Below are 134,169 nucleotides of genomic sequence, written 5' to 3'. Positions count from 1 at the left end.
ATTTTCATATATATATATATGGACGCTTTTGTTTATTGGGGGACTGAACCAAAAGTTATAAATATCCTTCTACTTTTGCTCACTTGATTGAAGTTTATAATGTTTTTTAACCCTTATATATATATATATATGATGAGAATTTTTTTTGTAAGTATGAGAAATGTAAACATAATAAGTATAAAAAAATGTGAGTTTACATAAGTATTTAAAAAATGAATTATTGAATTGTCAAACACTTACTAAAATTTTACAATTTAATGACTCACATTTCTCATGCTTATTATATGAAAATTTATGACTTGTCAATATTAGAATGAGATTTAAATCACTCAAAGAATACCAATTCACAGTGTTATTATAATGTGTTGGAACTTGGAAGTTGGAAGATGGCTTTAGTCTTTAGAACGGCTTTTTCTTTTAGAGGAAATTACAGATTTGGTCCATTTATTTTATACCTAGTTCAATTTTGGTCCACGATCTTTTTTAAGTTCTGTTTTGGTCCACTAATTGTTTCATTTGTTCAATAAAGGTCCAGATTTGTGACTTTAAATCTTTTGGGTTGTGTTTTCTTCAATTATAATTGAAGTATAAGTTATATTTCATCATTTCTTAGTCATAAAAACAAATTTGGAGTATTATAATCTAAGAGAATTGAGATTTGGTGAAATTTGAAAAATTGGCAGTTTTGGGTACCCTACTTTAGGGTCAATTATCTTGAGTTTTAGAACTCCAATTTGAATGATCTTTATATGGTTGTGAAGAAGAAATGCATAGCTTTAAAACAAGTATATATTTGCTGAATTTGGGTGAGATTTGATAGGGTAAAAAGCAGGCCAAATTTGAGAAAACAAATCTGGACCTTTATTGAACAAGTCAAACAATTAGTGGACCAAAACAGAACTTAAAAAAGATTGTGGACCAAAATTGAACTAGGTATAAAATAACTGGACTAAATCTGTAATTTTCTCTTTCTTTTATATTGTATTTTCTATTTTTTTGGTCATATATTATCGAGCTTAGTTATCCCACCTTTTTGCAGTCTATTTTAGCCAATCGCCACCAATGATCAAACCCACCCATCCACGACTAATAGAGAAGGGGATACAAACCCATATTGGAGCTCGATGGGCCTCATAAGAACCAACTAGGTTTTGGGCCAACTTTCCTGGAAAGAGACATGACCTGATGTCGGAGATGAATCTCTGCTAAGAAAACCACTACTTTTGGGCCCAATAGAGAAGAAGAACAATGTAAGCCCAAAGTGTTTCATTTTCCAGTACACCCAAATTTAGGCATGACCCAATATCGCTTTTTGGGTGATAGCCTAAAATGGTCCGACATTTTCTCTATTTCAAAGCCTAGCAAATAAAACACCTTGGCCAACAGGCAACAGTCATCACCTTCACCCACTACTTGTATTTTAAACCAAAAATTAATTTGAAGTCAATTAGCTAAACATCCCAATCATATATTCAGTCAACATTCATGATGGCAGATATATGTAACACCTACTTAAAGGTTTAAAAATAAAGAAAGAAAAGGGGAACACATTAATAATTAATTAAATTAATTAATTAAAGAGGCATATTAAATTATTAATTCATAAATCATACTACATATTGTACATGATGTATAATTAATTAAAATGACAATAATTAATCTGATTTAAGTGGTGGAGCCACCATATCACAAAGTCTTCAGAAGATCGAAGATATATATCACAGTGGTTATGATTAGAACCCAACCTAATTTTTCAGCTTAAGTAGTACCATACATATACACTTATATATAACATGATAATTAATATCAGCATTTTAATAAAGGGGATGGAAAAATATGATAGTTGTTGGTGCAAATTTCCGTAAGATAGATGCAACAACTCAGAAATGGTGACTTGGCTGATTTGAAGCATTGCTGGATGATGATGCGAGATCTTCCTGTAAGAAAAACGAGAACAAAGGAGATGGGCCGGTGTGGTACCAGCCAAACACACTCCGATGATGAAGTCAGTGATGTGTGTTTGATGATGTTTGAAAATAGGTGAGGAAGAACAAGGGATGAACTTGGGAGAATAGGAAGAACAAGGTAAATGTTCCGGGTTTATTCTTAGCCAGTTGGGTATGCTCTTGGGTGAGTGAAAGTTTTGTGTAGATGTTTTTCTGGTGAAGGATTGATAGCTAGATCCTTGATTTTGTGCATATAAGTTGGTATATATAGGCAAAAGAGATTGTGATGAGTAAGTTACCTGCATGTGGTTGGCTGGTTGACAAAAATCCACGCGTTCGGTCGTGAACAATGGCATGCACAGCTACCCACCTCCTTTGCATTCAATGCTGCATTGAATGCAAGTATGGAAGATTCAGGTGAACTGCCTCAATAGTCATGAATGTGAGCTGGGAAGTCTCATTTGTCAGAGGATCTTGTCAGGTGCATTTAAGTATGGCGGTTCGTCCCAACGTGATCTTCCTTGGAATGGCGGTGGGAAGCCGAGCCGACCCAAACACATGTCCCTATGCGCACACATGAAGTCCATGTGTGATCGGGTCGGTCATGGACTTTTCGAACCGAGCCGATCCAGTAGGTGGTGATCCTTCCGAGTCGTAGCTGGTTGTGACTAGGATCCGAAAGGATGTTCCCTTAGTGCCGAGCCGAGCCGAACCGGGATGACTAAGGAAAGATGAACACTCGATCCTTTGGAAGATCGTCGGTTCGGGCACGAAGGGCTCGCCATGTTGATCCGATCTGAGCTGACAGAAGAAGTGCCGAGCTACGTGATGATGTGGAGGTCAAAGCTTGACCACCGAGAAGTCAAACACTGGAATTAGGTCTGACCGGCCACGTGTCCAGCCATGATTGGCTGTTGGATCGGTGTGGGTTTATCCACAAACAATAGTAATGTAATACCAACTGATATAATGTGTATGTGGAGTCTATGGAGACAAATTATACCTGTGTGTGTCCCTTTTCTTTTGTATTTGTTAAGCTAGCACCCAATCTATAATTGTTTATGTATATAGTACGTTTAATTGTATATCCATCAAAATATGATGCAAGTGATCATATTATTTTCTCCATTATTGGGCCGAAAATATTCAATGATTATATGGATAGATATTAATTTTAATTTAAAGGACATATATATGTATAAAGTTAAGAAAATCGTAGAAAGATAATTAACTTAAACGGGTTGAGTAAACAGGCCGGAAACTTCAAATCATAATTTTGTTTTTTTCATGTTCTTTTCTGAAGCTTAAACCAATGAGTATGCCATGGGGCCGGACTATCTCAGCACATGCTTAATTATGCCCAGTTCCCATGCATATATAATTAGCAAACTTTTCAATGATGCTGAAACAAGCCTCGTCATCATCTGGTCATGATCACTTGGACTGTTTTCAGTGTTTTCAGACGCAAAAGCGTCACGCGAGGCGTTTGCAGTCTCGCAAGGCGAGGCGTAAGCCTTGACGCGTATAGCGTAAGCCTTTCGGGCATAAAAAAATATAATAATAAAAAAATTATAAAAATAATTAGGGTTTATTTCATATTTAGTACCTAAACTTTGACCCTTGTCTTAATGTGGTACCTAAACTTTTATTTGTCCCAATTGAGTACCTAAACTTTTATTTTGTGTCTAATAGGTACCAAAATGAATTTTTGTTAAAATTGTCAATAAAAATTAGGGGCAATATAGTCAAAGTATATTTTAATTATTTTCTTTATATGTTTAAAATTATTAAAAAAATACACACAACAAACAAAAAAAATTAAAAATTAAAATTAAAAAATAAATTTTTTGAAGTGACTATATTGCCCCTAACTTTTGTTGATAATTTTAACAGAAATTCATTTTGGTACCTATTAGACACAAAATAAAAGTTTAGGTACTCAATTGGGACAAATAAAAGTTTAGGTACCACATTAAGACAATGGTCAAAGTTCAGGTACTAAATATGAAAAAAATCCAAATAATTATATAGCTAAAAAATAGTATTAATTGTCATTCATAAATAAAAATCATCCATATTACATATCAAATTCAATAATATTGTCCAAATTAAATAGAAATCCAAACAAGCATATTGATCTAATAAGATCATTCACAAAAACATAGTAAAAACAACCACTTCATTCATCCCACTCATTATCATCAATATCATTCAAACTAATATCACTATCATCCTTGTCGAAGGAATCGATGTGGGAAGGAGGAAGCACATTATCAAATTGAAGAGGAGCTTCTAGTTCTACTTCATCATTTTCATCCACAAGCATTGGGCCTTAATCTGAGCAAAAAACTGAAAAGCCCATTAATATTTCTAAAAGGCCCAAGCCCAGACCAACATAACTAGTCACTTCACTAGTCTTTCACTGAACCAAACTTCCAGCTATTCAGCTTTTGAAAACACTGCTCGCAAGTCGCAACCCACACTCTAATTCAAGGTCACTCATGGCCCTTCTTTTTCTTCATCTTAGACCGATCCTCTTACTCTCTCTCTTGCTTTTCGGCCCAATCATCTTGTCCAAAGTTGCCTTGGGGTCACCGGTCGCCGACGAAGACTTCTCAGAGGAGTTGCTGCTGAGACCGTTACCGGATCGGAAAGTTTTGGGACTGAGTTTTTGAAAAAAAAAATCCCGCAGAGGTGGTCGCGGGGCGTCCGCCTTCAACGCCTTGCCGTCGCCTTTCAGTCCTTTTACAGATTCCGGCGACGTCGTGCGCAATCGGCCGCCGCCTCGCCATGACTCGCGCCTTGAGGCGCGCCTGAAGAACGCCTTTGAAAACACTGACTGTTTTACAAATTGATCATCATGCATTTGAATTAAACTTCTAACTACGTACCCTTTATATAAATTAATTGAAATTAATGGCTTCTTGATCATTAACACCAAATGATATAAGGTTTTTTGAGCTAGAATTGATATCCCTTTTCCTGATATGATGTTAGCTTAGTTACCATATAATACTAGAGCTGTATGTATATTTTTGTGATGTGGGCTGTGATTCCTTCATCACACTATAATTTTTTTATTTTTTATATAATTTTTTTTATTTTTTTCAATCTCGATGATCGATTCTCTTGAAACATGCAGGGTCGTATACTCCAAATGAAAAGGGCTAAGAGAAGATCAGATCGATCTGGTTTGGGGTAGCATCATGCACATTGCACACCCCACAAACCACGTATATATATTTTATAAGTATATTATAAAATGTCATAATTTTTATACTAACTACCTCCTCAGGCTCCTTCTGTTGAGGTATACCTCAACTTATTTATGTTGAGGTATACCCTGTTGGCAGAGCCGTCCCTGAGCAAGGGCACCAGGGGCGACCGCCCAGGGCCCAATTTCAAGGGGGGCCCAAATTTTTTATTATTTTATATATATATCGTATATATTATAATATTTAAAATAATAAAATATATATATATATAATTGCTGCTAAGTAGCCTGAGTGTGTTGTTATAAAAAAAAAACGTTAGTGTGTATATATAATTGCTGGTGGTTAGAAATTATAGTTTTTTTTAAGTGGGGTCTAAAGTTATTGGCCCAAAGGTGCATAATCATTGCACATGCCTTGGGAAAAAAAAAAATGAAGTTGAAAGTTGAAATGTTTTTTTTTTTTTTTCTTAAACAAATATCTTACTCTCTCTCTCTCTCTCTCTCTCTCTCTCTCTCTCTTTCTCTCTCAGGATTTCAGCTCGCCCAGACTAATTCAGTTTCCCAGTCGCTCTCTTCCTCAATCCTCAATTAATTGATTCAATTAAATTGAAGGCTTGAAGTTAATCCATTCGATTCTCAAGCCTTTAGCCTTTAGCTCCCCTCTTCAATCTTCTCTCGAGTCTTAATCTCTTTCTTAGCCCTGTTTTCAGGCATTTTCATTAACTGTTTTGGTCTTTATCTTATTGTAATTGTGTGTTTTAGGTGGTGCATTTGATCACATAGTTGCTCAAAGTTTAATTTCTTTTTGTTCAAAGTTTGTATGTTCAAAGGCCCTATAACTTTAATTATTTCTTGTCCGAAGTTTTTTATTCAAAATTTGTATAAAGTGTGATATCATTTTATTATTTTCTTTTGAATTTTCAAGTAAAAATAAATGAAAAACATGTAGAATTATATATATATATATTGTACAAAAGGTCCATTTCAGATTTTCGCCTCGGGCCTCTAAAATGTCAGGAACGGCACTGCCTGTTGGGGCCCACACGAGTTGTTTTGTGTCGATATTTTTACATCTCCATAGATAGATTATCCTTGCAAAAAATTAGCCAAATCGGAAATCATTTGTCTATCTAACTTTGATCAAATAAATGGACGAACCAAATATTTTCGATGAAACCGTCTATTTGTTTTATCAAAGTTAGATAGGCAAATAATTTCCGATTTGGCTAATTTTTTGCAAGGATGATCTATCAATGAAGATGATCCTTGCGAACGGTTCGGATCGACACAAAACCACTCGTGTGGACCCCAACAAGGTCATACCTCAACATAAATAAGTTGATGTATACCTCAACGAGAAGGAGCCTGACTACCTCCTTGTGTTCTTTGAAATTTTCCACACCCATATGTCCCCATCTGCCTAGCAGGCTCTCTTCGATCCCTCCGCCCTTTAGAAAATTAGAACTCTCTCTCTCTCTCTCTCTCTCTCTCTCTCTGTTCGATCATCATCTCCAATGAAGCATCACCAAGCCATTCATGATCAGCTTCCCTATGGGAAATACCAGGCACCACAAAAGCCATCATCAACTTCAAAAAAAGTAGTACTACTAGTCTTGGTCCTACTTCTTCTTGCAATATTTCTCTCAAAAACTATAAATTCAAAGCCAGTATTGTTATTGCCCACTTCATCATCTTATGATTATTCTAATAAGGATGATCATCATGATCATGATCATGAGGAGGAATTGTCTACAAGTTTGTCAAATACAAAGTGTGACATATTTACTGGGGAGTGGGTGCCAAATCCAGAGGCACCTTATTACACAAACAAGACATGTTGGGCAATTCAAGAGCACCAGAACTGCATGAAGTATGGAAGACCAGACACAGAGTTCATGAAATGGAGGTGGAAGCCAGATGGGTGTGAGCTACCCGTTTTCAACCCCGCCCAGTTCCTCGAGTTGCTTAGAGGCAAATCCATGGCCTTTGTTGGAGACTCTCTGGGTAGAAACCAAATGCAGTCCTTGATATGCCTCCTCTCTAGGGTACGTAATTATAACTCTCTTTGATTCTAATCGAGTCCGGGTCTTTATTTTTTTGGGTTGATTCTATATTTATTTTTTAAAATTACGTAGTTTTATATTTTTTATATTATTATTTTTCAATATAAATTTTAAATTCAAAACACTTAATTTTTACTAATTGCAAGTTGTTATAGTTCTAAAATATTTTTAGTTGACTGAGAATGGTTATGCTTATAAAATTTTAAAATGACATTATTTTAGATATAAGTACAAAATATTAGTGAAGTCATAAAAGACTTTGAAGATATTGTAATAAGAATAATTAGGTATATATATTTAATGACGGGAAATAAACCTTTACCGTATATGCATGTAAACCAAACTGATCTCTCTTGATTACATCTAAGAATCTGTATTAGCCCGGGCTAGCTATATGCATGTCTAGCATAGAATATTTTGTTGATAAAAGCCTTTTTGTGACTCGATTTGACATTGTTAAGACAGCTGGTGCATCCAATCTAACCTAAAGTAAAGCTTTGAGTTAACTTAATTTGTTATATATATATATATATATATATATATATACATCTGGATCTTGATAGTTAAGTTTGTCTCATGCATGAGATCGATTCAGATCAGCAGAAGGTTAGTTGACCTAAGCCTTTATGTAATTGTAGGACAAAGGATTAGGTAAATATACACAATGCAGACTACAGACTTTGTTAATATTATTTACTGTATATGTTTTGTCGAGTAGCTAAGCTTACATGATAAGGAATCTTTGCCCACCGCCTGGTGCATGCCAATGAGTATGTCTTGCATTGCACATTATAATAATGCACACAGCACACCAATGAAAACATTTCGAGGCTTTCTTAAATAATGTCAATGGAGATATTTTTCAGACAGAAATTAAAATTGCTGCTTATTCCACTCTGTTTTCTTAATTTCCTTTCAATTTATGTGTTGAAAATGTAAACCCAGTTTTTGTGTATTGATCAATCTTTTGGTTACAAGGAAACCAATATAAATACATGAAAGATACAGCAGGAAAAATCAACGACTAACAACTCTCCAAGACAAAACAGGAAAAGAAGGGGAGCCCATACTTAAGGCCATACAACTATGACTGATTTACAATACAAACAGTAAAAAACACAACTACCTAACCATTACCTCCCATCTTTAGGTAAGGTGATAATTACAACCTTATCAACTAGGTAAGGTTGTAATTACAACCTATACTAAAACCCGGAAAGGTACCTTCCAATATTATGTGACATCTAATATGTCTTTTTCAGACCATACACATTGTACATCGGACCACATGCATATGTTCTATATTATTTAAAATTTGTGATCTATTCACTTAATTAAACTGGCTACACTAAAGTAACACCAGAATCAGTACATCAGAGTTGGAATACTTTATACAATAAAGCTTTTTGAGAATCCAAGATTGAATAGCAATATATATGGGTCTCCATGACATATATTTGATGGAATAACCCAGATAATTGTCTAGAAAACTGTCTTCTAATTTCTAAATCCATAGATCTGGCTGGTGGCTTAATTAACCATCCAACAACTATTCCCCATGTATTATATACTGTAGATGTGTATTACTATAATGAATTATTAAATAGATTAGTTATCTAAAACCCTGTGCATGTTCAGTTTTACCTATTAACAATAAATATTATATTTTTTTATAACAGTCTGAAGTCTCTGGACATGCCTGCTAATATGCATGTAACATGAATGATTAGCCCTTCAACGTCTCTAAGATAAAGCTTTTGGCCTGCAAAGTGAATTAAATTAATTGGAGGAAAAAAGTAAATTAAATTAATTTTCGTAAAAATTATTGCGAGAGGAAGGTCATATATTACGGGTTCAAACAAAAATTTCTCAGTTGCAACCCAACAATGTTTTTGTTTTGTTGATGTTTAATTTCAGGTGGAATATCCAATAGATGTGTCATACACATCAGACGAGAGATTCATGCGCTGGAAATACACATCCTACAACTTCACCATGGCCAAATTTTGGACACCACATTTGGTCAAGTCCAAAGAAGCAGGCTCCAGCAATGGTCAGACCAAAACTGGCCTTTTCGAGCTCTACCTTGACGAATTCGACGAGTCATGGACAACCCAAGTCGATGAATTCGATTACCTTATAATTTCTGCAGGGCATTGGTTCTTTCGTTCAATGGTGTACTATGAAGATCAACAAATTTCTGGGTGCCATTACTGCCTCCTAGAAAATGTACCAGACGTGGGTATGTACTATGGGTATAGAAAGGCATTTAGGACAGCTTTTAAGGCCATCAATAGCTTACAAAATTTTAAGGGTATCACATACCTTAGGACTTTTGCACCATCACATTTTGAAAATGGGTCGTGGATTGAAGGTGGGAATTGTCTGAGAATGATGCCGTTTAGGAGCAATGAGACCCAATTGGAGGGTACCAATTTGGAGCTCTACATGATCCAAGTGGAGGAGTTTAGGGCTGCTGAGAAGGAAGGGAGAAAGAGAGGGTTGAAATATAGGCTTTTGGACACAACACAGGCCACATTGTTAAGGCCAGATGGTCACCCAAGTATATATGGGCATTGGCCACATGAAAATGTGATTGTATATAATGACTGTGTGCACTGGTGCTTGCCAGGACCCATTGACACGTGGAGTGATTTCTTGTTGGAGATGTTGAAGATGTAGGGTCTGAGATCAACTGAGGAGAAGCTCCAAAAATTAAATTAGTGTGATCATAAATATTTAATTATTTAGCTTGGTATACAATGGATATTATTATTATTATTCATTGGCTGCAGAGTTTTTGGTGTTAAAAATTTGTTTCAAGATGTAATATTTAGTGGCTACAAAATTAAACTCAAAAACAATATCCAAATGTGTTTGAGTTTGAGAAAAGGCCTTTTTAAAGCTCATAAAAGCAATAGTAGTTGAGCCTATCCCACAACTAGGATCCAAAGTAAAAGCATTATGCGACCCACAACTTATATACACAATTAGATCCAAAATGATATGATATGAACCATTTAACATACCAACATGCATGACACTTCTTTAATATTTTTATGATTTTTTGTACAAAGATATTTTGTGCATGTTTGGTAGACTACTGATATGTAGAAGAGAGCAGAATTCTAAATGAAAGTCTAATTAGTTTGTTTTTATATTCCCTCTTATTTTTCAATGCCATATGAAAGTACTAGATTTTGGACACCATTTGATCAAATCTGATGGTCCGGCCAAACCTGGCCTTTTCGAGCCCTACCGTGATGAATTCGATGAGGCATGGACCACCCTACCGTATTGGTTCTTTCGTTCAATTGTGTTCTATGAAGATCAAAAAAATTTATGGGTGCCACTACGCGTGTACTACCTCTTAGATAATGTGTCTGACTTGGGCTTGTACGTACCATAAAACCGAAAGGCTTTTAGGACAACATGTAAGGCCATCACAGCTTAGAAAATTTTAAGGTTATAACTATCTTAATTAGGACTTGTGCACCATGCCATCACATTTTGCAAATGGGTACGTTGTGGAACCAATTAAGATGGGAGTTGTTTCAGAACGATGGCGTTTAGGAGCAATGAGACCTAATTGGAGGGTACCAATTTGGAGTTCTACTAGGCTTTGGGCCAACTTTCCTGGGAAAAGACATGACCTGATGTCGGAGATGAATCTCTGCTAAGAAACCACTACTTTTGGGCCCAATAGAGAAGAAGAACAATGTAAGCCCAAAGTGTTTCATTTTCCAGTACACCCAAATTTAGGCATGACCCAATATCGCTTTTTGGGTGATAGCCTAAAATGGTCCGACATTTTCTCTATTTCAAAGCCTTGCAAATAAAACACCTTGGCCAACAGGCAACAGTCATCACCTTCACCCACTACTTGTATTTTAAACCAAAAATTAATTTGAAGTCAATTAGCTAAACATCCCAATCATATATTCAGTCAACATTTATGATGGCAGATATATGTTACACCTACTTTTTTTTTTTTTGACCAATTGGAAACCAATATGTTACACCTACTTAAAGGTTGAAAAATAAAGAAAGAAAAGGGGAACACATTAATAATTAATTAAAGAGGCATATTAAATTATTAATTCATAAATCATAACTACATATTGTACATGATGTATAATTAATTAAAATGACAATAATTAATCTGATTTAAGTGGTGGAGCCACCATACTCACAAAGTCTTCGGAAGATCGAAGATATATATCACGGTGGTTATGATAAGAACGCAACCTAATTTTTCAGCTTAAGCAGTACCTTACATATACAATTATATATAACATGATAATTAATATCAGCATTTTAATCATGGCCAAAAAAAAAAAAATATATCAGCATTTTAATAAAGGGGATGGAAAAATATGATAGTAATGTAATACCAACTGATATAATGTGTATGTGGAGTCTGTGGAGACAAATTATACCTGTGTGTGTCCCTTTTCTTTTGTATTTGTTAAGCTAGCACCCAATCTATAATTGTTTATGTATATAGTACGTTTAATTGTATATCCATCAAAATATGATGCAAGTGATCATATTATTTTCTCCATTATTGGGCCGAAAATATTCAATGATTATATGGATAGATATTAATTTTAATTTAAAGGACATATATATGTATAAAGTTAAGAAAATCGTAGAAAGATAATTAACTTAAACGGGTTGAGTAAACAGGCCGGAAACTTCAAATCATAATTTTGTTTTTTTCATGTTCTTTTCTGAAGCTTAAACCAATGAGTATGCCATGGGGACTATCTCAGCACATGCTTAATTATGCCAAGTTCCCATGCATATATAATTAGCAAACTTTTCAATGATGCTGAAACAAGCCTCGTCATCATCTGGTCATGATCACTTGGACTGTTTTACAAATTGATCATCATGCATTTGAATTAAACTTCTAACTACGTACCCTTTATATAAATTAATTGAAATTAATGGCTTCTTGATCATTAACACCAAATGATATAAGGTTTTTTGAGCTAGAATTGATATCCCTTTTCCTGATATGATGTTAGCTTAGTTACCAAATAATACTAGCGCTGTATGTATATTTTTGTGATGTGGGCAGTGATTCCTTTATCACACTATAATTTTTTTATTTTTTATATAATTTTATTTTTTAGATTTTTCAATCTCGATGATCGATTCTCTTGAAACGTGCAGGGTCATATACTCCAAATGAAAAGGGCTAAGAGAAGATCAGATCGATCTGGTTTGGGGTAGCATCATGCACATTGCACACCCCACAAACCACGTATATATATTTTATTAGTATATTATAAAATATAATAATTTGTATACTAACTACCTCCTTGTGTTCTTTGAAATTTTCGACACCCATATGTCCCCATCTGCCTAGCTAGGCTCTCTTCGATCCCTCTGCCCTTTAGAAAATTAGAACTCTCTCTCTCTCTCTCTCTCTCCATCGATCATCATCTCCAATGAAGCATCACCAAGCCATTCATGATCAGCTTCCCTATGGGAAATACCAGGCAACACAAAAGCCATCATCAACTTCAAAAAAAGTAGTACTACTAGTCTTGGTCCTACTTCTTCTTACAATATTTCTCTCAAAAACTATTAATTCAAATCCAGTATTGTTAGTGCCCACTTCATCATCTTATGATTATTCTAATAAGGATGATCATCATGATCATGATCATGAGGAGGAGTTGTCTACAAGTTTGTCAAATACAAAGTGTGACATATTTACTGGGGAGTGGGTGCCAAATCCAGAGGCACCTTATTACACAAACAAGACATGTTGGGCAATTCATGAGCACCAGAACTGCATGAAATATGGAAGACCAGACACAGAGTTCATGAAATGGAGGTGGAAGCCAGATGGGTGTGAGCTACCCGTTTTCAACCCGGCCCAGTTCCTCGAGTTGCTTAGAGGCAAATCCATGGCCTTTGTTGGAGACTCTGTGGGTAGAAACCAAATGCAGTCCTTGATATGCCTCCTCTCTAGGGTACGTAATTATAACTCTCTTTGATTCTAATCGAGTCCCGATCTTTATTTTTTTGGGTTGATTCCATATTTATTTTTAAAATTATGTCGTTTTATATATTTTATATTATTAATTTTTCAATATAAATTTTAAATTCAAAACACTTAATTTTTAGTAATTGCGAGTTGTTATAGTTCTATAATATTTTCAGTTGACTGAGAATGATTATACTTATAAAATGACATTGTTTTAGATATAAGTACAAAATATTAGCGAAGTCATAAAAGACTATATACGAAGATATTGTAATAAGAATGATTAGGTATATATATATATAATTTATTTTTTAATGAGGGGAAATAAACCTTTACCATATATGCATGTAAACCAAACTGATATATATCTCTCTTCATTACATCTAAGAATCTGTATAAATTAGCACGGGCTAGCTATATATATGCATGTCTAGCATAGAATATTTTGTTGATAAAAGCCTTTTTGTGACTCGATTTGACATTGTTAAGACAGCTGGTGCATCCAATCTAACCTAAAGTAAAGCTTTGAGTTATCTTAATTTGTTATTTATTGAGGTATATCTCAATTTAGTTATGTTGAGGTATGACCTTGTTGAGGCCCACACGAATCATTTTGTGTCAATCCGAACCATTTATTTTTTATATCTTCATTGATAGATCATCCTTCCAAAAAATTAGTCAAATCGGAAATTATTTGCCTATCTAACTTTGATAAAACAAATAGATGATTTCATCGAAAATATTTAGTTCGTCCATTTATTTGATCAAAGTTAGATAGGCAAATAATTTTCAATTTGGCTAATTTTTTGCAATGATGATCTATTAATAGAGATGTAAAAAATGAACGGTTCGAATCGACATAAAACGACTCATGTGGGCTCTAATAGAGTATACCTCAACATAAATAAGTTGAAAGGAAACTATATATATATATATATATATATATATACAAGAATGCTCTAAAACTAACTAGTTAGTAAGTTAATACAAAGCTAACCACCATGTTGGGTTTACCGCACAATGTAATCTCAAAATCTGAACCGTCTATTTTTTAGACCCTGATCATCCTATAAAAAATCTCTAAAATCGAAAATCATTTAGTCATTTGATTATAACAACAACTATTTATATGCTTTTATCGAAAATATTGATCGTCTATTTATTTGATCTCAATTAGATGACTAAATAATTTTTGATTTAGTTGATTTTTTATAATGATGATCTTTGAAGTATAATCTAAATAATTGACGGTTCGGATTATAAAATTAGTTATGTGGTGGTTCCAAAATCATGATATATATATATATATATATACATCTAGATCTTGATAGTTAAGTTTGTCTCATGCATGATATGATGAGATCGATTTAGATCAGCAGAAGGTTAGTTGACCTAAAACTTTATGTAATTGTAGGACGAAGGATTAGGTAAATATACACAACGCAGACTACAGACTTTGTTAATATTAATTACTGTATATGTTTTGTCGAGTAGCTATGCTTACATGATAAGGAATCTTTGCCCACCGCCTGGTGCCAATGAGTATTTCTTGCATTGCACATTATAATAATGCACACAGCACACTAATGAAAAGTTGAAAACATTTCGAGGCTTTCTTAAATAATGTTAATGGAGATATTTTTCAGACAGAAATTAAAATTGCTGCTTATTCCACTCTTTTTTCTTAATTTCCTTTCAATTTATGTGACATATGATATGTATTTTTCAGACCATACACACTGCACATCAGACCACATGCATATGTTCTATATTTATTTAAAATTTGTGATCTATTCACTTAATTAAACTGGCTACACTAAAGTAACTCCAGAATCAGTACATCAAAGTTGAAATACTTTATACAATAAAGCTTTTTGAGAATCCAAGATTGAATAGCAATATATATGGGTCCCCATGACATATATTCGGTGGAATAACCCAGATAATTGTCTAGACAACTGTCTTCTAATTTCTAAATCCATAGATCTAGCTGGTGGCTTAATTAACCATCCAACAACTATTCCCCATGTATTATGTACTGTATATGTGTATTACTATAATGAATTATTAAATAGATTAGTTATCTAAAACCTTGTGCATGCTCAGTTTTACCTATATATTAACAATAAATATTATATTTTTTTATAACAGTCTGAAGTCTCTGGACATGCCTGCTAATTAATATGCATGTAACGTGAATGATTAGCCCTTCAACGTCTCTAAGATAGGGCTTTTGGCCTGCAAATTGGCATATCACTAAGAAAATTAATTGGAGGAAAAAAGTAAATTAAATTAATTTTCGTAAAAATTATTGCAAGAGGAAGGTCATATATTACGGGTTCAAACAAAAATTTCTCAGTTGCAAGTTTGCAACCCAATAATGTTTTTGTTTTATTGATGTTTAATTTCAGGTAGAATATCCAATAGATGTGTCATACACATCAGACGAGAGATTCATACGCTGGAAATACACATCCTACAACTTCACCATGGCCACATTTTGGACACCACATTTGGTCAAGTCCAAAGAAGCAGGCTCTAACAATGGTCCGACCAAAACTGGCCTTTTCGAGCTCTACCTTGACGAATTCGACGAGTCATGGACAACCCAAGTCGATGAATTCGATTACCTTATAATTTCTGCAGGACATTGGTTCTTTCGTTCAATGGTGTACTATGAAGATCAACAAATTTCTGGGTGCCATTACTGCCTCCTAGACAATGTACCAGACGTGGGTATGTACTATGGGTATAGAAAGGCATTTAGGACAGCTTTTAAGGCCATCAACAGCTTACAAAATTTTAAGGGTATCACATACCTTAGGACTTTTGCACCATCACATTTTGAAAATGGGTTGTGGAATGAAGGTGGGAATTGTCTGAGAACGATGCCATTTAGGAGCAATGAGACCCAATTGGAGGGTACCAATTTGGAGCTCTACATGATCCAAGTGGAGGAGTTTAGGGCTGCTGAGAAGGAAGGGAGAAAGAGAGGGTTGAAATATAGGCTTTTGGACACAACACAGTCCACATTGTTAAGGCCAGATGGTCACCCAAGTAGATATGGGCACTGGCCACATGAAAATGTGACTCTGTATAATGACTGTGTGCACTGGTGCTTGCCAGGACCCATTGATACGTGGAGTGATTTCTTGCTGGAGATGTTGAAGATGGAGGGTCTGAGATCCGCTCAGGAGAAGCTCCAAAAATTGAATTAGTGTGATCATAAATATTTAATTATTTAGCTTGGTATACAATGGATATTATTATTATTATTATTCATTGGCTGCAGAGTTTTTTGGTGTTAAAAATTTGGTTCAAGATGTAATATTTAGTGGCTACAAAATTAAACTCAAAAACAATGTCCAAATGTGTTTTGAGTTTGAGAAAAGGCCTTTTTAAAGCTCATAAACGCAATAGTAGTTGGGCCTATCCCACAACTAGGATCCAAAGTAAAAGCATTGTGCGACCCACAACTTATATACACAATTGGATCCAAAATGAACCAATAACATACCAACATGCATGACACTTCTTTAATATTTTAAATATAAATTTTTTGAAGTGACTATATTGCCCCTAACTTTTGTTGATAATTTTAAGAGAAATTCATTTTGGTACTTATTAGACACAAAATAAAAGTTTAAGTACTCAATTGGGACAAATAAAAGTTTAGGTACCACATTAAGACAATGGTCAAAGTTCAAGTACTAAATATGAAAAAAAACCCTAAAAACAAATAGTAAGAAAAAGTTACAATACTTACTAAAATGAACAGTCAAGTTACAAATGTATATGTGTTTAATATGCACGCAATGTGATTGTGTTTTAACACTAATTCCCTTTATACATGTAAAAAATAAAAAATATCAACTCCGACATTAGTGCGAATAATATAACGCAAGATATGAAGAGATTATTAAAACTTAGAAGTGCATGGAATATGTCAAAATATCCAGCTGCACGAGAGACCATGGTTGGCGGGCATGCTCTTATTTTCATGTACGGTCTTCTAGAACGAACTTCCAGGTGCAGGTGAGGCAATGACGTAGATAGCTTCTGTTCCTCAACCATTGATTTGCCACTTTAATAACTATGTAGTCAAAATTTTCTTTAGAGCGAGTTAGGGTCCAAATTTCTAAATACCAATGTGTGAGACTCGGAATTGGATTTCATGCCTTGCTTTTACGCAAGATTGGTATTAGGCTTAAATTTGAATTTTGGAAAACAATCTCTCTCTAACTTCTTACTTTTTTTTTTTTTTTTTTTACTTTGTCTTCAAAGACTCAGATTTAAATCTGATATCAACTTTGCAGAAAAGTAAAACAAAAGTTCCGTGAGACTTTCATATTGAGAGTAATCAGTAGGTATGACAGTTGCTTTGTTTCGTGATGTTATGAATATATATATGTTATATGTGTATATTAATTATTATATACTATACATTAAAAATATAAATTTGTCATTCACCTATTTTATAATACATTGATTAATAACATTATGTGACAATTATGTGACAGTGTTATAATCTTACTAAAAATTTCCCTATACTCATTTTACGGAATATGTCTTATAAAACGTATTTTCACAATAAAATAAGACCCACAACACATAAGACATATCTCATTTTAAGAGCATGTCACATTAGTAGGGGTGTGATTTGGATTGGAAAATCCGAATCCGACCGATTCTAATTCGAAAATTTTTAATTTTGGAACGTCTGAATCAATTCCAATCCGAAATTTTCCAAAGGCATTCCGATTCGATATTTTTGAAATTATGCCAATTTATTCCGTATTTATATTAATATTATATCATTTATTTAGTTTTTTACTATATGTTTTATTAATTTGTTATTTGTTTCAAACATACACATACATATATATTTAAAAAAAAATAACTAATACTATTAATACAAACATATGTATATTATAAATATGTGTATCATAATAACATAAATGCTAACAAAAACACCCACATTTTTTGTACATATAATTACTAATTTTTTTTTGTTTGTTTTTACTAATAACAAAAAGTAATGTGAAGATTCCGATTTTTTATCTGAAAATTTCAAATTTTTATCCAAAAATTTCGAAAATGTGATATTCCAAAAAAATCCAAAAATTTTGAGAAATCCGAAAATTTCAAATTGGAAAGAGATGTTGAAATTCCAATTTTTTGGAATGGAAATTGAAATAAATTTCATTCTGAAATTTTTTGGATTGGAATTAAAACACTTTATTTTCGATCCGATCCGTCCAAAACACACCCCTACACATTCGTCATATACTATTCAGCACTGAATCATGTCTAACGTTATACCACTATTTGTTTGTTTCTATATTTATACAAAACAATATTTTTCCAGTAAGACTGAGCCTTCTCATCATCACCAGCAACGTAACAAATAAATTAGTAAACATAAATATATATATTTCTTGGGTTTTTGTTGGAAAGCGATAAAAGGGTGTTCAACTGTGCATAGGCATGAAATGGGCTGGGCCAGGTGACCCATCACTGTGCTCCATCAGATTGTGGGCCCATTTGACGCGGCGCGAAAGTTGGAGAGCGGGGATCTCCAGTCGTCAGTCGGTCAATCCTAACAATGGAGGACTCGAAAACCAGCAGTAAGCTGTCTGCGTTTTTGAACTCCGGCATTTACCGGTTCGAAGACTCGGACGCCGTTTTCATCGACCCGGTTCGCGTCCTCAACCGCTCCTACACCCGGTTCAGGGTTTCTCCCTCCGCCTACTACACTCGCTTATTCGAATCCAAACACGCGGCTCAAGAAGATCCTAGGGTTTCTTCAAATTCCAGAAAGCGAAAGCGGAAGGAGAAGAAGGAACCTCAAGTTCTCAACGAGAGAGAACAAGCCGCTGATCAACGCCACCAGGTAATTACACAGTTAATTCCCTTGCCGTTTGGTTGATTGAAATTTCTCAGTTTTGAAAATGGTCCAAACGGAGCGTTTGTGTTTGTTTTAATAATGCTTTATTGCAGGAAGCGAGACCATTCTTACTGAAGGCGCATGAATCTTTGGTTAGAGCAACTGAGCTTTTAGGGGTTATGAGCAATTTGAGGGGTGATTTTGGTCCTTCAACTTCGTCTCCCAGTGTTGAACAGTCACTTGTTGAACTAGGGCAGGTCTGGCAAGCCCCTCTGTGTGAGATTACTCTAAATTTCCATCCACATGACAATGCAAGTGAAGATGGAGGTTGGTTTTGTTATTCCAAAAATTTGTCTTTTAATTCTTTAATTTTGGATAAACCGAAATGTTGGCCATTTATTGTATATTTGATTTATTGATAAAAGAGTTTGGACATGGTTGTAAATTTCCGATATCTGAAATTTCTTCTCTATCTTTTTTTTGTTGGTTTCGTAGGTTCCCCTATCATGCAATACCGTGAACAAAGTGTTCTCCCTGCGTTTAACAACTTAGTTGGTAATGAGACCAGTGATGATGTGGAGGCTGAACTTTTGAACACTCGATATATCTTACCTCCCGAGAGTTCCTTCTACATGGTATGCTGACTTATTGACTGGTTTTCTTTTAAACACAGAGCAAAACCCCACAAGCTAGTTTATTGTGTTTCTTATGATGTGTTTTCTGTCATGTTGAAGTCTGATCTGGGGCTGATTCACAATCTAATTCCTGGTACTTTCTGCATTTCAAGCTCATATATATATATATATATCTGCAAACCTGTGTCTGAATGTATAAACAGCTTAGTTCCGTATGAGTAGATTGCCCAAGTTAGATGCTTAGTGGTGAAAAGGTCATTATGCATGCACAGATTTTTATATTTTTCTCTAAGATTATTGATACCAAAAGTACCTTGTTGAATTTCCACAAACTATATCATTTCTGTTTTCTTTTCTAGCGGTGCTTCTAACTTTTTATTTTTTGAAGAAAATGCTAGAAATTCATTTACATTATTACAAGCCATGTGATGTCTAAAGTTGTGACATTTTTAATTATCCGTAATTCATTAATTAATTATGTGCTCCATGTTGATGGGTAAGTTGTAAGTTATGGAAGCTCTGTCACAAACTCACCTTAATTTCCAATTTTAGGAAACCTTGCACTAGTGGAAAGACAGTATTGCTTTTGGCAGAACAAATTGACAGTTTTACTTTTACTAGATTATGGTGATTGTAGCTTAACTTTTCCTTGTATTTTTCTTTTAAATGCAGATGAGTCTGATTGTGGCTTCAATCTTATAGTTGTTGATCCACCATGGGAAAATGGAAGTGCTCGTCAGAAGTCGAGGTAGGCATTACATTATTTATATATTTGCTTGCTTAAAAAAACCTGGAAGCTTTTGCTGAATAACTTATCCTTGCATCTTATTGTAGGTACTCAACTTTGCCCAACCGATATTTCTTATCCCTTCCCATCAAGCAATTTTGTCACCAAGATGGAGCCCTTGTTGCTTTATGGGTGACAAACAGGGAGAAGTTGCGTGATTTTGTTGAGAAAGAGCTTTTTCCTGCCTGGGGAGTCAAATATGTTGCTACTTTTTTCTGGTTAAAGGTTCTCCTTTGTGTGTTTGTTTTTGTTAGGAATAAATTTGACTATGACTATGCAAATTCATTTTTCTAAGGCTCTGGTTCCGTTGAACTCTCACAGGTGAAAGCAGATGGTTCGTTGATTTGTGATTTAGACCTGTTTCATCATAGGCCGTATGAATGCCTTCTTGTGGGCTTCTGTCAAGGGAAGGTTAGCTTATACCATCGCAACTGCCCTGGCTTCATTGCCGATGCCTTCTGGGTTTGGATTATTATTGCATAAAATAATCATTTTGTTTCTTGTGATGCTGATTCCTCATAGGTTATGGATTCTAAAAACCTATCAATGTCCAAACCTGTACCAGATAATCAAATCATAATAAGCATACCAGGGGATTACTCAAGAAAGCCCCCAATAGGAGGTAATTTACTACTGATTATATTATTCAATATTTAGTTTCTTTTTTTGTCTCACTAAAGCTAGAATTTAGTCTTACTTTAACCCTTTTCTTTGTGGTATTTATGTACCTTACTACTTTTCCATATATTTGCAACCATTAAATTGTGCTCTTGTTGGTTCTGATCATTATCTGTCTTTTGTTAGTAATATTTCTCTTGTACCTTCTTCTGTCAGCATTGTTACAGGAGTATGCTCCAAGGCTCAAACGTGGTCGATGTATTGAACTATTTGCTAGAGAAATGACAGCCGGATGGACTTCTTGGGGTAATGAACCCCTTCATTTTCAGGATTCCAGAAATTTTGTAACAGAATAGAGGCCTGCCGCTTGTAATTTTAAGTTAGGCTTTCTGTCAATTGCACATTTGCAATTCCACTATTGTGATAAAACGAAAGAAATTGGTCAGTGTATCATTTTTCAAAAGCTACAAGCAAAAGACCCGTTTAGTGGCTGGTTGCGATTCTTAATGTAGGTTTCTTTCTATGAGCAAGCGATGTTACTGGTATTTTGTCTATTAAGAATTGTGTAGGTAGTTGTTATTTTTGGTGGGAGTGTGACTTAGAATCATAGACTGCATTTTCCTTTGTTACTTGACTTACTTCAATCATGCTTTCCAATTTTATTGATGTCATGGCCTGTTCATAAATTCTAAATTAATCTATGGGATGGATTAATAACATAAATCAGATAAGAAGAGGGATGTTTTCATTTCTTAATTTTTATCCCTTCCCCCAAACCCTAACCTACATCTCTGATTTTGTGTACATATTTGGTCTACCATTACTCTCCAGCTTAGCATGTAACCAAAAACATAATGGGTCAATCTGGTATTCAATTAGTATATGAAAATAAATTTATGTTACATTAGCATCAAGTCGTTGTAGTATAGTGGTAAGTATTCCCGCCTGTCACGCGGGTGACCCGGGTTCGATCCCCGGCAACGGCGTTGTGGTTTTTTGGCTGTAATAAATCTTTTAAACAATTGAATACAATACGACATGTCGTTAATAATGATGGGGTTGGTTCTTTACTTCTTTTGATTAGCGGAGCCTGTGGTCGGTCCCTATGTTTTAGGACGTTAACAGAAACTGGAGGGCTCAGCCGCTCAAGGTGAAGGCAGAAGAGAAGGCTGGCCATAAATAAAAAGAAAAACAAAACAAACAAATAAATATACAGAAATACAGGACATGTGGATGACCAACGAAACCAAGCCTCCTCCTTCTTCCCATTCTCTTCACCCCAATCAAATTCATCTTCTTTTTCTCTCATTATAATTAGCTCTCCCTCCATCTTTCTCTTTTGCTTTTATGTGGCCTTTCATCGAGCAGGTTAGCTTCTCTTCCTTAATTTTTCATTGTTGTCTTGCCCATAACTAATTCTCCTCAGAAGCCCTACACTTTGCTCATGATTGACAATTCTCAGTTTTTTTTTTTTTTTTTTCCGAAACCATGTTTCATTTTAGTGTGAAATTCCTATAAACATTAAATTTTCTTGTTTACAATTGCATATGGCATTTGTTTTCATTTGATATTGTAGTCGAAGAATTATTAGTCCTAAAACACAAATTATAAATGCCGTTTATTTTTAACTAAGCTCTAAAATTTGGGCTACGGCAATTAAAATTTTATTTGTGAAAAATTATTGGTAATAAGATAGGCTTGTCTTGTATGTGAAATTCCTATAGACTGTTGTGGACCTGTGGTCTAAACTTTGATATCCATTTTTCATTACAGAAACAATGATCAGGTTATTTAAAGTGAAGGAAAAGCAACAGGAAGTTGCTGACAATGCAGCAAAGAAAGGGGGACTAGTCAAGAAGCAAAGTGCAGGGGAGTTACGTCTTCATAAAGGTCGCTTCTATTTCTTTTCTAAGAAATCAAATCGAGTTTTATGTCTCTGTTGGGTTTATTGAGTTGTTTCCATTACATCTTCAAACTCGTTCCTTGCCCTTGTATGACCAAACTATCAATCTTGTAATGTGGTATCCGAGATATAGTGTAAGCTCTGCTACCCTTTTAGCTTCCTAAGAATTGGTATTTATTTGATTCCTTCTACTAGTCTTTGAATTGTGTTATTTTGTTGTCTATTTATCTTCAGATTTGACTATGATATTTTGCATTTTTTGTGCTTCTTTTTTTCTTCTTACTTGTAGATATAAGTGAGTTGAACCTGCCAGAATCATGTAGCATAAAATTCCCTAATGGACAGGATAATGTGATGAACTTTGAGGTCACCATTGAACCTGATGATGGATATTATAGGTAAGTAATCCTTGAAAACTGTTAAAAGTTAATTTGGTTTTCTGGAAATTGTTTGGAACAGAAACTTTGATGCCATACCTTCTGGTCACAGTGGTGGTAGGTTCCTCTTCTCATTTGAAGTTTCCTCAGTCTATCCTCATGATGCTCCAAAGGTCAAGTGCGAGACAAAGGTAGTCAACCTAAGTTCCCATCTCATGCACTGTACCATCTCTAACTATTTGTGTATACAATCCACAGGTCTATCATCCCAACATTGATTTGGAAGGAAATGTCTGCCTTAACGTCCTCCGAGAGGACTGGAAACCTGTTCTCAGTATAAATACTATTATTTACGGGTTGTACCACCTATTCACGGTATCTCCAATTCTTTTGCTGCAAAGTTTTCTTTGTATGTGGGGCGCCCTTTTGTTGACTCCAATATTCCTGCATTGCATGTCATTGTGCAGCAACCCAATTATGAGGACCCCTTGAATCATGATGCAGCTGCTGTTTTGAGGGATGATCCAGACCTGTTTGCACAAAATGTGAAAAGAGCAATAGAAGGAGATAACTGGGTGTGACACACCTATTTCCCTGGCTGTGATCGCGATTGAGAAGAGTATCAATGTGTAGCTATACAGAGTTTGCTTGCTTATTCATGGTCCAAGGCTGCAAGCATGAAGGTTGTTGTGTCTTTCCAGGGTCATTCTGCATTTCAGGTGAGCAGGGGGATGTCTTTTAGAACATTTTCAGCCAATACATAATGTAGGGGGCTGTTTGTAATCGTATGCTAGTGTAAAATTATAATATTTCTTTCCATTTATAACAAGGCATCATGTAAGACCTGGCTTTGCACATTATACTGAAGAAAATGTGATGGTTAGATAACTTGGATTGGTCTAGCAATTTATGACATGAATCACATAGCCAAAGCTTACTAGTTGCTTTTGAAACCAAGCAACCTGAAAGCTTTTATTTGGTCGCTGCTGCTTCTTTCTATAATTGAACTTTGAAAGCAATCTGTTTATTGTTTTTTGCTCCAGAACCTGGGAAAATTGGGTTGGGCCTGAGCACTAAATGTCAGAACTCAAAGGCCCATTACCAATTCAAGTCCGAAGCATTTTGTTTTTCTTGCTTGTATGGGAACCAAATCCCATGCAGAGAAGAAAACAGAAAAATAGAAACCAACACTCAGATAGTGGGTCCCCTTGCAACAAAATGGACCCACAATAGAATTATTAGGTCATCAGAAAAAACAGCTACATAAAAACCCTCCACGCGGCAAAGCCTTTTTCTCTCACTTGCATAGGAAGCAGACTAGCGTGCACTCCCGAACACCATTTTGTGTATAATTATTAGATAAGGTCGGTCCTCCACATGCCATGATCCTAATCGAACGGCCCTAAATCAACGACCAGAACATGTTATGTCTCAATGAGTCTATGACAAAAGAAGGTAAGTTTTGTGACATTTAAGATGAAAGCAAATATACGGGGAAGTTTTGTAGAACAACTACAAACAAAGTTGTCAAGAAAACTTGTGTTAACAAACCAAACTAAGTCCAAGAAAGAAGCAAAGTGGAATTTGTGTTGTACGGGAAGTGCAAGCGTTTGAGAGCTCTTTACTTTCATAATTGCTGCATAGGGATGGTTGCTTTCCACTTGAGCATGATGACACTCATCAAAAATCAACAATGCAATTGATTCCATCTTAATGAAACAGTGAGACAAGTTGCGCATCAGTATTTCAGGGATCATAACAAGAACCTGCATAAAACAATCAGCACAAATGAAATTTTAATTTTAAATGATGAAGCATTTTGAGAGATGATCTCAATTGGCGGAAAAGAACTATTCTTTGTTTTCGCAGAGCTAGAAAAGTATACACGTTAATTTACAGCTTTTGTTAACATAAGATGGGGCAATAAAAAAACTATGCAGAAATTTGAGAAAATCGTAAGTTTTTTGTCAAAAAGAAAATCCTAATTATTTAAAGTAAAATTAACTCGGTGAACTTGATAGGATGGTGTCTCCTTCATCTTAGTGTTCTCTCTGTTGATCTGGTAGCACTTAGCCACTAATGTCTCTCTTTGAAAGGACAATATATACACGTGTTTGTGTGTGTGTTTGTTTGTGGATTTTCAGACACATGCCACCTTAACTTTAAATCTTAAAGGGTGAAGAATTCCACATAATAGAAAATACAGGTACTTATAAATTTTCAGATCAATCAACTAACATAATTACCTCATGATGTTCCATCTCTTTTTCCCAATCTTGATGATTCTTCATTAAGCAATCTTATATATTTGTGGTACCTTCAATTGCTTAGGACCACCACAAAAGATCCCAACCTTGAAATCAATCTTCTATAACCCTGGCTTGCTACAACATTATTAAAAAAAAAAAAAAACTAGATGAAAAGCCATGTAGTGATGGAAATTAAAATATAAATGTTGTCTCACTAACATTGTAATCCCAACCCATAAAATAAAGGTAAATCAAAAGATCCATGCATAAAAATAAACTTTCTAATGTACACAGAAGTAATGGATATAGCTCTCAAAAGATCCATAAAGAAATAATCAGTCTAGGGAGCATAATCAGTCTAATCAGTCTAGAGAGCATAATCAGTCTAATGAAAATAAACTGTAGCAATACTTAAACAGAAACTAGGGAGCATAATCAGTCTATCTCAGGATTTAAATCTTCAGGGTTTATCACACAGAAGTAAGTAAACTGATGAAATACTCCATATGAGGAACATCTTATCATTTCAACAAATGATAATTCCATTCGCATGGTAACCTTACTATTCATACCCTGATCACAACAAAGCTCATATATGATGCACCAATCTTTTTGGCTATCAAGGAAGTTGGACATATACACAGTATAACAAAGATAGCACCACTACAACTGGTAAGTTAAGAGTCACAGAGTGGAAGCAAAACCCAAGTAGGGAAAAGCCTAAAATCTCATACTGCCTTTTAAGTTCCAAGCAACAACATTTTGAGTACATGTTAACTGACTAATGAATTTAATCACAATCTTTTTTCTTTTTCATGATTATTGGTTTCTAGGGACACTCTGAGCACTCAACAAATTCTCAAAGGAATATATTGCCCCAACCCCACAATTATTAGAATAATTAGTGACAAGTGGCCCCTTGTGATGGTAGTGATTCAATTACACCAATTACTAAATATGAAGATAGTACAAATAAGCTCACAAATTATTCATCAAAGCCATTAATTAGCACAAGAAAAAAAGTGGGTAAGTGAGTAATTAAAGCTAACTAACCAGCCAATGCCTAGTGGCACCAGATGAATAAGAATGAGATGCTATATCCAGAACTGATAGAAGCACCAGATGAATCAACTTTATACATCCTATCCTCCGAACCATCAAATGTCTCATTAGATGTTCTGAAAGCAATTTCCATGTTCATTCCATCTTCATCAATTTTGAAGTTTTCTATTAACTCTAACTCTTTTGGGTTGCCACTGCAAAATAAAAAATAACAGTTACTTTCACTTAGAAAATGAAAAGGAACCAAAAGAATGGGCAAACAAAAATCATGTGCTTTAGAAAAGCACCTGTTCACCAAAAATGCATGCATGTTCAGACGTAGGCATCCGCGCACGACCTCGTGATTGTATAAAGCTAGAAACAGTTTCTGGAAGATCAAATTGTATCACAAGGCAGCAAGTCTGAACATCTAGTCCTTCTTCACCTACTTTAGTTGCAACCAATAGATTCAGCTGCCAAAGCAACAAACCAAAGGAATTAGCATCCTGCCTCAGTCTGCAGAGGATCGTATTATGTTTATACATATATCATCATTATCACACTATGAAGAAGATTCTTGGGACCCTTTCCCAATACCATTTATACCAAGTACATAGACAAAAGCATATGCGAGTGAGGTGCTATGCTATTCTATGTTAGAAGCGTATGTCCTCCATGGTGCCTCTCCCATAACAAAACCAAATTGGGCAGCATAAGACACCATGTAATAAACTTAACTAAACTCAACTAAACCTTTATGCAAACCAAAAATGGATGTATGCTTTAGTTATCTTTATTACAAGTGCAGCTTATCTCACTTGTGATAATAATGGATCCTTGCACCTAGATAAAGATCACATTAGAGTATGATAACAAAAGAAAAACAAAATTATTGTTTCTCCTTAGAAAAAATTTTCAGCTTATATAAGTTTCTTATATCCAACATGGGTGCCTCACAAAATCTACTACTCTCCATGTACTATAGCCAAAATTTCCACTTCTTATGGAAGATATACTTTTACCACATAGTTCTTAGTAGTAATTCCTTATCCTTTCTGGCCCATATTATTGGATATCAAGCTGACAGAAGAAAGATGAACTAAAATTTGATAGCATTTAACGTCTTGCCACAAAACAATCCACTTTTAAAAACTGAAAAAGATTAATCATTACCTTTCCAGACAGGAACTTATCAAGAATGATGTTCATCTTCTTCCTTGACATACTCTTCAGTCCAGAGTGGACTCCTACCAGAAAATCGCACTTCCAAGATGCTAGAAATTTAAGGTTTTGTAGTATGTATGACAAGGAACTCGCAGTAACAATCCTATTTACAAAAATTATGCATTTCATATTTTCCTGCAACCTGAAAATGGAAAATAAATACTTCTAAGCATAACCACTATACATATATGGTCACATGAAGAACAGAGTACAAGAATAAAATTAAATGTCTAAGTGAACATTAAACCAATGACAAATAGGATGAAATGTAGGGTCACATGAAGAGTGATGAATGTCTTCAGACTTTCCACAATGCCCATGCTTAAGTTTTTTGTGTTTTCAAAACCTTGGTATCAACAGATGGTCAAAACGACATAATGATCATAGAAGACAGAAATGAACCCATAAATACCAGCCTGAAGGATGAAAGAATTTCAACAAGACGTAAGACCATTCTTGAGAAAGATGGCTCCTTTAAACTTTCTACACAAGATACATCAGAAGCACTGGCATCTATAGGAACAGAGAATAAAATTCGATCATTAGTAGTACTAGAAATGATGTTGCTTCACAAAGCAAACTTTGTTTCATTAATGATTATAGTTCAAAATACTAAAATGCTGTAAAAGTGAAAGTAGTGATCCACAGATAATTAGAACCACATAGCATGGTTGGATACAGTAACACGCTAGAATACCTTTAGCAAGGATGTCATCAACCTGGGCCAGATATCTAACACACAGAGTATCATCACCATTATTTCCTTCTGCCTCTATTAACTCATTCCGCTCAAAGTGGTCCCCACTCGAAAGAACATGACTAGCCTTCGAAAAGGGAAACAAAACAAAAGTAAAGAAAAAAAGAAGTAACCTAGGGACCCCGTATGTATCTTAAAAAGTCATTTAAGTAATCTTTTAAGTGCAGAAAGAGAGAGAGAGAGAGAGAAAGAGAGAGAGATTAAGACTTACACAAATGGGATGCAGAAAATATTGAATATAGTATAGATAACAAATACTCTCTCTCTCTCTCTCTTGTGAATAAAACTGACTACATCCACGTTTAAACCCCACCCCACCACAACGAAGATGATTATTGATGATGGCATTTCATTCTGATGTTCACAAAAATTAAAATCATGCAAGAAAAGCTAAACCAACAACGGAAAAAACGGGCAGCAATACTGTCTAACAATTGATAAGCTCAAATGATTCAAATAATATATAACAGATAGAAATTATTAAATAAAATGATTATTGACATGACAATTGACAACACATAATAGGACCATGGTGGACTAGCCATAAATCTTTAGTACTATAGTCCACTATATGGCACTAGCGCAATATCAATCTTAGAGCAGTTGATCATTGCCTTACCTTCTTGGTCATGTCCACGAGGCAAGACCCTAAAAGTTGAAGTGTCAGGTTTGCCATAGAATGAGAAAGTGGAGTACCATGGGAGTAGCCTGGAATGATAAGTATCATCAATCCTCCATACACAATCTCTTGTGCCCTGGCATGCAGGAAGCATTCCATGTCCTCAGCATATTGAGCTTCATAAGCCCTTACTCCTTTATTCCAAGCAGTGAAGCAGGACAGTCTTTTGGAACTCTAGAAAGCCAGTGATTGGCATAAGAAGAGTGAACAAAGTGAATAGAAGCTTTAGGAAATATGCGACCATAGAAAGAACCAGGCGCACCCGCTGCATAGTATGGCCTGTTCTGAGGGAGGGATTTGAAGAGCATGTTAAAATCATTTGTGGTATGATCATTAAAGAAAACTTGAATTTCAGGAATTTGAGCCAAACCGAAAGTCAATTGGGCTATCAATTCTTTAACCTTTAACTTTTATACAACTTAGAAATTTGGAGCACGAGAAGAGAAGGCCAATCAACCTGTTCTAAAATCAATAACATCCTACATATGGGATTTGAAAAATAAAAAATAATTAAAAAACAAATATTAACAATAAATCAGCTTCTTTTGGCACTGTAAATTTACTCAAGTACCCAGGGAGCTATTGATCCCAGAACCTCACCCTCCACCCTCCGTATATTTTCAGAGGGGTGCCAGTGACCCAAATTCCATTGCAACGCGACCAGGAAAGATTATATGTCATCCCAAACACCAAAAACAATGAACATCAACAAACCCATGAAAAATTACTCTTAACTCAATCCTAGTTAAACCCTATTATAATATATCAAAGACTAAAATAAGACAGTAGAAGAAATACTATGAATCCGTGATGAAGCTTCGAATTGGAGAGAAGCAGAGAGAACCCGCGCAGAAATGGAGAGTGAGAGGGTTTTTATAAAAGAAACAAATAGGAAAAAGAAAATATGCAGGGAAGAAAGGAATGTTTACAGATTTTCTACTTGTTTCACATTGAAGGAGATTGAAGGAGGGTTGGATCAGATTGGCGAAAAACTTGGGTGGAAACTGAATTCAATATGAGAATTGAGATGGGGCAAAATAAAGGTATAACTTGAAATAAGATAAATATAATCAATGTTACAAATCAAAAACAAATTAAAATTGGTTCGGCGGTATGGCAACTTCTCACCACCCAGCAGGTTCATGGTTCGATTCATAACAAACCCAGCATGCAGATGACATTTTGCTAAATTAAAATGGCCGAAGAGACACGTGGCGGAAGATGGTTAGCGAGACCGCAGACAACCAACCGTCTCCTGCCACGTGGCACAGGGGCGGCGGGCATTCAACCGTGGGCTGCCACATGGCCGAAGTGGGCCAGTGGTCTTCCGACGGTGGGCTGCCACGTGGCCCCAAGTGGGGCCCGCGGGCTTCGAACGGTGGGCTGACAAGTGGCACAAGGGGGCCCGCGGGCTTCTAACGGTGGGCTGACAAGTGGCCCAAGTGGGCCCGCGGGCTTCGAACGGTGGGCTGACAAGTGGCACAAGGGGCCCGCGGGCTTCCAACGGTGGGCTGACAAGTGGCACAAGGGGGCCCGCGGGCTACCAACGGTGGGCTGACAAGTGGCACAAGGGGGCCCGCGGGCTTCCAACGGTAGGCTAACACGTGGCCCAAGTGGGCCCTTGGGCTTCCAACGGTGGGCTGCCAAGTGGCACAAGGGGGCCCGCGGGCTTCGAACGGTGGGCTGACAAGTGGCACAAGGGGGCCCGCGGGCTACCAACGGTGGGCTGCCAAGTGGCACAAGGGGGCCCGCGGGCTTCGAACGGTGGGCTGACACGCGGCACAAGTGGGCCCGCGGGCTTCCAACGGTGGGCTGACAAGTGGCACAAGTGGGCCCGCGGGCTTCCAACGGTGGGCTGCCAAGTGGCACAAGTGGGCCCGCGGGCTTCCAACGGTGGGCTGCCAAGTGGCACAAGTGGGCCCGCGGGCTACCAACGGTGGGCTGACACGTGGCACAAGTGGGCCCGCGGGCTTCCACGGTGGGCTGACAAGTGGCACAAGTGGGCCCGCGGGCTTCCAACGGTGGGCTGACACGTGGCACAAGGGGGCCCGCGGGCTACCAACGGTGGGCTGACACGTGGCACAAGGGGGCCCGCGGGCTTCGAACGGTGGGCTGACACGCGGCACAAGTGGGCCCGCGGGCTTCCATCGGTGGGCTGACACGTGGCCCAAGTGGGCCCGCGGGCTTCCAACGGTGGGCTGCCAAGTGGCACAAGTGGGCCCGCGGGCTTCCAACGGTGGGCTGCCAAGTGGCACAAGTGGGCCCGCGGGCTACCAACGGTGGGCTGACACGTGGCACACGTGGGCCCGCGGGCTTCCACGGTGGGCTGACAAGTGGCACAAGTGGGCCCGCGGGCTTCCAACGGTGGGCTGACACGTGGTACAAGGGGGGGCCCGCGGGCTACCAACGGTGGGCTGACACGTGGCCCAAGGGGGCCCGCAGGCTTCCATCGGTGGGCTGACACGTGGCCCAAGGGGGCCCGCGGGCTTCCAACGGTGGGCTGCCACGTGGCCCAAGTGGGCCCGCGGGCTTCCAACGGTGGGCTGCCACGTGGCACAAGGGGGCCCGCGGGCTTCCAACGGTGGGCTGACAAGTGGCACAAGGGGCCCGCGGGCTTCCAACGGTGGGCTGACACGTGGCTCAAGTGGGCCCGCGGGCTTCCAACGGTGGGCTGACACGTGGCACAAGTGGGCCCGCGGGCTTCCAACGGTAGGCTGCCACGCGGCACAATGGGGCCCGCGGGGCTTCCAACGGTGGGCTGCCACGCGGCACAATGGGGCCCGCGGGCTTCCAACGGTGGGCTGCTACGTGGCACAAGTGGGCCTGCGGGCTTCCAACGGTGGGCTGCTACGTGGCCAAAGTGGGCCCACAGGCATCCAACGGTGGGCTGCCACATGGCCGAAGGGGGGCCCGCGGGCTGCCACGTATCTTTGGCCATTTTAATTTAGCAAAATCTCATCTGCATGCTGGGCAATCGAACCGCGGACCTGCTGGGTAGTGAGGAGGTGCCATACCGCTGAACCAATTTTAATTTTGTTCGGATCTGTAACATTGATTTTATTTATCCTATTTCAAGTTGTACCTTTATTTTGCCTCATCTTAATTCTCACATTGAATTCAGTTTCCACCCAAGTTTTTCGCCAACAAGCCCATCTAATCCAACCCTCCTTCAATCTCCTATTAATAAACCAAAAGAAACAAGTAGAAAATCTGTAAAAATTCCTTTCTTCGGTTCTTCCCTGCATATTTTCTTTTTCCTTTTTGTTTCTTTTATAAAAACCCTCTCACTCTCCATTTCTGCGCGGGTTCTCTCTGCTTCTCTCCCATTCGAAGCTTCATCACGGATTCTGAGGTATTTCTTCAATTTCTTCATCACGGTTCTCTCTGCGCGGGTTCTCAATTTCACATTCCGAGCAAGGTTCATGGTGTCTGTGTTGGCTGTCTTTAGTCTTTACATCCTTGCATAATTTGTTATCCTCCCGGAGCACCCTTTTTCCTCTCTTTCTCCCCCAAATAGAAGATTCTCATAGTTCTTGTCATTAGTCTTGTTACATCCTTGCATAATTTGTGATCCTCCTGCAGCACCTTTTAATCTCTCTTCCTCCCCCAGATATGAAGTTACTCATAATTCTTGGTTTTTTTACACCCTGAAAGGAAATGGAGAGAGAGAGAGGGGGGGGGGGGAGCTCACATACCTAGAAATACAGCCTGCCACTTTTTAGAGTTATGGTACCTTGTTATATGAGGGAGAGGCAGAGGGAGAGGGAGGGAGGAGCTCACATGACCCAGAAATACAGCCTGCCACTTTTTAGAGTTACGGTGATGAGGGAGAGGCAGAGGGGAAGGGGAGACCCAGAAATGCCGCCTGCCAGGCAAATAATTTTGTGCGTCTGTGTTATACTTGGTTTATTTTGATACCTTTGTGCAAATCTGTTCCTGCAGGTGGGTAACTTAATATGCCTTGAGAATTTCTCTGATTTTCCACAACTTGGAAGATTTACTCCAGGTATGTTGTGGTGACATATGTTTCTATTTCTGCAGGCAAGACTATAGCTGTGGGAAAAGCAACCAAGCTTCCGTCAAATTAAGTTCTTAAACAATTTTGGTCTGAGGGTATGGCCTTTTGAATGTTATTTTGACGTGTTATGCTCGTCTTTTTGTATTCTTGTTCATAAATTTCGTATATGCTTAAATTTTATTTTACTTGCAGAAGTAAGGTTACCCTGGTCTGTCTTGTTATTTCATGTACTTGAATGGGTGTAGATATGAAAAGATTGTCAAGTTGATGAACGCCTATGGCAAGAAAGGTAGAAGGTAGAGTGGCATTAGTGGGGGTGGGTTGAAAGTAATTTTAAAGACTGCAGCATTAGAAAATGCTTCTAATCTGATCAACAGCTGTTATTTTGTGAGTGAGTGTAGCTGTCAAGCAGAATATTCTGCTTGATACTTAATTGCTGTAAGCCTGCAATTGGTGGTGTATGTAAGCACGAGTGAGGAGAAAGTAGATTCATTTAACGTACCTATGTATTACATGTCTCCCCATGAACTTGAAGTTTCTGTAGAGCGAAATGGATGTTTTAGCATAGAGATAATGGAAACTTACATCAGGTCTTGGCACATGGCACTGTATGGCTGATATGTAAATTTAATTGTTGTAATATAAATTTGTAAGCAACAATAATAAGCAGGAGAGATATATACTCCTAGGCTGAGAGACTATGCTTGTATTTAAATCATGTATCGAAATCTTGGACTCAAAAAATAATTACATGTAATTGGATTGGATTACATGTAACTGGCTACTTAGTGGACCATTTTTCTAATATTGGTAGAACCCACATAAGGGGATTCAACACATATATGAATCTCACCTTTATTTAAAAAATAAAAAATAGTTCACTATGATTCATCCATTTTTTTAATGAAAAATTAGCATTCGGTAAGCAAAACAAAAACCGGTGGTATAATATAGAAGGGCCCACGTCATAGAAAAAAACTCATATCAATTTGCGAATAATATAACGCAAGATATGAAGAGATTATTAAAACTTAGAAGTGCATGGAATATGTCAAAATATCCAGCTGCACGAGAGACCATGGTTGGCGGGCATGCTCTTATTTTCATGTACGGTCTTCTAGAACGAACTTCCAGGTGCAGGTGAGGCAATGACGTAGATAGCTTCTGTTCCTCAACCATTGATTTGCCACTTTAATAACTATGTAGTCAAAATTTTCTTTAGAGCGAGTTAGGGTCCAAATTTCTAAATACCAATGTGTGAGACTCGGAATTGGATTTCATGCCTTGCTTTTACGCAAGATTGGTATTAGGCTTAAATTTGAATTTTGGAAAACAATCTCTCTCTAACTTCTTACTTTTTTTTTTTTTTTTTTACTTTGTCTTCAAAGACTCAGATTTAAATCTGATATCAACTTTGCAGAAAAGTAAAACAAAAGTTCCGTGAGACTTTCATATTGAGAGTAATCAGTAGGTATGACAGTTGCTTTGTTTCGTGATGTTATGAATATATATATGTTATATGTGTATATTAATTATTATATACTATACATTAAAAATATAAATTTGTCATTCACCTATTTTATAATACATTGATTAATAACATTATGTGACAATTATGTGACAGTGTTATAATCTTACTAAAAATTTCCCTATACTCATTTTACGGAATATGTCTTATAAAACGTATTTTCACAATAAAATAAGACCCACAACACATAAGACATATCTCATTTTAAGAGCATGTCACATTAGTAGGGGTGTGATTTGGATTGGAAAATCCGAATCCGACCGATTCTAATTCGAAAATTTTTAATTTTGGAACGTCTGAATCAATTCCAATCCGAAATTTTCCAAAGGCATTCCGATTCGATATTTTTGAAATTATGCCAATTTATTCCGTATTTATATTAATATTATATCATTTATTTAGTTTTTTACTATATGTTTTATTAATTTGTTATTTGTTTCAAACATACACATACATATATATTTAAAAAAAAATAACTAATACTATTAATACAAACATATGTATATTATAAATATGTGTATCATAATAACATAAATGCTAACAAAAACACCCACATTTTTTGTACATATAATTACTAATTTTTTTTTGTTTGTTTTTACTAATAACAAAAAGTAATGTGAAGATTCCGATTTTTTATCTGAAAATTTCAAATTTTTATCCAAAAATTTCGAAAATGTGATATTCCAAAAAAATCCAAAAATTTTGAGAAATCCGAAAATTTCAAATTGGAAAGAGATGTTGAAATTCCAATTTTTTGGAATGGAAATTGAAATAAATTTCATTCTGAAATTTTTTGGATTGGAATTAAAACACTTTATTTTCGATCCGATCCGTCCAAAACACACCCCTACACATTCGTCATATACTATTCAGCACTGAATCATGTCTAACGTTATACCACTATTTGTTTGTTTCTATATTTATACAAAACAATATTTTTCCAGTAAGACTGAGCCTTCTCATCATCACCAGCAACGTAACAAATAAATTAGTAAACATAAATATATATATTTCTTGGGTTTTTGTTGGAAAGCGATAAAAGGGTGTTCAACTGTGCATAGGCATGAAATGGGCTGGGCCAGGTGACCCATCACTGTGCTCCATCAGATTGTGGGCCCATTTGACGCGGCGCGAAAGTTGGAGAGCGGGGATCTCCAGTCGTCAGTCGGTCAATCCTAACAATGGAGGACTCGAAAACCAGCAGTAAGCTGTCTGCGTTTTTGAACTCCGGCATTTACCGGTTCGAAGACTCGGACGCCGTTTTCATCGACCCGGTTCGCGTCCTCAACCGCTCCTACACCCGGTTCAGGGTTTCTCCCTCCGCCTACTACACTCGCTTATTCGAATCCAAACACGCGGCTCAAGAAGATCCTAGGGTTTCTTCAAATTCCAGAAAGCGAAAGCGGAAGGAGAAGAAGGAACCTCAAGTTCTCAACGAGAGAGAACAAGCCGCTGATCAACGCCACCAGGTAATTACACAGTTAATTCCCTTGCCGTTTGGTTGATTGAAATTTCTCAGTTTTGAAAATGGTCCAAACGGAGCGTTTGTGTTTGTTTTAATAATGCTTTATTGCAGGAAGCGAGACCATTCTTACTGAAGGCGCATGAATCTTTGGTTAGAGCAACTGAGCTTTTAGGGGTTATGAGCAATTTGAGGGGTGATTTTGGTCCTTCAACTTCGTCTCCCAGTGTTGAACAGTCACTTGTTGAACTAGGGCAGGTCTGGCAAGCCCCTCTGTGTGAGATTACTCTAAATTTCCATCCACATGACAATGCAAGTGAAGATGGAGGTTGGTTTTGTTATTCCAAAAATTTGTCTTTTAATTCTTTAATTTTGGATAAACCGAAATGTTGGCCATTTATTGTATATTTGATTTATTGATAAAAGAGTTTGGACATGGTTGTAAATTTCCGATATCTGAAATTTCTTCTCTATCTTTTTTTTGTTGGTTTCGTAGGTTCCCCTATCATGCAATACCGTGAACAAAGTGTTCTCCCTGCGTTTAACAACTTAGTTGGTAATGAGACCAGTGATGATGTGGAGGCTGAACTTTTGAACACTCGATATATCTTACCTCCCGAGAGTTCCTTCTACATGGTATGCTGACTTATTGACTGGTTTTCTTTTAAACACAGAGCAAAACCCCACAAGCTAGTTTATTGTGTTTCTTATGATGTGTTTTCTGTCATGTTGAAGTCTGATCTGGGGCTGATTCACAATCTAATTCCTGGTACTTTCTGCATTTCAAGCTCATATATATATATATATCTGCAAACCTGTGTCTGAATGTATAAACAGCTTAGTTCCGTATGAGTAGATTGCCCAAGTTAGATGCTTAGTGGTGAAAAGGTCATTATGCATGCACAGATTTTTATATTTTTCTCTAAGATTATTGATACCAAAAGTACCTTGTTGAATTTCCACAAACTATATCATTTCTGTTTTCTTTTCTAGCGGTGCTTCTAACTTTTTATTTTTTGAAGAAAATGCTAGAAATTCATTTACATTATTACAAGCCATGTGATGTCTAAAGTTGTGACATTTTTAATTATCCGTAATTCATTAATTAATTATGTGCTCCATGTTGATGGGTAAGTTGTAAGTTATGGAAGCTCTGTCACAAACTCACCTTAATTTCCAATTTTAGGAAACCTTGCACTAGTGGAAAGACAGTATTGCTTTTGGCAGAACAAATTGACAGTTTTACTTTTACTAGATTATGGTGATTGTAGCTTAACTTTTCCTTGTATTTTTCTTTTAAATGCAGATGAGTCTGATTGTGGCTTCAATCTTATAGTTGTTGATCCACCATGGGAAAATGGAAGTGCTCGTCAGAAGTCGAGGTAGGCATTACATTATTTATATATTTGCTTGCTTAAAAAAACCTGGAAGCTTTTGCTGAATAACTTATCCTTGCATCTTATTGTAGGTACTCAACTTTGCCCAACCGATATTTCTTATCCCTTCCCATCAAGCAATTTTGTCACCAAGATGGAGCCCTTGTTGCTTTATGGGTGACAAACAGGGAGAAGTTGCGTGATTTTGTTGAGAAAGAGCTTTTTCCTGCCTGGGGAGTCAAATATGTTGCTACTTTTTTCTGGTTAAAGGTTCTCCTTTGTGTGTTTGTTTTTGTTAGGAATAAATTTGACTATGACTATGCAAATTCATTTTTCTAAGGCTCTGGTTCCGTTGAACTCTCACAGGTGAAAGCAGATGGTTCGTTGATTTGTGATTTAGACCTGTTTCATCATAGGCCGTATGAATGCCTTCTTGTGGGCTTCTGTCAAGGGAAGGTTAGCTTATACCATCGCAACTGCCCTGGCTTCATTGCCGATGCCTTCTGGGTTTGGATTATTATTGCATAAAATAATCATTTTGTTTCTTGTGATGCTGATTCCTCATAGGTTATGGATTCTAAAAACCTATCAATGTCCAAACCTGTACCAGATAATCAAATCATAATAAGCATACCAGGGGATTACTCAAGAAAGCCCCCAATAGGAGGTAATTTACTACTGATTATATTATTCAATATTTAGTTTCTTTTTTTGTCTCACTAAAGCTAGAATTTAGTCTTACTTTAACCCTTTTCTTTGTGGTATTTATGTACCTTACTACTTTTCCATATATTTGCAACCATTAAATTGTGCTCTTGTTGGTTCTGATCATTATCTGTCTTTTGTTAGTAATATTTCTCTTGTACCTTCTTCTGTCAGCATTGTTACAGGAGTATGCTCCAAGGCTCAAACGTGGTCGATGTATTGAACTATTTGCTAGAGAAATGACAGCCGGATGGACTTCTTGGGGTAATGAACCCCTTCATTTTCAGGATTCCAGAAATTTTGTAACAGAATAGAGGCCTGCCGCTTGTAATTTTAAGTTAGGCTTTCTGTCAATTGCACATTTGCAATTCCACTATTGTGATAAAACGAAAGAAATTGGTCAGTGTATCATTTTTCAAAAGCTACAAGCAAAAGACCCGTTTAGTGGCTGGTTGCGATTCTTAATGTAGGTTTCTTTCTATGAGCAAGCGATGTTACTGGTATTTTGTCTATTAAGAATTGTGTAGGTAGTTGTTATTTTTGGTGGGAGTGTGACTTAGAATCATAGACTGCATTTTCCTTTGTTACTTGACTTACTTCAATCATGCTTTCCAATTTTATTGATGTCATGGCCTGTTCATAAATTCTAAATTAATCTATGGGATGGATTAATAACATAAATCAGATAAGAAGAGGGATGTTTTCATTTCTTAATTTTTATCCCTTCCCCCAAACCCTAACCTACATCTCTGATTTTGTGTACATATTTGGTCTACCATTACTCTCCAGCTTAGCATGTAACCAAAAACATAATGGGTCAATCTGGTATTCAATTAGTATATGAAAATAAATTTATGTTACATTAGCATCAAGTCGTTGTAGTATAGTGGTAAGTATTCCCGCCTGTCACGCGGGTGACCCGGGTTCGATCCCCGGCAACGGCGTTGTGGTTTTTTGGCTGTAATAAATCTTTTAAACAATTGAATACAATACGACATGTCGTTAATAATGATGGGGTTGGTTCTTTACTTCTTTTGATTAGCGGAGCCTGTGGTCGGTCCCTATGTTTTAGGACGTTAACAGAAACTGGAGGGCTCAGCCGCTCAAGGTGAAGGCAGAAGAGAAGGCTGGCCATAAATAAAAAGAAAAACAAAACAAACAAATAAATATACAGAAATACAGGACATGTGGATGACCAACGAAACCAAGCCTCCTCCTTCTTCCCATTCTCTTCACCCCAATCAAATTCATCTTCTTTTTCTCTCATTATAATTAGCTCTCCCTCCATCTTTCTCTTTTGCTTTTATGTGGCCTTTCATCGAGCAGGTTAGCTTCTCTTCCTTAATTTTTCATTGTTGTCTTGCCCATAACTAATTCTCCTCAGAAGCCCTACACTTTGCTCATGATTGACAATTCTCAGTTTTTTTTTTTTTTTTTTCCGAAACCATGTTTCATTTTAGTGTGAAATTCCTATAAACATTAAATTTTCTTGTTTACAATTGCATATGGCATTTGTTTTCATTTGATATTGTAGTCGAAGAATTATTAGTCCTAAAACACAAATTATAAATGCCGTTTATTTTTAACTAAGCTCTAAAATTTGGGCTACGGCAATTAAAATTTTATTTGTGAAAAATTATTGGTAATAAGATAGGCTTGTCTTGTATGTGAAATTCCTATAGACTGTTGTGGACCTGTGGTCTAAACTTTGATATCCATTTTTCATTACAGAAACAATGATCAGGTTATTTAAAGTGAAGGAAAAGCAACAGGAAGTTGCTGACAATGCAGCAAAGAAAGGGGGACTAGTCAAGAAGCAAAGTGCAGGGGAGTTACGTCTTCATAAAGGTCGCTTCTATTTCTTTTCTAAGAAATCAAATCGAGTTTTATGTCTCTGTTGGGTTTATTGAGTTGTTTCCATTACATCTTCAAACTCGTTCCTTGCCCTTGTATGACCAAACTATCAATCTTGTAATGTGGTATCCGAGATATAGTGTAAGCTCTGCTACCCTTTTAGCTTCCTAAGAATTGGTATTTATTTGATTCCTTCTACTAGTCTTTGAATTGTGTTATTTTGTTGTCTATTTATCTTCAGATTTGACTATGATATTTTGCATTTTTTGTGCTTCTTTTTTTCTTCTTACTTGTAGATATAAGTGAGTTGAACCTGCCAGAATCATGTAGCATAAAATTCCCTAATGGACAGGATAATGTGATGAACTTTGAGGTCACCATTGAACCTGATGATGGATATTATAGGTAAGTAATCCTTGAAAACTGTTAAAAGTTAATTTGGTTTTCTGGAAATTGTTTGGAACAGAAACTTTGATGCCATACCTTCTGGTCACAGTGGTGGTAGGTTCCTCTTCTCATTTGAAGTTTCCTCAGTCTATCCTCATGATGCTCCAAAGGTCAAGTGCGAGACAAAGGTAGTCAACCTAAGTTCCCATCTCATGCACTGTACCATCTCTAACTATTTGTGTATACAATCCACAGGTCTATCATCCCAACATTGATTTGGAAGGAAATGTCTGCCTTAACGTCCTCCGAGAGGACTGGAAACCTGTTCTCAGTATAAATACTATTATTTACGGGTTGTACCACCTATTCACGGTATCTCCAATTCTTTTGCTGCAAAGTTTTCTTTGTATGTGGGGCGCCCTTTTGTTGACTCCAATATTCCTGCATTGCATGTCATTGTGCAGCAACCCAATTATGAGGACCCCTTGAATCATGATGCAGCTGCTGTTTTGAGGGATGATCCAGACCTGTTTGCACAAAATGTGAAAAGAGCAATAGAAGGAGATAACTGGGTGTGACACACCTATTTCCCTGGCTGTGATCGCGATTGAGAAGAGTATCAATGTGTAGCTATACAGAGTTTGCTTGCTTATTCATGGTCCAAGGCTGCAAGCATGAAGGTTGTTGTGTCTTTCCAGGGTCATTCTGCATTTCAGGTGAGCAGGGGGATGTCTTTTAGAACATTTTCAGCCAATACATAATGTAGGGGGCTGTTTGTAATCGTATGCTAGTGTAAAATTATAATATTTCTTTCCATTTATAACAAGGCATCATGTAAGACCTGGCTTTGCACATTATACTGAAGAAAATGTGATGGTTAGATAACTTGGATTGGTCTAGCAATTTATGACATGAATCACATAGCCAAAGCTTACTAGTTGCTTTTGAAACCAAGCAACCTGAAAGCTTTTATTTGGTCGCTGCTGCTTCTTTCTATAATTGAACTTTGAAAGCAATCTGTTTATTGTTTTTTGCTCCAGAACCTGGGAAAATTGGGTTGGGCCTGAGCACTAAATGTCAGAACTCAAAGGCCCATTACCAATTCAAGTCCGAAGCATTTTGTTTTTCTTGCTTGTATGGGAACCAAATCCCATGCAGAGAAGAAAACAGAAAAATAGAAACCAACACTCAGATAGTGGGTCCCCTTGCAACAAAATGGACCCACAATAGAATTATTAGGTCATCAGAAAAAACAGCTACATAAAAACCCTCCACGCGGCAAAGCCTTTTTCTCTCACTTGCATAGGAAGCAGACTAGCGTGCACTCCCGAACACCATTTTGTGTATAATTATTAGATAAGGTCGGTCCTCCACATGCCATGATCCTAATCGAACGGCCCTAAATCAACGACCAGAACATGTTATGTCTCAATGAGTCTATGACAAAAGAAGGTAAGTTTTGTGACATTTAAGATGAAAGCAAATATACGGGGAAGTTTTGTAGAACAACTACAAACAAAGTTGTCAAGAAAACTTGTGTTAACAAACCAAACTAAGTCCAAGAAAGAAGCAAAGTGGAATTTGTGTTGTACGGGAAGTGCAAGCGTTTGAGAGCTCTTTACTTTCATAATTGCTGCATAGGGATGGTTGCTTTCCACTTGAGCATGATGACACTCATCAAAAATCAACAATGCAATTGATTCCATCTTAATGAAACAGTGAGACAAGTTGCGCATCAGTATTTCAGGGATCATAACAAGAACCTGCATAAAACAATCAGCACAAATGAAATTTTAATTTTAAATGATGAAGCATTTTGAGAGATGATCTCAATTGGCGGAAAAGAACTATTCTTTGTTTTCGCAGAGCTAGAAAAGTATACACGTTAATTTACAGCTTTTGTTAACATAAGATGGGGCAATAAAAAAACTATGCAGAAATTTGAGAAAATCGTAAGTTTTTTGTCAAAAAGAAAATCCTAATTATTTAAAGTAAAATTAACTCGGTGAACTTGATAGGATGGTGTCTCCTTCATCTTAGTGTTCTCTCTGTTGATCTGGTAGCACTTAGCCACTAATGTCTCTCTTTGAAAGGACAATATATACACGTGTTTGTGTGTGTGTTTGTTTGTGGATTTTCAGACACATGCCACCTTAACTTTAAATCTTAAAGGGTGAAGAATTCCACATAATAGAAAATACAGGTACTTATAAATTTTCAGATCAATCAACTAACATAATTACCTCATGATGTTCCATCTCTTTTTCCCAATCTTGATGATTCTTCATTAAGCAATCTTATATATTTGTGGTACCTTCAATTGCTTAGGACCACCACAAAAGATCCCAACCTTGAAATCAATCTTCTATAACCCTGGCTTGCTACAACATTATTAAAAAAAAAAAAAAACTAGATGAAAAGCCATGTAGTGATGGAAATTAAAATATAAATGTTGTCTCACTAACATTGTAATCCCAACCCATAAAATAAAGGTAAATCAAAAGATCCATGCATAAAAATAAACTTTCTAATGTACACAGAAGTAATGGATATAGCTCTCAAAAGATCCATAAAGAAATAATCAGTCTAGGGAGCATAATCAGTCTAATCAGTCTAGAGAGCATAATCAGTCTAATGAAAATAAACTGTAGCAATACTTAAACAGAAACTAGGGAGCATAATCAGTCTATCTCAGGATTTAAATCTTCAGGGTTTATCACACAGAAGTAAGTAAACTGATGAAATACTCCATATGAGGAACATCTTATCATTTCAACAAATGATAATTCCATTCGCATGGTAACCTTACTATTCATACCCTGATCACAACAAAGCTCATATATGATGCACCAATCTTTTTGGCTATCAAGGAAGTTGGACATATACACAGTATAACAAAGATAGCACCACTACAACTGGTAAGTTAAGAGTCACAGAGTGGAAGCAAAACCCAAGTAGGGAAAAGCCTAAAATCTCATACTGCCTTTTAAGTTCCAAGCAACAACATTTTGAGTACATGTTAACTGACTAATGAATTTAATCACAATCTTTTTTCTTTTTCATGATTATTGGTTTCTAGGGACACTCTGAGCACTCAACAAATTCTCAAAGGAATATATTGCCCCAACCCCACAATTATTAGAATAATTAGTGACAAGTGGCCCCTTGTGATGGTAGTGATTCAATTACACCAATTACTAAATATGAAGATAGTACAAATAAGCTCACAAATTATTCATCAAAGCCATTAATTAGCACAAGAAAAAAAGTGGGTAAGTGAGTAATTAAAGCTAACTAACCAGCCAATGCCTAGTGGCACCAGATGAATAAGAATGAGATGCTATATCCAGAACTGATAGAAGCACCAGATGAATCAACTTTATACATCCTATCCTCCGAACCATCAAATGTCTCATTAGATGTTCTGAAAGCAATTTCCATGTTCATTCCATCTTCATCAATTTTGAAGTTTTCTATTAACTCTAACTCTTTTGGGTTGCCACTGCAAAATAAAAAATAACAGTTACTTTCACTTAGAAAATGAAAAGGAACCAAAAGAATGGGCAAACAAAAATCATGTGCTTTAGAAAAGCACCTGTTCACCAAAAATGCATGCATGTTCAGACGTAGGCATCCGCGCACGACCTCGTGATTGTATAAAGCTAGAAACAGTTTCTGGAAGATCAAATTGTATCACAAGGCAGCAAGTCTGAACATCTAGTCCTTCTTCACCTACTTTAGTTGCAACCAATAGATTCAGCTGCCAAAGCAACAAACCAAAGGAATTAGCATCCTGCCTCAGTCTGCAGAGGATCGTATTATGTTTATACATATATCATCATTATCACACTATGAAGAAGATTCTTGGGACCCTTTCCCAATACCATTTATACCAAGTACATAGACAAAAGCATATGCGAGTGAGGTGCTATGCTATTCTATGTTAGAAGCGTATGTCCTCCATGGTGCCTCTCCCATAACAAAACCAAATTGGGCAGCATAAGACACCATGTAATAAACTTAACTAAACTCAACTAAACCTTTATGCAAACCAAAAATGGATGTATGCTTTAGTTATCTTTATTACAAGTGCAGCTTATCTCACTTGTGATAATAATGGATCCTTGCACCTAGATAAAGATCACATTAGAGTATGATAACAAAAGAAAAACAAAATTATTGTTTCTCCTTAGAAAAAATTTTCAGCTTATATAAGTTTCTTATATCCAACATGGGTGCCTCACAAAATCTACTACTCTCCATGTACTATAGCCAAAATTTCCACTTCTTATGGAAGATATACTTTTACCACATAGTTCTTAGTAGTAATTCCTTATCCTTTCTGGCCCATATTATTGGATATCAAGCTGACAGAAGAAAGATGAACTAAAATTTGATAGCATTTAACGTCTTGCCACAAAACAATCCACTTTTAAAAACTGAAAAAGATTAATCATTACCTTTCCAGACAGGAACTTATCAAGAATGATGTTCATCTTCTTCCTTGACATACTCTTCAGTCCAGAGTGGACTCCTACCAGAAAATCGCACTTCCAAGATGCTAGAAATTTAAGGTTTTGTAGTATGTATGACAAGGAACTCGCAGTAACAATCCTATTTACAAAAATTATGCATTTCATATTTTCCTGCAACCTGAAAATGGAAAATAAATACTTCTAAGCATAACCACTATACATATATGGTCACATGAAGAACAGAGTACAAGAATAAAATTAAATGTCTAAGTGAACATTAAACCAATGACAAATAGGATGAAATGTAGGGTCACATGAAGAGTGATGAATGTCTTCAGACTTTCCACAATGCCCATGCTTAAGTTTTTTGTGTTTTCAAAACCTTGGTATCAACAGATGGTCAAAACGACATAATGATCATAGAAGACAGAAATGAACCCATAAATACCAGCCTGAAGGATGAAAGAATTTCAACAAGACGTAAGACCATTCTTGAGAAAGATGGCTCCTTTAAACTTTCTACACAAGATACATCAGAAGCACTGGCATCTATAGGAACAGAGAATAAAATTCGATCATTAGTAGTACTAGAAATGATGTTGCTTCACAAAGCAAACTTTGTTTCATTAATGATTATAGTTCAAAATACTAAAATGCTGTAAAAGTGAAAGTAGTGATCCACAGATAATTAGAACCACATAGCATGGTTGGATACAGTAACACGCTAGAATACCTTTAGCAAGGATGTCATCAACCTGGGCCAGATATCTAACACACAGAGTATCATCACCATTATTTCCTTCTGCCTCTATTAACTCATTCCGCTCAAAGTGGTCCCCACTCGAAAGAACATGACTAGCCTTCGAAAAGGGAAACAAAACAAAAGTAAAGAAAAAAAGAAGTAACCTAGGGACCCCGTATGTATCTTAAAAAGTCATTTAAGTAATCTTTTAAGTGCAGAAAGAGAGAGAGAGAGAGAGAAAGAGAGAGAGATTAAGACTTACACAAATGGGATGCAGAAAATATTGAATATAGTATAGATAACAAATACTCTCTCTCTCTCTCTCTTGTGAATAAAACTGACTACATCCACGTTTAAACCCCACCCCACCACAACGAAGATGATTATTGATGATGGCATTTCATTCTGATGTTCACAAAAATTAAAATCATGCAAGAAAAGCTAAACCAACAACGGAAAAAACGGGCAGCAATACTGTCTAACAATTGATAAGCTCAAATGATTCAAATAATATATAACAGATAGAAATTATTAAATAAAATGATTATTGACATGACAATTGACAACACATAATAGGACCATGGTGGACTAGCCATAAATCTTTAGTACTATAGTCCACTATATGGCACTAGCGCAATATCAATCTTAGAGCAGTTGATCATTGCCTTACCTTCTTGGTCATGTCCACGAGGCAAGACCCTAAAAGTTGAAGTGTCAGGTTTGCCATAGAATGAGAAAGTGGAGTACCATGGGAGTAGCCTGGAATGATAAGTATCATCAATCCTCCATACACAATCTCTTGTGCCCTGGCATGCAGGAAGCATTCCATGTCCTCAGCATATTGAGCTTCATAAGCCCTTACTCCTTTATTCCAAGCAGTGAAGCAGGACAGTCTTTTGGAACTCTAGAAAGCCAGTGATTGGCATAAGAAGAGTGAACAAAGTGAATAGAAGCTTTAGGAAATATGCGACCATAGAAAGAACCAGGCGCACCCGCTGCATAGTATGGCCTGTTCTGAGGGAGGGATTTGAAGAGCATGTTAAAATCATTTGTGGTATGATCATTAAAGAAAACTTGAATTTCAGGAATTTGAGCCAAACCGAAAGTCAATTGGGCTATCAATTCTTTAACCTTTAACTTTTATACAACTTAGAAATTTGGAGCACGAGAAGAGAAGGCCAATCAACCTGTTCTAAAATCAATAACATCCTACATATGGGATTTGAAAAATAAAAAATAATTAAAAAACAAATATTAACAATAAATCAGCTTCTTTTGGCACTGTAAATTTACTCAAGTACCCAGGGAGCTATTGATCCCAGAACCTCACCCTCCACCCTCCGTATATTTTCAGAGGGGTGCCAGTGACCCAAATTCCATTGCAACGCGACCAGGAAAGATTATATGTCATCCCAAACACCAAAAACAATGAACATCAACAAACCCATGAAAAATTACTCTTAACTCAATCCTAGTTAAACCCTATTATAATATATCAAAGACTAAAATAAGACAGTAGAAGAAATACTATGAATCCGTGATGAAGCTTCGAATTGGAGAGAAGCAGAGAGAACCCGCGCAGAAATGGAGAGTGAGAGGGTTTTTATAAAAGAAACAAATAGGAAAAAGAAAATATGCAGGGAAGAAAGGAATGTTTACAGATTTTCTACTTGTTTCACATTGAAGGAGATTGAAGGAGGGTTGGATCAGATTGGCGAAAAACTTGGGTGGAAACTGAATTCAATATGAGAATTGAGATGGGGCAAAATAAAGGTATAACTTGAAATAAGATAAATATAATCAATGTTACAAATCAAAAACAAATTAAAATTGGTTCGGCGGTATGGCAACTTCTCACCACCCAGCAGGTTCATGGTTCGATTCATAACAAACCCAGCATGCAGATGACATTTTGCTAAATTAAAATGGCCGAAGAGACACGTGGCGGAAGATGGTTAGCGAGACCGCAGACAACCAACCGTCTCCTGCCACGTGGCACAGGGGCGGCGGGCATTCAACCGTGGGCTGCCACATGGCCGAAGTGGGCCAGTGGTCTTCCGACGGTGGGCTGCCACGTGGCCCCAAGTGGGGCCCGCGGGCTTCGAACGGTGGGCTGACAAGTGGCACAAGGGGGCCCGCGGGCTTCTAACGGTGGGCTGACAAGTGGCCCAAGTGGGCCCGCGGGCTTCGAACGGTGGGCTGACAAGTGGCACAAGGGGCCCGCGGGCTTCCAACGGTGGGCTGACAAGTGGCACAAGGGGGCCCGCGGGCTACCAACGGTGGGCTGACAAGTGGCACAAGGGGGCCCGCGGGCTTCCAACGGTAGGCTAACACGTGGCCCAAGTGGGCCCTTGGGCTTCCAACGGTGGGCTGCCAAGTGGCACAAGGGGGCCCGCGGGCTTCGAACGGTGGGCTGACAAGTGGCACAAGGGGGCCCGCGGGCTACCAACGGTGGGCTGCCAAGTGGCACAAGGGGGCCCGCGGGCTTCGAACGGTGGGCTGACACGCGGCACAAGTGGGCCCGCGGGCTTCCAACGGTGGGCTGACAAGTGGCACAAGTGGGCCCGCGGGCTTCCAACGGTGGGCTGCCAAGTGGCACAAGTGGGCCCGCGGGCTTCCAACGGTGGGCTGACACGTGGCACAAGGGGGCCCGCGGGCTACCAACGGTGGGCTGACACGTGGCACAAGGGGGCCCGCGGGCTTCGAACGGTGGGCTGACACGCGGCACAAGTGGGCCCGCGGGCTTCCATCGGTGGGCTGACACGTGGCCCAAGTGGGCCCGCGGGCTTCCAACGGTGGGCTGCCAAGTGGCACAAGTGGGCCCGCGGGCTTCCAACGGTGGGCTGCCAAGTGGCACAAGTGGGCCCGCGGGCTACCAACGGTGGGCTGACACGTGGCACACGTGGGCCCGCGGGCTTCCACGGTGGGCTGACAAGTGGCACAAGTGGGCCCGCGGGCTTCCAACGGTGGGCTGACACGTGGCACAAGGGGGCCCGCGGGCTACCAACGGTGGGCTGACACGTGGCCCAAGGGGGCCCGCAGGCTTCCATCGGTGGGCTGACACGTGGCCCAAGGGGGCCCGCAGGCTTCCATCGGTGGGCTGACACGTGGCCCAAGGGGGCCCGCAGGCTTCCATCGGTGGGCTGACACGTGGCCCAAGGGGGCCCGCGGGCTTCCAACGGTGGGCTGCCACGTGGCACAAGGGGGCCCGCGGGCTTCCAACGGTGGGCTGACAAGTGGCACAAGGGGCCCGCGGGCTTCCAACGGTGGGCTGACACGTGGCTCAAGTGGGCCCGCGGGCTTCCAACGGTGGGCTGACACGTGGCACAAGTGGGCCCGCGGGCTTCCAACGGTAGGCTGCCACGCGGCACAATGGGGCCCGCGGGCTTCCAACGGTGGGCTGCCACGCGGCACAATGGGGCCCGCGGGCTTCCAACGGTGGGCTGCTACGTGGCACAAGTGGGCCTGCGGGCTTCCAACGGTGGGCTGCTACGTGGCCAAAGTGGGCCCACAGGCATCCAACGGTGGGCTGCCACATGGCCGAAGGGGGGCCCGCGGGCTGCCACGTATCTTTGGCCATTTTAATTTAGCAAAATCTCATCTGCATGCTGGGCAATCGAACCGCGGACCTGCTGGGTAGTGAGGAGGTGCCATACCGCTGAACCAATTTTAATTTTGTTCGGATCTGTAACATTGATTTTATTTATCCTATTTCAAGTTGTACCTTTATTTTGCCTCATCTTAATTCTCACATTGAATTCAGTTTCCACCCAAGTTTTTCGCCAACAAGCCCATCTAATCCAACCCTCCTTCAATCTCCTATTAATAAACCAAAAGAAACAAGTAGAAAATCTGTAAAAATTCCTTTCTTCGGTTCTTCCCTGCATATTTTCTTTTTCCTTTTTGTTTCTTTTATAAAAACCCTCTCACTCTCCATTTCTGCGCGGGTTCTCTCTGCTTCTCTCCCATTCGAAGCTTCATCACGGATTCTGAGGTATTTCTTCAATTTCTTCATCACGGTTCTCTCTGCGCGGGTTCTCAATTTCACATTCCGAGCAAGGTTCATGGTGTCTGTGTTGGCTGTCTTTAGTCTTTACATCCTTGCATAATTTGTTATCCTCCCGGAGCACCCTTTTTCCTCTCTTTCTCCCCCAAATAGAAGATTCTCATAGTTCTTGTCATTAGTCTTGTTACATCCTTGCATAATTTGTGATCCTCCTGCAGCACCTTTTAATCTCTCTTCCTCCCCCAGATATGAAGTTACTCATAATTCTTGGTTTTTTTACACCCTGAAAGGAAATGGAGAGAGAGAGAGGGGGGGGGGGGAGCTCACATACCTAGAAATACAGCCTGCCACTTTTTAGAGTTATGGTACCTTGTTATATGAGGGAGAGGCAGAGGGAGAGGGAGGGAGGAGCTCACATGACCCAGAAATACAGCCTGCCACTTTTTAGAGTTACGGTGATGAGGGAGAGGCAGAGGGGAAGGGGAGACCCAGAAATGCCGCCTGCCAGGCAAATAATTTTGTGCGTCTGTGTTATACTTGGTTTATTTTGATACCTTTGTGCAAATCTGTTCCTGCAGGTGGGTAACTTAATATGCCTTGAGAATTTCTCTGATTTTCCACAACTTGGAAGATTTACTCCAGGTATGTTGTGGTGACATATGTTTCTATTTCTGCAGGCAAGACTATAGCTGTGGGAAAAGCAACCAAGCTTCCGTCAAATTAAGTTCTTAAACAATTTTGGTCTGAGGGTATGGCCTTTTGAATGTTATTTTGACGTGTTATGCTCGTCTTTTTGTATTCTTGTTCATAAATTTCGTATATGCTTAAATTTTATTTTACTTGCAGAAGTAAGGTTACCCTGGTCTGTCTTGTTATTTCATGTACTTGAATGGGTGTAGATATGAAAAGATTGTCAAGTTGATGAACGCCTATGGCAAGAAAGGTAGAAGGTAGAGTGGCATTAGTGGGGGTGGGTTGAAAGTAATTTTAAAGACTGCAGCATTAGAAAATGCTTCTAATCTGATCAACAGCTGTTATTTTGTGAGTGAGTGTAGCTGTCAAGCAGAATATTCTGCTTGATACTTAATTGCTGTAAGCCTGCAATTGGTGGTGTATGTAAGCACGAGTGAGGAGAAAGTAGATTCATTTAACGTACCTATGTATTACATGTCTCCCCATGAACTTGAAGTTTCTGTAGAGCGAAATGGATGTTTTAGCATAGAGATAATGGAAACTTACATCAGGTCTTGGCACATGGCACTGTATGGCTGATATGTAAATTTAATTGTTGTAATATAAATTTGTAAGCAACAATAATAAGCAGGAGAGATATATACTCCTAGGCTGAGAGACTATGCTTGTATTTAAATCATGTATCGAAATCTTGGACTCAAAAAATAATTACATGTAATTGGATTGGATTACATGTAACTGGCTACTTAGTGGACCATTTTTCTAATATTGGTAGAACCCACATAAGGGGATTCAACACATATATGAATCTCACCTTTATTTAAAAAATAAAAAATAGTTCACTATGATTCATCCATTTTTTTAATGAAAAATTAGCATTCGGTAAGCAAAACAAAAACCGGTGGTATAATATAGAAGGGCCCACGTCATAGAAAAAAACTCATATCAATTTGGTAAGCAAATGAGAGCCATAGAAAAAGAGATTTGAAAAGACGTACTACCTTATTTTTATCTATCTTTACCCACACGTACAAGTTAACTCCGACACTTTTAGTCTGAGACAAAAAAAGGAAAATCAAACTGTTGGGGTTAATATGTTACACAAGAATTTTCTTCTTAAGAAAAATTAAACTTCAAATAGTGTGTTGTTGGGTTGTTACGTGAGGAGGAAGCAACGCAACGATCAGAGAGCGGGAGGAAGAGGCAGTGCATACTAATGAGATCGAGAGGAAGAATGGGTGAGTGGGATATATACTATATACTACATAGAGCAATTCAATCACCTATCTTTCATATAGTAAAAGATTTTATTTTCCCAAAAATAATTGTAAAAGAGACAAAAGAGTCATTAGCAAACATCTCCTAAAAAAATTAAGTATTATTATTTAGATTATCTCAATTAACTAATTTGTGTACTTTCTCTCTCTAATATATTTTTAATATCTTAAAAGATATTACTTTCAGAAAAAACGATTGTAAAGACAAAGGGCTCATAAACAAACATTTCCTACAAAAATTTGAGTATTATTTTTAGATTATCTCAAATCTCTAAAAGAGATTATTACTCACACTTACCCATATACAACCTATACAGGTATAGGTGAGGTATAGGTGAGTCTCGCCTAGAGAATATATACAAGACCAAATTGACAATTGGATGGTCTAAGCAATTTTAAAATGAATTAACAACTATTAAGAAAATATATGACTCGGTGTCTCAACATAAATTAAGATTTTTTTGATTTGTGCTATACTGCTATGGAGGGCCGGAGCCCAACAAATAAAAATACGTACAAGTTTTTTTAATATGTATATATTTTTTATTCTTTTTATTTTATTTAAAAATGGATCGAATAAAATAACAAAAAATTGATGTTCTAATTGGAATTTGGTTGTAATATTGATTCATTTGTTATTAATTAGTCCCCTTAATTTACGTTTTGACTTGAACAAAATTATGCAGTGGCTGAGGCACACCTACTTGGTTTTGTTTGTAACTTTTGTAATTTGTACCATCACATTCACACAATCCGCAGCTGCAGTGTACTGTGTACCAAACAAAGAAAAGCCTCCTATAATATGCAAAAGGCTGTAGTGCCTGTCAGGTAGCCATGGCAGCAACCTTGTTAGATTTGCGTTCTCCATTTTTTCTGTCTCTTAACATTTTTCCTCCTCTTGGTTTTAGTCCTCTTCTTCTCTCCCTTAAACCAGAACCATCTAATCTCTCTCAATTTCTCTTTCTCTTCTCCCACCATTACCAACACCACATCATCATCTACTCACCAACAACCACAAACCACCCACAATTATGTATCACCAGCACCTTCCCCATCAGCGGTGGAGTTTCACTACCCACATGCCCATTCCTCAATTCTCACTGCGCCTGAACTACTCACTCACACCATCAAAGTATATATGCAATCTTTGAAATCAAATATTGTTTCATTTTTGAGATTTTGGGTTTTAATTTGTTTGATCTTTCTAGCTTCCTCTGTTCTTCATTCATTTGGGTGACTAGAATTTTATGTCCATTGTCCAGAACAAGAGCAAAACACAAAGGATTGAAGAAGAGTTAGGCAGAGCAAGAGCCATTATTCGCAAAGCTATTCTTACAAAGAATTACATCTCTGACAGGAAGGAGATTTACATCCCCAGAGGAAGTGTCTACAGAAATCCCCATGCGTTTCATCAGTTAAGTTCTTTTTTATTTTTTTATATGAACTATTTTTCATTTTCAATTCTAAATATTGGGTTTTGTTTGTTTCTTTGGTAATAATTTTGAATTCCCATCTTGCATTGAAAATTGGGTGCTCCTTTAAATCTCTGTTCACTTGCCACCTTGCAAGTATCAGTGCACAAGTAATTACCCCAATTGGTTATGCTAATGTAACAAGTAATGATATTTTGAATATACAGCATTCAAGTTTTTGGGAAACTTCCATTCTAAATTGTTTTTAATTGTTGGGCCTTCTGTGGCTTCTTACATCCAAAGAAAAGAAAGGTTCATTTGCTTAAGCGGTCCACATTCTTACCAACAAGTGGCATTATAAGTATATTGTATTATATGGACTCGTGGGCTCATATAATGGACTAAACAGTTCATTCCATCACAATATACTGTTATTAAGGTTCATTATACGATATGAACTGTGGGAAACCTTAATATACGATATCGTATATTGTTATTGACTAATAACAATTTATCGTATATTAACTTGACTATTAACTTGACTAATAACAATATACAATATACTTGATAACTTAACGAGAGTAACTTGACTATTGTTATTAATGATATTCAACAACTTGACTATACAATATACTTAATAACGATATTAAGTATATTGATATTAACAATATACAATATACTAAGTATATCGATATACAATATACTAAGTATATCGATATTAACGATATTAACAATATCGATTCGATATTGTTATTAGCGATATTAACAATATACAATATACTTAATAACGATATTCAATAACTTGACTAATAACAATATACAATATACTGCAAAGTCTGCAAGTATATTGTTATTGACATATCGTATATTGAGCCAAAGCAGAAGTATATTGTTCTGCAAGTATATTGTTATTAGTCAAGTTATTAATGGACTAAACAGTTCCTTCCATCACAGTAACAGCTTTCCCTCGCAGCAGCACCCTCTGATTCTGCTCATCTAGATGAATATTTAATACTCCCCCTCTAGGTGATGCCTGAAAGTAAACAATAATATATATGAAGGAAACAAATAATGTTATGCTAAGCGCATAGAGAGAGAGAGAGAGAGAGAGAGAGAGAGAGAGAGAGAGAGAGAGAGAGAGAGAGAGAGAGAGAGAGAGAGAGAGAGAGAGATTACCGCATATGCAACAACATCACACTTTCCCAGTTTTTTGCACCAGTATGATGCTAAGGCACAATGTGCACTCCCACAAACAGGATCCTGAAAGACAAATAGTATTTCCAGTTTAGTTCTTGACTTCAGCATAACTGAAATAAAGATCCAACAGCAAAAGACACAGGAAAAGGTTCCAAGCAGGCAGGTTATTACAATCTTCTCATTTAACATATCAAAGAAGACAGAAACATGCAACAAACATTTGGTTCCCAATATGGGGCACTTGAAAGAAACTTGCTCAGATAATAAATGCAAGCTTATTACCTCATCGATCCCATGTTTAGGGCAGAAGAATCTACTGTAAAAGTCATATCCAGACTCTGGAGGAGCAATCCCTGTTACAATCACTCCCCTACTCCCAGGACATTTTAGGATTGCATCATACTGCGGCTGTAAATCTGCAACAGTTTTTCCTGATGGAAGCACAACCTGGAACAATGTAACAAGTCTCACTTAAGATTACATGCTAAACTCCATATATAAGCCATAAAATAAAATAGAACTTTTCCATTAATCCATCCAAAAGAAAGAATTAGAAGCTTATATTGACCGACAAGCATAAAAAGGGTTGCAGGATTTACAAGCAGATCATCTGTGATTGTTGTCCTCCTTATATCAATCATAGAAGCCCCATCCAAGGCAGTGGAGATTAACGAAATCCAAGCCAGAAGGTTTGAGGCAGATATGTACTTGTATACTTTTTGGACGTGTTAGAGATCATTAATTGTCTATAATGTACATGCATATTGCTACTGGAAATTTCTATACTGCATCGCAAAGGTGGTGAAGATTCATGTTGGCAGAGTAATATCTGAGAGTGTGATCGATTAGCATCGCAAAGTTTTTGCTCCAACGTTGAAGTGCATTGCAAGAAATGATTCTTTAGTTCATCAGAAACTTGTCCATCTCCTTGGAAGGCTAAAATTGGTTTATTTGAGGGATTCCCCCGAGCATCTGTTGATTGTGGAGAATTGTTAGTTTTGACTTGCACAACTTTTGAATTCCATTGTGAAAGGAATACAACTCTCTTGGATTGTGGAGAATTGTTATTCGGAATGTGATAAAGCTTTTCTTTTTCTTTTTCCTTGGATAAGTTTAGGCCATCTTTATGTTCTCCTTGCATATTGGTATTTAATTTCAGGTGGAATACCAGATGTTACATACACATCCTACAACTTCACCAAGGCCAAGTTTTGAATTTTGATCAAATCCAAAGAAGCAGACTTTGATGGTCCAGCTCTACCTTGATGAATTCGATGAGGCATGGACCACCAGAGTCGATGATTCAAAGACAATGCAGCTAGTACAAAATGGGGTTGTGATTTTATATTCTTGTAAAATAGTGTTGTTTTTTTTGGTAGACCTCCGCCTTCAGACCCAAAACAAAAGAACCATGCGAGGTCTCGAAAGGCCCACATAGTCCTAAAACAACAGAGAAACACAAGCCACAAAAGACACATGCAGAGAGGTAGCCTCAGTAAAAAAGAAAAAATGAAGAGAATAAACCCATGAATATATGATTTCAATGTTAAAGATTGAATATTAATTCGAGAAAATTAATTTGGAATTACTAACTTTTTTCCTTATCAGAATTGAAAAGGCTAACTTTTTATTATTATTTAATTAAATACTTCATTTTGTTTGAAAAAAAAAAAAAAACTGACTTTTTTCCTTATCAGTAATTCAGTATTGAAAAAGCTAATTGAAAGTCAACTTTTTTTTTTTTTTTTTCAATTAATATGACTCGTGAATCGTGAATTCGTGATGATATATATTGGCAATAATTCTTCATCATATTATTATTACATGGTCAACTCATTTCCAATTAAAATAATAAAACCAAAATCAAATTTCGGATTTCATTCCAAAAATGGTAGACAAAATGGCTGTATAAGTTTATTTTCCTATTATTCAGAACAAATAGAGCAAACACAACCATGGAGCCCAAGCAGCACAGAAAAGGGGTTTCGATCTCTCAACTTTCAAACCCTATTCGCATCCTCTACACCATTGCAAGCAGAGCTGCAAACCTCATTGTATACAAAGTACGAAAGAGAGCCTCAAAGTTGAGGGAGGAGAAAGAAAACAAGAACAGTGACAGACTCAGCGATCTTCCAGATGAGATATTGCACCACATACTCTCCTTCTTACCCATCAAATCCATTGCACAAACCAGTCTTTTGTCTAAAAGATGGAATTATCTGTGGACTTCCTTTCCTATCCTCGACTTCTCCGAGGTCGGTCCTTTTCCGATATCCAAGAATATTTCTTATAATGAAAATCTTGAACACCAAGCTAAAGCAATGGAATCCATTCTGACCAGAGTATTGAGTCGCCGCCATGAAAACTCTAATATAAAGGTTTTTCGGGTTGATGGTTGTCTGAGTTGTTCTTGTTTGGATGATTGCATTCGTCGGGTGGTGAAGCATAGGGTTGAAGAACTTGTACTCGAAGTTGGCTCAATAGCGGACAGGTTTGATTTGCCACTCTGTGTATTTGAGTGTGATTCACTGAGGACTCTCAGATTAGGATATTTTACAGCAAAATGGGGGTTTCCATGTTCGTATGTTTGGGATATGAGTGGCCTCCGTTCCCTTCACACCATGTCTCTAACTGGTGTGGAATTCTTGGACTTGGACAGTGCCAATTTGGTTGTGGATTTATTTTCTGCTTCTTCATTCCCTTGTCTCGTGAACTTGACTGTCCAATATTGCTTAGGAATCACACATCTCAAAATCAGCTGTCAGAACCTCAAAGATGTGAAAGTTTGCGGAATGGATATAAACAGCCTCGACATCTCTGGAATGAGGCTGGAGAATTTGCATGTCTCATATTCATTTAACGACAGCAACAGTGGAAGTGGGGTGAACATCTTTGCCCCAAATCTACAAATTTTTGCATGGGAAAATAATGCCATTACTGAAAAATGTTCAATACAGAGCTTTCCTTCCCTGAAATTATTCTCAATACAGTGTCGGTCTGCGGACAATTTCAGCATGAACAACATTCATAGCGCAGTCAGTCTTATTTCTGGATCATCCCAAGTTGAAAACCTTATCATTTACTTTGACTATCTCCAGGTTAATTAACTCATTACCTATCTGTTTCTTGTCTACTAGTTTGGGGACTAATTGTGTACTATATATATACTGTTTGGAGGTGTTGGGAATCATTGTTGTCTATAATGTACAGGAAATTTGCTTACTTGAATGTGTTTTGTGGATTGATGTGGCTTATTTTATCTATGCATATGCAGATTCTATCCCAAATATATTATGAAGGTGGTCTACCATATTCATTTATGAAACTTAAGACCCTGCGAATTCGTACCTTTAGTTTGAACAGACATGAGATCGCAGGTTTAGCATGCCTATTCAAGAGCTCTCCCATACTCCACACACTCATAATTGAGATATGGAATGGTTATATAACAACAAATGAAGTAAGTTTTGGCATAATTCTGCTTTTATATATATATATATATATATGTTTTCCACACTTCTTACATTTTGAATAAGTGACTTGTATTTAAAAATTTAGTTTCAGAGATGGAACAACAAAATGTTGGACGATGCTGATTGCACTGAAGAGCAATACTGGAAAAGTCAAGCTCAGAGTTTGAGTCCCTTCCTAAGTCACCTAAAGGTTGTGAAGATTTCTGTGAGTGGGAATATGATCCAAGAGAATGTGATTACCATGGCAAGGTTTTTACTTGAACATGGAAGTGGATTGCAAAACATGATTCTCAGTTCGCCCAATCGTTCATCTCCTTGGAAGGATAAACTTGGTTTATTTGAGGGATTCTCCCGGGCATCTGCTGATGTCAAAATTTGCTTTGTTTTTTGATTTTCCATATGATAAATTAATGTTAAAATAGAAGAGCTTAATTAGTTCCTTAATTGTGGAGAATTGTTAGTTTTGATTCTGACAACATTTCTATATAATGAGGATTGGTGAAATTTATTCTTCAAATGATGAGAATTGATGAAATCTATTTGCTAATGAGGATGCTTTTTCTTGGTGGAAACTTACCAACATGACTGTGTTCTCTAATGTTAAAGGTTTTTTGGTGGGACGGGGCCTTAAAGGTCCGAGACCGATCGAAAACTAGGTACTACTAAAACGGCTTCTAGAAAGCCCAACAGAGTCAGCACAAGACTGAGGGGGACCATCAAGGATATTAAGGCCCATAAACGCCATAGAAAATGCCCATTTGGGCCCATAATGCAATGGTAGTGGGGCCCATCCCACAACTAGAATCCAAACTAAAAACATTATGCAACCATGAGGCCACAACTCACTAGTTTTGATGATATGAAAATAGGAAGCACAATACATTCTACTATTGTAGCATAAAAATTTGGTTACTAAAGGAATGTGGTGAAGCATATTTTGAGTTCAAAATTTATAAACGGCAGTTAATTAATAATAAAAAAAGGTGATGAGGCCACATGATCACCTAACCAATTATTCAGTGGCCACATGATCACCTATTCTTCATGTTCATGCATAAATACTTACAAATTCCATATTGAATTAGGGACTAGCTACTGAACACTTTGCCAGCTCTAAGTAAAGATTTTCACTTGTGGCAATTTGATACATGTCTACTGGCTGGTGTCAAATGTGGATTATTATATACAGACTGGTCTGTGATGTGAGGCACTTATGTTTGATAATTGGTGTCTTTTGGCCTTCATTCAATATTGTTTGGGAAATTATTGGTCTCATTGATTTCTAGTTTTGTACAGATAGATATTGTTCAAGGGATAAGAATTGATGTTATTTATTTGCTAATAAGGATTCTTATTCTTACCAACATGACAGTTCTCTAATGTTTTGAACCCAACAAGGTTCTCTACTTATTGGCAGTGTTTCATCCAACAAAACTAAAACAACGGATGAATCATTCAGAGGTTCACAAACTGTCCTACCTTCACTTCCACTGTGGAAAACTTCACCATAGAACCATTGGCATTATTTAGATTTTAAACATTTTCACTACCCATTTGTAATAGTGCCTCAATTTTACCGCTAATCTGGACTACAACTGAGTTGTTTTCTTGTACAAGCAGATATTTTATGCAGGAGATGCATTCATGTTTGGTAGACAACTGATATATGCAGAAGACCAGTACTCCAAAAAGAAAAGTCGATCTATCTGTTTCTATGTGCCCTGTTATTTTTCAGTCTCGCATGTATGAAAGCACTAAATGGCTTTTTGTTCTTTTCATTTCGCACTAATTTTTGGCTCATCAATAAGATGCAGTTTGAGTACAGCTTTCATTCACCTGTTTACAGTTTACCTGTTAAATCCAATGACTGCCATTTTTAATTTTGCTTGCTTGTCATGGTAAATGTGATAGCAACAAAGCAACTGCTTGGAAATGGCAATGACTGGATCTTTAAAGCCATCTCTTTTGCATTAAAGCCACTACCCTTTTCTCTTTTTTTCTGATAGCGACAGCAATTAATATTCACTTTAGTAAAAACTATTGGCACTAGATCCATTACTTATTTTGTTCCAGATGATATGGTAAAGTCCACAGACATGTAGACAAACCGTATTATTAGCATTCCATTATCAAAGCAAACATTGACACAGTGAATTGTGTAAGGGCATGAACCTAGTTTGAGAGCTTTCCACTTTACAATCATTTCTGACTTCACTCTAAAGCCACGCCAGTGTTTGGCACTACACAAGACTTGGTCATCAAATTCCAATCACTTGTGGCACACAATATCTGATGACTGACCAAAAGTGACTTAAAGTATACATGGACTCAATTATTTCTGGGAGTTTTAAAGTAAACGAATAATGATTTTGTGGAAAATTATTACTGTAAAAGTCATTAATCATCAAAGTAATGGAATTTAGTGCACATGCCTCTGTTTTAAAAGGCATTATCCCTATATAATTAGCTATAAAATATAGTAGATAAGACATCAGTTTCTATAGGCTTCTTTAGCATAATGTATATAGAAATTAAATTTAAGGGTTTAATATTTTGTTTTCGACCATGTTTGTTATTAATTATGAAACATGATACCTCACCAAAAATAAAGTTGCATCATGATGGTGATTTGGTTGGTAACTATGGCCAGCGAGTGGGTTTGAAAAATTGATTGTTGGTTTGCTAAATTATCCAAGGCCATAAACATCAACAAACCACTTATTATTGGACCCATATATATTCCATCATGAATCCAATGTTGCTTCCTACACTCTTCTCCACCATGAAGTTTCATGCCATTGATCTCTCTAATGGAAAATATACACAACCCAACACCCCCAGAAAGGTTTTTCTGCTATCCCTTACCTTAATTATGGTCACTGCAATCCTTCTCTGTCTAAACTACAGCTCAACTTTACCATTCCCATCTCCAAAGACTGATACCAGTGATTTGAAAAGCATAGAAAAAGGCGATCAATGTCATATATTTAGTGGGAACTGGGTTCCATATCCTGATGGACCTGCCTACTACACAAATGAAACTTGCTATTTGATCATTGATCAGCAAAACTGCATGAAGTTTGGGAGACCAGATACAGAGTTCATGAAATGGAGGTGGAAGCCTGATGATTGTGAACTACCCTTCTTTGATGCAGCTCAATTCTTGGAGATTGTTAGAGGGAAGTCATTGGCTTTTCTTGGTGACTCTGTAGGAAGGAATCAAATGCAGTCATTGCTGTGCCTCTTAGCGAGTGTAAGCTTTCATTTACTCATTGCAGCATTTACATGTTTATATCATAAAATCCATCAGCATAAAGATTTGAAACATTCCAAGAAACAGCCTTTTTCTTATGAAGTAGTGTTTTGTTTTCAGGTGACTTATCCTGAGGATATTTCTCATAAGTATTCCTCGAACACAGATTACTTCAAACGCTATATCTACAAGGATTACCAATTTACTTTAGCAACTCTCTGGGCACCATACTTAGTTAAAGCTAGAGATGCAGACCCAACTGGTCATTCCATCAACAGCCTCATGAACCTCTACTTGGATGAGCCCGACGAGGCATGGACAACTCAGGTCGAAGAATTTGACTATGTCATTGTCTCAGCCGGACAATGGTTCTTCCGGCCACTAGTATACTACGAAAATGGTCGTGTTATTGGGTGTCACAAGTGCCAACTAGACAACATTACAGAGTTTGTCACCTCTCATGGATACAGAAGGGCCATCAGAACTACCTTTAGGACCCTTCAGAGCCTTAAGAACTACAACGGGGTGACATTTTTGAGGACGTTTTCTCCGTCACACTTTGAAAATGGGCCATGGAATGATGGAGGGAATTGTGTGAGGACAAGGCCTTTTACCAAAGAAGAAAGGAAGTTAGATGGGTATGTTTTGGAAATGTACTTGACTCAAGTAGAGGAGCTAAAAGCTGCACAAAAGGAAGGTATGCAGAGAGGTCAGCAATTCAGATTGATAGATACAACTGAAGCCATGTTGCTGAGGCCTGATGGACATCCAAACTACTATGGACACTCACCTCATAGAAACATGACTCTGGCAGACTGTGTTCACTGGTGCTTACCAGGTCCCATTGATACGTGGAATGAGATTTTATTGTATATGTTGAAGACAGGGCAGAGAGCATCTTGATTGGAAGCTATGACAAAGATTGCTTGATGAGTATATATACATTTTATATATGTTATCTGTATATCACAATTTTTTATTTATTTGTAATTGTTATAATTATATATTTAATCATACAAATAACAGCAGTGTTTGATACATTTGGACTGAGTTGAGTTATACTCGAAGGATCTATGATTATGTTAGCACATCTTCCTGAAAAGGACAAGGTACTTGCACAATTATTATTGTGTTTGCTGGCTTATTCTTATATACTTGATTTGTTAACTGCGTAGTTAGAAGTGCATATGCACCAACTTGAGAAAAAAGCAACGAAATTTCGTTGTTCATTTCAATATGTGTGATTCTAAAGTGCACCATTTGTTCTAATGGCTAAATTAATCAGATGAAATTTTATGCATGTGCAATTCTGATTGAAAATCTTACAAAATAAGATACCCAATTGGCTGTAAAAAGAATAATTTTATTATAGACTTTCAATAATTGTAACAAGAATATCTCATATTTGCATACAACCAACCCCCCTCCCCACACCTTCCCTTTTACAACCATGAGTATAAGAAACATTACATTACATACATCAGGTTTATCACACAAACAGAATTTTGAAAGACTAATGGAGCATTCACAGAACACTCTTCAAAATGAGATCCTGATGAAGACCAAAATGTGCAAAGCCAAAATGTAAAGCACAAAAGCCGACCTCAGCAGCATGAGCCTCTGCTGATTCTCTGTTCGGCCACCAGCATAATAGGCAAGTTTATGATGAGGATCAAGGATATAATCAGAAGAAGCAGATCCTCTTTCAGATGTGCTTCGTCCAAACCGACGATTTCTAGCGGTATTCATCTCTATGTTGCTGCTTTCAAGCTTCCTCCACAACCCATTCAGTCTTTCTAGCTCCATCTCTTTCAAATGAATTTCATTGACCAGTCCTTCTGCTTGTGCCTGTATATATATAGATCAACAGAGGATAATAATAGATACATCAGAGAAATAAGAAGATATAAATATTGCTGGAAAGTGACAGAGAGACCTGTTTTGCTGCTAGCTGCTCAATTAGGCTGTGAAGTTGTTTATCCAAAATCTTCTCTCTTTGAGCTGCACAACAGAAATTGCTTAAAAATTAGTCTTTACAAGCTAGTATAACCTATAGTAGTTTACATGGATTGTCAACTAACATTGCAAAATTAGGCTGAGAAGCAGTTTATAAGTTTATCCAATAGCCACATGCTACCACATGCACCACTGAGCTGCCACATGGCAAGAGCCCCTGCCCTGCCATGATAGCCATGCACTAGACACACTTAGGTTTGATTTTTTATACTCCTTAAGAAGTCTAACTTTGACTATAAATTTCTTCCTCATTTGGGACTCGATTTGAAACCCTCTCCCCCTTTTCCTGTTGCAAAGCTTATTCTTTTTAAATTCATTTAAACCTTCTTTGGTAGTTTGGTTTATGTGCCCAAGACCAAAAATATGTCCAAAATAAAACAAACTACATGGCTATCATAAATTGGAAGTTTAAATGCATTCAAAGAGCACATAGAATATGCCAGATATATTTGTTGATGTAAGATACCTGGAGAAGGCTGACTCAGTGCACCATCTTGAATTTCTGCCCATTTTGACTCTAAATCTCTTACTATTGCTTCCATTGAACTCTAAGAGGACAAAATATTTTTTCAGAAATCGAGATAAAAAAATTAAAAACACACACACACACATTAAAAATTGAGAAGACATGAAAGAATCATAAGATCAAAGAAAAGATGCAACGGACCAATTCTTTTTTCCTCTCCTCTAACTTGTCTAGTATAGCTTTCTTTGAGGCTTCTATGTCATCTCCAGTTTCAACTGTTGTTTCACCAATGGATTCATCTGATCTGCCAGATCGACTGGCATCCAATGCAGTTTGTGAATTTTGCAGCTCAGCACTCAAATTCCTTTCAGTCTCCTCCATCTCCTAATAACAATAATCATCAAATTTCAGAAACAATTTTAAGAGTGTGACTTTTACATCAACCAAAATACCATATTCCCAACATCATAAGATAAGGGCTCAAAGAGTAGAAAATCCAAGCTAAAATATATGGTTCCGAGCATTATATGAGAAGCAATTAGATGACTATTTACATGTATGTGAGCATCATGTACAATTTAAGTTGTAGGAACCTTAACACTCACCATTAACTTCCTCCTAAAAAAATCTGCTTCTTGAATTTTCTCCTGTATTTTACTTTCACAATTTGATATAGCCCTTTCATATGCAGCATTTTCTTCCTGCAACGTTACCTCTCTCAACTGGGCCTGGCCACAAGTATAAATGGGAGCTATTAAGAAAAGAAAGACTTAATCACCCATTGACATAAGACTTAATCAGAGCAATAAATCACTACGTAAATTCCCTGAACTTGAACATAATTTGCAACAAAGACAATCATAGGCAACTATCACAACTACAGTCACATGCCCAAATAAGAAAATTCCAAACTTTGAAGAAAACATGCAACAATTCAGAGTTATAACAAGAATTACAGTCCATATCATGAAACTTAATCTACTCACTACGTAAATTTCCTAAACTTGAACTTAATTTGCAACAAGAAATTTTCATAGGCAACAATCAAAACTATTAAAAAGTAAAAACATGCTTATATAAGAAAGTTCCTAACTTTGAAGAAAACATGCAACAATTCAGAGTTGTACACAAGAATTACAAACAAAACCAACGACCCAGATACAGAAACCTACGAATTCGAATTAAATTATCCGATTGGCACAAGAATCACAACCAAGAGCAATGACCCAGATAAACAAAAGGCCATGGAAATTGAAGAAGTGAACCTGTTCGCGGGTGGTGGAATGGGAGTTCAATTGGAGGGCAAGAGCGGCATTGGAAGCGAGGGAGTGGGCGTGGAGGTGAGGGAGGCGTTGGGCGATGTCAGACGGAGGGATTCTGAGCCGTAGATCCTGGATCGAACGGCTCAAAGAGGCTGCTTTCTGATCCAAGTCTAGTACGTACTTCTGCTGCTCCGGACTGAATATTAGTGGGATTGAATCTGAACCGTCCTCGTCGTTGCTCTGCCCACCACCTCCTACTACGTCTGCTGCCCATGCCAACAATCCAGCCATCTCTTCTCTCTCTGTCTCTCACTCTCTCTCTCTCTAGTTGCAGACTTGCAGTTTCAAAGCTTCATATTGGGGAAAAATTATTGGGTTTAACAAGACGAGACCAAGGCCCATTGGGCTTTCTACATTGTAGCGCATTGCTTAGCCCAAAGCAGTGCGACCGTCGCTTACCTCAAACCAGTGAAGCATTTTATGAAAATTGCACTATCCAGAACACGAATACATGTAACCGTAATATTGGCATGCTGATATAATATTTTCAAAAATAATACTATACTTACCATATTTTTGTATCATAATTTTATATCATCTTACATGATATTTATATATTGGATACTAAAAATTAAAAAATAAAACCTAAAAAAAAAAAAAATACCCTTTCAGTGAAGTAACGACACATCAGATGAGATACAAATGTGAAGAAAAAAATGTGAGACAATTAACATTATTAACATTATTGTATTTTCAATTTATTTATATTATAGTGAATTGAAATTGGTCTAGTTGACATACCTGGATTCAAACTCTTCCCCTCCCCTGTAATTGTGCCACGACGGCCTCTTCTCATATTTAGATCTCTAAACCCTTAACAATATGTGTTAGTCACACAGCCTCTCTTCCATGTTTTAGAATCCTTCATCACTTTCTTGATTTTGAAAAAGTCTCCTAAGACCCTTCAACAAGAAAAAAAAAAAAAAAAAAAAGGAAATTAAGTCTTTCGTCAGATTCCCAAACCAAAACAAACGAGAAGAGAGCAGGAAAGTGACAACCAAACCCAATAAATATTATAAACTCATCAACTTCACCATAACCTTGTGATCCTCCAACAATGTCGTTATCAAGCACCCCTTTCCTCTTCCCTCAGACCCACTCCACAGTCCTCCCAGACCCTTCACCATTCTTCTCCCCAAAGCTCCTCTCAACCCCACTCCCCACAAACTCCTTCTTCCAAAACTATGCCCTCAACAATGGCGAACAGCACGAGTACTTCCACCCCTACCAAATCAAATCCTCCTCCTCCTCTCTATCTCTCTCCTACCCATCTCGCTTCTTCAACTCCGCTTTCATATACCTAGTTTTCATAGCCGACCTCACCATCTCTGCCTCACAAAAACCCAACCAAGAGAAACATGTAATCTCCTCCTTCAGTGACCTCAGTGTCACTCTGGACTTCCCCTCCTCCCATCTTCGATTCTATCTCGTCCGTGGCAGCCCCTTTGTCACCTGCTCAGTCTCTGGAGACACTCCGCTTTCAATCTCAACCGTTCACGCAATTCTTTCTTGTTCTTCAAGTAACTCGCGCACCAAGTACACCGTAAAGCTCAACAACAATCAAACATGGCTTATATACACCTCTTCTCCAATCTACTTTACTCAGAGCAGCCCATCTTTGATAACTTCTGGTGGGTTTTCTGGGATTATTCGGATTGCGGTGTTGCCAGATTCTGATCAACAATACGAACAAATTCTCAACCGGTTCAGTACTTCTCACCCTGTTTCTGGTGAAGCTGTTGTCACAAAGCCTTTTGCTTTGGAATATAAATGGGAAAAGAAAGGCTCCGGGGATTTGCTGATGCTTGCTCATCCTCTCCATCTTCGGCTGCTTTCTGGTGGTGATTGTGGTGTCACTGTTTTGGAGGATTTTAAGTATAGAAGCATTGATGGTGACCTGGTTGGTGTCGTTGGTGATTCATGGGCGTTGAAGACAGAACCTGTTTCAGTATCTTGGCATTCGATTACTGGTGTTCAAGAAGATTCACATGCTGAAATAATTACTGCGCTTTGTGAAGACGTTGAAGCTCTCAGTTCAACACCAATAACAACAACGTCTTCATATTTTTATGGGAAATTGGTTGCCAGAGCAGCAAGGTTGGCTTTGATTGCTGAGGAGGTGGCATATCTTGATGTCATTCCAGCCATTAAGAAATTCTTGAAGGATAAAATTGAGCCATGGTTGGATGAAACTTTTAGTGGTAATGGGTTCTTGTATGAAGGTAAATGGGGTGGACTTGTTACCAAACAAGGGTCAGTGGATGCTGGTGCAGATTTTGGGTTTGGAGTTTATAATGATCACCATTATCATCTGGGTTACTTTATTTATGGCATTTCAGTGCTTGTAAAGCTTGACCCAACATGGGGGAGGAAGTTCAAGCCTCAAGCTTATTCACTTGCAATGGATTTTATGAACTTAGGCAGGGGATCAAATCCGCATTACCCACGTCTGAGACACTTTGATCTGTATAAATTGCACTCATGGGCAGGAGGGGTGACTGAATTCGCAGATGGGCGGAACCAAGAGAGTACGAGTGAGGCAGTGAATGCTTACTATGCAGCTGCTTTGATGGGGTTAGCCTTTGGAGACACTTATCTTGTGGCCACCGGATCAACACTTGCAGCTTTGGAAATCCAGGCAGCTCAAATGTGGTGGCATGTTAGAGAGGGAGATAGCATCTATGGAGAAGAGTTCACAAGGGAAAATAGGGTGGTGGGAATGTTATGGGCTAGCAAGAGAGACAGTGGACTTTGGTTTGCTCCTCCAGAGTCAAAAGAGTGCAGGCTTGGAATTCAGGTGCTACCCATAAACCCCATTACTGAGGTCTTGTTCTCTGATGTTGGCTATGCCATGCAACTTGTGAATTGGACATTACCTGCTCTGAGTAGGGAGGGAGTTGGGGAAGGATGGAAAGGGTTTGTGTATGCCTTGGAAGGCATTTACAACAAAGAAGGTGCTTTGGAGAAGATTAAGAACTTGAAGAGTTTTGATGATGGGGACTCTCTTACTAATCTTTTATGGTGGATTCACAGTAGAGGTGAGGGTAAAAGGGATTAATGTGAGCTTCGAGTTGAGTTTTGTTGGTTTAATCCCATTTTTGACGATTTTGGATGGAGTTGCATAGTTAAGATTTTTATTCACAGCTTGGTTCCTATGTTTACTGTTATGTTGCTACAATGAGAAATATTTTAGTTTTTTTTTTTTTGGTCAAAAAGTAACATTTTAGTTCACATACAAATACTGGAATTATATCTAATCAATTATGAGCATTCTCTGTGCCTTGCAACTTATTTTCATATTTTGCCTGCATTCTCTGATTTTGACATTTATTCTCTGTCTATCAAGATGTGCTTGATTGGCTTTTGGAGGTCCCTGAATTCTTGTATTGAGCTGTGGATTGCTCCTGTAAAAGACACTCTACTTATTCCTTCCTAATTATTTGAAATTCGTACAACCATATATAACAAAACAATTCAATGATAAAAAGCATAAAAATAAGAACAAAATGATACCATATATGAAATCAAATTAATGAAGCCATGTGAATATTCCTGCTTCAATATTATACACAACATATTTTATCCTTTTATACTAAAGAACGAAATCAAATTGTAAAACCTGAGTAAGAGAAAACAGTCATGAGAACCAAATATCTAGCACCTCATCTGCAGGACTTAAACTATTGATTGGGCTTCAAACAAATAAAGAAGTTGAGATTGGGCTTTCTACCATGTTGATCTATAAAAGATTTGGGCATGGGTGGATTCGATTCCGAAATCTAAAGAATGTAGGCCCAAACGTGCAGTTTCCAAGCCCATGTTTGACTCATGCTGATGATAACTCACGCGTTTCCTTATGTCGTCGCAGTGTCGCACTATAATTATTCGTTTTTTACTTTTTCTTTCCTTTCTTAGGCCACCACCTCACCCAAAAAGACAATATTAAGGCTTAAATCCATTTTGTCAGGCCCCTTTTTACCTAAAATGGAAAACACATTTTTCCATTTGCTAACAATGCTGCTCAAGCGAGTTGAGTCGAACTGAGAACAAAGTTGTACACGTTACAAGAGCAACCCATGTGCAAGTTACAATATATGCTTGCCTATGAAGCATTCTAAAGAGTGAAGACCCACACATTGTTATGCTTTTCTTAACACAGTCAGTTTAAGATTCGTTTGGAAACCTTACAATCCTCACATACCCAGAAATTGGGTTTGTGATGATTGCAAGGTATTCAAAGAAGCCATTGAAGGTTTTGCTTCTTAGGCTCCTCCTATTTGGTAACTGACAACGAAACTCTCCACCATTTCCTCCTACTTCCCCTCTCTCTTTCTACCCAATTCCAACCAACTCATCACAAATCATTATTTATTTATTATTTTCTTTTCTGGCATTTAATTTGACTCGGTTACATACCCAATACAATGTTGAAAAAGATCAGGCGCAGAGTCAAAACCTTAATCACCAAGAGCTTCAAGAAACCTCACAAGCCTTATAAACCCCCACCACCACCTCAGGCTTCATCACCATCACCACCTGCTGAACTTCAAACCATGTCATCACTACCACCATCACCATCACCATCACAACAAACCCAGAAGCCACCAAAGAACACACCTTTCCTCTTCCCTCAAACCCAATCCACAGTCCTCCCAGACCCTTCACCATTCTTCTCCCAAAACCTCCTCTCAAACCCACTCCCCACAAACTCCTTCTTCCAAAACTTCACCCTCAAAAATGGCGACCAGCCTGAGTACTTCCACCCGTACCAAATCAAATCCTCCTCCTCCTCTCTAACCCTCTCTTACCCATCTCGCTTCTCCAACTCTGCTTTCCTTTACCAGATTTTCATAGCCGACCTCACCATCTCTGCCTCAGAAAAGGCCAACCCAGATGCACAAGAGCACCATAAAATCGCTTCCTTTACTGATCTCAGTCTCACTTTGGACTTCCCCTCCTCCAATCTTCGCTTCTTTCTCGTCCGGGGAAGCCCCTTTGTCACATGCTCTGTCTCTAAAGGCACTGCGCTTTCGATCTCAACCATTCATGCTATTCTTTCGTGTTCTTCCAACAACTCTCGCACCAAGTACACCATCAAGCTCAACAACATTCAGACATGGCTTATATACACCTCCTCTTCAATCGATTTCACTCAGGGCGGCCTATCATTGATAACTTCTGGTGGGTTTTCTGGGATTGTTCGGATTGCAATATTGCCCGATTCTGATCCACAATACGAGGAAATCCTGGATCGGTTCAGCTCTTGTTACCCGGTTTCTGGTGAAGCTGTGTTCACAAAGCCATTTTCGTTGGAATATAAATGGGAAAAGAAAGGATGGGGGGATTTGCTTATGCTTGCTCATCCTCTCCATCTTCAGCTTCTTTCGGGTGATGATTGTGATGTTACTGTTTTGCAGAATTTCAAGTATAAAAGTATTGATGGTGAGCTTGTTGGTGTTGTTGGTGATTCATGGGTGTTGAAACCAGACCCTGTTTCAGTCACTTGGCATTCAATTAGAGGTGTTAAAGAGGATTCATACACTGAAATAATATCTGCGCTTTGTAAAGATGTTGAAGCTCTCAGTTCAACACCAATAACAACAACGTCTTCTTATTTTTATGGGAAATTGATTGCCAGAGCGGCAAGGTTGGCTTTGATTGCTGAGGAGGTGGCTTATCTTGATGTGATTCCAGCAATCAGGAAGTTCTTGAAGGATACAATTGAGCCATGGTTGGATGGGACTTTTAGTGGGAATGGTTTCTTGTATGATGGTAAATGGGGTGGAATTGTCACTAAGCAAGGATCATCAGATTCAGGTGCAGATTTCGGGTTTGGAATTTATAATGATCACCATTACCATCTGGGCTACTTTCTTTATGCCATTTCAGTGCTTGCGAAGATTGACCCGGCGTGGGGGAGGAAGTTCAAGCCTCAAGCTTATTCACTTGCAATGGATTTTATGAACTTAGGCAGGCGATCAAATTCACATTATCCACGTCTGAGATGCTTTGATCTATATAAATTACACTCATGGGCAGGAGGGCTAACTGAATTTGCGGATGGGAGGAATCAAGAGAGCACAAGTGAGGCAGTGAATGCTTACTATTCAGCTGCTTTGATGGGGTTAGCCTATGGAGACACACATCTTGTGGCCACTGGATCAATGCTTGCAGCTTTGGAAATTCTGGCAGCTCAAATGTGGTGGCAAGTAAAAGAGGGAGATAACATTTATGAGGAAGATTTCACAAGGGAAAATAGGGTGGTGGGAGTGCTATGGGCCAACAAGAGGGACAGCGGACTTTGGTTTGCTCCTCCAGAGTGGAGAGAGTGCAGGCTTGGAATTCAGGTGCTGCCCATATTACCTATCACTGAGGTCTTGTTCTCTGATGTTGGCTTTGTTAGGCAACTTGTGCAATGGACACTGCCAGCTCTGAGTAGGGAGGGTGTTGGGGAAGGATGGAAAGGGTTTGCCTATACCTTGGAAGGGATTTATGAGAAGGAAGGTGCTTTGGGGAAGATTAGGAGCTTGAATGGTTTCGATGATGGCAATTCGCTTACCAATCTCTTATGGTGGATCCACAGCCGAGGTGAGGTAGGAGAGGAATTTGGGGATGGAGGGAACATCTGTTGGTCTAGGCACTATCACTGAATTTGGTTATATTATACTTTGGATGGTGTTGAATAAGAAACAATATGATGGTTTCTATGTGTTTTATGTGATTGTGATTTATTCTTTGTTGCAACAGTAAGCTATTCTGAATACCTTGTGATTTACTGTCATAATTTGATTTTCACACACAAGGTAATATGGCATGCCTAAATTTGATTACGAGGAAGATGGGTGCCCAAAAAGGAGGTAAAGATGAGCATTCAATGGATAGGAATACGATTGGTAGAGGAAACGTTTGTCATCTAGTAAAACAAAGTCACTTGTGCATACATGTAATATACTTCATAAAACACTAGGCAGCTTCTGCAAATGCACACAGATAAGAATATTACATAACTTTTCGAAGATAATCGCCCAAGTATATTGGCAACTTAAGATATGCTCTGTTTCACCATCTCGTTCTCCACATGAGAGGTCAACGACTCAACAAACTTCATCTCTATTACATCAAAGGTTTGCATCCACATGTAACGACAGAAAGGTAGGTCATATTTCTACCGCCAACTGCTTGCTCATGGTACATTAAGCAATTCGTTTGCCTTCTCCAACCAAACCTTGTATGGCTCATCATAGAAAAGAACAAAGTGCACCTGCAATCAATAAAGAATGTAACTGCCAGTGAGTTAGAGTTCTAGAATATCCATCTAGTCAAGGCATGGATCACATTATTCAATAGAATCAATTCTATCTACATATAGTAATAAATGTGTTAATTGATAATGCTCCAGATAGCTTCCAAATTGGGGAAAACAATGTTTGCCACAAGAACAAAGCATGACCCAATACCCATCTAAATAAAAGACATTGAAAGTGTACGTGGAACCACTTGACGAAAGAAAAGGAAATTTGAACTGGAAAATAAAGCCCACATTACTGTACTGTCATGTCATGTCATGTTATTATGCTAGCAACTATAAATTATAAGCATACCATACCTCCTTTAGGTCATTCGCAAATTCTCTGACTGTAGATAAAGCTATTGGGGCCGCCTCATTACAAGGATATCTGGACGAATATGAAAAATTAAGAAGCGATTAATCTGTCAGTCACTTGTTTACAATTTCATTTATGATTTCTTTGAGTAACAAATGGAGAGAAGTAGAATATGTAATCTAATAGCTTCAAGCATGAGGGTATATGAATCATGATACCATAAAACTTCAAAATTTTGAATGCCAACAAGAGACAGGACTCTCTTTCAACTCTATGTGATGAAAGGCAAGAAAGATTATAACCCAATACACCTCATGCAACATTGATCAGATGTCACTTTTGAACACCAAGGAAATCCCTTTGTCAACTTACCCAAACGCACCACAAGATATGGCAGCAAATGCAATATACTGAATGTTGTTCGATTTGGCTAAGCTCAAGCAGTTCCTGTAATCAATTTGCATGAACGAAATCTCAACAAAGAGTAACAAATCAAACTACTAGCAAAGTGGCAGCATGAAACACATAACAACCTGTGTGCAGCTCTCAGATAGGCTTCTGGGTTACTAACAGACCCGTAGATGGGTCCAACAGTGTGAATTACATGAGACGCAGGCAACTTAAAACCTCTGCATCATTTACAATGGATTGCAATAGGGATTATGTGCTGTAGGTTTCAAAAATCAAATGCACAAATAGGAGTTAAAACATGAGAATTTACGGAGTAATCCTTGCTTGTCCGGTGGGACAGCGTATTCCTGGCCTGACTTCTCGGACACTATAGCATGCTTGTAGAAGATCTGTGCCAGCAGCCGTATGTATAGCTGGAAGATCATTAAAAATCAATATAACTCATTTCACAATATCTACAATATAAAACCTTATGAACAACAGAATACCTCCATCTGTACCACCACCTCCAAGCATTCGCTTATTTCCTGGATTAACCTGCAAAAAGATGTCCATCAATATGCAATAAAATTCTCACAAATTTATAGTACCGGATTATAACTATTCAATGGGGCACAAGGGGACCTTCATGGACCAGATAATATAGTGTACTAATATGGCACAAGCTAGTATCAGTATGATCCATAATTAATATGTACATAGAGTTATAAGTTAAACACAGAGAACTCGAGAAGCACAAGTCCCAGAATATAAGTAAAAAAAAAAAAAAACTGAACATCTTGAGCTGAAATTTTCATTTTCCAAGAAGAAAAAAAAAAAACAAACATATCTATCGACCAGGTTAGACCCAAGAGGCTGAAAATTTCCCAACTTTTCGTTTCCTGTCATTTCTCGGGAGCCAGAAGATTAATGAAGAAGAAATAATATAAGAAAGAAAAGGACTGACGATTGCATCACTGGAGCCGTCGATGAACCACTTGGTGATATCTCCCTTTTGGATTACGAGAGTGCATGAAGCAGATAAAGGGAAGCGAACCACTCCGTTGGACATGGTGGAAACCATAACGAATTACGCAGCGAAATCTTGCAGGGCGCGAAGCGAGTGTGAGTGTGAGAACTGAGCTGAGCAATCTTGCATGCTTTATACACGCAGCTCGGACTGCTCGGCATTTCACATTTGGAAGACGGAGAAGGGCGAGAGAGTTGACCCCAAAAAAATAAAACAAAACAAAAAGAAGTCTCAGTCTACCATTCCACCTCCATATACAAATACATGCACTCCGCGCCTAAAAATGCTGTTCGGCAGCCGGCAGGTTATATTTATTAGTCAATACGTAGCAGAATCTAATTTGTTGGTCATGTTATTTGACTATGATATCTTTGGGTTGGGAAATTTATCCCGAAAAATAATATCGATCATTGTGCAAATTGCACTTTTTTTTATGTAAGTTGCACTTTAATTTATATATACCCACTTTTAAGTTGCACTTTTTTTAATATCATGTTCTTTCCACCAAAAAAAAAAAAACGTTGCACTTTTTTTTTTTTATGCAAGTTGCATTTTTTTGATGAACCAAGATATAATTTGCCAAAGAAAACCAATACCATATTATAACACCACGAGGAGGATCATACCAAAAAATTCATCTGATCTATAGCATCCAAGTTGCAGTATAAAGTCCTAGTGGACAAGCTGTCTTTATCAGATTCAAAATGATTTGCATATAAGTCAGGGGAAGAGTCAAAACCTTACCATTTCTCTTTACTTTCCAAAAAATTATTAATTATTTATTATTATTCTTAGGGAGGCAATTTTCGCACTCTTTTTTTTTCCGTTTGCACTTCATCTCCTTTTTTAATGTATTTTGTATATTTTTATTATATATTTTTTCAAATTTATTGTTAAATTTTTATTTTAATTATTTTTCAGTAATGATTATTTTTTCTTAAATTCTCTCATTCTTATTAAAAAAATAAAAATAAGTAATTTTCTATCCCCCTCATCGTATCTTCTTCATATTGCATCTTTTTGCCTTCTATGCCATTTTTTTTCTTTTGTGAACCAATGTTGTACGTGTTTTCAATCATCATTCTATACTTTATTAGGAAAATATTTAACCTGTCATATATTTTTTTCGTTTTCTTCATGAGGGTCATGATTTATATATCTTCTTCTTTTGATGGTGGGTTTTGTGTTATGAAATTAATTAACGTTTTCATTTAGTCCACTCCCTCATTTTGGGTCTTTTGACACTGCCAAGAAAAGTGTTTCCATGCCAAGCAACCACTACTTATTTGTAGCATATTTGATTTTTTTTAAAATGAATGTCACATGACAGCTTAATAAGAAAAAAAAGATGTACTATATCATGAAGACGGATATAAGTGTAGAGAATTACATATGTTTTTCTTTCTTTTTAAAAGAAAGTTATAGAAATAGATATATTATTATGACAGTTTTAAATAATTAAATGTGTATGATTTAATGTTGCATATGTAACATTTTATAATTAAAAGTCAAAGGGTATATGTGGAAAATAAATAATAAAAATATATACAAACATTTAAAAAAATAAAAAAGAGTGCAAATGAAGAAAAGAGAAGTGCGAAAAATCACCTCCCTTATTATTATTATTATTATTATTATTATTTGTACAGTTAACGTGATAAGATGAGCTCTCTAGAACTAATCAAGATTAATGGACACAGCTAAATAATTTTTTGCTAGGTTAATTTTTTGTAAAGTTGATCTTTGAATGAAGACCTAAATTATATTAAATAATAGGCTCAAAAAATGGTTAATATCATATGTGTAAACTATTCAAAACCCTCAAATTAGAGCTTAGTTATTTCAAAACCTCTAGCTTTACTAAAGTTAATTCAAAACCCCCTATTAGTTATTTAAATGCTCCTAAAACCCCCTGGTCAACTAACAACCAGCTGGGTTTGACCCCAAATTTTTCTAATATTCCAATTATAACCTCAGCTGGTCACTTAATCAGTTAATCACATTTCTCTCTCTCACATTCTCTTTCTCCTCTACGCTCTCTCTCTCTCTCTCTTCTCTCTCTCTCTCTCTCTCTCTCTCTCTCTCTCTCTCTCTCTCTCTCCCCACGTGGCTGTCATCGGCGAGTGCTCCGTCGTCCGGCAACGGTTGCTGGCGAGACCGGTCCCAATCTTCTCGTCTCTCCTCTCTCTTCCTCATGATCCCTATGCTCTCCACGTGCCGTGAAACCAAACGTCGACGCCGGATTGGGTCTAGGCAGATCCGAGCTCTCTCGTCGGCGATCCGTCAATTCCGGCGACGACGAGGTGTCGGACTAGTTGGGTTCTTCTCGCCTCTTCCTCCTCTATCTATCCATGGCCTTTTCTTTCCCATAAAATCCATAGAAACCCAAATACAGCCCGAAGTCCGATCGTCATCTCCGGCGGTGACTTCGAGATTTCGGCGACGTCGCAGCCGCTCTCCACTTCCAGAAGCTTCCTCTCGACGTGGTGAGTGTGATGGTGGTCTCTGATTCTCCAACTGACCACCGTGGACGGCGAATCGACGCCGAGAAAGTCTGAGACTTATCGCCGCCGTTGCCGGCGATTCCGGTGGCGGATTGAAGTGGTTCCGGTCTCATTCTTCTCCCCTTGACAGTCTCTCTCTACTGGTATACAAATTTTGGTTCAATTGCATTGAATTTCAAAAGCCCTGATTTGAAAACCCTAATTTGAAATTGATTTGTGAATCTGTCTGTGAAATGTATAATTTGTGAATCTGTTTTAATTGAATTTGTTATAAATCAGATAGAAATGTGGTTTTTAATTGATTTATAAGTATACAAATTTACTTCATTTATTGATTAAATAGTTTCAATTCGTGAAACATGAGTTTTAAATGAATTTTGAATGAAATTATGGTTCTGAAATATGATGAATCAGATTTGCAGGTAGAAACAGATCGAGGCAGTGGCGACTGTCGTGTACTCGTCGCGCGTGAGGTGATCGGACGACGTTGTATTGTTGGCTACTCCTCTCATCTCAATGACTTGTTGTATTGTTGTTGTTTTTTTTTTTTTTTTGATAAGGTTGCTGTGTTTTTTTTAGTGAAACAGAATTCAGTTAAGGTGTAACTGTTTTAGTGAAGTGTAATTGTTTAGTAAAGGTGTAATTGTTTTTTAATTAAGGTGTAATTGCATTTTAGTCGAGGTGTAATTGTTTCATCACTTAATTCAGTTTCAATAAGTGAATTCATAACTGAATTCTTCAATTTAGTGTAACTGAATTTCTGAAATTCAGTTTCAGTGTAATTGAATTCTTGAAATTCAGTTTCAGTGTAATTGAATTTTTGAAATTCAGTTTTAGTGTAATGAAATTCAATTTCAGTGTTTGATTTTAATTTTAGCGAAATATTGAGTTTTAGCAAAAACTTCAATTCAAAAAAAAAAAAAAAACAGTTTCACCAAAATTCAATTACAGTGACGTCAGCACGTGTCAGCATGTGTCAGTGCGCGTCAGAAGGGTAATTTAGGATTATAAATTGTAGGGGGTTTTGAAAGAGTTTCTAGATGGGTGGGGGTTTAGACAAATTTTTTTGGTGATTAGGGTGTTTAAAATTAGGCACTATTTGCATGGACTTCAGGCGAAGAGCCACCATTTCGTTTTATGTTTCCTTTTGGTGTACTCTACATATATATATCAGTAATGCTACACTTATTATATTTTTATATCATAATTTTATACCACTTAGCATTCATATGTATATATATTTTCTACCAAATCATGAAAAATCATTAATTATTATTTATAACAACTTAAAAGTTTCTCAGAACTCAAAAGTATCTCGCAATCTGAAGTAGTTTCTCTAAGAGAATCGTACATATATATATAATTCACAAACAAAAGTCTTTCATTTTCCCGTGTACCGCGAACAAGAGAAGTTATGGCAGCTGCGATAGTGGGTGGAGCTTTTCTCTCTTCTGTTCTCAATGTTTTGTTTGAAAGAATGGCTTCTCGTCAGGTCCATGACTTCCTCTCCGGAAAGAACAACACCAAAGGACTCCTCAACCAGTTGAAGATAAAGTTGCTGTCAGTTCATGCAGTGCTGGATGATGCCGAGGAGAAGCAGATCAGAAGCCCAAAGGTGAGGATGTGGCTGAACGAGCTTAAAGATGCTGCCTATGCTGCAGGGGACGTGGTGGATGAGATCAACACTGAAGCTCTGCCCCGCAAGCTGGAGGAGGGTACTCAATCTCGAAGCACAAGCAGTTGGGTGCGCAACCTTGCCCATCCCACTTTGTTGGACAAATTTGACAAAACTGTGGAGCCCAAGATAGAGGAAATTCTTGACAGAATGGATCTTCTTCTAAGCGAGAAAGATGTGCTTGGCTTGAAAGAAGGTGTTCATTTTCGAGATAGACCACAAGCAAAAACAAGGGAAACTTCTTCTCTGATAGATGATGATTCTGGTGTGTTTGGAAGGGATGCGGACAGAGAGGCCATCATTCGATTACTGCTATCCGATGATGCAACTGAAGATAAGATAGATGTGATTCCTATTTATTGTGGGCATGGGAGGAATCGGAAAGACCACCCTTGCACAGCTTGTATACAATGATGTGAGAGTAAAGCAACATTTCAACCCCCGAGGATGGGTTTGTGTTTCGGAAGAATTTGATATTCTTAGAATAGCACAAGCAACTTATGGGTCAATTACTTCACAAACTTGTGGTATCACTATACTAGATCTACTTCACATTCTACTCAAGGATGAATTAGCTAATAAGAAGTTTCTCATTGTCCTTGATGACGTTTGGAATGAAGATTATGTTCATTGGGATAAATTAAGGCTTCCCTTTCAATCTGGAGCACATGGGAGCAAGATTATTGTCACAACACGCAGTAACGGTGTTGCATCTGTGATGGGAACTCTTCCAACTCACCATTTGAAGCAAATAGCTGAGGAAGATTGCTGGCAGCTGTTTGCAAAACATGCATTCAAAAATGCTGGTGTAATTAGTACACATCCAAATCTTGAAGTAATCGGAAGGCAAATTGTTAGTAAAGGCCTTCCTTTAGCTGCAAAAACACTTGGTGGTCTCTTACACTCTGAATTAAATCTGAAAGCATGGAAAAATATACTGAAGAGCGACATATGGGAGTTGTCAGATGAAGAGAGTAAAATTCTTCCATCTCTATGGTTTAGCTACTGTTATCTACCATCGCATCTCAAGCGTTGTTTTGCCTACTGCTCGATATTTCCTAAAGACTACAATTTTACAAAATCTCAATTGATTTTGTTGTGGATGGCTGAAGACCTACTACAACCAACAAAGAAGAAAATCATGGAAGAAGTTGGAGATGACTACTTCGATAATCTAATCTCAAGGTCCTTCTTTCAACATTCACATTCAACTATCTCTATTCCCTAAGAGATAGAGAAGTTCTGGAGAAACTCCAACCGCATACAAACTTAACAAAGCTCAAAATTGCACTTTATGGGGGAACAAGATTTCCAGGTTGGTTAGGAGATCCTTCTTTGTCTAATCTAGCTTCTGTTATACTTATAAATTGTGAATCTTGTTACCTCTTGCCACCACTGGGGCAGCTACCTTCCCTCATATATCTCTTTATTAAAGGGTTAAAGGAAGTGGTGTCGATAGGTCCTGAGTTTTATGGTAACAGTACTAGTGGAATTGAGCCATTCAAATCTCTAAAAGAATTGAGGATCTACAATATGTTGGAGTGGCAAGAGTGGTCTTATGTTGGTGGAATTTTTCCTAATCTTTGTAGTCTGACAGTGACGTCGTGCCCCAAGCTAACAAAGATATTACCGTTAGACAACTTGCCAAAGCTTGAAAGCCTAGACTTGCAGGGTCTGAAATCCTTTACTGGCCCACTTTCACAGGAATCTATAAGCCCTAAATTCGTCTCCCTCAGTTATCTGAACATATATGATTGCCCAAATTATGTATGTTTTTCAGATGGAGGGATGGATGCGCCCAAATTGACAGAAATGCAAATCCACGAGTGTTTGAAATTGAGGTCATTGCCAGGACAAATGGACACCCTTCTCCCATCTCTTGGGCGTTTGATGGTAACACAATGTTATGAACTTGAGACATTCTCTCAAGAGGGATTGCCTTCAACACTAAAATCACTTAAAGTTGATTGTAACAAAGAACTCTTTGCAAACCGCATGCAGTGGGGCCTAGGAAGACTCAACTCTCTTAAAGAGTTGGAAATCAATTTCAAGAAATGTGAAGACCAAGTGGATTCATTTCCGCAGCAGGGGCTATTGCCCACCAGTCTCACTTCTCTCAGCTTCTATAATGTTCTGAATCTTGCAACCATTTTACACCTCAACTCTCTTCAAGAATTGTATATTTGGGAATGCCCTATGCTCCAGTGCTTGCCACAAGATGGGCTACCCGTGACTCTTTCTCGATTGGAAATCTGGAGATGTCCTTTGCTAGCACAGCGATGCCAGAGAGATACAGGGGAAGAATGGCCCAAGATTGCTCACATAGCTCTCGTACTCGTCAATGCATCACGTGTGTGATATGATCTGTTGCCTCAAAATAGCTATGGTGTTAAGTGCGCAGGAAGCAAACATACTGGAAGCCATATGTGTACAATTGAGCCTTTAAATTACAGGTAATATATGACAGTTATTCTCTCAGGTCAGATACATTGGATATCATATTGCTCAACTGTTACAATTTTCATGTTTTAACTTTTAAATTGCACTCGGTTGCTACTTCCAACAGACTCTTTGATTGGGTTAAATTGATTTAAAAATTCATCTATTTGAAAAACTGCACAACTTCTGTTCTGACTTTTTCGTGCTGTTTGATTGTGAGAAGATGAGCTCTCTACCGCGCTCTCCTTGTGAGATATTCGGCTCTGGTCCAGTGCAGCGCATATTCCTGTGTAATGGACTTTCTTAATTTGTTAAGGTAAAAAATCCACATCTTAGACATTCATACAAGATTTATGTGTTATGCCAGCTTCAATTGAAATTGTAGGGTTTTTGTAGGGATGCACAAGATGTAGTTACCAAGTTTGGGTAAGCAGGGTGTTGGGGAAGGATGGAAAGGTTTTGTCTATACCTTTGAAGGTATTTATAACAAAGAAGGTGCTTTGGGGAAGATTAGGAACTTGAATGGTTTCGATGATGGGAACTCGCGTACTAATCTTTTATGGTGGATCCACAGCAGAGGTGCGTAAGGAGAGGAATTGGGGGTTGGAGGAAACATCTGTTAGTCTAGGTACTATATATCAGTGAATTTGGTTATATTATGCTTTGGATGGAGTTGAATAAGAAGCAACTTGATGGTTGCTATGTACACAGTTTATGTGATTGTGATATATTCATTGCTGCAACAGTAAGCAGTTCTGAATACCTTGTGATTTACTGTCATGTTTTGATTGCCTTTCATTTGCTTTTCAACTGTATTGTGAGCTTTCTATTGAGTTTTCTCCGTTGTGTTTACCTGCCATTGATGAAACCCATCAACTTGTCTGAAATATGTGACATTTTAGATGCATTATGTCACATTCCAAGTTAATATGGCATGCTTAAATTTGATTACAAGGGAGATGGGTGCCCAAAAAGGAGGCAATTTCTTCAACTAAAAGCATCCACAAGCGTGTTTTCACGACATTTACAGAATTAACACAAACAACAGTAGATAAGCACTGGACTTGGTTAAGGTCTCAGATGTAAGAAAACTATAGAAGCACCACCCTAACTTACCTCTTACATATTTGAGCACTTCAATCACACCAATGGCTACCAATAATCCAGCCAAGAAAATGTTTGTCCTTTTCAAACGAGCATTAATCTCTTTCATGCTTTCTATAATTGCTCTCATTTCATTCAGGCACTCTTCAAGATGGGCTAGAACAGCAATCACTGCATCTCTGCGATCTTCAAGATTTTCATGATGATCTTCACTCTCCGGAAAGTCATCTTCCCAATCTCGGTACTGGCACATTTTTATTGTTGGTGGTTCCTGCATGGTATGGTATATTTGTTAGAGAGAGAGGGGGGTTGGGGAGCAAAGAGCTAAAACTTCAATTAGACCTGCTGAAGAGGAACACAAGTATTCTGCATTCAAGTTCTAAAACGGTATATGCAGTAATGTGGACCTTGAATCCTTGATCATACTTTAGCTCACTAATTCAAATGATACGTTTAGAAAATGTATATTGTAGCATTGCCAATACAGATTACAGTCCCTCACCATCCATTGTGCAACCACAGTATAAAGGAAAAAGGAAAGCAAGGGATATTTATCTCCTTCTCAAAATGATGTAAACATTGAGATCGAGAAAGTATGCCATTTGAATAAACTACAGGCCCATTTCATAACGTTTCTGTTTTTGTTTACAATTAACAAGTGCTAATGCCAAGTGCGTAAGAGACACCCCTGAATAAATATATGCATGTGCAATGTAGCAATGAAACAATGTACATATAATTCATGAAGCAAGAGTTGTAGTTGATACACAAATTACAATTTTTCCACAGAAACTTTTATACAAAGACACTCTACAAAACAAAATTCCGATAATTCCTGGAAGGGTCAATCATCATTTATCACATCCCTCTCCACAAAAATGACTAGTAGTCATGGGTTTCTATTCACTAAAACCTTATACAACATCATTTCAAACACAAAGAAAATAGCTTTTTTCATTAATCATTACAAACTAACCCATACTACTTTAATACAGCTAAAAAACAAATTTAAAGCAGCAAAAAAAAAAACCATTTTGGGTTGCCGGGAAAACTTGGGGAAAAATCAAGTAAACGAACATTAGTTTTGTCTCAGAAAACAACCAAAAAAAAAAAGATTTCTGATGGCACCCACTACTAGCATTTTCCTTACGGTAACTTTTGGTGGACTCCATTACCTCTTATTGGAATATTGGGTTCATTTTTTTTGGGATATTTTCTCAGTCACCAAACGTTGAGAACATAATATTCAAAAAAATCAAAGAGAAACCGTATAAGAAAAGCAGAGAAGAGAAAAATAAGGTTTGGTTAGTGAGGGTTTTGATGTAGCAATGGAATGGGAAAAGGAAGAAGCGCGTGCCTACACGTGAGTCAGGAGCTGAGTAGCTTGAGAGTTGGAGAGGGACTGAGGGAGACAGTGAAATTGGAAATGCGCGCATTATATACTGGGCCAACTGGCTATGGAAGTCCGCGGTCATTTCGGTGTTTCATTTTGGGTCCTATTTCTGATTTGTATGGCCCAAACGGTAATTGGATTAGAAAATGGTTGGAGGCTTGGTTGAATTCAATAGCCCATTTGTTCAAAGCCCAAAAAAGATTTTTTTTTAAATAGAATTTTCTTTTTAAAAAAAGGTCAAACATACAACACCATGTGGTCATACCAAAATATTTCGTCTTTAATGGCCCTGACCAAAAAGATGCCGTATTGCCTATAAATAAATAAATTTTGAATGAGAATTTAGAATATAGAAAATTAGGATTAAATATCAAATGTCAATAATTTTTTGGTATAGCATGAATACCATATAATATTTCAATTGAACTACCAAATTTAAATGTAATTTTTAGATTAGGTCACAAATATGTTGGCCCCTTTGATTTGAGCCTTTTCCATTTGACATTTTTATCCTTTGGCCCACATATGATGAGTGTTAGTTAAAATTTATAAGGTTTTGACAAAATTGCCCTTGAAGCTTTTATATTATTTTGAAAATTTGCTAATGTAATCTCAACTTCACATTTAGTTGTGACTGTACGACACTCACAATTTCAAATTTAGTTGTGACTAAACGACAGTCACATCTAAGTTGTGAGACAGTCATAATTAAGTTATGACTTAATTGAATTTTTTTAGAGAAATTATACTACAATATAGTATAAATAGAGGTCAAAACAATACTTTTACTCAAAATAATATATAGTATAGTGGTATGAGTTGTCTCTTTCAATTTACCAAGACAGTCACAATTAAGTTGTGACTGGATTGATTTTTTTATTTTTTATAATACAATATAGTATAAATTAATGTAATATTTGTGATGTAATATTATTTTTATTTTTTTATTGTAGTGGCATGTGATGTAATATTTGTAAATTCTAATACTTTTTACTTTATTAATTTGTTTGACTTTTCAACTAGTACCTAATCTAAAATGCTATTTAATTTTGGTACCTAAACTAAAAAGTTATTAAAATTTAGTAATTAAAATCAGTGGACCTTTTAGAATATAATATTAACTTTTTTAGGGATATAGCATTAATTATGCTTTTGAATTTCATTTTATCAAACCATATTGAGGGAGGATATTCAAATTTGGAGAAATTATTTTGTGTAACCGATACATCGCCACGTGCTATAACTAATTCAACGTGTCATAATATGGGTGAATGTTATTAATATTATACCCTTCTAATATAAAAATAGAATAATGCTATACTTACCACATTTCTTATACCACATTCTTATACCATCTCACGTGTCATTACTTTATTGGACAGAGTTTTTCTTTTTCTTTTTGGGTTTTTATTTTTATTTTTTAGTATCCAATGTATGAATGCCATGTAAGTTGCCACAGAAAGTGGTATGAAATTATGGTATAAAAATGTGATATATCTAGTACTACTGATAAAAATATATCGTTCAAAAATACCCTTATACGTTAAATTAGTTATACCACATAACGGTGTATCGGTTACACCATTACACACTGCAATAATTTTTTTTCAAACTTGAGACCTTGATTGTATAAGCAAATACTATTATAATCACTAGAGCTACGACCCCTACTGAGCATTTGGACTATAGATACAAATTTTTGATATGTGATATTTGAATGGATTTAAATTCTCATATTATTAAAGTTTCAGGAAATTGAGAAATGGTTTATCAACTTTCACAATAACTTTAAAACTTGAATTTAAGAGCGTAAAATTTCATCTTAAAATATCATTTAAAAGTGTAAGCAATGAGATTGGTCACAACTATTGTCAACTCCACAACCATTGCAACTCTCATTTCTATTCCAAATCCACCATGACCAACCTTGACATTGTTCTTGTCATGGTCACCACCGCCACCTCAATAGTTATTACCACCATAATCACTACTTGTCAGCTCTACTATTATCATTAGGAAAATGCTAAAAGTCTCAAATTTTTTTTTCAACATTTGTTTATCACTTTATATGTCATTATTTTACTGGATATGATATTTTTTTTTTTTAGGTTTTTTTTTTTATTTGTTAGTGTCCAATATATGAATACCATATAAGTTTGAAAAAAAAAAAGTTGAGATTCCTAATACTACTGTTATCACTATTATCGTTGTTGTCATACCTATTATGTCATACCCACATTTACAAACTAATGCATTTGAGTAAAAAAAAAAAAAAATCATAATTAAAGTAAGAAAATTTATAAATTCCAAAACTATAAATCAGTTGATCACATATTTTTTCCAAATCTCAAATGATTCCTCCAATGAACTATCTCATATTACTTTTATTCAGATGCTAGTTTTTGTGTGTTTGGCATATTGTGTCCTTGACTCATTCTCAAAGAACAATCTTGATGTTGCAATATTCACTCACACGACAAGCAACAGCAACAAATATTGAGCTGGACGGCACCATAAAATATAGAGAACTAGGGAAGGTAATATTTCAGTTAGCTTGTCACCATGAGAATGCCCTGTTCCACCATTAGCTCAACCAACCTGATCACAGCCTTTGAGTTGAAGACTAGGCATGAGATGGTTTTGCATACGCGACCTTATAAAAACACCCAAAAGACAAAAATAAGTTAATTCTAAACGTGAATATTGAAGAATAATTGTTTATTTCACAAAAAAAAAAAAAATTTGTTTATTGCTGCTTCATCAACATGCGCACATTCAAACAACATGGCAGTTGGAGACTGTGCCTTGCGGCATTGAGAATTATTTTTTTTTGGTCGACGGCAGTGAAAATGAGATCTCAGGATTTGTTTATTAATTTAATCACCTCATGAAGAAATCTTTATTTTAAGTTTAAGCGCTGGCTAACATTGGATTTGAAGTCCTACGCGGCTTAATTATTTGACTATTATTTTTCATTTCTAAAAAATAAAAATTCTTCCCCTTCATTGATACAAATTTATACAAGCTCTCACAAAGAGTTTTCACCTAAAAGTTAATACATATGATACTGTAGAAACACAGACATAAAGGTTGAAACTTGACCATGTGAGTTTTTTCTTCATAAAATTAGATGATTTTTTACCACAAAAGACAAGATTTTGTGGCTAATTACCTATCAAACGATAAAAACTGAACCCTAGAGTAGGATTTTTACTACTTTTTCTTGGTAGTTTAGCTTTTTATCTTTCCATTCTTTTGATGAACATCTTTCCTTCTTTTTTAATGGGTTGATTAGTACATTTCTATCCTCAAGAACGAGAAAAAGACAAAATATATACAAATAAAATTCGATTATAAGAAAAGGTATGTTACTAACAATTATATATATTTTTGGTTATAATTTATAAATACATTTATCATTTTCTTAAAAAACAAAACAGGAAGGAACAGCTAAGAGCCTAAGGAGGTGTTACTTATACTAAAATTTGTGAATGAATTGTGATGATGCTACTGAGTATTTTTACAATCATTGGCTGCCACTGCTGCTGTCCATGTGAAATTGTGGGGAGTGGGACTCTTCCGAAGTCGCCCCCACGTTTCTTTGCGTAGTTTGTGGGTTACACATTAGTCTTTACAGTCTTTACCATTTTCCCCGAAAATAGTTTTCTCGGGAAAACACTGTGGCATTCGAAGATTCCAACCTGTAACACAAACAAACTCCCCAAAACACCATTTCCCAGATGGGTATTAATCATTGCTCGAGTTTTTAGCTTCTGGGTTTTTCTCTGTGCACGATTTGGTGATCTGGGTTTTGCTGCATTTGCCCAATAAAAGTTATCAGCTTGAAGTAGTAAATCTGGGTTTTAAAGTGTCAACCTTCCCCATGTTGGAGCTCATAGGTATGCTTTTTGCTCAATTTTCTGGTTGTTGGGTGTTTATTTTGCTCGTACAAGGGTTTTGTGGGCGGGGTGGTGCTTAATTTTTGTGGGTTTGGTGAATCTGAACTGTTCAGTGTTTGGGGGACCTGTAAAGGAATTAAAGACTCAGGCTTTGCCTGGTCCTATTGAATTGGGGTTTTCTGGCATTTTATATTCCCAGAGAATTTGGTCATTTAAGTTGGTTGTTGCTGTGGGGAAGACATTTTGCAAATGTATTTTGTTATGTAATGGTAGCTGATGTATGATTTTCAGTGAAAGCGACTTGCTTTTGTCACTGATTTTGACAAATTTTTGGCAATGGAAGTGGTGACAAGCCAAAAATAGCAAATTTAACATTCAATTCATTCATTCAAAGATGTCTTCAACATCACCTTCTCCCAATTCCTCCCCTTCTGCTGTTCCACCAACTTCCTCTGATACCTCACCACCCCCACCTTCTTCCCCATCACCATCAAATTCTTCAGCTACTTCAACTACTTCAACCCCTTCTGATGCTTCATCCCCTCCTCCCCAGTCTCCTCCTCCAGCAGAGCCGGCTGCTCCTCCTCCGTCCACTCCGCCATCATCGCCACCACCATCAACACCACCACCAACTTCACCACTGCCTTCTCCGCCTGCCTCTCCACCCCCTTCACCTCCTACGTCTCCGCCCCCATCGGCTCCGGCATCACCCCCATTAGCACCTCCAACATCACCCCCACCTCCGCCGCCAACTATCCCTGCTCCTGCTGTGTCTTCGGCACCCCCACCAAATGAGTCCCCACCACCGCCATCAGGAGGCTCCCCTACTCCCAAAGCTTCCCCACCGCCTCCAGCAGAAGCCTCACCTCCAACTAAGGCTGCCTCACCTTCCCCACCTCCTCCAGCTGATGACCCAACACCGCCTTCATCCAGTTCTCCACCACCACCACAAGTAAAACCACCAGAAAAATCTCCAACACCCTCCACAGTTACACCTCCTCCATCTGGTTCTCAATCTGCTCCTCCACCAGCTGATAACTCCCCTCCTAATCCCACATCACAATCCCCACCTCCTTCAGTCCCCTCATCCTCTTCACCTCCTTCTACTTCTCCTCCTGCTCCGCCTAGTAATTCATCAAGTCCCACTGCCTTACCTGTTATTCCAGCGGAGAAACCAACTGCAAGGTCAACTAGTGATGCCAATGTAACGGCAAATGCCACATCGGGAAAATCAGGAGGGTTAAACACTGGAGGAGCTGTGGCAATTGGAATTGTAGTTGGATTTCTGGTGCTCAGTCTTGTGGTGATGGCAGTGTGGTTCACAAAGAAGCACAAGAAAAGAAGAATTGGATCAAATGTTGGCTTCACCATGGCTTCCCCGTTTGCTTCCTCCCAGAATTCAGGTAACACAGTCAGCATTCACAACTTTAAATATGTATTTCTTGTTGTTTGTTGACACTTAAGTATTCAAACTTGCTTCACTGAGAAGGAATTATAGCAGCTGTCCCGAAAGAATTGGAAGAATTCCTCACAAAGAAAAGGGAAATTGGAAGAATTCCTCACAATAAAAAGGAATTTAAACTCGTTTCTCTATTTTTGTCATCACCTGTAGGCTATAACATTTATAAAATTGTTTTAAGAGAAAGCTTTTGAATTAGATTGCAAGCTTTAGCTGAATGGGCAGATGAGGCCATTGAATTCATATTAATGGAACTTGGATCTGCTCTCCAGATTCAGTATTTCTGAGGCCCCATTCTCCAGCGCCCCTTGTAGGAAATGGTTCTGGAAATGATTTCGTGTATGCACAATCAGAGCCTGGTGGAGTAAACAATTCAAGATCATGGTTCACATATGAAGAACTAATCCAAGCTACAAATGGGTTTTCAAAACAGAATCTTTTGGGTGAAGGTGGATTTGGTTGTGTATACAAAGGTGTCCTGGAAGATGGAAGAGAAGTTGCTGTAAAACAGCTAAAAATTGGAGGTGGACAAGGGGAACGTGAGTTCAGAGCTGAAGTTGAAATTATTAGTCGAGTACACCATCGCCATTTGGTTTCCCTGGTTGGTTACTGTATATCTGAGCATCAAAGGTTGCTTGTCTACGACTATGTTCCAAATGATACCCTCCATTACCATCTTCATGGTGAGCCATTACCAAAGTCTTGTATGATATACCTGTTGGGTTCTAAATCTTTAATTGTGATTGAATTTTTCACCAATATTCTTTTGAGAGGTGGCCATGTTAATCTGTGTCAATAAACTTGCTAATGCTCCCAAGGGTGCTTGATAATTAATGTTTCACATTTACTGCATGTAGTTCTCTTGTATACATGCAGTAATTGTGAAGAATAAATTCTCTTTTTTTTTTTAATTATTATTATTAGAATGGAGCATAAAATTATCAAGCACCATTTGGAGCATTAGTAAATGTGAAGCATAAATTTCTGTAGTTCTCTTGTCAAAAATTGTACCTCTAACTTTCTTCTATTGAACAATGCAGGTGAGGGCAGGCCAGTTATGGATTGGGCCACCAGAGTCAAGGTTGCTGCTGGTGCAGCTCGTGGAATAGCTTACTTACACGAAGATTGTGAGTTTCTTCTTTTTCTCTGGACATCTTTTAGAATTTTCGATTCACCTTTTCTAGACCTTAATTTGTTGAACGCAGACACATAATCAGGAATGACGGCTTTTTTATGATGTGTTGATCAGTTTATTCAATGAACAACAACCTGTCCAGTTATAATTTCCATTGAAGTGCAAATAGTAATTTATCCTGTGTGAAACAGCCATTAATCAATAATCATATAGCAAATTAAGTGACTTGGTGTAAACAAGGGCTCTCTACATCAAAATTTATATTAGTTGCCTAGGCCCTCAACCATCTAAATTACATTAACAATTGAGAAAGAATTCTTTATTGTTAACACAAGAGTCATGTTCAAAATCAACAAGCTTCATCACTGGAATTTTGTGGTGCGCTGTTCTTTATGTTTGTAATTTCAATATGGTAGTAACCCAAAATCAAAACAATATAAATGAACTAAACATAATAAAGATAAAGGTTAGCTATATTCATCCAAAGCTATGTAGAGTTTGTTTCTCCAGTACTGTATTTATCCTTATTTTGTTTTAATGTGTTTTTTAGGCCACCCACGTATTATTCACAGAGATATTAAGTCATCAAATATCCTTCTGGATAGCAACTTTGAAGCTCAGGTATGCCTGTTTCTGCAACCCTAGTTTTCAAGGATTAAAAAAAAAAGCTTCTAGCTGGTTACAGTGATTGCTTTTAGTGCTTGTAAAATGGATTCATTTCCATCTTCTGTTAAGTAACAGCCTTTTGGCAGCCTGATAGTCATGAAATGACTACAATGGGCTTGGAAGCTAGATGGTATTCTTGGTGTCTCAGATTGTCAATCATTTGATAGCAATTAGTGTTTCTAAAGATACATTTTCTCTCACTAACAGGTTGCAGATTTTGGGCTTGCAAAGCTGGCATTGGACTCAAATACACATGTAACCACACGAGTCATGGGAACATTTGGGTAGATACCTGTATCTTTTGAATGAGGATCCTCTCCATTTCTTGAATCTTTCTAGTCATGGCCTTTCCTTTTTACATGTTTTGATGAACGGCATTGTTTGATCTTCCAGATACATGGCTCCAGAATATGCAACAAGTGGAAAGTTGACTGACAAGTCTGATGTTTATTCTTATGGCGTTGTGCTATTGGAGCTAATCACAGGTCGCAAGCCCGTGGATTGCTCTCAGCCAATTGGTGATGAGAGTCTAGTTGAATGGGTAAAGTTACAAACATCAAATTTATCAAACTTAATTTGTATGGTATCATGATAATATTATTTGGAAATTGTTACTTCTGTATATTTTCTTGTTTTTCTAATTGAGTCTTGTGTGATCAGAATTTTATGGTTGTGTACAATACCTAGAGCTTGCACTTTCTGGCATAGTCAAAACTTAGATTATAACAGCTAACTTTTCCTCCAGGCTCGACCTTTGCTTACTCAAGCACTTGAAAATGAAGACTTTGAAGGGTTGGTAGATCCAAGGCTGGAAAATAATTATGTTGAGAATGAAATGTTCCGAATGATTGAGGCGGCTTCAGCTTGTGTGCGTCATTCAGCCACAAAAAGGCCACGGATGAGACAGGTATTTACTAAATATTGTATGATGTTTCTCACGTTTTGTTTATACACTGCAGAGAATTAATAATTTATGTCCCCTTTCTAGGTGGTAAGGGCTTTAGACTCCTTAGATGACTTCACAGATCTCAGTAACGGATTGAAACCGGGCCAGAGTGAAATTTTTGATTCAGCACAACAATCTGCCCAAATTAGAATGTTTCAGAGGATGGCATTTGGTAGTCAAGACTACAGTACGGGTTATTTTAATAATTCTCAGAGTAGCTGGAGAAGTAGAGACTCTAGAGAGCATGGGGACCAAACTCAGAGTAGCTGGAGTAGAGATCTGAGGGACCATAGTACTCAGAGTACTGTAATATCCATAGATAGATCTGGGGTATGGAACAAGTGAGACAACTTAAGGCACATTGTGCAAACTGGAGTCAACCTGCAGTTTGGGTGGGCATTAATTTCACTTGACTCTTGGGACCCTTTATTGGGCTCTTGGAACCCAGGTTGTGTTGCTCATTATTTGTAAATCTTACTCAAATCATTTCCCCTGATTTTTGTATTCTCTGCTAACATGATTTTGTTGTAAGGATGCCCATTTCTGTATTCTTTTGTAATTTAGATTCATTGATGCAGGTATTGTATGTATCTATATTTGTTGTTTTTATATAAATATTATTAATTTATATCATAATTTTTTGGTAATAAAGTTTTCCCATTTGTGGCAGTTAAATATTCTGATCCTCTAGATGCACTTGCTGTTTAATTTGTTACTAGGCCTTGTTTGGGATTGCATGAAGGACCAAAAAGTTGTTGTGAATGACAATTCTCAATCACCTATAGCAATTTTGGTGTTTGGTAAAAAAATGAAAAATTGATTTTCCTCACAATTTTTAACTCCCCACAACAAAAACAGAAAACAGGTTTCTAAGTGCTTTTAAAAGCTGCAGTGAATCACAACAACAATGAATATATTATTGATTTCTATAATTTTTATTTGTTTATTTTAAATTAAAAAATATGTCTATTATTAATTATATTTTATATTGTGATAATTAATTATGATATTTTATTTGTACGATTAAAATTATAATATACCTAAAAAAATAATAGGCATACTTATTTAATAATGTTTTTAGAAAAATTAATGCTAATAAAAATTTCAAAAACAAGTAAAAAAATATTTTATTTTTACCACACAAATAAGTGGGAGATACTTTTAGCATTATGTCCATTTTAGTATTATACACAGTTACAACACTTTTACATTAACATTTACCAAACGCTTTATCAAACACTAAACTACTTTATTTTATAGCTAACTTTATTCCTCGCAACAATATCAAACTGCCCTAAATCCCTAGCTTATAAGTTGTGAACTTGTGATTAAAGTTAGTAGTAAAATAAAAAGAAAAAAGTTTTCATTATCCTGTTGAATGTTGATGATAGATACCTTCAGGTCTACATCCAGCATGTTGATTAACTATTAACTACTTTTCATTAAGTTACTAAGCACCATACGCCCCAAGTCAACTTGAAATCGAAGAAATAGAAAACTAATTTTTTGCTAACTGTCGTAATTTCATACATAAAAAAGTCTAGATCCGTTGCGATTTTCCCGGGAAAATGATGTTTGGCCTATTAATGGTTGCCAAATGTTCCAACAATAAGTTGCATTTGACAAAAACAAAAAAAAGGATGTCACACACTAGCCGGCTGACCCTTGTTGAGTACACTTACCACCCTCGTGCCTTTCATCTAATATTCTTCATCTACCACCTGCCTTATAGGCCGTTCAGGAAACCCAAAAAACAGGGCATTATGAGCCACCCTTCTTGCTTTAAATATACTATGCATGAGACTTTTGAGAGAGATAGTTAGAGAGAGAGAACAGATATAGAGAGATGGTGATGGTAGAGGTGGTAGTGCCAAAACCTTTGATACTCTCTTTAAGGGAGGAACATAAACTTTGTGTTAACAATGCATTCAGATGCAGTTTGGATGCAAGAGAGAGGAAGCTGGTTTGTGTGACCAGTGGGAATTCTTACATGGGTTCTCATATTGTTAAGGCACTATTGGCTCGGGGTTACCTTGTCCGAGTCACCATTCAAAACCAAGGTACCTAGTGCTTTTCATGATAAACCATCTCTGCATGTCTCATGTCGATCTGCCTCTTAATTTAAACAAGCATGAGATTGAGATATGACTTTCAAGTCCAATTATACTATTTGCAGTTTTTCATTTTATAATTTCATTCTTAATCAGTTACTATGTTTGATTTTCTGAACCAAACTATATATGAGTAGTGGATTATGAAGACATGAAGAAGCTAATGAGAGATGAAGAGATAAACCAACTAGAGGCTGTTGTTGTGGCAAAGATTGGTAACTTGGACAGTCTCTGTGATGCTTTTAGAGGTTGCCATGCAGTTTTTCATACCTCCTCCTTTATTGATCCACATGGGGTCTCTGGTTATTTAGTAAGTTTTCCATGCACTTCCTCATCACAGACTGATATAGTCATTTTATGTTTAGTCTAATTGTTTTTTGCTGAAGCTAGTAATTTAATTTATGTTTCTAAGCCATGTATGTATACAATTCAGGAGAAAATGGCATTTCTTGAAACTGAAGGGGCAAAGAATGTGATTGAAGCTTGTGGCAGGGTGGCATATGCAAAGAGATGCATCTTCACTTCCTCTCTTCTTGCTGCTATTTGGACAGGTGACAGTGAAAACAAGCTCATTGATGAGTTTAGCTGGAGCAATGAGGAATTCTGCAGAGAAAACAAGGTATATAAAATCTTTACAGGCCTTAAGAGTGAATTTTGTGGATATTTGGCCATAATTAATCACCAAACAACACTATGAACAAATTGTTGTGGACAATTTTTAATTAATTCACTGTTTATTGTGAAAATAGCTTTGGCTGGCCTTAGGGAAGACCACTGCAGAGATGGCTTCTTGGAGGAAATCAAAGGAATTGAAAGTGAATCTTGTTACAGTGTGCCCTGGCCTTCTCATGGACTCATCTTATCCAAATTCTCACAAGGACACCTCTCTACCATATCTTAAAGGCAAATACTAAATACTTCTCATTCTAATGTATATCTTAAAAACGAGAAGTGTTCTCTTACTAGATAGCTTAACATGTTATGTTGCTAGACTTTCAATATGTATTGCACATTTTAACAATATATAAAACTCACACGATTGATGGTCTGATAATATAACATGTCAAACTATTTAGTAAGAGAACAATTCACGTTAAGAACATGGGATATTAATGGCAATAATGCTTAACTTCCATTGCGTTTGCTTGTAAAGGTGGCAAAATCATGTTAAAACATGGTCTCCTAGCTATGGAGCATGTGAAGAAGGCAGCAGAGGCACATGTCTATGTTTACGAAGCCATGGACTATGGAGCCTGTGGGCGATACCTCTGCTTTGGGAAGGTTGTTAGAAAAATGAGTGAAGCCATTGAACTAGAAAATGGATTGAAGATTCATGGTTTGTTGTCAGGAGGAAGAGAAGAGGCCTTAGATGAAGCAGCAGATGAAGAAATACACAGCAAGCTTAGTAATGCAAAGCTTGTCAAATTGATTCAAGCTTCTCATAAGTTATCCTGCAAGTAGTGTAAACCATGGCTGCATCATTTGGGAGATCTTCTTTTGATAACAAAAATCGGGAAAATTAATCCACAGGGCTATTAATCTTGAGGCAGAGACATGATCGAGAGAGAGAGAGAGAGAGAGAGAGAGAGAGAGAGAGAGAGAGAGAGAGAGAGAGAGAGCAGACGAGCATCTTGGTCCTTGCCATACGTATTGCCCTTTTTGCACTGTGCATGAAGCTAAAATTGAAATGTTGTACCATTAGAAAATTCTTAGTCCCTAACTCCCTATTGAATATTGTACTTTTTATTAGATTAATACCATTTATCCTAAACTTGGAATTATTCCTTACTCTAAAAGGATGCTCCCATTTTGCAAATTAACACAATGTATGCTCACAAAAAAGAAAGTGACAAAATGTCATGAACTCAGTGCATACTGCATAACAATGATTTTTTTGTTTCTTTCTTGGCAGTGCATAACATTTACCATCTTCTCTAGCCTATTTCTTTTTCAATTGTCATAAACCATATTTTTCATTTATATGTTACAACATCATTGATCATGTTAATTTTGTTCATCTTTTTCATTTGGGATGGCAAATTCCAACCTAAAACCTCTCCAAATAGCACTGGACCATAAAGCTAGTTGGTCATCTTAATTTTATTATGTGGACAATATAATAATTAAATATGAGCTGCCAAATATGTTTGAGCTTGTGAGATCCTCAATAGCTCAATGGTGTAACTTAAGCATTAAATAGTTCATTTGAAGAATAGCCAAGAATTGGGTATGTAAAATCATTCTGGTATTAGACTCATGGGCCTTGACTCAAATAGAATGGATGAAAAGGAGTGTTAGGTCCAAAAGCTATTGGACCTAGTAAGACTCTAGGGCCCAAACTGTAGCGGAAAGCCCAACCCACCTCAATATTGATAAAAGATGCCTCTTTTAGACGACGTCGTTTTACGCTGGGGTCAAGCCCCAAGCGAAAAGAGACCCACAGAAGTAGGAGTGTAGGAGATCATGGAAGGAATTGGAGAGCGGAGACTTGGGTTCTTCTCTTCTGCAGCAAAAAAGTAGTAAAAACCGAGTGTGTGATAGAAAGAAAGAAACGAATCCATCAATGGCGGAAGAGAGAGAGGACCCACAGAAGATTAAGCGAACGGCGGCGGCGGCCTACGACTATGAGAACGACCCAAGATGGGCCGACTACTGGTCCAACGTCCTCATCCCTCCCCATATGTCCTCTCGCAGCGATGTCATCGACCATTTCAAGCGCAAGTTCTACCAGCGCTACGTTGTGCGTACACACAAACCTACTCTCTCTCTCTTCTTGTTACAATCTTGGTTGTATTTAGTACTTACCCAGTACCAATTGATTGTTGATTAGCGTTTGTTTCTTCAGAATTTGGACTCTGACACATGAATCTCATCTGGGTTTAATCTGTTTTGTGTTTTTGGGGTCGTTTTTTCGATTGGGTATTGTGGGTTTTGTTCTGAGTTTCTTTGTTTGTTAATAATGGTTTATTAATACTTTGCTTTCTTCGAGTCCTACATTATAGTGATACTTTTTTACTACCGAGATTTTCTATGAATTGCATGATTTCCTGTTTGGGAACTTTACACCTACTCTCTCTTTCTTGTGACCATCTTGATTCTATTTAGTACCTATCCAGTACCAATTGATTGTTGATTAGCGTTTGTTTCTTCAGAATTTGACACATGAATCTTATCTGGGTTTAATCTGTTTTCTGAATTTGGGGTGGTTTTTTCAATTGCGTATTTTCGGTTTGTTCTCAGTTTCTTTGTTTGTTAATAATATTTTTTTATTACTTTGCTTTCTCTTTGTTCTAGATTATAGTGATAATTTTTTACTACTGCGATTTTCGATGAATTGCATGAGTTTACTTTTTGGGAACTTGAATGGAACAATTTATGGTTTCGCCTCTCGCACTGGCATAAGTCCTAGACGATGTCCTGCTGATAAAACCCAATTCGAATGGAAATCTCATCTGGTTGGGTGGGCTTTGATTTTGGAAAGCTTACATGGGTGTTTAATTGCTGAATTCAGTGAATTGAGTAATGTTTTGGGATTCTCGTGAATCTTATATAGGTTTTATGTTTTATGATATTGATATTTTTGGGGTACTTTTTTAAGGTTTATTTATTTAAGTGTCCTCCCCATTGTCTCTTTTTCGCTTCATTATATGGCTCTGGGACTTCTATTGTTGGGCTTTAAGAAGATAGTGTTCCCCAAATTTTTTTTTTTTTTTTTTTTTTTCCTTTTGGGCTTTTGAATCTTTCACATATCATATATAAGGAATGTCATTGTTTGTTGGCTGATATCTTTGATATTGTAATTGGTGGGAGTTACATGGCTTTTTGAAGTGATGAGAATACAAAATCTCAATTTGGTTTATTTACTCTCATAATTTTGTGTGATTTCATGAATAGGATCCCGATCTTATGGTAGAATCCATGTCAACTAGCAGTTCTCAGCCAACGAGACCATCTCCATCATCCTCAGCATCATCCCGATTTGCAACCGACCAAACTCATTCACGTAGTGCAGGTTGAAATGCTTTAATTTTTGTCCCACAAAATGTTCAAAAAGGAAAGAATATTTGCTTAAATTACCATATTGCTCTTAAAAGGAATCACGCGCATTTGATTTTCAGTAGCTTGAAATTTGTTGACTATAGTTAATTGAACTTGAATTGATGCCTGTAGGATCAAGTACTAGATCTTCAGGGACATCAGCACCTTCACCAACTTCGCTGCGTTGGGATCGTCAAACCATTCAATTTTCTGTCAATGCTTGGGTACAGTGAAATCTAGTCATGCATGCATAGATACACACAAGTACAGCTATATATATATATATGCATACAATTATATCCACACATATGTATGTACTACGGAGAATCAACTTTGTTGTTATTTGCTTAACTAGCTGTCAAACTTTTCCCTTTCTGGGTGCATAATGTTTCTAAAATCAACCAGATTTTCAAGCACTACAAATTAATTTTCTGTAGCTTGTCTTTGTCATTGCCCTTTGTCAACATATCTTGTTCCCTTGGGACCAGGCACTATATTGATAGTTCATATATATCAATAAACAGTCCAATCCCCTCCCAAATATGTCTGGAATTTTTTCCTGGCCTTAAAGTTTGGGTTCTTAATCACTTTTCTGAGCCTTAGTTATTGCATCTTTTGACCTTAGTTGTTTCTTGAATGCAAAATGTGGACTGCTGTACTGTTATTCTTGTTCAGTCGACTAAGACTCCTTCTTTTCGAATCTGTTATGCATGGTCCTTTAGAAAACACGTGTTCCTCAAACAAGAAGCAGAGTAAATGATAATTCTTGAGATTGGAGTGACAAGAACAATGTCTGCTCCTCTGAATCCAAAATTTGCTTCACTGGTTTAGAAAAAAATTTCAGTCACTTATATTTTAGGCAATTTTTTGTGAGTTTGATAAATCATTATTTTTCTGTTTAGAGGTCTTGTGTCATAGAACTCTTAGCTACTCTGACTCTGCTTACACTTCAGTATCTTTTCTGTTGTTTTTGGTTCAATTTGTTCATCTTTCGTGCCTGCAGGTGTTTCTTGTGGCTGTGCTTGCAATTTTCCCATTGGTTCCCAAAAATCTTTCACATAGGGCATATCGGCTTTCCTTTATGGGCACGGCATGTTCCTCTCTGTATTCCTTGTACACGCTATATGGGGTAAATCTTCTGTTTCAGATTTACTCACTTTTGGATCTTATTTCATCAACTTGTTTGTGCTGTCCTTGTTCTTATTTCATTAACGTGCCCTCTACTATTTCAGAAACCGAGGGGTTGGAACTTGCAGGCTTTGCAAGTTTACTTTCAGTTAATAATCATGACCAAGGATTTTATCTACTTGATATACTGCCTTACCTTTGTCACATCACATCTTTGCCTCAAATGTGAGCACTTCTTAGTCCTCAAGTCGTCTAGTTCTCTTGTTTTTCTTTTCTTGAATGTTTTTGAATCTGAATTAGGCTCATTTCCTAGTTTTGTGTAGTTTAATGATGTGATCTCCATTGCAGTTGCTCTGATTCCCATTCTATGTCGGGCTCTTGAACTTGTTGCGAAGTTCCTTAGGCGCAATTTTAGTCAATCCTCATTGTACAGGTAGGAGGGCTAATGCTTAACAACGTTGCTTTATATTTTGCATGTGTTAGATACCCCCTCCCCAGAAGTAGTGATATTTCATTGTTGCCTTTTGTTATATGAAATCAATTTTATGACATTGCGAATTGGTAATTCTGAGTGCCCTGTCATGTGGATTCTTTCAGGATTCATGCAGTGCTTTTACGTCTTGGTTTGACCTTCAGTTTAACAATTAATTACTTACCTCAGTATAAGTTAGAATCTACTTGTTCCATTCTTTACTGAATAATATTATTCTTTTCTGTCATGGTCAACAGGAAGTACTTGGAAGAGCGTTGTGTTTGGGTGGAGTCAAATACAACTACCCTCAGCATACTCTCTTCACACACTGAGATTGGACTTGGCTTTCTTCTGATTCTATCATTGTTCTCGTCAGTTGCTTTGAACCATTTTACCTGCCTGCTTTTCTCACAGATGCATTCTTATTCTGTTGTTTTGATTCCTTTCACTTTTAGCATATCCTTAATTTCTAAATTTGTATTTGTAGGTGGCAGCGCAACATCATACAGGCATTCATGTACTGGCAGGTGCATTTCACGTCTTTTATCATCAATATGGAATGAAATCTTTGTTCCTGAAGCTAAACTGTTTCAATTGTGTTGAATGCACCCACCCACCCATCCACACACACCACACTCACACAATGTGTGCGAGCACACGCACATACGCTAAATTACTAATACATGCAAGCATGCATGGAAGTGTGCATTGTGTGGATGCCCCTTGCCCACTTGTTAAACTATTGATTTCTATTAATTTATTTACAAAATCTCAACCTTAAAGCAGAGGCTAATGATTGTCTTCCTTGGGACATGTTTTACAGCTATTGAAGCTCATGTATCACGCCCCAGTGACTGCTGACTACCATCTGAGTGTGTGGACTAAGATTGGGAGGACTGTTCATCCACTCATCCACCGCTATGCCCCATTCTTGGATTCTCCTCTTAAAGCTATCCAGAGGTGGTGGTTAAGGTAGAGACTCAGAGTCAGAAGAGGATGAAAAATCTCTTGGAACTATTTTTACAATCTAAAGAAAACTCATGTCAGATATGTTGAAGTGACAAAACGGTCATTTTGATTCTATTCTAGATGGATTAAATATCTCTACTCTTCTGAGGTGGTGTTGATTCTCGAGTTATAGGACACGGATTATGTTTCTTAAATGAATGACTCACTGAATGATCCAAGTGCTGATTTGATAATATTGAATTTTTGTTTGATGGGCATAACATAACATTACCAACTCTTTCTGCTCTCTGGTTGTTGGAGGGACTTGTATGCATATTGTTACAACTTACGAGGTGCGTGTATGCTTCACAATTGACAAAATCATAAAAAGGTTCCACGTGGCTTCTCATGCAAATTCAAATTCAGTCGATTACCTTCTTGCGTATATGGATCGACTTCCTTTTTTTATACCTTTTATAGATAATTACAAATAAATCAAACTTTAAAAACTAACGTGGTTTTAAAGGATCATAATCTCATGCCGACTGCCGACTGCCTATGCATTATGGCCTTTTCACATGCGAAATGATCAAATTAAAAGATTCTTCAGAAAGAAAATAAAAACGAAAACAAATTTATTGAGCCCATAATGGGTGGGTCCCTTCCCTTGCAAATTATTCCGATGCAAGGTGGCACACGTGGCGCGATTCGGTGATAGGAAATGTAGAAATTCTGGACAGCCCCTAAATAATTGGTGGAGTCTAGTCTCTACCACCACTTTCAGGGCCTCTTAGGCGCTTCAACTTGTACGGTTTAAAAAAATTAACGGTTACATATCAATTATAGTACTTAGAGGAGAGCTATGGCGTCCGCAAGCGACCGTCTTCGACAATCTTCGTCCACCGCAGCAGCAGAAGACATGGTGGTCATGAAGACACAGCCCTTGCTTTCTAAGGTTTTGACTTACCCCCTCGCCAATAATTCGAACCACCAGAGGCGTCGCCGGCTCCCCGGCAAACTCGGCTCCGCGTCGACTTGCCCTATCCGCCAACAGTCTTTTGGTCGCGATATAGGCCACGCTGCCAAAGAGACTTACTTGGTCACTGGCCTCAGCTTCACGCTCCTTCGATACCTCGGGTACTCTTTCTTCTTCTTGGTCTCTAGGTCTGTTTGGTTGCCGAGAAATCTCAAGGAAGATCGAAATATGGAACAAAAACTAATCATTTCACCTGTTATTTTTTTTTTTTTGCTTGATATGAAAATTTGGGTTATTTCTAATCATTTATTTTCATTCAGGGTAGGCTACCGGTGGATCTCAAGATTACTTGCTCTTGGTTTTTATGCCATGTTACTTATGCCCGGATTTCTTCAAGGTGTGTGTTATGAAACTACTTGCTCATTTATTAATTGTCGATATAAATTATAAGTTTCCCTTTTAGTTACAGTTGGAAATTATATTATTAAGTTACAATAAAAAAAAAATAAAAAATTGTGTATGGGATTCCCTTTCACACCATTTGTAGAAAATAAAGAGAAAGGAATGCAAAGAAACTAGTTGTTTCATTAAATAGATGATATCTATTCAATGATTCTCAAGGTGGTAAAGTTTTGGTTGTTTCATTAAATAGATGATTCTTGAGAAATCAGTGGAACATAACTTGATTGTTTATTTTTCTGCAGTTGCATATTGTTATTTCTTTTCAAGCCAGGTTCAGCGTAGTATTGTGTATGGTGATCAACCCAGAAATAGGTAGGTTGATTTTGTTAAAGGTGATTATATAGTTCTTTCGTTACAAATCTGTGAATTCATTTCCATCATTTAGCATTTACAGGTTGGACCTGTATTTACCAACCGATAGCGGTGGGAAAAAGCCAGTTGTGGTATTTGTAACTGGTGGAGCCTGGATTATTGGGTGAGTGATTTTAAATAGATGAGATAGCTTAATTACTGCTGGAAAAGGAAAAAATTCCACATATTTTGACCAATTCAGCAATTCTTTTAAATTTCTTTCATGAATTGGTTCAAGGGCCTGGAGACGATATTGTCCCTTTTTTTTTGGGTGTTATGTGAACCATTTTTAAATTAAGTTTCTGTTTATGTATGGGTTGCCATTTATTAGTTACTTGACATTAAGTTTCTATAGTTTCATTCTGATTTAGGTATAAAGCGTGGGGTTCTCTTTTAGGTATGCAGTTGGCTGAAAGAGACATCATGGTGGCATGCGTGGATTACAGGTAATTGTTTTTGGCTCAAGCAGTACAAGTTGTAACATGCAATTACATTAACTTAGATATGGTGCTTTGAATGAAGTATTTGAAAAACAATATCGGGTACTGGTAGACACTTATTCTATTCTCATCTGTTCTATTCTCTTAAAGAAATGTAGTAGCCACACCAGGAAAAGTGCAAATAGGCATAAAACATAGACATTTATGTGTGATTCATGTCCAAGAAACTTGATCAAGCATGGCTAATTTATGTCAATTTGTCAGTTACCCATATAGTGATCACTGGCTGAAACTTAAGTATGTAGCATTCTAAAAGTTAAAAAGAACCCCTTGTTTTGTGAGGTTAGTTGTCTACATATTCAAGACTTATATATAGCATTATTACTTGTATTATGTAACCATCAAATGAACAATCTTGACATCCAGTCCACCTTCTACCCAAAAGTGATGTTGATATGAATCATATGATGCATGCAGAAATTTTCCTCAGGGTACCATCAGTGATATGGTGAAAGATGCTTCTCAGGGGATTTCATATGTCTGCAACAATATAGCAGACTATGGAGGTGACCCTAACAGGTGACAGTCTAATTATTTTGCTCTTCCTTTTCGCATGCCATCTTCTAACTGATTTATTTATTTTTTGGTCCTTTTGTTATTTTTTGTGTAGAATTTATCTGATGGGGCAATCTGCTGGTGCACATATTTCTGCGTGTGCTCTCTTGGAGCAAGCAATCAAAGAATCTAAGAAAGAAGAGATTTCTTGGAGTGTCTCTCAGATAAAGGCTTATTTTGGTTTATCTGGCGGGTAAAGTTTTATTTGTTGCATTATTATGGTTGTAGTGGAAGTTTACAGAATTTGAAGAAAAGTTTGATGAATTGGATGCACCATTTGTCAAAATGTAGCTTCACAAAAAGGTCAAGTGTGTTTAAAAATAGGCAAGACAAATTCAAACTGCTAAAAACATAAATTTTGGTAAGCAGGGTTAAATAATAGTAGAAATATTCCAGTTAGATCGTATACTTTTCCTTATAGACATTACAATGCTGCACCACTTGCTCAGCTCATTGTAGCATCAAGATGTAATAGAGATTGTTGGTCATTTGTTGCTTTGGTATTATGTTGATGGATCTATTGATTAACCTTTTTTTTTTTTTTTTTTTTTTTTTTTTTTTTTTCTCTCTTAACAGGTATAATTTATCTAATTTGGTTGATCATTTTGATAGCCGTGGACTGCATCGTTCCATTTTTTTAAGGTACTTACCATGTGACATTTTGCTAGCCACTCATTGGCATACTCCAATCAGTCATGTTATATTTTTCTCTTGTTTGTTGCTTCATGGAGCTTTTGTTGCTATGCTTCATTGCAGCATCATGGAAGGCAAAGAATCCTTGCATCAATTTTCCCCTGAAGTGAAAGTACAGGACCCAAGCAATAGAAATGCTGTTTCTCTCTTGCCTCCTATCACTCTTTTCCACGGAACTGCTGATTATTCAATACCATCAGATGCCAGGTTAGAATGCCCCTGATATTAGACTTGCATTCATATGGGAATTGATGTTTCCTGTGGAGATGATATATAATTAGTACTTTTAATTCACTACTGTACTCATTTTCTTCTGAAACAGTGAAGGAAACTATTATGTAGTAGATGTCTAGATTTACTCAATTTGCCTACTATGCCTCCTTAAATTGAATCCCATAAAAGTTTTCTTAAATCAGATGTATAGTGGCTGTCATCCATGAATTGTGCTCTTTTTTTCTATTATATATGTTCAATTTCAGTTAAGACCTTGAAAGATACAGTATGCATTTAGTGGAAAACTTCAACACTTGGTCCATCTTTGTACAGACATCTGAATACGCCTTAAACTTTTCTACAGAGTATATTGTACATGTGGATTGATACTTTCAGAAATTGATGTGTTATTTTGTGCAGTAAAACTTTTGTAGATAATCTTCAAAGGGCTGGAGCTCAAGCTGACTTAATACTATATGATGGAAAGACCCATACAGATTTGTTTCTTCAAGTAAGCTGTCACTATTACAAACTTACGGCTTCCATTTATTTCATATTTTGGTGCACCTGCACTCACTTAGAGTTTAGGCTCTTGGATAGCAATCTGAAGTAGAACCCTAGGAATTTATTTATGGGCATCTAACTCTTGGCTGCACTTCACAGGATCCTCTAAGAGGTGGTAAAGATGAATTGTTTGACCATCTAGTTGCTGTAATACATGCTGGTGATAAGGAAGCTCTTGAGAAAGATGCTATGGCGCCTCCAAGAAGACGCCGTGTTCCCGAGATCTTGCTGAAGTTGGCAGGCAACATCAGCCCCTTTTAGGCCTCACACTTGTCGTTATTTACCTCCAATTAGATCTGTAAAAAGGAGAGGGTTTGACCAGCTCCTGGAGAGTCCCAATGATTTGGAAGAAATTACAACATCTTCACTTCGACGAGGTTGTTCCATTGTAATCTAAGAGTTGATATTATAGATGGAAGATACGACATTTTCACTTTGAGTCTTCGTAGAGGTTGTTCCATTGTAATCCAAAAGTTGAATATTATAGATGAAGATCAGTAACCACAATTCAAATATCATCAAGTGATTACTCTTCTTGTAATCTAATTGTTTTAGGTAATGTAAGAATCTGCTTATGTTGTTCATGGATGTAGGTTTTAATGTTGAACCACATAAATTTGGTGTCTTGTTTATTTTGGCTTGATTAGGGACTACTAATTTGCTCTTGTAACAAACAGTTTACTTCCCTAACAGTATGCTTGTCACTTGCTATTTGAGGCTGTCAGTTTCCAAAATGCAAGAGGTGCCGATAAATCACATTCTCACTCCTTTGTTGCCTGATCTAAACAAATGGAGGGACATATAATACATTACTTGGACAGATATACAAGAAGGAAAACCAAATTTAAGAACTCATCCCCAAATCTTGCTTTACATTGTTTTGATTTTCTTTTTCACAGTAATACAAGAGCATAGGAAGTCACCATCGGATAAAATGACGGTGAAGTCTTACAAAATTAGCATATATGATCCTGTTCTAGACAAAAGTTCTAAAACAATAATGCCCTATCAATTTTTAACATTTTTACCTAAACTACCAACGCATTTGGGTTCTCCAATTCTCAATCTCTCAGCCAACATGAAGTCCCAGGAATTCTCTGTTTAAACTCCAAGCAAATATTTCCAGGGTAAAATAAGAACTGAACAGAATTGATCAATGATCAAATTGAATGCGACAACGAAAAACATCAGGAAATCAGATAAAGGTGAGAAATCACAATATAATTTATTTGCATCCTACCTATTCTTTTATATAGAAAGCACCAGCAAGTGAATCACAATATATGATTCATACTACCCATCCTTTTTTTTTTTCTTCTTCTTCAGTAAAAAAGACTGACGAAATTTTGGCAATATCCCCACTTGAAGGGAAGATCAAGAAGGAACCAAACAAACTAAATCAGGAAAAACTCCATTTGAGCTAACTGGTCAGCTTTTCCTTTCAACAGAATTTCAATACAATCTGACAAAGATACATGAAGTGCAGAGATGCATTTGAATTATACATGCAATTTCGATATGCCTCCTGTTCATGGTGGTAAGGGAAAGGTGTGTGATTTTCTTGATATTTCATGTCTAATATTTAAAGCAAATCAATGGGGTAGAGTAGAGCTGCTTAAATATGAAATCTGATATCTGAAAATGTTACTTCCTATTCATTTTGAAATGCCATTTTCTGCAACCTTATAAAGTTGTTAATTTTTGCAAGTCTTGGCAGATATATCTGGTTGCAGAAAATAGGGTGATTAAGATCAACTTGGTAAACAATGGAACTTCTGGACCTGCTGCAGAAGTTTTGCTTCGTACAGAACCAACTAAAGAAGGACAAGGTGAGATTGTTGGGGTTGCAGTTAGCACATTGAGTTCATTTGTATATATAAATAATAGAGATATGGGACAATTTGCATACATGCCACATGGGCAATTGTTCTGGAGTGCTGGACCTGTGATTGACCAATATGGCTACCGTCAGGATTGTAGGAAGGACAGCCCAGATTGTTATTTTAACTCAGTCCCTGTGATTGTTATTCATGAGTACCCAATACAACTCAATTGTTCTAGAGCTCAAAAAAACTTAGCAACTTCTATTTCTCGAATTTTCTATGTATGCTGCACAAAATGTAGAGAACCTCAAGTCACTCTTAAATCTTTAGTATGCTTCACAAATCCACAAAATACTTGATGTTCCAGCTGCATCTACAGACAAAATTCATGAAAACCATTTCTATATTGATGAAAACTATGTGCTTGAAGTCCCAACTCTTCGCCTCTTTTATTACTTTGTGAAATCCCATTGTAATGCATCATAGCTTCCTATGGTAAATCAACGAAATACTTAATATGATAGAATTTAGATAAACAACATCAACCTTTCTTTAATTATAAATAAGTTACCTGTAGCATTTGAGTGAACGACATGTTATCCTACTGCAAGTTTGTAGTTGCACCAACTTTGGTTCCAGTATTAATATAGGATCCCTGTTTAGAACATATGAGATCTTTTTTTCTTTTTCTTTTTATCAGAATTGGTATGCTGCATTTTATGACAAATGAAAAAAAAGAAAACTAAAAGAATAGTACAATATGAGTGTCCAAGAAATTTCCATCAATGATGACCAACCAGAATCTATTGTTAAGGAAACTAATTTTGGATCCATAGATTCTTCCCCATCATTAGCTCCAATTCCCATATATCATTGATATCAGTCTCTTCTCCCCATCACTTGATTCTAACCAAGCAGAGTATGAACTAGACAAACTTAGATCAGCACTCAGCTCAGCAGGTGCTTCCAAGTTATAATTTCTGTTTAAAATTTGATCTGAAATCAAGTTCCAAGGAGTAAAAATGCTACACTTTTGTAGACTAAGAATTCAAGTAAAAAAACTAAATAATGTATGAAAAAATGTCAGTGGATGAAAATTCCCAATTCTTTTTTCCCAAAGGCTGTGAGGGGTACAGCCCGGTTACAGGGTAGGCCGCATGTAGTGTAGTTCCCCCTTCCTTGGTCTTCAAGTTTGTTTTCAAACAATTTATTAATTGATTAATTAAAGAAACTCTTTTCAGCTCCTTTATAAAGATTAAAGACCTTCCAAATATAAATTTCCCCATTTTCCACAGGTGCTTCCAAAATTACTTTCCCCATTTTCACAATGCTTCCTGTGAAAAAAATTAATGTTTCCACACCAAAATGGCTGAAAGCTTGTGCATCCATGGTTGCTTCCTTGATGCTTATTCAGTCCATGAGCAACGAATGATTGAGAACAGTACCCCAACCCATCCAGAGGTTCGTCCTCTCCATCCTCATAGGCTTCTTCAAGCGAACCTTACCCAACTCCATCCAAAGGTTCCTCCGTTCACTCTTCCATGGCTTCTTCAACCGTTTGCTGTACGATCAGCCCATGGCACTGAAAATCGAAGAATCCCATGGCATGGTTCGCAACGAAATCTACAGTGCTTCGGAGCTCTACTTGCAAGACAAGACCAGCCCTTCAACTCGGCTTCTCGGAATCGCTCAAACCCGGAGGGAGACTCAGTCCTCCTATCACTTTGTGCACGACCAAGAGTTTGAGGATGAGTACCAAGGCATTGAGCTGAAATGGAAGTTCAATTCCGTAAAAGAGAAGAACCGTTTCTTTGAGCTTTCGTTTGACGTGAGGCACAAGGAAATGGTGAAGGGTTCTTACTTGCCTTATGTTTTGGATAGGTGTAAGGCCATGGAAGAGGAAGCCAAGGTTGTCAAGCTGCATACAATCAGGGCAGAGGAGTTCAGAATCGGATGGATTGCAATCAAATTCGAACACCCTGCAACGTTTGAGACGGTAGCCATGGATCCAGAACTGAAGAGAACGGTTTTGGAGGACTTGGACAGGTTTTTGAAGGGGAAAGAGTTCTATCAAAGGGTGGGAAAGGCTTGGAAAAGAGGGTATCTTCTGTATGGTCCTCCAGGCACTGGTAAATCGTCACTAATAGCTGCCATGGCTAATCATCTCAAGTTTGATATCTTTGATTTGCAACTGACCCATTTGAAATCGGACATGGAATTGAGAAGGGTATTGCTTGAAACAAGAAACAAATCCATACTTGTGATTGAGGACATAGATTGTGGTTTGGAGCTGAAAAATCGAAAGGATCCGACGAGGAGTACAAAGAGCAGTGAAAAAGACTCTCCTGCGGTCAGTGTTAATTTTTATTTGCAATGTCAATGGCTAAATTTGTTAGTGATTGGTATTTGAGGTCATAAAAATGGCTAAAATTTTATGGTGTACTAATTACATTTTGTTTTCTTCAGACTCCGATTACGCTAGCTGGACTGCTGAACTTCATAGATGGCCTGTGGTCTAGTTGTGTAGAAGAGAGGATCATTGTATTCACTACTAATCATGTGAACAAGCTTGATCCTGCCTTGCTGCGTCCTGGACGAATGGACATGCACATCCACATGTCGTATTGCACGTATGGCGGGTTTAAAACATTGGCGCGCAATTACCTGGGCATCTATGAAGACCACCCTGTGTTTGAGGAGATAGAAAGTCTACTACAAAATGCAAACGTCACTCCTGCACAAGTGGCAGAGGAGCTAATGAAGAGTGAGGATGCTGAAGTTGCACTCCAATGTCTGATCACACTGCTAAAGCAGAACAAATTGATGAATGAAAAGGGGAAGGTGAAGGCCATGGCATAGGTAGTCTGTAGGTGAAGATGATGATGACAAAATAGCATAGGTGTAGTCAGTGGAGGAAGAATGGTAGGCAAGTAGTAATTAGTGCACACGTTAAGCTGCTGGGTTGTTTAGTGGTGATGCGTTGGTTTTGGGTACCTGATATTAGGTTGTATATACATCTCCAGTTCTTCACCAATGGAAGTAGAGTTTGATTGCTAATAGAACATTGGCATATTCTGGTCTTGACCAATTGTTAAGGGAAGTGGAAGTTCTTGAAGAAATATTGGAGAGATTCAGTTGATAAACAGTTAGCATTATTAGAACAATTTGAATGCTTCCAAAAACTGTGTAATCAACTCAAATTAAGAATGCTTTCATTTCCAAGAACCATACTATTCAACATATTTTTACAGTTAACAACTGTACAAGCAACTGTTATCGCATACTAATCAAAACTCATAAAATGAACGAATCCTTGGCTTGTAGGAACACAGTTTGCTAGTGGGTGACTGTTGCCGCAGATGCAAGCTCTTTATTGCATATGACATCTCATTCTCTTATAACTGAAATTCTGATGCAAAACAGAATCTGTTTAGCTCTCCACAGCTTCAAAAGCCTGTTTCATCTTCATATCATGTTGTACTCAAATCCACAAGCTTCGTTGCAAAGCATGGGATACAAAATTTCCAGGTCGCCTCTTTCGCAGATTCCATCTAGCTCTCTTGACTTCATTCACTAAGGAGTTATTCCTGGAACAAAAGGAACAGCTGGCTTTTCCTTCTTTGTTTTCTCCACCAGTACGGCTTGTGTTGTAAGAACCACCCCAGCAATGGAGGCTGCAATTTGAAGGGCACATTTTGAAACCCGACAAGGATCCATAACTCCTGCATTTGGAAGATCTTCATACCTGCCTGTCATTGCATTGTACCCAATTATCCAATCATAACTTTTAGTCTTCTCCACAACAACTTCTCCATCATCCCCCGCATTAGTTGCAATTGATTTTGCAGGAGCAAGGAGAGCCTGCAATTCAACATTGACGGATCTTACTTTTTTTTTTTTATGAGAAAACATTGACAGATCCTACTTGTATGGGTGTTTGTGTCTGTGTCCATGTGTGCATGCATGCACGTTCATAGTATACCTGTTTGTGTGTGTGAGTTAAGGAAAGAAAAGAAGAACCTACCTTTGCCACAAGGTCAGCACCAATCTGCTCATCTAAATCTTTCATAGAATCCTTTATGACGGGAATCAATTCTGACAGATGTACATATGTGGCACCACCACCAGGCACTACCCCTTCCTCCATAGCAGCAAATGTAGCATTCTTTGCATCCTCAATTCTGAGTTTGCGATCTTCAAGTTCCATCTCAGTATGCGCTCCTACCTAAGTCACATGTACATCGCTTAATAAAGTAATGATACAAGTAGAAAAAAAGAGTTGAGAAAAAGAACACTAACTATTCATTTAATTTTCTGTTATGGTTGAAAACAAAAGGAAATAAACAGTAAGCTTTTCCAGTTTGCACCAGAAATGCACAATAAGAAACATACACGAATAAAAAAGATTACATTTTCTACATGCATCATATCAAATATAGTAGCTCTTGCATACCTTAATTACAGCAACTCCACCAGAAAGTTTGGCAATTCTTTCAGAGAGCTTTCTCGACAAGTTTGCATTTTCTGTTTCTGCTAGATCCTTCTTGATCTGCAATATTCTTGCCTGAATCTCGGCTTTAGTAGAAGGGTCAGCAACTATGGTTGTTGAATTACCTGTTATTGTCACTTTTCTCGCAATTCCAATTTGATCTGCAGTTGCACTTTCAAGGGTCAAACCAAAATCTCCAGAGAGAAAATCAGCACCTGTCATTAGTGCAATATCTTGCAAAAGTGCTTCTTTCTCTCTCCAAATCCAGGACATTTTACAACAGCAACATTAAGTAAACCCTGCATTTTGTTCACCACCAATGTTTCCAGTACTTGCTTTGAGATATCCTCAGCAATGATTAGCAGTGGGATACTCAATTGGGTTGTCTTTTCCAGTAAAGGAACGATTTCTTTAACAGTTGAAATCTTCTGATCAGTTACTAGGACCTTAGCTTTGTCAAACTCCACAATAGATCCTTCCTGGTTAGTAATGAAGTGGGAGGACATGTAACCCTCAAACCGTACAGGAAGAGAAAATACCAGATTTAATGCAGGCAAGAGAATGACTAGTAACAGATACTTGAAATATTTGTTGTTGGAACAACCTACCCACTCAAAATAAAGATTATGCATTTTTTTGTTTGAATATCAAGTAAACAAGACAGAAATCTAAGAAATAAAAAAATCAACTAGACCCCAATTTTAGTCCTGAGATTTCCTCTGTGATATTACCATTTAAATTATCTATAAGATCTCATGAATAAATATCTGTTGCAATCCAACCATAGAACTCTTAGAGGTCTTGTGTCATAGAACTCTTAGCTACTCTGACTCTGCTTACACTTCAGTATCTTTTCTGTTGTTTTTGGTTCAATTTGTTCATCTTTCGCCCCTGCAGGTGTTTCTTGTGGCTGTGCTTGCAATTTTCCCATTGGTTCCCAAAAATCTTTCACATAGGGCATATCGGCTTTCCTTTATGGGCACGGCATGTTCCTCTCTGTATTCCTTGTACACGCTATATGGGGTAAATCTTCTGTTTCAGATTTACTCACTTTTGGATCTTATTTCATCAACTTGTTTGTGCTGTCCTTGTTCTTATTTCATTAACGTGCCCTCTACTATTTCAGAAACCGAGGGGTTGGAACTTGCAGGCTTTGCAAGTTTACTTTCAGTTAATAATCATGACCAAGGATTTTATCTACTTGATATACTGCCTTACCTTTGTCACATCACATCTTTGCCTCAAATGTGAGCACATCTTAGTCCTCAAGTCGTCTAGTTCTCTTGTTTTTCTTTTCTTGAATGTTTTTGAATCTGAATTAGGCTCATTTCCTAGTTTTGTGTAGTTTAATGATGTGATCTCCATTGCAGTTGCTCTGATTCCCATTCTATGTCGGGCTCTTGAACTTGTTGCCAAGTTCCTTAGGCGCAATTTTAGTCAATCCTCATTGTACAGGTAGGAGGGCTAATGCTTAACAACGTTGCTTTATATTTTGCATGTGTTAGATACCCCCTCCCCAGAAGTAGTGATATTTCATTGTTGCCTTTTGTTATATGAAATCAATTTTATGACATTGCGAATTGGTAATTTTGAGTGCCCTGTCATGAGGATTCTTTCAGGATTCATGCAGTGCTTTTACGTCTTGGTTTGACGTTCAGTTTAACAATTAATTACTTACCTCAGTATGAGTTAGAATCTACTTGTTCCATTCTTTACTGAATAATATTATTCTTTTCTGTCATGGTCAACAGGAAGTACTTGGAAGAGCGTTGTGTTTGGGTGGAGTCAAATACAACTACCCTCAGCATACTCTCTTCACACACTGAGATTGGACTTGGCTTTCTTCTGATTCTATCATTGTTCTCGTCAGTTGCTTTGAACCATTTTACCTGCCTGCTGTTCTCACAGATGCATTCTTATTCTGTTGTTTTGATTCCTTTCACTTTTAGCATATCCTTAATTTCTAAATTTGTATTTGTAGGTGGCAGCGCAACATCATACAGGCATTCATGTACTGGCAGGTGCATTTCACGTCTTTTATCATCAATATGGAATGAAATCTTTGTTCCTGAATCTAAACTGTTTCAATTGTGTTGAATGCACCCACCCACCCATCCACACACACCATACTCACACAATGTGTGCAAGCATACGCACATACGCTAAATTACTAATACATGCAAGCATGCATGGAAGTGTGCATTGTGTCGATGCCCCTTGCCCACTTGTTAAACTATTGATTTCTATTAATTTATTTACAAAATCTCAACCTTAAAGCAGAGGCTAATGATTGTCTTCCTTGGGACATGTTTTACAGCTATTGAAGCTCATGTATCACGCCCCAGTGACTGCTGACTACCATCTGAGTGTGTGGACTAAGATTGGGAGGACTGTTCATCCACTCATCCACCGCTACGCCCCATTCTTGGATTCTCCTCTTAAAGCTATCCAGAGGTGGTGGTTAAGGTAGAGACTGAGAGCCAGAAGAGGATGAAAAATCTCTTGGAACTATTTTTACAATCTAAAGAAAACTCATGTCAGATATGTTGAAGTGACAAAACGGTCATTTTGATTCTATTCTAGATGGATTAAATATCTCTACTCTTCTGAGGTGGTGTTGATGGGTTGTTAGGTTGATGGGTTGTAATGGCCCTGATGGAGTAATCTCTACTCTTCTGATGGGTTGTTAGGTTCCAAGAGCAGAACATCTTGTTGTCAGAGTTGTCTTATCTGTTCAAAAAACACTAAAAGTGAAGCAGCAGTTTTTGGATCTCTTTCATGACGAGAATTACCCTGCTGAATTCCCATACAGATCAATGGTGAGATAAAGTTTACAATCCAGAGATTCCTGTGTTAATATATAAAGTTATAAAATTCTCTCATCATCCTCTGCTGAATCTACTCTATTTCAGTATCACAGCTTGTATATTATGATTTCAAGAAAACGTAATAGCATTCTTTTCTGCATTCAGGTTATTTTTTTGTTTCAGAAGATTGAAGGGGTAGATGTATGCCTTTTCAGAATGTATGTGCAGGAGTTTGGCTCAGAATGTAGTCATCTGAATAACTGTTGGATTCTGTTAAGTACTTTAGGCCAGAGACGAAAACTGTGACTGGAGAAGCTCTTCGTACGATTATTGGTAGTTACCATGAAATATTGGTAGTTACTTTGTTCCATTTGCACTTCTTCCATATGATTATTCTGGTACATTTGAGTTTACTATTGGTTCAGTTAAATGACATGCATGGTCACTTAACATTTGTCTTTTTACCATTGTTGCCTTCAGATAGCGTACCTTGATTTTTGCAACAAAAGAGCATTCGTGACCTCCTATATATGGGCGTGCTGCCCTTTAAAGGGAGAAGATTATATTTTATAGGTTTTTTTATCCAAATACTATCTGAACTATAGGCCATAGGGGATGTACTCCCATAGGCCATACCACCCAAATTTTTTTTTTTGCCAATTTACTACATAAAATTATTAATATGTGCCAATGTGGCACCTAACATTCATTTTTGTAAATTTTTTTATTAATTTAAAAAGTACTATTGTCAATTCATATTATACTATTATAGAATATTTGAAAAAAAAACTAAAATCCAAATAGAACTCTAAACTTAAAAAAAAATCTAGCCAATCCACCCTCACCCTCGATGTGAGACCCAGCAAGTTTTTAAAATTTTATTTGAGATTTTGATAATTTATTTAAAGAAGTTGTAATTTTCAAAAATAATTTGAAAGTCAAAAATAATATTTTGACCCCTTAGATAATTAGTACTCACTGAGTTCGTATGATTTTTTGGTAATTTTTTCAAGACACGAGCTATTTTTAACAAATTTTACAAAAATAATATTTAATTATACTTAAGGGCAAACTAGTAAGTTTTAAAAAAAAAAAAATTAATGATTTAACAGAAATATGAATGACATGTGTCACATTGATACATATTGATAACTTTAGATAGTAAATTAGCAAGAAAAAAAATTTGGATGATATAGAAGCACACCCTCTATAATCCATATGGTATTTGAGTAAAAAAAACCTATTTTATATTGCCATCCAGAGATGCAGAAAACACCCAAGTCTGATAAGCTGCGGCAATGCTCTCTCTCTCTCTCTCTCTCTCTCTCTCTCTCTCTCTCTCTCCCCAAGTCCACTTAATTATTGTCTTCTTCTAGTCTCGATCCTTATTTTTTAACATGCCATCCAACGTTAGTTCCTGTAACGATTACAGTTGGTCGTTGAATTGGCCTCGAGAGTGGGGAGGATGAGGGTGAGGATTGGATGGAATGGGGTCGTAGAATGCCACTTTGAATTTCTTGGTTTCTTTTGCGTTTTCCATGTTTGCCTCTTTCATGTTTGCCACTGTCTGGCCCCCTGTTATAATTCATTACACCACGATTAGATAGCTGAAAACACGAGATTAGTAAATCAATAGAAATAAGAAAAATGAAACAGACTGACAAATAAATCAATTAGACTCAAGCGATGACTGTGTTTCTAATACTTCCTTTGCAAAGACAAAAGTGCGATATTTGATACCCCTAGTGGATAGGAGGTTGAGATTTTATGGGACAAAGTGCATTACCATGGGATTCAGTATTTTTTTTTTTTTTTAATTTCAGTAAATACCTTCCTACAAACTTTTTTGTAAATATGAGGGTTGTTATTTAGGTTGATTAGTGCTATTGTACTGTGTTTTCATTATATGTTTGATAGTTGTAATGTGTTTTCTGTATTCAGAGACCATTGAACGTTTTGATATGTGCAATATGCACAAATAACCACGAAGCCGTTCAGGTGCAGGATCCCATTCAAATCAGCCTGAGCCCGATTGATTTGTTGAGGAGGCCAATTGATCGACAATTTTGACAACTTAAATCAACCAAGTATTTTCATTTGTTTTTTCTACTTTTTGATTTCGATCCCAATAGAACATATTACTCTAGGGTGTGAAAGGATCATCTTAGAACTTAAGACTTTAGCTCCTGAGTTTGGGGCTCCACGTGGCAAGCAATAAATGAGTACCAAGTGATATGTGTGTAAAAATAAAACTACAAAAATTCAGACCGATCAGAGTGATTGGCTAGTCATGCCACTTGATTGGCCAATAGAAGCGACAACAACAATATGCGATTTAACTTGAGCTTTAATAAGAATATGCAATTGCAAATCAACTCTGTGAGAAGTAAACAAACTACTTTTGGGGGGAAGAACTTACCCACACTCCCAGACATTCTCCATTCGGTTACGTTTCGATAGAACATTTGTGTGCCAATCAATCCAGTCACAGTTTTCCTGTCAAAAGTATTAGAACTCAAACAATGACTGAACAGTGCAAACAGTAGGCTATACACCATTTTCCTGGAAAAGAAACTACCATAGGGTGTACACACCCCATTTAGCCGCACATAGAGTGTATGCACCCTATGATTGTACATCTCTCTCATCACATGATAGCAGCATATTTGTACTATTCAGTTAAGATATATAATCACATTTAGTTGGTAATAACTGCATAAATCCATACAAAAGCAACAACCAAGAATGGGGATGGATAAATTGATAAAGCCTACAGGAAATCATATTGAACAAGTATTAAAATGAAGTTGTAGTAAAAATTTAAGGTATAGACTGTATAGTTAACTGAAATAATAATAATAATTAACAAATAAATATTTAAGTTATGTAATTTTTCACTTTCAACAGTGCGAAAAGGCCAAAAAAAAGCTACAAGAATATCATACCTTATTATAATTTAAAGTAAAATTAATAGAAAGAAGAGTCTTGGGATACAAAAAAATCAACACGAGAAGACAAGAAGTGAAAAGTGTCTGCTAACCACTCAAACAACAATCTAAAAGGCTGGACTTCAATCCATAAAAGAATACTGCCATTCACTTGTAAATATTTATTTCATATACACATAATACACTAAACTTTTTTTTTTAATGGCCAACATATACACTAAACTTAAAAGACAAAGAAACATATATAAATATGGAGAAAGAGAAATAAAAACCTGCAGATACGCCTGAATCTCTCTTTTTTTATTTCCCAGTTGAATGATTTTGTTGGATATGCGTGTAATATGTCCAATATTGCCTATACTGGGTTGGGATCTACCCACAGCAGGAATTGTTGGTTTGTCTGAATGAGCTGCCAATAAGAAATCCTTTTCTACTTGAAGAATTTTTCCAACTAGATCACACTCCCAAAGAAGATGTTGTACAAGAGAAGCATTCTTGCTTTCCAAACATGATACTATTATGTTCTCTATGTGGTGATGTGCACAGTTGTTAAATGGGTACCTGGAATACTCGAAACGAAAATGGGAAATAATCATATATTTAATTGTATCAATTCACTTTTTATAAAACAAGAAATTAAAACTCTGAACATACTTAAAAAACAAGTCTAAAACTCTTTCTACTGCTCCAAGACGAATCAGTTCCTTCTCAACAGCTTCACTACCAACCGTCAGTAATACTGAAATAAACTCTAATATCTTTAAACGATGAGTCCCAAGAGGTGGCTGTAATTTGCCATATGTAGTTAACCACAAATTGTCCACCGAAGAAACATCTAATAGCTTCAGCAAATCGCCTGCAGGATGGTAGCCTGATTATCAGTATTTAGTTTTTATTCTCCTTCAAAGAACAAAATTTCGTCCCTTCATAATTTGCCAATGGAGGTTAGATGTTAGGTTAGCAGCTCAATTGTTCTTTGCATAATCAACAAACCTGCCATGACTGAAATTATGCAACCAGATTTTTTTACATCTGGACATCCAGCTGTGAGAAGTATTCAAGAGATATATGTACCACCATGAATGAACATGCAAGTACAGCAGTCATACACAAACACCAACTTAGCTTCATGTAAGTACCACACACCAAATCAAGGAGATAACTTTACCTAGGATCTCCAGCATGCCCACAACAGTCTCGGGATTAGCAGTAACTCTAGATCCATGAGTAATTTTAGGTCCATACATATGTTCATATGCGCCCAATGTTATCCTCCTTGGGTCTAACAATGACATGCATACCGACAATACGTTAACGAGAACAGATAGTGGTTGTGAGTCCTCCAAAGCATACCGAAATAATCTTCGAATAAAACTGCATAAAATACACGTATACATACGAAAATCAACACAGAAGCTAGAGCATAAATGAGTGTATATGAATTTCTAGTATATGTATGATGAACAAATGCTACCTTGGGCTGGAGATTTTAGTAGAAATTCCAGGTGGAGCAAACCTTATTATAGCACAAAGCGTCTCTGATGCATCACCATGCACTTCAGGAGAATCCTATAGTAATCATACTCATAAGAATTTGCTCATTAACAGCAAATAAATCATCCTCCTATTGAGACTAGTAATAGAAAAACACATAGCTGAAAGGAACTATGCAATTTTCCTAAAGGCAAATCAAAATTGCATAGCCTTCTTTTAGTAATAAATAGATTGTAGTGCCACCTTCCATTAACAAGGCATTAGCAAGATCATTGGTCTAACTCTTTTCTCCAAAAATTCACACAAACTATCAGTTCCCCAAGAATCCCCATAGGCATTGCAGGAATATAGCTTATATGTAAAATTAGTTACTTACAGAAGAGCTGAACTTGTCTGCAATCATCTCTAGCACATTTGTATCTTGTATCCGGTGCAGTGCTTCCATAAACTTTGTATAAATACATTCACGACAAATAATTTGGGTTTTCATGAACCGCACTGCCTAATTGAGCACAACCAATAAAAAGCATGCCAATATTCAATAGCCCACATTCACAAAGTTCTCTCTTAAAGCTCAAGACGCCAATTAATGTTGTATAAGCTTAAAACAGTGAACAAGTTTCAAATACTAGACGCAAAAAACAAAGGTAACTAACAACCAACCTCCATGATAGGTGTAATTCCAGTTTGGTTTTCTAGCTTCTTAATAGTTTCGTTAAGACCCTGTATGCCCACATAAGTATCAGCTCAACAATACCTTACGAAGCCAATAACTTAACTTCTGACCTTTGTGGCCAAAAAAAAAAAAAAAAATTCTGACCTTTAACTCATGCAATGTGTATAGAATATACATACACACATTTTACAACTCAGACATGCAATGCATCAAAAGTATTCACCTTTTGATTTTTCTTAAGCCTCCGGACATGGGATAGAGGAGAATGTTTATTATTCATGCAGCCGAACACAATATTCTTGAATAAATATATTCCTTGAAGAGGACCAATAGCAGACACCGTGAATCTCTATTCATTTAGAAGCAAATTAAAAATCATTAATGTTGTAATTCTCACTTCACCTGGAGGTTGGAAGACCAAGAAAAGGAATGTAGAACACAACCATCAAAATTACAAAGGAACAGTAACACTTACAGTTGCAAGAATTCCACAGTCTGTCATCCAAGAAATGGCCTGCTTCCAAATTATATTGTGAAAAATTAGAGAAGCAAGTAAAAAAAATTAAAGCAGTAAAACATGATTCAGATCACTTTATGCACCTTCGCGGTGGAATTCTTGGGGCCTTTGAAGCGATCCACCCAATTACGAAATTCCTCCTGCACACAATGCTAGAGATTAGAACAAGCTAAACAGTGATCTTTCGCAATCTCCAGCATTAGAAAGAAGTATTGGGACTGTCTCTTCATGCAATAGGTAGTAGGACAAACAGGCTTATATTCCTCGTACTATCTCACATTCGTGTTTCACTAAACCCTAACCAACTCTAAAGTCTAAACCTTTCTAAGGTCAAATAAAAGCTCTAATCACCATGTTACATTGCTGAAGCCTGTAACTGAAAACAACCTAGCTGCACCACAACTACAGAGAATGCTTCCAGAAACATAAGTGATAAAAGGTTCATAACTTGCATATGTTTGAAGAAAAATTGACAGGTGGAAGGAATTTTAATCAAAACCCACCTTTAGGATCGCACGTTCTTTGCGAGTCCGACCATTAGAAGGGTCGGGCTCAATGACATAACATTGCATTTTGTCTTGCAGTATTCTTATCGCCTGTAATCAAAACGTTTTGCACTCAAATCAGAAAATTAATACAATATAGGTCAAATAAAACATCAGTTCCATGAAAAAATTAAGATGTAATTATTCTGAAATAAAATTATATGCATGTGTAATTAATATTCATCTTGCAACCAATCCTGTTGAAGAATTACATCGAAACAACAGCCTTAGAAAGTACTTCAAATCATTTTAACTTACAGAATAGCTCATAGCTCGTGCGCAACAGATAGAAAAGCAATAACAAAGTATATGCCATTTGTACGTACCATAACTGAAAAACCTACAGACAAGAGTTTAAGAAGATGCCTAGCCCTTGTAAAGGATCTCGTCCGTTTGGTTGCTGAGACTGTCATGGAATGCTCAACCTGACCATAATTAGAAATACAACAATTTAATATGTCCTCATATCAAATCACACATATATAATTTGAAATAAACTACTGATCAAAATATAGAGTTGATTTCACAAAGATCATATTCATATCTACAAATTCAACATAAGATTGAGTTTCAAAAAATCACATTATATTTAACATGACATACCACATTCAGTTCACATGAAATACCATGCTCTTCTAAAGCAGATTCCACCGCCGGCCAACCTTCTTGCAATTTTACTTCTGCAATGAATAATGCAGAGGCTCATAGCAGGTGAGAAACTTGCGTTTTGTTCTTTTAAATAATTACGATAATAATAATTTAAAAACTTTCAATAATGGAATAATTAAGTTATCATGAAAAATTAAAAATATATATGCCATAAAAACTTCAAAACAAATATTTTCCCTCAATTTATGCGCTCCCTAACAAACAAAGGAGATAGAGAGGAATGTGTACCATCCACTTTTTTTTTGTAGTAAATAGAGAAAGAAGTGACTTTAAGCGTGCCATCCTCGTTGAAAAAGGTGGAATACAATGTGCCATTTTGTTCGTCTTTGATGTCAATATCTGTGACCTTCACCTCCTTCATTGTCGTCTTGTTTTTGTTTCAGGTTTTGAACCCCTGTAAACCTTAGACAGTTAGACGTCGTGTTTTTATATTGACTAGACCGATACATACAGAATTACCGCCTCACCGACTCCAACCGACTTCACACACCAACTGAAACTCCATTAAACGGGCCCTACAAAATAGCCCAAAACCCGACTATTCAGCACGAAAAGAATCCAGCCTAAAGCCCAACCCAGAAGCCCATCCAAAAATTTAAAACAGCTTGCAACGGATTCTGTGATCCAAGTCTCTCCATTTCTTGACTGCACCGGCTATGCAGTTTATATTTCTCAGACAGAGATGGAGGGGAAGACCAGCCACACAGTAGGTGAATATACTTATGTGTCAGCTACGAACCCAAAAGTGTACGTTTCACTTTTGGAGATCAAAGTTGCTTATACTAGATTAGCATGTACTTAAAAGATGCTACACAGTGCTTGTGCTTGAACAATGAACTTCTCATCCTGAGAAATTAGCTGTATACAACAGCCACAATAATTCTTATGAACCCATGTTCCTCTCGCTTCCTCAAATATGTTTGCTTCCTTTTTCTCCTTCATTTCAGCGTTCTCTCAGGCTCAAAAAGAAGGCATTTGATATGACAATCAAAGAAAGAGAGTGTTACTCATGTCTTCCACACAATGAGTGATACATCATCTTCCAGAGAAAACAGCAGCAGTGAGGAAGAGAGTAGCTGGACTTCTTGTGAAGAAGACAAGGGCCGGGAAGGCACCATTGGAAGCAGATAGCTCAGGTGATGGTGGGTTCTTTACAAGGGACTACAAGAGAAGCCCATCAGAGGCAGCATCAAGCTCAATAGGATTTGTGAATCATGACTGTGAAGTGGAGTCTGTACAGAAGATGATGATTGGTAGTAGGAGCTTATCATTAAAGAGGAGAAGGGCTTTATCCTCAACTAATTAGGAAGTAGATCACTGTGTCATACACATACAGCTACACATTTCCCAATTCCCACATACACGGAAGACTTGCAAATTGTAATGCAGCAGTGGCTGCTTATCTTTTGAGTACATGTGGACCAAATATTTTTGATGATTAATTTATGGATGTGAAGCCAGCAAAAAGGGCACTCTTTCAATTTTGCATAGGATGATAATCTTTCTTATGTTATGCATATAACCAAACCCATACTAGTATGAATTCTTAGTAGTTGTTCATACTAGTACTTGAGAGTGGGGAGGATGAGGGTGAGGATTGGATGGAATGTGGTCGTAGGAAGACACTTTGAATTTATTGGTTTCTTTTGCGTTTGCCGCTACTGTCCGGCCTCTTGTATTAATTCATTACACCAACAGAAGATTAGTAAACCAACAGAAATAATAAAATATGAAACAGACCGAGAAATAAATCAATAGTTTCTTTCCAAAAACAAGAGTGCGATATTTGATACCTCTAGTGGAGAGGAAGTTAGGTTTTTAATTTTTTATGGGACAAAGAGCATTACTATGATATTCAGTATTTTTTTTTTATTTCAGTAAATACCGTCCTACGAAACTTTTTTGTAAATAAGAGGGCTGTTATTTAGGTTAATTAGTGCTATTGTACTGTAATTTCAACTGTATAAGCAAGTGACAGGAAAGAGACAGATTAAAAGGAGACAGGAGATTTGGACTCTCATATTTACATTTTGCAAAAGCATTTTATTGAAATCATGTAAAACGACCGGCCCTTTCAATTCTCAGTTTTGGACCAAACAAAATCCAATTCTCACCAAAGAAGATGGCAAGAAAAACCTAGATAAAAACCACACTAGATCCATTAACAATATATTAATATTAATCATAACAGACAAGTTCTAAATCCATTAACATATTAATATAAATCTAGGATACTGCAGTGACGTTAAACAGTTGGTCTCTAACTCCAATCCTTGTGCTGCGCTGCTGCTCACCTAATCCAAAAGAGTAACAAAAAAAAAATCAATTGTCAACTCCATTACAGATATGTAAAAGATAAATTTCAAACTATATCGCTTTCTCCAAAAGACTAGATACATTTTCAACTTAACAATAAAAAAAATTATTCAAAACATACTAAATAACAATTCCAAACATCAAGTACTAATGAAACAATACAACAGTACACTCGAAAGATTGAAAAAAAACATATGAAACATAAGGGACTACAGACATTAATGAAAAAGGTTTATACAGTAGGCTCCTATGCACAATGTTCTTGATGTATCAATGAAACAGGCTTTAAAGGTTAGATATATAGAAACATGACAACTTCCATTTATTTTTTATTGTTGCTGTTATCTGGCGTAATGCTAAATGCCTAGACCACTGGGGTTCTATAAACTCAAAAATAACCCGACTTCAATCCCTGTTTTTCATTAGGTTGATTTTAGAGAAATTCATTGTTTATGCACTCTAACAAGTAACACACAACTTTGTACTGAATACTGATGCACTCTAACAAGTTAGAAACAACTACACAAAATTCCAGCGATCACTAGCACAAAAACATTGAATTCAACCAAGCAATGGAACCAACTTCAGTGACATTGTCAATACAAACTATTAGCCTGCTTGCATGTCCAACTTGAATCCATGTTTTTCATTAGGTTGATTTTAGAGAAATCGTTGTTTATGCACTCTAACAAGTAACACACAACTTTGTACTGAATACTGATGCACTCTAACCAGTTACACACAACAACCATACAAAATTCCAGCAGTCACCAGCACATAAACACTGAATTCAACCAAGCAATGTAACCAACTTCAATGACATTGTCAATACAAACTAATAGACGAGAATTCCATGTCCCACTTGAATCCATGTTTTTCATTAGGTTGATTTTAAAGAAATCATTGTTTATGGACTCTAAAAAGTAACACCGTACTTTGTACTGAATACGATGCACTCTAACAAGTAACACACAACAACTATACAAAATTCCAGCAGTCACTAAGACATAAACATTGAATTCAACCAAGCAATGGAACCAACTTCAATCAATAACATTGCCAATGCATACATTAGACTACAGCTTCCATGTCAATACTATTAACTTCGAAGTATTAATTTATCCTAAAACACTACATATTTCCAGAGTACCAACATAACTCAAATTAATCAGAACTCAAGTTCATTTGGAAAAATCGAACTGACGTCTTTCTCCAAACCACTAGATACATTTTCAGTTTAATAATACTCAAACACCAAATAAACAGATGACATACCAAGTCAGTCTTCACCACCTTCGCCGGAGGGGAAGGCACTTCCCCTGAATCACTGAACTCTGAGACCCAGCGACTGAAGATTTCCATTCTGCGCAGCCCCTCAAATTCAGATTTCCACAGCCCACAGCCGTTTAAACCCTAAAATGCCCTATATATACCGTCATTGGCCACTCAAAACCCTATACCGTCCTTGGCCTCTCAAAACCCTAATTGATATTCCAAAATGTCTGCTCTCTTTGACCCCTCTGTTGACGAACTTCCCTTCGGCGCCCTGAAGATAGAGGACGCCGACGGGGTGCTGGAGAGGACGACGGGGATGAAGCGGTGTCCTCCATCTTCAGACTCAGACTCAGAATCATCTTCTCCGGCGAATTCCAGCACCCCGTTGGCGTCCTCTATCTTCAGAGCGCCGAAGGGAAGGTCGTCAACCGAGGGGTCAAAGAGAGCAGACATTTGGAATATCAATTAGGGTTTTGAGAGGCCAAGGACGGTATAGGGTTTTGAGTGGCCAAGGACGGTATATATAGGGCATTTTAGGGTTGAAACGGCTGTGGGCTGTGGAAATCTGAATTTGAGGGGCTGCGCAGAATGGAAATCTTCAGTCGCTGGATGATCCCACTTCCGAACTCGACTCCACCACGGCCCAGCGGATTGTGGGCTGTGGAAATCTACCCGACTCAAATGGGCTGAATCCGGACTCGACTCCACCACGGCCCAGCGGATTGTGGGCCGTGGAAATCTAACCGACTCATGGGCTGAATTTGAGGGGCTGCGCAGAATGGAAATTAGTTGTTGGATGAGCCCACTTCCGGACTCGACTCCACCACGGCCAGCGGATTGTAGCCACGGGGGCTGGCGATAGGTAGGACGGTGGGCAGGTGGCACCACCACCGTTGATAGGTTGATGGGTTGTGAACTGAAACACTCATTATGTTTATCGTCTCTATCCCTCATTTGAGGCTGGATCTGCTGAAATATATGGCCTTTCAACCCCTAAACAACACCAACTTCAACTTTGAGGCTGGATCTGATGAAATATATGGCCTTTCAATCCCTAAACAACTCCAACTTCAACTTTGATAGCCTCTCTGAGATGGCCTCTGTATCCCTCAACAATACCAACTTCGAAGCTTTTTGTGTGACAACTCCGTTGATAAATGGATGATGCGCTCAGGTCTGACCACGCACGCCCTTTGGTAGTAGGAGCTTATCATTAAAGAGGAGAAGGGCTTTATCCTCAACTAATTAGGAAGTAGATCACTGTGTCATACACATACAGCTACACATTTCCCAATTCCCACATACACAGAAGACTTGCAAATTGTAATGCAGCAGTGGCTGCTTATCTTTTGAGTACATGTGGACCAAGTAGAACCAATGGCTAGTTTTGGTGATTAATTTATGGATGTGCAGCCAGTAAAAATGGCACTCTTTCAATTTTGCGTACGATTCATATGAGGATGAGTATCTTTTCCTATGTTATGCATATATAAACATAGTCTTATCAAGCCACCTCTCCTAATAATTGGCTTGTGATAAGTCACATCTTTAGAGAGGTAGTCCAACGTTTAAGTAATAATAGTGAGCGTTTTTTTATCACATAATTTGATATATTATGTTATTGAATTTTCGATTTACATCACAAATTTATTCAAATAAGAATTTATATAAATTGAAGTAAAAATTTACTCAATCAAATTATTCAAATTCATAACGTGATACATGAAAGAATCTAGTAAAATAAGAGCATTTGTGATAATTGTGGCATTGAGTGTCTACAATCTGTCCCCTTCAACTTTCCTTCCTACCCATTAACAATCTTGAATTATACCATTATAGTTTATAAAAAAATAATTATAGCATTATAAATGAGGATTGGATAACAAATAGATTTATTAAGGGAAAGAGTCATTCTCCTCCCTATTAATCTCGATTATCTCCATAGAAAAAACAAAAATATCTCCATCTTACTATCTTAGAGAAGGAAAGAAAAGAAGAAAAAATAGAGTAAAAATAAAAGATGATTAAACAAATAAAAAAGTCAATGATTTCTCCTCACTAGAAATAGCTTAAAAATAGCTGCGGCGGCGAGAGGCCGCCTTGTTCCGTACGCCGTAGCGCACCCAATCATCAGCTCTCTCTCTCTCTCTCTCTCGGAAATCCGAGACATCTCCAGGCCTTCTGATTCAGCTCGGTGCATTCTAACAAAACCCTAATCTCACTCAATTCATGGTAAGTGCACTCTTCAAATCCCTAATTTTAGCTCGCTTTCTATCATTTCCCTCTTCTCCGTTTGGTTTCCAAGAAACCGAGGAATTTTAAGTGGGAAAGTGAATAAGTTTTGAGGATTAAGCTTTAATGCCTTTTATCCGGCAGCTAAATGGAGCTTGAATGCATTCTTATCATATGCCATTGCCTTCTCTTTCCTTTTTGTTTAAATATTTCTCCTTTCTTTTTTTTCTTTTTTTATGGAAATTGGTGATAATTCATTGTTCTGTCTGCTTCTTGCTTGATTTTTATGAGTTGAGGTAGTGGTGTGTCTGGATATTTGGTTATGTTAAAGAGTGTACAAGAGAATGCCAATTTATTATTCTACATGACTATCTTATTAAATTATATTGGTTAATTAGTTTATATGTTGGTGGTTAATTATATTTATTTCAGTCTTGTATATTTCTATCCAAAGACCAAAATTGAAGACATTTGTGTACTGTAGAGAAGTTTCTGCACTGATGATTATTCATGTATACATCAAGTCTTGGATTTCTGGTTAACTGATGATATTCATGTACTGCAGAGAAGTTTCTGAATAGCCTGTTAAATAAAAATTGCTTCTTCAATAAATATGGAATCTGAGGATTTTATTGTGATTGCTGCTTCTGGTGATTCTGGCTGCGGGGATGTGAATGATGAACTTAATAATAGTCATTGTGACTCTAAAGAGGTTGATTCTCTACCTACTAATTCTGAGGATAAAGAAGATAAACCAAACAATGAGAATCTGGGGCATGAGGGCAACGCTCAATATGAAGGCAGTGAGAATCTGGGGCATGAGAGTGATGTTCAAAATGAAGGTAGCCATTGCGTACTGGAAGCAAATCTTGAAAAAGAATTGGTTGGTAGCGATTCAGACATGGAAATTGAGGACATAAGAAACCTCCCTGCTTTGAGCAGTTATGGTTCTGCAGATGAAGAAATCAAACTAAAGGGTCACAAGGAGGGGGATGTTCAATATGCAATACCAGAGTCAAATTTTAACAATGATTCGGTTGACAAGTCGTCTCTGCTGCAAGTACATGTTGCAATGACTGAAACTGCTACAGTTGCACAGGAGTCAAATATCTTGTGCTCAAAGGTGCATGAGAATGGTCACCTTGCAGTCCAAGATGCAAGCCCCTTTGGAATCCACAAAACGGATGGCACTCGTATCCTTCTCCACATTTCTTATCCTTAGGTTTTCTTCTTGTATATTATCCAGATCTGTTTAACTGAAAAACTTGGAAAATACATGCAATTAGGTTTCACTTCTACAACCGTAGATTGCAGTATGCCTTAAAAAATAATTTTAAGGATACTGAAATTTAGGTTGTTTTCAGTTTATGGCTTGATTGTTTAACTTCTGTTCTCCATAATTCAACATTACCAGCTATATCAGGTGTTAAGAGATCCCGAATGACAGTTGATGAACAGCAAGCTTCAGTGCGTGTAACATATAGTTCCTTAACAAGGTTGGGCTGGTGTACTCTTTTTTGCGAATTGTTTTTATATAATCTTAAACCAACAAATAATACAAAGTACTTATTGATTATAGTTATATATATGCATATATAATCCTAATTGTGGTTAGTTTTCCATTTGCCAATTTCTCAGCATATTTCTTTTTAATTTTTCTAGAGCTAGTAAACATAAGCTTGAAGAAGTATTACAGCAGTGGTCAGAGTGGCATGCTCAACATGTTTCTTCATCTCAAGTAAGACTCACTCATTTATACTAGGGAATATGATTCTTTAGATTTTATTATAAAGGATGTTTAAGAGCTGGGTAGATTCAATATGAAGTTGTTATTTATAAGAATTCTATTAAAAGGCACCAAGAATAAATGGTCAAACTCGTTTAAAATAATTAGATCCAACCCATTGTATTGATATTTGTTGTATTTAACCCAGAAAAAAGGAGGGGGGGAGGGGTTAAGAAACAAACTAATAAACAAAAAAACCAAATTTCAGAATGAATAGAGATGTCTGGATTTTAGTTGGTTCAACTTCTCTTGAATATTTTAGCCATTATATTTGAGTTCTAGATTATCAGATGATTTTTCTAATCTACCCCTTAGCAATCTTACTTAAGACAGTTTGGAGGATCTGTTTCCCATCATGCTTTTTAATTGAATTTATTTTTGGCCATTTCTTCCCAATGGGATGGGTTATCCAAAGCGTTAGTTTGTAAAGAAAGTGCTTAAGTTCCATGTGCTTTTGCCTTTGAACACTTTACTCAAAACTTGGGGTGGGTTTAGGTTAACAATCCTAAGTTTTGTGAAATGGACTAAGCTTTAAAGAATGAATTCTTTTGTTATACTTTTGGTGATATGTAATGAAAGCAAGAGTATCTTAGAGAATGTGAAATCTTCAATTGGTAGAGTCAATAAAATGGGTGTTACCTGTTTTGAATTGTTGACTAAATTGTGATGGTGTGTTTTTGTGCATTATATTTCCTTTTTCTTTTGGCTGTAATGGATTTATGGATACTACTTGAATCATGTGATCGTTCAGGATCCTATTGAAGTGCTGGAATCAGGTGAAGATACATTCTTTCCTGCTCTTCATGTTGGCACAGAGAGGACGTCTGCCGTGGTGAGTATCCTGTTATTGTGTCTATTTTGCTCTGTGTGTGTTGTGTACTTGAGTTGTGGTGCACAAAAACAGGAAAGAAGTAATGTTTTTTATGAGTTTTTATTTCTTAGTACTATCTCATTTGTTCTTCTAAAGTATTCTTTTCATGTGCAGTCTTTTTGGATGGACAACCAAACAAGGAAAGGACAGAACAAGGAATCCATTCCTTTGGATGGCAATTATGTGCCTCAATATGATCGTGGTTATGCCTTAGGTTTGACTTTGGCTGGTGGTTCAAGCAATGTGGAGGGGTAAACATTTTTCTCCCTTATACCATGTAATCTCAATTGAAGTGTTACCTTATTTGTTGAAGGTGTTGTAGTTGGTTCCTTATTTACCCATGTTTTGGATTTAATCCTTCTGATAGACATATTTAAGTCCTTGATCTTTCGGAAGGGAGAAACCACCAGACTAAAAATGATAATAAATAGCAAGAGTGTAGATTGAGGGGGCTCTTAAATCATTAGGTGTCTAAGTAGAGGTCTTCATTTGATCCTTGATCTAGTCATGGCAGGAAATGCAGGCTTTGTCACATGTTTATCTGTTGGTGAATTTATTTGAATCCATTTCATGGTTTTTTTTAGCATCACTTCTACTTATAAACAAAGTTGTTTTGTTAGAATGACTTACAGATTTTCTTATATCTTTCTTTCTTTATATTTAATTTTTTAGAGGCTTGGAGATCATAGATGATGCTAGCCGTTGTTTCAATTGTGGTTCTTACAATCATTCGTTGAAGGATTGCCCAAAGCCTCGTGACAATGCTGCTGTCAATAATGCTCGCAAGCAGCGCAAATTTAAACGAAATCAGAATGCTAGTTCTCGCAATTCAACTCGATATTATCAGAATTCTCCAGCTGGAAAGTATGATGGTTTAAGACCTGGTGCTCTTGATGCTGAGACACGGAAGTTTTTGGGTCTTGGGGTAAATCACAACCCTTTGTGTTTAATATATAAGACTTTTTTTTATTTTTAGTGGTGTTTTCATATTTGGCATTATAATTACAAGGCAAATACTGTCAATTGAATATTAGCTCAATTGCTGATACTATTAGTTTAGAAGATGATATATGATGTACTTTCATTCTCATGACCTGAATTCGGATATACTGTACTGTGACTTTCACCTTCAAGAAACTAAGGACTTATAAGAGAATATGTTGTATTAGAAACTATGTGCAGCCGGCACAATCTGATTGGGATGTAAGATTTGTCGACGAAGTGTTGTATTCTTGTGGAAATAACACATTGCTGAAGGTGTATATAGTTATTATGTAGTACCATGCCATCACACTTCTTTGGTTGAGATTGCAAGACCATTTCTGAACCTTCTGAGCAACTAGACATGCTAGGTTCTAGTTTATTTTGATTGTTGAACTTTGTTTTTTTTCTATTTTTCGTTATTTCAATTTAACATGTAAAGATGAATTTGATGAATCTGCCGAGGTCATGTTAGAGCTTGGTTTCCTTTCTAGGAGTTTTTATTCTTGGAAAAAGAATTTCTATTTATTTATTTCATTTACATATGTACCTATCTATTTATTGGGGGTTGTGCAGGAGCTTGATCCACCTCCTTGGCTGAACAGAATGCGAGAAATTGGATACCCACCGGGATATCTAGGTAATATTTTACTCAATTTGGTACTGTCACTTTGATGAATAATTAATGGAAAGCTTGATGAAGCTCAGAATAATTTATTATGAGTGCTGCTATTTGTACACCTTTTTTTTTTCTTTTTGCACACCCTTTTCTCCTACACACCTCCTACATTCTCCTAAAATTTTAAATTTCTCTTTAACACACCCCTCCAATTACCCTAATACCCCTATTTTATACATTTCACAAAATTTCTCACCACAACACTCCCCTTCACCCACCACACCCCATCAACTCAGACCAAAAAAAAAAAAAAAACACACAGCCCCTCCCCCTCCCTCTCTCCTTCCCTCACCGACCACCTCCCTTTCGCTCTCCTCCCCGCAGCACCGACCTCTCTCTCTCTCTCTCCTCCCCGCAGCACCACCCTTCTATCTCTCTCTCTTCTTCCGCAGCACCACCCTCCCTCTCTCTCCTCCCCTCCAAACACCATTAAAAAAACATTTGCAGTTCGGCAGGTTCGGCGGACCAGTGGGCTGTTTCGTTCGGCAATCATCCGCCAAACAATCCTGTTATATTCGGCAGATGACTGCCGAACGAAACAGCCCGGTTAGGCCTGAACGAAACAGCCCGGTTAGGCACTGGTCCGCCGAACATGCCGAACATGCCGAACTGCATTTTTTTTTTTTAATGGTTGATGTTCGGTGGTTGTCTGCCATGGCTTCCTCGAACAGAGATACAGAAAGGGAAAGAGAGAGAGGAGAGAGATGGACAGAAGAGAGAGGGAAGGAGAGGCGTTGCGGGGAGGCGGTGACCTGAGAGGCTGAGTAGTCGGACGGTGCTATGCAGAGGCTGGAGTTGGAGCCAACATGGGCCTGGTTCTAGGCTTCGAGGTGGAAGACGAGGTGCTGCGGGCGGAGGTGTAGCAGCGTGTGGGAGGACAGTGAGCTCATGGAGGCTGGGTGCTGCGCGCAGGCAGTTGCAAAGAGGGAGAGAGGAGAGATGGAAGGAGAGAGAGAGGGCCGCTGGTGGTCTCTGCTCGCCGGGAGGTGGCCAGCGATGGCAGGCGTGGCCAAGGTTGGCGGCGGCAAGGTGGAGTCGTGAGAGGGAGGGAGGTGGTCGGGAGAGAGAATGCATGGGTTCGGGAGAGAGAAAGAGAGTGAGGTGAGAGAAGTTTGGGGTAAATATAAATTGTTCTTTAGTGTCTTTTTACATTGGGATAATTCTGTAAATTGATTAATTAAGTGAGAAAGGGCGTGCAAAAAGAAAAAAAAAAAGGTGTGCAAATAGCAGCCCTCTTTATTATAAGTAATATTGTTGACATGTTATATACTGGATTGGGTTGATTTAACTGCATTAGGGTCGTATTAATAAAGTCCAGGTTGAAAGAGGCTCACAGTGCTTTGGTTTTGGGTGTGCATTTCATGGAGAGATTATTTCCCAAATATTTACTACTCTATAGACATAGGGGTATCTTCTTAGTTTAGAGGAAGTGTCTGCTGATTTCCTGAAGAGTGCCCTTGAACATCCTGTTTTCTGGAAAAATCAAACTTCGGGTTTCTAGTTTTAACAAGCTACTATAATGTTTTTCCACTGTTAGTCATATTTTTTCGATTGTACTGGTTCCTTTCCTTTTACATTTTAGATTCTTTTTTTCGTGCGATAACACTTTATCTTGACATTCTTAGATCCGGATGATGAGGATCAGCCATCAGGGATTATAATACATGCTGATGGGGAAAAAAAGGAAGAACAGGAGGATGGGGAAATTATTGAAACAGACAATCCTCCTGAACCTTCTGAACCACCGAGGAAAATGACAGTCGAATTTCCAGGATTAAATGCACCAATCCCAGAAAATGCTGATGAGAGACTTTGGGCACCTGGACCTTCATTTTCAGATCATTCTAGGAACCACTCACACAGCAGATCGAACCATTATTCTGAACCTGTCAGCAGAGGGCATCACCGTGAGCAAAGATGGTCCCGGGATTTTAGAGATGACGGTCCTCCTGGTGTTGACCCAGGTTTTGGCCCATCTAGTTACCCTCCAAGATATGGTAGTTATGACTATAGTTACAACTCCCAAAGCTCAAGTAATGTTTCAAGACCAAGAAGCCCTTCCTTTGGAAGGTCCCAATCAGACAGAGGTAGAAGAACCTCTTCAATCAATGAAGGTTCTTATCCATACTCACCCTCAAATTCTCGTCACTCACCAAAGGATTATGACACGGCCAAATTTGAGAATTGGAATGATGAAAGCAGGAATGACTATGACCCTGACGATTCAACTCATAGTAGGGATAAGCTAGACAGGCATCGCCATCACCGTAGAAGGTAATGACAGTGACATGTAACTAGTAGAGATGCTTATGTTGACGGATATATAGATGATTTAATTTCACCAAGGATTTGTACAAAGAACTAGGTGTACCTTGATCTGTTTAGATGGCTTTGTGACCGCCTTTTGTTGTATGTTATTCTCTAATTGTATTTTACTTTATTTTTTTGTTTAACATTGTATGTTCTGTTCTGTTTTCATTATTTCACGTTTCTGTGGTCAAGGTGTTGAACACTTTTTTTCTACTTGATTGGTGTTTCAAATTTTTCTGGTCAGAATTTTTTCAGGGCATCGTCAGTGGTCGGTGTTTATAGGAGTTGCATGAGCTTCAACAGATGTTGGGTTGATTTCATGCAGCCTGAATCCCATGGATGCTTGTTTTCTTTTATATTATATGTTTGTTAAGTAGCTAATCCCCACTGAATAAGTGGAGTTACCCTTCTAATTTCTGCATCATAAACTAGTACCAACACTTTTCAAAGAATGAAATATGCGGGTGGACTGTCGGGGAAAAACTTTCATGAGTAATGTATTTGCTTTTCTCATGTGATGAGAGACTGTTGGAAACGTTGTTGGGAAATTTTTTTTCTTATGAAACTCCAGTCAGTGGTGGAGTTGTAATGGAATGTCAAACAAAAGTTTGGGTTTTGATGAGTTTGACATCACTTATTATCATCCCATGGAAATAATTAAGATGGAGATATTGAGCTTACTCCTATTAAAGCGGGAAAAATTATTAAATATAATGGGTGATTGTGGATCGGTTATATTTATAAAGTATAATATTAATAACTTTTATTTATATCATAATATAGAAGAAATTACAGATTTAGTTTACTTATTTTTTATTAGTTCAATTTTGGTTCAAGATTTTTTTTAAGTTTTGTTTTGGTCTATTAATTATTTTATTTGTTCAATAAAGGTCCAGATTTGTGACTTTAAATCCTTTGGGTTGTGTTTTCTTCAATTATAATTGAAGTATAAGTTATATTTCATCATGTATTAGTTATAAAAACAAATTTGGAGTATTATAATCTAAGAGAATTGTGATTTGGTGAAGTTTGAAAAATTGGCAGTTTTTTGTACCATAGTTTGAGGTCAATTATCTTAAATTTTAGAACTCCAATTTGAATATGGTAAAAAAGAAATGGATAGTTTTAAAACAAATATATGTTTGTTGAATTTGTATTAAATTTGATAGGGTAAAAGACAGGCCAAATTTGAGAAAATAAATTTGGACCTTTATCAAACAAGTAAAACAATTAGTGGACCAAAACAGAACTTAAAAAAAATTGTGAACCAAAATTGAACTAGGTATAAAATAACTTGACTAAATCTGTAATTTTCTCTTATAATATATGGTTGTATGTTAGTTATACATAATAATTTTTTAAATTCAAATATATGTATGATTTATGGTTCTGTTGTTAAAAAATAGAAATTTGTGTTTCAAAATAATGATATTGCATTTTCTATTTATTA

General features: G+C 37.3%; 21 protein-coding genes, 2 non-coding genes and 4 pseudogenes across 40 annotated transcripts; 20 read left to right on the top strand and 7 right to left on the bottom strand.

The window, feature by feature from the left end:
- The first annotated feature begins 6,674 nt into the window (after window positions 1–6,674).
- LOC147288372 (protein trichome birefringence-like 19) lies at window positions 6,675–9,947 on the top strand (annotated as a pseudogene). The gene is made up of 2 exons (XR_015121957.1): window positions 6,675–7,205; window positions 9,141–9,947. The product of XR_015121957.1 is annotated as a protein trichome birefringence-like 19 (transcript).
- A 2,653-nt stretch (window positions 9,948–12,600) lies between these two features.
- On the top strand, window positions 12,601–16,466 carry LOC147288371 (protein trichome birefringence-like 19). The gene is made up of 2 exons (XM_086241820.1): window positions 12,601–13,213; window positions 15,639–16,466. Exons 1-2 carry the CDS (start codon window positions 12,683–12,685, stop codon window positions 16,443–16,445), a joined length of 1,338 nt encoding a protein of 445 aa, XP_086097946.1. The 5' UTR covers window positions 12,601–12,682; the 3' UTR covers window positions 16,446–16,466.
- A 2,284-nt stretch (window positions 16,467–18,750) lies between these two features.
- Window positions 18,751–21,738, top strand: LOC147288370 (methyltransferase-like protein 2). Of its 2 annotated transcripts, none has more exons than XM_086241473.1 (9): window positions 18,751–19,120; window positions 19,228–19,441; window positions 19,610–19,749; window positions 19,849–19,882; window positions 20,422–20,497; window positions 20,584–20,761; window positions 20,858–20,947; window positions 21,102–21,158; window positions 21,371–21,509. In XM_086241473.1, the coding sequence occupies exons 1-8, from the start codon at window positions 18,833–18,835 to the stop codon at window positions 21,114–21,116; spliced, it is 1,035 nt and encodes a 344-aa protein (XP_086097599.1). In that variant the 5' UTR covers window positions 18,751–18,832; the 3' UTR covers window positions 21,117–21,158; window positions 21,371–21,509. The 2 variants fall into 2 exon arrangements, with proteins under 2 accessions (XP_086097599.1, XP_086097598.1); XM_086241472.1 differs by having other exon boundaries at window positions 18,755–19,120; window positions 21,059–21,158; window positions 21,371–21,738.
- Window positions 21,739–22,068: 330 nt separating this feature from the next.
- TRNAD-GUC (transfer RNA aspartic acid (anticodon GUC)) lies at window positions 22,069–22,140 on the top strand. Its single transcript has one exon. It is a non-coding gene; the product is annotated as a tRNA-Asp (tRNA).
- Window positions 22,141–22,232: 92 nt separating this feature from the next.
- LOC147288368 (NEDD8-conjugating enzyme Ubc12-like) lies at window positions 22,233–24,294 on the top strand. 2 transcript variants are annotated; one of them, XM_086240148.1, is made up of 6 exons: window positions 22,233–22,522; window positions 22,928–23,044; window positions 23,347–23,455; window positions 23,547–23,607; window positions 23,693–23,809; window positions 23,902–24,294. In XM_086240148.1, the coding sequence occupies exons 2-6, from the start codon at window positions 22,933–22,935 to the stop codon at window positions 24,013–24,015; spliced, it is 513 nt and encodes a 170-aa protein (XP_086096274.1). In that variant the 5' UTR covers window positions 22,233–22,522; window positions 22,928–22,932; the 3' UTR covers window positions 24,016–24,294. The 2 variants fall into 2 exon arrangements, with proteins under 2 accessions (XP_086096274.1, XP_086096273.1); XM_086240147.1 differs by having other exon boundaries at window positions 22,239–22,522; window positions 23,547–23,625.
- LOC147288367 (dicer-like protein 4) lies at window positions 24,004–30,382 on the bottom strand. 3 transcript variants are annotated; one of them, XM_086240146.1, is made up of 9 exons: window positions 29,325–30,382; window positions 28,646–28,772; window positions 28,365–28,461; window positions 27,898–28,090; window positions 27,033–27,197; window positions 26,737–26,939; window positions 25,681–25,818; window positions 25,060–25,200; window positions 24,004–24,142 (listed from the first exon to the last, which is right to left on the bottom strand). In XM_086240146.1, exons 1-6 carry the CDS (start codon window positions 29,481–29,483, stop codon window positions 26,895–26,897), a joined length of 786 nt encoding a protein of 261 aa, XP_086096272.1. In that variant the 5' UTR covers window positions 29,484–30,382; the 3' UTR covers window positions 24,004–24,142; window positions 25,060–25,200; window positions 25,681–25,818; window positions 26,737–26,894. The 3 variants fall into 3 exon arrangements, with proteins under 3 accessions (XP_086096272.1, XP_086096271.1, XP_086096270.1); XM_086240145.1 differs by lacking the exon at window positions 24,004–24,142 and adding an exon at window positions 24,443–24,836; XM_086240144.1 differs by lacking the exon at window positions 24,004–24,142 and having other exon boundaries at window positions 24,880–25,200.
- A 5,647-nt stretch (window positions 30,383–36,029) lies between these two features.
- Window positions 36,030–39,015, top strand: LOC147288366 (methyltransferase-like protein 2). 2 transcript variants are annotated; one of them, XM_086241483.1, is made up of 9 exons: window positions 36,030–36,399; window positions 36,507–36,720; window positions 36,889–37,028; window positions 37,128–37,161; window positions 37,699–37,774; window positions 37,861–38,038; window positions 38,135–38,224; window positions 38,379–38,435; window positions 38,648–38,786. In XM_086241483.1, the coding sequence occupies exons 1-8, from the start codon at window positions 36,112–36,114 to the stop codon at window positions 38,391–38,393; spliced, it is 1,035 nt and encodes a 344-aa protein (XP_086097609.1). In that variant the 5' UTR covers window positions 36,030–36,111; the 3' UTR covers window positions 38,394–38,435; window positions 38,648–38,786. The 2 variants fall into 2 exon arrangements, with proteins under 2 accessions (XP_086097609.1, XP_086097608.1); XM_086241482.1 differs by having other exon boundaries at window positions 36,034–36,399; window positions 38,336–38,435; window positions 38,648–39,015.
- A 330-nt stretch (window positions 39,016–39,345) lies between these two features.
- Window positions 39,346–39,417, top strand: TRNAD-GUC (transfer RNA aspartic acid (anticodon GUC)). Its single transcript has one exon. It is a non-coding gene; the product is annotated as a tRNA-Asp (tRNA).
- Window positions 39,418–39,507: 90 nt separating this feature from the next.
- Window positions 39,508–41,571, top strand: LOC147288364 (NEDD8-conjugating enzyme Ubc12-like). 2 transcript variants are annotated; one of them, XM_086240154.1, is made up of 6 exons: window positions 39,508–39,799; window positions 40,205–40,321; window positions 40,624–40,732; window positions 40,824–40,884; window positions 40,970–41,086; window positions 41,179–41,571. In XM_086240154.1, exons 2-6 carry the CDS (start codon window positions 40,210–40,212, stop codon window positions 41,290–41,292), a joined length of 513 nt encoding a protein of 170 aa, XP_086096280.1. In that variant the 5' UTR covers window positions 39,508–39,799; window positions 40,205–40,209; the 3' UTR covers window positions 41,293–41,571. The 2 variants fall into 2 exon arrangements, with proteins under 2 accessions (XP_086096280.1, XP_086096279.1); XM_086240153.1 differs by having other exon boundaries at window positions 39,514–39,799; window positions 40,824–40,902.
- On the bottom strand, window positions 41,281–47,659 carry LOC147288363 (dicer-like protein 4). Of its 3 annotated transcripts, none has more exons than XM_086240151.1 (9): window positions 46,602–47,659; window positions 45,923–46,049; window positions 45,642–45,738; window positions 45,175–45,367; window positions 44,310–44,474; window positions 44,014–44,216; window positions 42,958–43,095; window positions 42,337–42,477; window positions 41,281–41,419 (listed from the first exon to the last, which is right to left on the bottom strand). In XM_086240151.1, the coding sequence occupies exons 1-6, from the start codon at window positions 46,758–46,760 to the stop codon at window positions 44,172–44,174; spliced, it is 786 nt and encodes a 261-aa protein (XP_086096277.1). In that variant the 5' UTR covers window positions 46,761–47,659; the 3' UTR covers window positions 41,281–41,419; window positions 42,337–42,477; window positions 42,958–43,095; window positions 44,014–44,171. The 3 variants fall into 3 exon arrangements, with proteins under 3 accessions (XP_086096277.1, XP_086096276.1, XP_086096275.1); XM_086240150.1 differs by lacking the exon at window positions 41,281–41,419 and adding an exon at window positions 41,720–42,113; XM_086240149.1 differs by lacking the exon at window positions 41,281–41,419 and having other exon boundaries at window positions 42,157–42,477.
- A 6,591-nt stretch (window positions 47,660–54,250) lies between these two features.
- Window positions 54,251–55,657, bottom strand: LOC147288362 (uncharacterized). Its single transcript, XM_086241008.1, has 5 exons — window positions 55,303–55,657; window positions 55,116–55,231; window positions 54,799–54,963; window positions 54,496–54,579; window positions 54,251–54,352 (listed from the first exon to the last, which is right to left on the bottom strand). The coding sequence occupies exons 1-5, from the start codon at window positions 55,655–55,657 to the stop codon at window positions 54,251–54,253; spliced, it is 822 nt and encodes a 273-aa protein (XP_086097134.1).
- Window positions 55,658–56,471: 814 nt separating this feature from the next.
- LOC147288361 (putative F-box/FBD/LRR-repeat protein At4g03220) lies at window positions 56,472–58,380 on the top strand. The gene is made up of 3 exons (XM_086241007.1): window positions 56,472–57,614; window positions 57,791–57,976; window positions 58,075–58,380. Exons 1-3 carry the CDS (start codon window positions 56,472–56,474, stop codon window positions 58,378–58,380), a joined length of 1,635 nt encoding a protein of 544 aa, XP_086097133.1.
- A 2,391-nt stretch (window positions 58,381–60,771) lies between these two features.
- LOC147288360 (protein trichome birefringence-like 19) lies at window positions 60,772–62,282 on the top strand. The gene is made up of 2 exons (XM_086241377.1): window positions 60,772–61,242; window positions 61,363–62,282. Exons 1-2 carry the CDS (start codon window positions 60,772–60,774, stop codon window positions 62,143–62,145), a joined length of 1,254 nt encoding a protein of 417 aa, XP_086097503.1. The 3' UTR covers window positions 62,146–62,282.
- A 345-nt stretch (window positions 62,283–62,627) lies between these two features.
- LOC147288359 (golgin family A protein) lies at window positions 62,628–65,321 on the bottom strand. Its single transcript, XM_086241824.1, has 6 exons — window positions 64,990–65,321; window positions 64,330–64,452; window positions 63,926–64,108; window positions 63,725–63,806; window positions 63,179–63,243; window positions 62,628–63,090 (listed from the first exon to the last, which is right to left on the bottom strand). Exons 1-6 carry the CDS (start codon window positions 65,275–65,277, stop codon window positions 62,782–62,784), a joined length of 1,050 nt encoding a protein of 349 aa, XP_086097950.1. The 5' UTR covers window positions 65,278–65,321; the 3' UTR covers window positions 62,628–62,781.
- Window positions 65,322–66,103: 782 nt separating this feature from the next.
- On the top strand, window positions 66,104–68,292 carry LOC147288358 (glucan endo-1,3-beta-D-glucosidase-like). Its single transcript, XM_086240431.1, has one exon. It carries the CDS (start codon window positions 66,104–66,106, stop codon window positions 68,102–68,104), a length of 2,001 nt encoding a protein of 666 aa, XP_086096557.1. The 3' UTR covers window positions 68,105–68,292.
- An 881-nt stretch (window positions 68,293–69,173) lies between these two features.
- Window positions 69,174–71,751, top strand: LOC147288357 (glycosyl hydrolase family 81 protein). Its single transcript, XM_086240327.1, has one exon. It carries the CDS (start codon window positions 69,471–69,473, stop codon window positions 71,694–71,696), a length of 2,226 nt encoding a protein of 741 aa, XP_086096453.1. The 5' UTR covers window positions 69,174–69,470; the 3' UTR covers window positions 71,697–71,751.
- A 133-nt stretch (window positions 71,752–71,884) lies between these two features.
- On the bottom strand, window positions 71,885–74,280 carry LOC147288356 (uncharacterized). 2 transcript variants are annotated; one of them, XM_086240328.1, is made up of 8 exons: window positions 74,156–74,280; window positions 74,008–74,116; window positions 73,550–73,598; window positions 73,372–73,474; window positions 73,184–73,279; window positions 73,023–73,097; window positions 72,653–72,722; window positions 71,885–72,307 (listed from the first exon to the last, which is right to left on the bottom strand). In XM_086240328.1, the coding sequence occupies exons 1-8, from the start codon at window positions 74,197–74,199 to the stop codon at window positions 72,230–72,232; spliced, it is 624 nt and encodes a 207-aa protein (XP_086096454.1). In that variant the 5' UTR covers window positions 74,200–74,280; the 3' UTR covers window positions 71,885–72,229. The 2 variants fall into 2 exon arrangements, with proteins under 2 accessions (XP_086096454.1, XP_086096455.1); XM_086240329.1 differs by lacking the exon at window positions 74,156–74,280 and having other exon boundaries at window positions 74,008–74,142.
- Window positions 74,281–77,988: 3,708 nt separating this feature from the next.
- Window positions 77,989–80,607, top strand: LOC147288355 (putative disease resistance RPP13-like protein 1; annotated as a pseudogene).
- A 6,097-nt stretch (window positions 80,608–86,704) lies between these two features.
- PERK8 (Protein kinase superfamily protein) lies at window positions 86,705–91,941 on the top strand. 3 transcript variants are annotated; one of them, XM_086240232.1, is made up of 8 exons: window positions 86,709–88,487; window positions 88,846–89,226; window positions 89,584–89,670; window positions 90,229–90,299; window positions 90,552–90,628; window positions 90,738–90,885; window positions 91,090–91,251; window positions 91,333–91,941. In XM_086240232.1, exons 1-8 carry the CDS (start codon window positions 87,479–87,481, stop codon window positions 91,633–91,635), a joined length of 2,238 nt encoding a protein of 745 aa, XP_086096358.1. In that variant the 5' UTR covers window positions 86,709–87,478; the 3' UTR covers window positions 91,636–91,941. The 3 variants fall into 3 exon arrangements, with proteins under 3 accessions (XP_086096359.1, XP_086096358.1, XP_086096357.1); XM_086240231.1 differs by having other exon boundaries at window positions 86,711–88,487; window positions 88,816–89,226; XM_086240233.1 differs by lacking the exon at window positions 91,333–91,941 and having other exon boundaries at window positions 86,705–88,487; window positions 88,816–89,226; window positions 91,005–91,126.
- Window positions 91,942–93,098: 1,157 nt separating this feature from the next.
- LOC147288353 (cinnamoyl-CoA reductase-like SNL6) lies at window positions 93,099–95,189 on the top strand. The gene is made up of 5 exons (XM_086241361.1): window positions 93,099–93,350; window positions 93,539–93,711; window positions 93,835–94,020; window positions 94,151–94,304; window positions 94,555–95,189. The coding sequence occupies exons 1-5, from the start codon at window positions 93,137–93,139 to the stop codon at window positions 94,860–94,862; spliced, it is 1,035 nt and encodes a 344-aa protein (XP_086097487.1). The 5' UTR covers window positions 93,099–93,136; the 3' UTR covers window positions 94,863–95,189.
- Window positions 95,190–95,841: 652 nt separating this feature from the next.
- LOC147288352 (dihydroflavonol 4-reductase/flavanone protein) lies at window positions 95,842–100,241 on the top strand. Its single transcript, XM_086240552.1, has 9 exons — window positions 95,842–96,141; window positions 97,296–97,413; window positions 97,572–97,663; window positions 98,443–98,568; window positions 98,672–98,792; window positions 98,916–99,000; window positions 99,297–99,410; window positions 99,527–99,566; window positions 99,863–100,241. The coding sequence occupies exons 1-9, from the start codon at window positions 95,965–95,967 to the stop codon at window positions 100,013–100,015; spliced, it is 1,026 nt and encodes a 341-aa protein (XP_086096678.1). The 5' UTR covers window positions 95,842–95,964; the 3' UTR covers window positions 100,016–100,241.
- Window positions 100,242–100,683: 442 nt separating this feature from the next.
- LOC147288351 (isoprenylcysteine alpha-carbonyl methylesterase ICME-like) lies at window positions 100,684–105,010 on the top strand. 3 transcript variants are annotated; one of them, XM_086239538.1, is made up of 11 exons: window positions 100,684–101,124; window positions 101,284–101,360; window positions 101,668–101,737; window positions 101,811–101,900; window positions 102,148–102,222; window positions 102,694–102,795; window positions 102,887–103,024; window positions 103,408–103,473; window positions 103,588–103,731; window positions 104,158–104,248; window positions 104,401–105,010. In XM_086239538.1, exons 1-11 carry the CDS (start codon window positions 100,850–100,852, stop codon window positions 104,560–104,562), a joined length of 1,290 nt encoding a protein of 429 aa, XP_086095664.1. In that variant the 5' UTR covers window positions 100,684–100,849; the 3' UTR covers window positions 104,563–105,010. The 3 variants fall into 3 exon arrangements, with proteins under 3 accessions (XP_086095664.1, XP_086095665.1, XP_086095666.1); XM_086239539.1 differs by having other exon boundaries at window positions 100,686–101,124; window positions 101,820–101,900; XM_086239540.1 differs by having other exon boundaries at window positions 100,984–101,124; window positions 101,289–101,360.
- A 2,414-nt stretch (window positions 105,011–107,424) lies between these two features.
- Window positions 107,425–108,983, top strand: LOC147288350 (AAA-ATPase At5g17760 pseudogene; annotated as a pseudogene).
- Window positions 108,984–109,308: 325 nt separating this feature from the next.
- On the bottom strand, window positions 109,309–111,245 carry LOC147288349 (chaperonin 60 subunit alpha 2, chloroplastic pseudogene; annotated as a pseudogene). The gene is made up of 3 exons (XR_015121804.1): window positions 110,578–111,245; window positions 110,149–110,349; window positions 109,309–109,985 (listed from the first exon to the last, which is right to left on the bottom strand). The product of XR_015121804.1 is annotated as a chaperonin 60 subunit alpha 2, chloroplastic pseudogene (transcript).
- A 255-nt stretch (window positions 111,246–111,500) lies between these two features.
- LOC147288348 (uncharacterized) lies at window positions 111,501–113,098 on the top strand. The gene is made up of 6 exons (XM_086242116.1): window positions 111,501–111,636; window positions 111,740–111,860; window positions 111,984–112,068; window positions 112,365–112,478; window positions 112,595–112,634; window positions 112,931–113,098. Exons 1-6 carry the CDS (start codon window positions 111,589–111,591, stop codon window positions 113,081–113,083), a joined length of 561 nt encoding a protein of 186 aa, XP_086098242.1. The 5' UTR covers window positions 111,501–111,588; the 3' UTR covers window positions 113,084–113,098.
- Window positions 113,099–114,597: 1,499 nt separating this feature from the next.
- Window positions 114,598–124,054, bottom strand: LOC147288347 (uncharacterized). 2 transcript variants are annotated; one of them, XM_086242408.1, is made up of 16 exons: window positions 123,861–124,054; window positions 120,498–122,563; window positions 120,204–120,280; window positions 119,927–120,025; window positions 119,559–119,651; window positions 119,139–119,195; window positions 119,014–119,052; window positions 118,762–118,887; window positions 118,526–118,585; window positions 118,239–118,364; window positions 117,843–117,937; window positions 117,537–117,742; window positions 117,023–117,224; window positions 116,641–116,929; window positions 115,840–115,916; window positions 114,598–114,995 (listed from the first exon to the last, which is right to left on the bottom strand). In XM_086242408.1, the coding sequence occupies exons 2-16, from the start codon at window positions 120,628–120,630 to the stop codon at window positions 114,806–114,808; spliced, it is 1,869 nt and encodes a 622-aa protein (XP_086098534.1). In that variant the 5' UTR covers window positions 120,631–122,563; window positions 123,861–124,054; the 3' UTR covers window positions 114,598–114,805. The 2 variants fall into 2 exon arrangements, with proteins under 2 accessions (XP_086098534.1, XP_086098535.1); XM_086242409.1 differs by lacking the exons at window positions 118,526–118,585; window positions 118,762–118,887.
- Window positions 124,055–125,867: 1,813 nt separating this feature from the next.
- On the top strand, window positions 125,868–132,849 carry LOC147288346 (Proline-rich spliceosome-associated (PSP) family protein / zinc knuckle (CCHC-type) family protein). 2 transcript variants are annotated; one of them, XM_086242127.1, is made up of 9 exons: window positions 125,868–126,092; window positions 126,663–127,285; window positions 127,507–127,588; window positions 127,755–127,830; window positions 128,630–128,710; window positions 128,864–129,000; window positions 129,422–129,674; window positions 130,307–130,370; window positions 132,035–132,849. In XM_086242127.1, exons 2-9 carry the CDS (start codon window positions 126,706–126,708, stop codon window positions 132,685–132,687), a joined length of 1,926 nt encoding a protein of 641 aa, XP_086098253.1. In that variant the 5' UTR covers window positions 125,868–126,092; window positions 126,663–126,705; the 3' UTR covers window positions 132,688–132,849. The 2 variants fall into 2 exon arrangements, with proteins under 2 accessions (XP_086098253.1, XP_086098252.1); XM_086242126.1 differs by having other exon boundaries at window positions 126,658–127,285.
- The last annotated feature ends 1,320 nt before the right edge of the window (window positions 132,850–134,169 follow it).

This window comes from Dryas octopetala, chromosome 4, assembly GCF_963921425.1.
Source record: "Dryas octopetala chromosome 4, drDryOcto1.1, whole genome shotgun sequence".
Classification (NCBI taxonomy): domain Eukaryota; kingdom Viridiplantae; phylum Streptophyta; class Magnoliopsida; order Rosales; family Rosaceae; genus Dryas; species Dryas octopetala.
The sequence above is the reverse complement of the archived record's forward strand: the minus strand, read 5'-3'. Positions and strand labels throughout refer to the sequence as shown.

Bases quoted from the DNA above. Each gene is read 5' to 3' on its own strand.
- LOC147288371 (XM_086241820.1), top strand. From the start codon at position 12,683: ATGAAGCATCACCAAGCCATTCATGATCAGCTTCCCTATGGGAAATAC. The intron at 13,214-15,638 runs GTACGTAATTAT...GTTTAATTTCAG, and splicing joins TGATATGCCTCCTCTCTAGG to GTAGAATATCCAATAGATGT.
- LOC147288370 (XM_086241472.1), top strand. From the start codon at position 18,833: ATGGAGGACTCGAAAACCAGCAGTAAGCTGTCTGCGTTTTTGAACTCC. The intron at 19,750-19,848 runs GTATGCTGACTT...GTCATGTTGAAG, and splicing joins CCGAGAGTTCCTTCTACATG to TCTGATCTGGGGCTGATTCA. The intron at 19,883-20,421 runs GTACTTTCTGCA...TTTTAAATGCAG, and splicing joins GATTCACAATCTAATTCCTG to ATGAGTCTGATTGTGGCTTC.
- LOC147288368 (XM_086240147.1), top strand. From the start codon at position 22,933: ATGATCAGGTTATTTAAAGTGAAGGAAAAGCAACAGGAAGTTGCTGAC. The intron at 23,456-23,546 runs GTAAGTAATCCT...TTCTGGTCACAG, and splicing joins CCTGATGATGGATATTATAG to TGGTGGTAGGTTCCTCTTCT. The intron at 23,626-23,692 runs GTAGTCAACCTA...TACAATCCACAG, and splicing joins AGGTCAAGTGCGAGACAAAG to GTCTATCATCCCAACATTGA.
- LOC147288367 (XM_086240146.1), bottom strand. From the start codon at position 29,483: ATGGAATGCTTCCTGCATGCCAGGGCACAAGAGATTGTGTATGGAGGA. The intron at 28,462-28,645 runs GTATTCTAGCGT...CTGTTCCTATAG, and splicing joins TGATGACATCCTTGCTAAAG to ATGCCAGTGCTTCTGATGTA. The intron at 26,940-27,032 runs GTGCTTTTCTAA...TTTATTTTGCAG, and splicing joins CATGCATTTTTGGTGAACAG to TGGCAACCCAAAAGAGTTAG.
- LOC147288366 (XM_086241482.1), top strand. From the start codon at position 36,112: ATGGAGGACTCGAAAACCAGCAGTAAGCTGTCTGCGTTTTTGAACTCC. The intron at 36,721-36,888 runs GTTGGTTTTGTT...TTGGTTTCGTAG, and splicing joins CAATGCAAGTGAAGATGGAG to GTTCCCCTATCATGCAATAC. The intron at 38,225-38,335 runs GTTAGCTTATAC...GATTCCTCATAG, and splicing joins TGGGCTTCTGTCAAGGGAAG to GTTATGGATTCTAAAAACCT.
- LOC147288364 (XM_086240153.1), top strand. From the start codon at position 40,210: ATGATCAGGTTATTTAAAGTGAAGGAAAAGCAACAGGAAGTTGCTGAC. The intron at 40,322-40,623 runs GTCGCTTCTATT...TCTTACTTGTAG, and splicing joins GGAGTTACGTCTTCATAAAG to ATATAAGTGAGTTGAACCTG. The intron at 40,733-40,823 runs GTAAGTAATCCT...TTCTGGTCACAG, and splicing joins CCTGATGATGGATATTATAG to TGGTGGTAGGTTCCTCTTCT.
- LOC147288363 (XM_086240151.1), bottom strand. From the start codon at position 46,760: ATGGAATGCTTCCTGCATGCCAGGGCACAAGAGATTGTGTATGGAGGA. The intron at 45,368-45,641 runs GCTGGTATTTAT...TTCCATTTTCAG, and splicing joins GAAATTCTTTCATCCTTCAG to GTTGCAGGAAAATATGAAAT. The intron at 44,475-45,174 runs GTAATGATTAAT...TTGCTTTGGCAG, and splicing joins ATAAGTTCCTGTCTGGAAAG to CTGAATCTATTGGTTGCAAC.
- LOC147288362 (XM_086241008.1), bottom strand. From the start codon at position 55,657: ATGCAAGGAGAACATAAAGATGGCCTAAACTTATCCAAGGAAAAAGAA. The intron at 55,232-55,302 runs GTATAGAAATTT...ACGTCCAAAAAG, and splicing joins TTCACCACCTTTGCGATGCA to TATACAAGTACATATCTGCC. The intron at 54,580-54,798 runs GTAATAAGCTTG...TTTGTCTTTCAG, and splicing joins CTAAACATGGGATCGATGAG to GATCCTGTTTGTGGGAGTGC.
- LOC147288361 (XM_086241007.1), top strand. From the start codon at position 56,472: ATGGAGCCCAAGCAGCACAGAAAAGGGGTTTCGATCTCTCAACTTTCA. The intron at 57,615-57,790 runs GTTAATTAACTC...ATGCATATGCAG, and splicing joins TTTACTTTGACTATCTCCAG to ATTCTATCCCAAATATATTA. The intron at 57,977-58,074 runs GTAAGTTTTGGC...TTAAAAATTTAG, and splicing joins GTTATATAACAACAAATGAA to TTTCAGAGATGGAACAACAA.
- LOC147288360 (XM_086241377.1), top strand. From the start codon at position 60,772: ATGAAGTTTCATGCCATTGATCTCTCTAATGGAAAATATACACAACCC. The intron at 61,243-61,362 runs GTAAGCTTTCAT...TTTTGTTTTCAG, and splicing joins TGCTGTGCCTCTTAGCGAGT to GTGACTTATCCTGAGGATAT.
- LOC147288359 (XM_086241824.1), bottom strand. From the start codon at position 65,277: ATGGCTGGATTGTTGGCATGGGCAGCAGACGTAGTAGGAGGTGGTGGG. The intron at 64,453-64,989 runs GTTCACTTCTTC...ACTTGTGGCCAG, and splicing joins ATTCCACCACCCGCGAACAG to GCCCAGTTGAGAGAGGTAAC. The intron at 63,807-63,925 runs GTCCGTTGCATC...TTGTCCTCTTAG, and splicing joins AGGAGAGGAAAAAAGAATTG to AGTTCAATGGAAGCAATAGT.
- LOC147288358 (XM_086240431.1), top strand. From the start codon at position 66,104: ATGTCGTTATCAAGCACCCCTTTCCTCTTCCCTCAGACCCACTCCACA.
- LOC147288357 (XM_086240327.1), top strand. From the start codon at position 69,471: ATGTTGAAAAAGATCAGGCGCAGAGTCAAAACCTTAATCACCAAGAGC.
- LOC147288356 (XM_086240328.1), bottom strand. From the start codon at position 74,199: ATGCAAGATTGCTCAGCTCAGTTCTCACACTCACACTCGCTTCG. The intron at 73,280-73,371 runs GTAAATTCTCAT...TAAATGATGCAG, and splicing joins GGACAAGCAAGGATTACTCC to AGGTTTTAAGTTGCCTGCGT. The intron at 72,723-73,022 runs GTAAGTTGACAA...ATATTCGTCCAG, and splicing joins ATATCTTGTGGTGCGTTTGG to ATATCCTTGTAATGAGGCGG.
- PERK8 (XM_086240231.1), top strand. From the start codon at position 87,479: ATGTCTTCAACATCACCTTCTCCCAATTCCTCCCCTTCTGCTGTTCCA. The intron at 89,671-90,228 runs GTGAGTTTCTTC...TGTGTTTTTTAG, and splicing joins AGCTTACTTACACGAAGATT to GCCACCCACGTATTATTCAC. The intron at 91,252-91,332 runs GTATTTACTAAA...TCCCCTTTCTAG, and splicing joins AAAGGCCACGGATGAGACAG to GTGGTAAGGGCTTTAGACTC.
- LOC147288353 (XM_086241361.1), top strand. From the start codon at position 93,137: ATGGTGATGGTAGAGGTGGTAGTGCCAAAACCTTTGATACTCTCTTTA. The intron at 93,712-93,834 runs GTAAGTTTTCCA...TATACAATTCAG, and splicing joins ATGGGGTCTCTGGTTATTTA to GAGAAAATGGCATTTCTTGA. The intron at 94,021-94,150 runs GTATATAAAATC...TTGTGAAAATAG, and splicing joins AATTCTGCAGAGAAAACAAG to CTTTGGCTGGCCTTAGGGAA.
- LOC147288352 (XM_086240552.1), top strand. From the start codon at position 95,965: ATGGCGGAAGAGAGAGAGGACCCACAGAAGATTAAGCGAACGGCGGCG. The intron at 97,664-98,442 runs GTACAGTGAAAT...TCGTGCCTGCAG, and splicing joins AATTTTCTGTCAATGCTTGG to GTGTTTCTTGTGGCTGTGCT. The intron at 98,793-98,915 runs GTGAGCACTTCT...TCTCCATTGCAG, and splicing joins ATCACATCTTTGCCTCAAAT to TTGCTCTGATTCCCATTCTA.
- LOC147288351 (XM_086239538.1), top strand. From the start codon at position 100,850: ATGGCGTCCGCAAGCGACCGTCTTCGACAATCTTCGTCCACCGCAGCA. The intron at 101,125-101,283 runs GTACTCTTTCTT...ATTTTCATTCAG, and splicing joins ACGCTCCTTCGATACCTCGG to GGTAGGCTACCGGTGGATCT. The intron at 103,732-104,157 runs GTTAGAATGCCC...TATTTTGTGCAG, and splicing joins TCAATACCATCAGATGCCAG to TAAAACTTTTGTAGATAATC.
- LOC147288348 (XM_086242116.1), top strand. From the start codon at position 111,589: ATGGGCACGGCATGTTCCTCTCTGTATTCCTTGTACACGCTATATGGG. The intron at 111,637-111,739 runs GTAAATCTTCTG...CTACTATTTCAG, and splicing joins CCTTGTACACGCTATATGGG to AAACCGAGGGGTTGGAACTT. The intron at 112,635-112,930 runs GTGCATTTCACG...CATGTTTTACAG, and splicing joins AGGCATTCATGTACTGGCAG to CTATTGAAGCTCATGTATCA.
- LOC147288347 (XM_086242408.1), bottom strand. From the start codon at position 120,630: ATGAAGGAGGTGAAGGTCACAGATATTGACATCAAAGACGAACAAAAT. The intron at 117,938-118,238 runs GTAAGTAACTAA...TGATTACTATAG, and splicing joins CAGACAAGTTCAGCTCTTCT to GATTCTCCTGAAGTGCATGG. The intron at 117,743-117,842 runs GTAGCATTTGTT...TATTTTATGCAG, and splicing joins ACTAAAATCTCCAGCCCAAG to TTTTATTCGAAGATTATTTC.
- LOC147288346 (XM_086242127.1), top strand. From the start codon at position 126,706: ATGGAATCTGAGGATTTTATTGTGATTGCTGCTTCTGGTGATTCTGGC. The intron at 127,286-127,506 runs GTATCCTTCTCC...CAACATTACCAG, and splicing joins CCACAAAACGGATGGCACTC to CTATATCAGGTGTTAAGAGA. The intron at 129,675-130,306 runs GTAAATCACAAC...GGGGTTGTGCAG, and splicing joins GGAAGTTTTTGGGTCTTGGG to GAGCTTGATCCACCTCCTTG.